Source organism: Sorghum bicolor, chromosome 3, assembly GCF_000003195.3.
Source record: "Sorghum bicolor cultivar BTx623 chromosome 3, Sorghum_bicolor_NCBIv3, whole genome shotgun sequence".
Lineage (NCBI taxonomy): Eukaryota > Viridiplantae > Streptophyta > Magnoliopsida > Poales > Poaceae > Sorghum > Sorghum bicolor.
In genome coordinates, this window is record NC_012872.2 from 11,222,460 (window position 1) to 11,363,135 (window position 140,676).

Sequence of the window (140,676 nt, forward strand, 5' to 3'; positions counted from 1 at the left end):
CCACTGGTCATTAATCCTTCGCCATTCAATCGTTCTAACTCTGTTTCATTCCGTTTCAATTGCGTTAGTTTCGTAACGTCGCGCTCTACGCAGTAGTGCTAACTTTTATTATGTCATATATTTTTTTCCATATTTAATTGAATATTAGATTAATTAATATATGCACCTAATTTTATAATTAAAAGCAGTATAGAGTTATAATCATGTTTTCTATTGTTTTATGACCATGGCAACGTAAATGACTTATTAGCGATACTGTTTTCCATGTCCCATGTTTATAAATATAATTAGTTTAATTAATATTTTTTGAATGTCATTTTTAATTAACAAAAAAACAATCTAAGTTTACACTTCGCTATTTTTATAATCTAATATTAACTTGATTGAAGTTAACTTAAATATTTATTAATTATAATTCTTTTAGTTAGACATAAAGTATATAATTAATTTGTTTAATATTTATTTAATGTCTTTTTGGATTAAAAGTAACCTATGTTTATAATTTAGATCTTTTATAAATAAATAAATGTTAACATTATTAATATCAACTTAAATGGTTCTTTATTAGTTATAACTTGTTTAATATACATGCGACGCATGTTAGGATTTGATTAGCTGCTCTTACTTGCTTTATGTTTTCTAAAATTACAAAGGCGTAAATGGCTTAAATGATATATAACCATCTACAATTAAAATATGACTAAAGTTTAACTCCATCTTTTATAATTCTTTATAATTTGGTCAATTCAACTTTGAGATATTTCTCTAAAAGTCTATCACCTTCTTTTATTAAATAAAATACGACCAACGTATAGTCGTCTTCTCCGTTACACTCCGAACCTCGAAAGTCGTGTCCGTTTAACGATAGCTCCGTTCTCATCGTTCTTGCGTTGTCACGATCGTAGCAATAAGTCGTGTCGTTTAGTGCGCTCTTTCTAAGCTTTTCTTTTGATTGATGCTTGTTCTTAGTCATGATTGTTTGTTTGTCTGTTTGTGTTGCTTGGTTGCTACGAGTAGAAGAAGCGTGGTTCGTCAGCATTGAAGATCAGGCGCTGAGGACCGATAATAGAAGCAGAAGTTGGAGATCAGAAGAAAGAAGCCAAAGAATTCTGAGCAGATAAACACTGGGAATTAAGGCAAGTGCAGGCACCCTTTGATCATATTGTACCTATAAACTTTAAATACATTTACTTTCCATTGCATGTGTCTTAATACTGCAAACCCTAAGGACATGACGAGTCTTCTACTATATTCTTTGTATACCTGGGTTTATATATGGGTACTATAGTGAACAGTAGATATGCTTAGTTGCTCTACTCATCTAATCTATATAATAATAATAATAATAATAATGATCTTGCTTAATGAATTCTTCAATGATGATAAATGATTAAATGGTGAACAATGGTCACTTCGGTGATGGAGATGTTGCGGTGCTTGCGAGCATCGTGGTTTGGTTGAGGACAGGGGGAGCGGGTACTGTTGGTGGTCCGGTTTGCCGGGCGTACCCGTCTCTGCTCTCCGTAAGGACTTAGTCAGGGAGCGGCCCCCTGGGACTTACAGTGCAGCTCCAAGCTATATGGCTCTGGCTTGACTAATTATCAGGACCTCCGCTGGTAGGGTGTTACTTTACGGGTAGGCGTAAGGAATGTAGCTTGGGTATTCATATTAAGAGGTCGGTCAGTTCGGGGTCCCATTGCTATGGGCACGGCTGCCGCGCGCCCCGGCAAAAACTTACGAGTGGCATCCTATTAGTTGGACCCTGTGAAAGGTCTCGTAATGAAACCCTGCCTGCTCACCTTGGTAGTGTTTTGGGGAGTCGCGACCCCGGGCGAATGGGAATCACGACTTGGAGTGAACGTGCACACCTCTGCAGAGTGTAAAACTGATATATCAGCCGTGCTCACGGTCACGAGCGGCCCAGACCCTCACTTGATGAGCAAATTGGAATCACATGGAACTTGGAGGCGGAACTTGGTTGAGGTTGCTACCTCGTGCTTTGGCGGAATGGCTATTCCGTGTTGGCAGGATGGCTATCCTATGTTCTTAATTGGGATTGCTATCTCTTGACCTTAAAGGGGTTGCTACCCCGAGTTACCACCCGAGGTTGCTACCTCGGTGATCTTAATAATAATAGTAATTATAATGATGACTAATAATATTGCTAATTAACCTTCATCTGAATAAGGGTTGAGATGCTCTACTCACAACTAGTAATAGATTGTTTAATAATAAAGTTGTAATAAAAGTTTACCAACTAAAAAGCTCACCTGCAGTCAAACAGTGTCAACTTTTCCTTTGATTAAGCCTTGCATGTCATTATACTTTCCGCCTGTACTTGTTGAGTTCGACATGAACTCACCCTTGCTATTTCCTCCACACCCCAGTGTGTAGTAAAGTGCTGCTCAGAAGAAGGACATAGATGCTATAGAGTTTTCTAGAAGCTTATCAGAAGTGCTTGGCGTACGGAGCCCCCAGTCAACCGTCCCTGAGAAGATTGGAGCCTAAGAAGTTTAGCTACTGTTTCCACGTACTCTGATGTTTTGTAAGTGTTATTATAAATATGTTTTCCGCTATATATAACATTGTTTTTGATATTTCTATTCTTTGTTGTATGTATGGACTTCCTAGGCACACATATGACGACTCTGGTCTTATTTTAAAAGTCAGGGTGTGACAACAGCGCAGAACCAGCGGTTGTGCCATGCCACCGAGCACGTCTCGGCAGGTGAGATTGTCGGAGGGGTACCAATGGAGTCAACCACAGACAGGCTCGTCCTACTGGCTCATACTACTATCCACTGGCCATCAAGTGGCATTCCATTCTCGGCCTGTTTAGATGAACGAGCACAAAAGTTTACAAGATTCTCTATTACGTATATGTATATCATTAAATATATATAAAAAATAATTAATTATACAATTTTTCTGTAAATCACGAAACAAATTTTTTAAGTCTAGTTAGTCTATGATTGGATAATGTTTGTTAAATACAAACTAAAGTAATATCGTGTCAAAATCCCAAATTTTTTTCCATCTAAACAAGACCTCATTGCGTACTAGGGCCTTGTTTAGTTCCGAAATGTGAAAAGTTTTTGGTACTGTAGCATTTTTATTTGTTTATGACAAATATTATCCACTCATGGACTAACTAGGATCAAAAGATTCGTCTCGTGATTTACAGCTAAACTGTGTAATTAGTTTTTATTTTTGTCTATATTAAATGTTTCATGCATGTGCTATAAGATTTAATGTGACGAGGAATCTTGAAAATTTTTTGATTTTCAGAGTGAACTAAACAAGGCCTAGTATTTATTTGCATTGGTGATGAAAACAGAGCAGCACCGTCAGGTGGGTGGGAGTGGGATGAGCAAGTACAGTACTGCTGTTTGGTGCCATTGTCGCATTGTGGGTTCCTCACATGTTTTCCAGCTACTAGTACCGTGGTGCATGCACGTTACGGACACAAAAGCCCGCTACCGACATGGGAATGGGACGAGACAAAAGGAGGTGGATTATGGAGTCTTAGCTCGCTTAAATTTATCAACTAAATTGATTCAAGAGCCTCCTTCTCTGACATTGGTCCGGTCGGTCGCTGAACCATGACTCTGCTTCCTGGGCTCGACACGTCTCGCGACGGGTGGCAGCAGTGCCGGGTGCGGGAAACAGGCATCTGCCCATCCAGCTCGCCAAATGGCCGACGAGGCGACCGAGGGAATGAAACGATGGGGGCGAGCATGCATTTCTGGAGCCGTCCAGATGGAGATACCGGAGGCCGAGAGGCGGAGGCGAGAGAACGGACGGCGACGATTCCAAGACCAACGGCGCCGTTGGCGACGAAACTGCTCCAGGTGCTTCACCGAATCGCCCAATTATAGGAATGGGTCGAGTCCATCAATTGGGTAGTTGACCCATAAAAGCAAGGCCATTGGGTCGACCAGGTCTCAAAATCTAAAATAGGTTAATAAGATTAAAATCTATTGACTGATGGGAAAAATTAGATTGACCCAATCATTAGGGCAGTCCTAACGGTGAATTAATTAATGGTAGTTTCTATCTCTATTAAATAAGATGCTACGTAAGTAAAATACTGACATGGCAATCTAATAAATGAAAAAAAAGAGAGGAAACGGTTTCCTTCTGGAGAAGAAAAGATGTCGGCTCTTGATACGAGGGAGGAAGAAACCACAACTTCTCCGTTGGGAGGAAACCACCGGCGTCTATAGGTGGGTACCGCGATGCATGCTGGCCCGCGCCGCTGCGCATGGCTGCTCGGCAGCTGCGGTCCTTGCTTGCCGGCTGTGGCGCATCCGCGCCGGCCGCTGCTACGCACGCGAGCACGACTGTGTTGGCCGTGTCCTCGCGCTCTCGCGGGCCGCGACGCGCGCGCTGGCCGTGTTCTCGCCCTGCTCGCAACACGCCCAAGCTCACCCGCATCGGTTGTGCTCGCCGACGCCGGCAGCGCTGCCGTGCCTGCGCTCTACCTCGCCACCATGCCCGACGTGCTCCCGCCCGCGCTCGGCGTCGCAACGTGCGCTCGTGGGCTGAGCTCACCCGCGCACTGCCTGTGCTCTTCATCTTGCTTTGCTCGTAGGCTGCCGCATGCGTTGTCCTGCTGTGTGGCTGGGAGAGAAACAGAGAGAGAATCGGAGGCGGAAAGGATAAGGAGAGGAGAAAAAAACTAATATTTATTATGGTAGGAAACTCTCATTGTAAAGGATAGTTTCTATACAAAATTTTTTTGACGTGACTCTCTTGGATATTGTGCGTAACCATTGGAACTGCCTTACAGAATAATATTTTGTAATTATTAGTTTTTTTTAAATAAATACAGCTGACCATAACACATTTATGTTAAGTAGCGGATCGAGAAATATTATACTTTGAAAGTAGAAAACGGATAAAAATGAAAGGCTAACTTGAGTATTACTCCTTGATTAATTTTATGGCAGCCGACACGGAGTTATGGACTGATGGACATTGAAAAAAAACGAATTAAAATCATGGCACTGATGGAGTTGATATTCGTCGGTTCGTTGTATAGTAGCGTCAAGGATGAAAACGGAACGGAAATATCTCGAACCGAACCGAACCGCTTTCTATATTTAATCCGATCGAATTCGTATTTTCTTATCCGACTTTATCGTTTTCGTTTTCGTATTTTAGATGTTTCGTATTTCAAATGTAAAAGTAGAAAACGGTTTTGATATTTTTCGACCGTTTTCTACTTTTCTACTTTTAATTTAAAATATTTCGAATTCAAAATTTGGTTTAAACCGAATTTAGTCAACTATAGGGTCACACAGCCCAATTACAGACTATTCACCATGCATCTGCGTTCTTTCTACTGGTGGCTAGTGCGTTCCTGGTAGCTATTAATTGCTTATTCAAGACTTGTATTTATGTGTGGCTATTATATTAAATATCTAAGACCAATCATGCACTTTTTAATTATTATATGCACTTAAACTTGATCGTGTATATACTTAGTCATGCACTTGGTATTACATATTGGTATTTTGTATTAGGTTTTCGTATATCGACCGTGTTCGACATAAATCCGATCGAATTGGTTCGTTTTCGAAAGTCTCGATATTTCGTAAGTTCGTGTTCGTTTTCGTGTTCGACTTTACCGTTTTCGTTTTCGTTTTCGTATTTTAAATGTAAAAGTAGAAAACAATTTAGGAGTTTTTCGACCGTTTCCGACAGTTTTCATCCTCAGTAGCGTGTAGCCGATGGCACTGATGAGTGTGGCTTTGCTTTCATTGCGTGACATGACGAGCTGAGGAGCCAGCCGTGATGAAATGACTGACGTGTGGATCATGCGATGGCTTTGCTGTCAACCACTAGAGGCAATTTGCGTACTCCGTATGTAGTATATGCTTACGCAGCTACTCGTTGGCTGTCAGGCACTGCTTCAATTTGTTCTCGACGACAGATGAACCAATAGCAAGCTACGACATCTCTGGAGATTGCCGGGCAATCTAGAAGATAACAACACCAGCTTCAATCTCTTTATTTGTAGATAGGATATTGATAATAAATACATTTTTTTCTATCTTTTATCTTATCTTTTCTCTTTATTTGTAGATAAAATATAGATAATAAATATATTTTTCTATCTTTTATCTTACTCTCTTTATTTGTAGATAAGATATAGATAATAAATATGTTTTTTCTATTTTTTGTCTTATCTTTTCTAGATGTGTAGAAAAATATTTGGGTCGGCCTATGTTATCTACTGGGTCAATAAGACCATAGCATTTATATGAAATAGGTCGACCCATGACCCCTAAAATTGGCCTTGAGGCTTTAGGGTTGGGCCGACCTATTCCCATCCTAAGATCTTATTATCTTAACCCTAGCACAGTGTTCATCTAACTATAGTTGTTTAAATATCGCTAAACAGTAAACTAACAAGTTATTTGTTTAAAAGGTAAATAGAAATTAATGGTGGACCATTTAACAGTAAAAAGGAGGAAAGATGATCTAAATACCCTCAACAGAATAGATGTAAATGGTTTTAAACTGACTAAACAACTATTTAAATGGTTTTTTTAGACAAACACTGGATAAATCCAGTTGATTTTTACCTGTATAATTTGTTTTAAAAAAGTTTTACCTGTATAAATTTATATATTTAAGTTTATTATATTCACAAATATGTATAATTGATTTATTACATGTATAAGATTTTTTATTTTGTTCTTTTATATGCATAAATATATATAATACTAAAATACTTAATTTTTTGCTTATATATAAATGCTATAATAATTGACATAAATAAATATGTGTATTTTGGTAATGTTACATAAAACCATTTTAATCTATTTAAGCATCTTCTAAACCGTTTAAATGCTAAACAACGGCTAACTGTTTATCATTTATCATATCAGTGTTTTAGGATAACACTGACCTAGCGACTCATGCCGTTTCGATCTAGCTGGGCTAAGTCATTGCCCTAGCGACTCATGCGGAATCTAAACGAACAAGACGTATTATTGTGAGAGAAAGAAAGTACTGTTTGGCTGATTTATTGTGAGGCGTAGGCTGGGCTCAGTCATTGGATCGATGGAGCGATTCATTGACGACGGCTCCCCCGGAGCTCATCATGGCTAGCAGCAAATCGGCGTCAATCGCGAGGGGGCGTGCAGATAGCAGCACGAATACTGCGACCGACGAGAATGGTGATACAGGATGGAACCGCTAAGAAACGCCTGCTATAAGGCCCGTCTCAGTGAGGGTTTCACTAGGATGTCATGTACATTTATTAGAGCGTCATGTCAGCAAAACTGCACTTTTTGCATGAAACGAAGAGGAGAGAGAAGGAAGTAGGTTCACCATGCTGAAACTCCGCTGACGTTGTTTCTCACGCGGTGAAACAGGATGAAATCCCCACTGAGGACTAAATCGTTTCACCATCTTGCATGTGATCCAATCATTTTGCAGTAATTAAATGATTTGCCTAGCCTAGGAAACATCAAGGTGAAACTCATGCATTGTGGAGGTTGTTTCATTATTCGTTTCATTGATGCTCTGTCAGCAGATTTGTTTTGGAAACAGTGCATTGAAACGAGCCATTGAGACTAGCCTAATCACAACAACAACAACCATTTTCAGAGATAACAAGCTTCAGTCCTCAACTCCACAGAATAGCTGTGTAAGGGCACTCACAATGCAAGACTATATCACAGAGTCCAAGACAATTAATTATATATTATTTATGGTATTTTGCTGATGTGGCAGCATATTTATTGAAGAAAAAGGTAGAAAAAATAAGACTCCAAGTCTTATTTAGACTCTAAGTCCACATTATTCGAGGTAATAAATAACTTTAGACTCTATGATAAAGTCTGCATTGTGAGTGTCCTAAGAGGAAATATTGCAAGTCTGAAGCTGCCAAAACTATATATAGCCACAACAAGCAGCACGGGACCCCAAATATGACCATAGCCGAGCAAATCTGCCAACGTAAGGATTTGTTAAAGTGCATAATAGACACAGCAATAAAGCTTCGGTAATTTGCATTAGTCTGAATTTACTAGGGACGAATTCGATTTCTGAGTGTTGGCTGCTTTGGCGACCTCTGTCTTTGCCTCTTTGGTTGTCGCTGCAGAATTTTCAATGTTCATGTCAGACTTCCTCTGGAACGGGACACACATTAGCTAAGATCTTTAAACACTTCATATACTTCACCAATCTGCTGTTGGATCTCTTGAATGGCTCGCTACCTTTCCTCAATTATAGCTTCGTTGGAAACAATTTCATTGTCAAATTGCAGCACCTCTTGTCTTCAGAGTAACATGGAAATTCATCAGAAAACTAGAAAAACAAGAAATAGGATTCTGCAAAATCTTGCTGGTGATGTCAAAGTTTTTATTTCACATAACAGGTTGGGCCTGCGGGTTATATCACAACGTGAGCCTCGTTGGATGCAAACATTAGTTTTCGATCCAATGCCATCAAACACTATTTCGTTGCCAGTCTAAAAATCTCTTACCTATTGTGCATACATATACCCTTGTAAATTCACATGACAGTCCACTTGTATGTTGTATCAACTAAGAAATAGCAAGCCCTATAGCTTCACCACAAACTCAGGGGTAAATATGCCATGAAACATTAGATGAACGTCCTGTTTTACCAAGTAAATGAGCTAATGCAATAGTCGACAGATATCCTAACATGTATAATTAAACCCACCCCTGCCTGATGCACTACAGAGTTTTGAGCTTCCACCTGACTTAGCTAATACTAGCTCAGTACTGACCCTTTTGATTCAACAAATACTGAACGCTGCTCAAGCCTTTTTCCAGATTGAGAACTTCGGTCATCTGTAGTATTAGCTGCATCGCAAACACCACAGTAACATTCAGACGATTAGCACGCAGCCCAATCAAAGTAAAAACTGCACAATTAAAAGTGAGGATTTTCTTTATTCTTGAGATTCACTGGTGTTTGTTGACTGTTTTAGTGCACAAGACAGGATTTCGTTGAAAGAGTTAAAACTCAGCAAGCTGAAAGGCTGCAATGTCCATGGCCTCTTAGATGTTAGTTAAGTTGCTGGAAATTTCCACTTTGGCCCAGACAAAGGATTTTATGAATCGGACATAATTGTGCCTGGTGTTCCTAATATGGTTACTTATGACTTTACAAGATTACCCACAAAATAAACAAACTGTCCTTTGGGACAGAATTCACTACATCTAAATAAGGCCTGATGGGTAAGTACCTACAATTAGCTCGTTGAGAATAAAATAGTTCCAATTCTTTTTCAGGCATTCCTATTAACCTAAATATGTAATTTGTTACTCTAATGTTTAAAACACTTCACAATTTTACGAACACAACGTATCTGATACATACGGGCTGCATTTGGATACGGCCCAACTAAAATGGCCTTTTAAGCCGAGGACAGCGCACCGCACCGTTCGCATTCGCGTCTATTTTAGGCATCGTGACCTAGACGCAATTTGATGTGCTTCAATCTGATATAGTAGTACACGGTACACTAGTTTGTGGAACTAGGTGTCCGCAATCAGTTGCAGTTCTGTATATATTTTTTTTTTATAAGAACGGCTTCAGCTACAATTTCGATATGAATGCAACTATTTTTTGGTCTGCATGATCCTCATCTGTGTTCACTGTCTCAGGCATCATCGACTCATTCATATACCTCTGACAGAAGGCGCTCAAAATGGAGGGTAAACCAGCTAAATATGACGAGATGACATGCCACTTATGTTAGTTTGTTTAGAGAAAAGGTCACCCCTGCTTTTTATATTTCAAAAAGCACACCTTGAAGTTCACAGATCACAGCGTTTAGGTTTCTCTTCTTTATGTTAACTTCTAGATGAGTAGTAGAAGCTTGATCCACCTCCTCCCCTCCTGGATCCTTCTTGCTAGGGGGAGAAGGCTCCTCCTACTCGATCCCCAGCAGCTAGTGGCCTCTTGCTACTTGTTGATCTCTATGGTCTTCTTGCTGGTCATGTCCTTCCAATCCCCCATTCTCCTCCCTTCCTTGCTCTTGGTGTTTGCTAGCGTGAGAAAGGGATTACGATGAACTAGAGAGAGAATGAGTGTGAGAGACTGAAAGGGAGTGAAAGTGCTGCTACTGGTGAATGTGTCCACGAAAATGGATAGCTGTTATGATACGTGGGGTCTAGAGTGTCCAGGTGAGCACAACTCACTTGTTGTGCGCATGAAGTGATCTGGCGGATGTTATGAGAGTGCACTGGATGGTCCACGGTGACACAGTTTTCTGTTAGGCCATCCTTAATGGTTTTTATGACCTAGTTTCTAACGCATTTATATTTTACAAAAGTGCAAAAGAGTTTTTCTCTAGTTCCATAAAACTCTTATAATCTCTTTTTTATTAATATAGTGTTACATCAGTATATTTAATGTGCATTAAACTCCAATAAAACCCGTCGAGACTGACCTTAAGCCTGTGGCCATGTTCTCGTGGACGGTCATGGAGTACACCGGACGGTCCGCTAGAACAAGACAGAGCCTAGAAAATGCAGTTTAGTGTATATACAGTTTTCCAAATCGAATTTAAAACCCATATGATGCTTATGATGAAGAAGAAGATGACAATGACACGATCAGATCATGATACAAACCAGAAACAAATGTGCACTAAGCTCTACTAAGGCCATGTTTGGTTCCTCTCGTTTTTTTAACATCTATCACATTGAATATTTGACCACATGCATAGAGTAATATATATAGACTATTTATGAAGTTAAAAATATAATTAGAGAATAATTTATGAGATGAATCTTTTAAGCATAATTAGTACATGATTAGACACTAATTCTCAAATAAAACGAAAATACTACAATAACTATTAAATTTTACACCTCAAACCAAACACCCCCTAATATTTCATACTTGAGCTCAACTCATAGTTGCACGAGCTATTCCACGGACATATATATACAAAATAGCCCTGACACCTTCCGGACTTGTTTTGACGGGGATTGGAATGGAATCTCCTCTGACCATCCTTGGATTTATTTGGAACTCAATGTTTTTGGTGGTGCAACCTTTTTTTTTTAAAAAAAATATGTTTAATAAGAAAGTTATAAATGTTGCCTCTCTAGTTCAAATGAAACTATTCAATTATTTATCCTTTGACCGTCACTTTGCACGCTTTGTTTGGAATATTGTGCGTATCACTTTTGGAATTCAACCACCTGCTAACTTTGCCAATTTGCTTGGCTCCTGGTTACATGGTTTAAACTTGAAGCTTAAAAACCAAATTTTATTAATTAGGAGCTTTTCCACGGGCATATATATATATATCCATAAAATAGCTGACATCTTTCCATCGTTTTGGCGGTGGAACTATCTTTTTCGAAATAGGTTTGATGAATACATTATAGTTTTTGCGGTGGGAAGCCAAAACTGGAACTGTTTTTAGGACTATGGGATAAACACAAAACAACCGGTGACGCTCGCATTGACGCGCCGGCACGCACCCAGCTGGTTGTCACGTTGAAAGAGGCCTTGTTTACTTCACCCTCAAATTTTCAAGATTTCCTGTCACATCGAATCTTGCGGCATATGCATGAAGCTTTAAATATAGACGAAAATTAAAACTAATCACACAGTTTGACTGTAAATCACGAGACGAATCCTTTGACCCTAGTTAGTCTATAATTGGACAATATTTATCACAAACAAACGAAAGTGCTACAGTTCCGAAAACTTTTCAGTTTTCGGAACTAAACAAGGCCAAAATGACAATCGAGCGGGCTGTGGTGGGGGCCACGTGGCGGTGGCGCCGATCCAGCTTCCCCAATTCCGGGTGCCAGGGCAGGGACGCTCTTTGTTTTCCCCAAACCCGGCGGCCGCGAGGAAGCGTATCCTTGCAGCATCACCCAAACAGCCAGTGCGGCGGGTATTCATGGCGCGGCGGCGCCCACAGCCGAAATAAAACCACGCGCGGCCCACCACCGTCCGCCGGCTTCGTGTTGTATACTAGTACTCCTGTAGTACCAGACATAAATCTCCCGGATTCCGACTCCTCTTCCCCAGCCCATCATAGGCCCTCGCCGTGAATTCCAACCTGCTTCCCACTAGACCATCCATCCATCCATCCATCTGCGCGTAGTAGTACAAGCTAGCACACCACACCACCACCACCACCACTTCCGCCGCCCCGGTTCATGGCTTCCATCGTTCTGCTGCTGTCGGAGCTGCTGGGCGGGGAGAGCGCGAGCGTGCTGGCGGCCGAGCGCTACATGGGCGGCCACCGGAGCCTGGGGGAGTTCCGGCCGGCCGTCACGGAGGCGCCGGCCAGGCATGGCCAACGGCTGGTGGACGACCAGCACGCGGCCGCCGCCGGGACAGAGCGGGCGCGGCGGATGCCGGAGGACAAGAAGAGGAAGGAGGAGTCGTTCGAGGACCTCGCCATGCCTAGGATCGCAGTCGACATCATGTGGCCATGAGGGAGGCTTTGAGAGCGAGTCTCATGTATAGTCATGTGTGTATGCCCAGAGCCCCAGACTTTAATTTGGGCTCTGTAGTACTAGTAATTGCTTAATTGCCTAATCGCTCATGCTCCTCTAGTTGCTTCCGGTTCTTTCTATTTATTACTGCATTTATTACGACATGTAAATATGTGTAAGGGAGGAAAAAAAAAACGGATTGCTGAATTGTGGCCGTCATTTCCAGTTCCAGTCAATCCGTAGTTTGGTACTCCGTACCAATGCTAGCTGTTGTCACTGTCCGCCGTGCGATGCCAACCAGCTACTGCAGCAAACGCGCGCGCCTTGCTCTGCAGTGATGCGCTCGCGTTCTCGATGATCCAATCCACGGCGGGCGGTGCCTTTGCTGGCACAACCGTGCAAGTCAGCTAGCATGCTTCCATTTCCAGCCTGCGCAGCGGAGCGGCGGCGAACCGGTAGTGGGAAAGGCATAATAAACCAGGGGACAGTTTTCTATATTAAGATCTTGTTTAGTTAGGGCACTCCCTAGTGCTAAAAACTACACGCAGTTTCTATACATATTAATTTTTATACATATTATATATATATATATATATATATATATATATATATATATATATATATATATATATAGAAACTATGGTTCTAATGGATAGTTTCTATAGAATATCTTTTTATCAAATCACATTCATTCCCTCTCCATTCTTAGCCAATTATATCACTTCATATCTTGGATTCTGGGCGGACCCAGTTTCTATGATTTTTGCTCTCTCTCTTCAATAACTTTTTTGCCACATCAACAAAATACTTAGATGGCACTGCAATTAATATCTATAGAAATCACGATAGTTTGTGCATTGGGAGTGCTCTTATAAACAAAATCAACTTTATATTGAATTTTACAGCACATAAAATATTAAACATAAATAAAAAGATAACTTTTAATCTAAACACTGTATAGTTTAGCTGTAATTTGCAAAATAATTTTTTTGAATATAGTTAGTCTATAATTAAATAATAATTATCAAATACAACAAATTCGAAAATTTTTTAATCTAAACAAGACCAAACATTCGCGGGTCGTAAACCCGCCCACAGGAGGAACCGGGCCAGGTTGCTGTGGGCTGAGATCCGCTGATTTCTTTCTGTACTGCACGAACCAGATTAGGATCATGCGGTAGCGGTACTCCGTCCAAGGACGTGGTCTGGTTCTTCTAGACTGCCGTTCAGTGGCGGATCCAGAAACGGATGGGGAGCTAAATAATATAGTAGAAAAAAATTGCTCACAGTACCTAGTACACTAATAGATATAGCAAAGATTAATATTGATTCAAAGTGCTCAAAGATACATAAAACCATAATGAGAATAGAAAAGTACCAAATATAAAGAGTCTTTCATAATAATTAAAAAAAATTCATGCATGATGTCTTCCGCCTTCACGAATTCACACCACTTGAACCACCACGACACTCAATGCTACATAAATTTTAAAATGTCATACTTCATATATCGAGATAGAATTATAAAATAAAATATACTAAAACAATACGCACCTCGTGCCCTCGCGTGGCAAATTTATCTTACGGTTTTTGAAGCCTTGAAAGCGCTTCAAAAAATTTTCATCTTCAACGGATGCAAACAAATCCCGCTCAAGATAGCATATCATGCTATTATTCATCCAATCATCATTCATTTTATTCCTCCGTTCGGTCTTGATAATATTCATAGTAGAGAAGGCTGTTTCACCTTGGTCTTTTATGCTCAAGCTGATTTTCTTCATTTCTAATATTTCTATTTGATGCATCTTTCTTAGCGTAGTATCTTTCCATCCTAAGACAATGGATTTTTTCATATGAAATCAGTATCTAATTGATAAAAAATAAAATTGATAAAAATAGCACCACTGCGGGGTAACTTGACAATGAATTTTATCTTAGGAGTTGATCAAATATAATTGATAAAAAACTGCACCAGTGCACCACTATCTAATTGATGAATTAAGAAATAAAAGTTATGATATGTAGCAAACAATATATAATTAGGGTCACCTGCAGGCTGCAGCTCAAAAAAAAATTGCTTCTCAAATCTCACCTGCAGTTGCAGTTGCAGGAGCTGAGTCGCTGGGATCTGGCCGTCCGGCACTGTCGGCGTCTCGCGAGGTCGCAGGGTGACGGGGGGTGACCGGGTGAAGCTGGCCACTCGCGCCAGGCCGCCGGTGACTCGCGATCGTGACTTTGCGAGAGCCGAGAGGGAGCGAGGCACGAAGACGGCGAGGCTAACGAGTCGAAGCAGGTCAAGGTCAAGAGTCACGGCAACTCATTTGCATTTGCTGGCTGCTGCCTGCATGCCTTCCGTCGGCCAGGGCTGAAGAAAAGAATTATTTCTGCCAGGGGGGCTAATGGGCTGCCAAGCCTTTTTACATGTTTTTTTGTGGAACTTGTTCCCAGAGCTAATGGGCCTCGCCCCGGGCTGTAGCCCAGGCAGCCCGGGCCGTGAATCCGCCCCTGCTGCCGTTCATTTAACAGGCTTTCCAAGGGAGCTGCTGTTTTTTTTTTTTTTTTTTCTGTTTGCTCTCGCAGCAGGAGGATCCGTAAGCTCTGCTTAAAAATCATTAGGTCATCTCTTTGTTCTTTATTCTTCTTTCAAAAAAAAAATCACGGTAAATCTTTACCGTCAAGTAGAGCTGCCCGGATGGGCAGCTTTCCCGGTTCCGGCGGACAGACTACGGCCTTCTCCGGCACTTCTCCTGGACAGCGGCTAGGGGCGGCGATCGGACGAGGCTGTTGCTAAATTAAGTCTTGTTTAGATAAAAAAAATAGATTTTGACACTGTAGCATTTTCGTTTTTATTTGATAAACATTATCTAATTACAAAGTAATTAAGTTTAAAAGATTCGTCTCGTGATTTACAAATAAACTGTGTAATTAGTTTTTGTTTTTATTTATATTTAATGCTCCATCTATTTGTAGTAAAATTGATATGACGAGAAATCTTGAAATGTTTTTGGCTAAGGCCCTGTTTAGTTCCTCACCAAAATTTTTTCGTCTATCCCATCGAATTTTTGGACACATGCATGGAATATTAAATGTACATAAAAAAATAAACTAATTACACAGGTTGATTGAAAAACATGAGACGAATCTTTTAAGCCTAGTTACTCCATGATTAGCCTTAAGTGCTACAGTAACTTACATATGCTAATGATAGATTAATTATGCTTAATAGATTTGTCTTGTAGTTTCCTGATGAGCTATGTAATTTGTTTTTTTATTAGTTTCTAAAAACCTCTCCCGATATTATTCCGACACATCCGATGTGACATCAAAAAATTTTCATCTCCAATCTAAGGCCTTGTTTAGTTGGCAAAATTTTGGTTTTTTTTACTACTGTAGCACTTTCGTTTTTATTTGACAAACATTGTCCAATCACGGAGTAACTAGACTCAAAAGATTCATCTCACAAAATTTAGGTAAACTGTGTAATTAGTTTTTATTTTTATCTTTATTTAATGCTCCTGATTAAAGATTCGATGTGACGGAAAATCTTGAAAATTTTTACGAACTAAACAAAACATGGCCTAATAAGGCCTTATTGCTGCTCACTGCCCTCGCTGCCCTGGTAGGTTCGGTCTCTGGCGGCGATGATGTGGAGATTGCTTAAGTCACGGCATAAGCTTTGGACAACGTGTGGGTGTCGTTCTCTTATTGGAGACTACGGGCGGAACCTAGGCCTTATTTAGATTAAAAAGTTTTTTTTTATTTTAACGTTATAGTAATTTTGTTTTTAGGCCTTGTTTAGTTCACCCCGAAATCTAAAAAAATTTCAAGATTCCCCGTCACATCGAATCTTGCGGCACATGCATGAAGTATTAAATATAGACGAAAATAAAAACTAATTATATAGTTTGACAGTAAATCACGAGACAAATCTTTTGACCCCAGTTAGTCTATGATTGGACAATATTTACCACAAACAAATGAAAGTGCTACGGTAGCGAAATTCGAATTTTTTGAAACTAAACAAGGCCTTATTTAACAAAATATTGTCCAATCATGGAGTAACTAGGCTTAAAAGATTCGCTTCGTGATTTACAGGAGATCGTGCAATTAATTTTTGTTTATATCTATATTTATTGCTTCATGTATGTGCCGTAATATTCGATGTGACGGAAAATATTGAAAAGTTTTTGGTTTTTGGGGTGAACTAAACAAGGCCCTAGTGGAGGCGAAACTAGACTCCCTCTTGCCTACCCTAAAAAACTAAAAAATCATGAAGCAGTTAGTATGATGATAGCTAACTAGCCTACGAAGCAACAAATATACTCCTTTCTTTAAAAACAAGCTAGCATAACAGCCCAATAAGTAAATTGTATATAGAATCCACTACGGAGCTCTTTTATGGGCCACAACCCTCATTAGCTGGTTTGTGGCCGCCAACGTTTTAGACATTATTTTTCATTCCTTAAAAGAAACGAATCACTGAAGTATTAGTGTAATTACAATTAGCATTAGACAAATTAGCCCTCCCTCCTATATTTTAGTTCACCCTCCGCCGCTGTTGGAGGTGTCCTTCCTACCTCTCCACCCGCCGTGCTAGAGTTGTAGTTAAAAATCTTCCTTTGACGGGCCTTGTCGGCACTTGTTAGCGTCGTTTCCTCCTTGAAGGCTTTGTTAGGATTTTTACTTCGCGGTTACTCATGGTGGTGCCCCAAATCGCACGTCAGATCATTGTTTTCTTCCGTCCTTATTAGTTGTTAGTTGAGTTGTTTAGTTCGACTAAGTTAGAACCTATAGTGGTGTGAGTTTTGATAGTTGTTTAGTTGTTGTACTAAAATTGTGTAGGATGAGTGGTACACTCTTTTTAGTTATATGCTTTGAGGTCAGTTTTTATTTTAAAAACTAGACGGACACTTATTTTTTTCTTTCTTCGTCTAATAAAAATTCGCAAAACTTTTGTCCTCCTTAAAAGAAAAAAGAAAAGACTACTAATACACCATTCATGACGTAGGCACCGAAGAGGAAGATGGTTGGGCTGGCACGCACCAAACGCCGGGTTGCAAAACACCGGCAGTAGATAGATAAACTCCAAAACCAAATCGGACATGCTACTATCCTGGCCATTTAAACAGCTTTGAGATATGTGTAGCAGGAGATAAAGTGCAAAACACTGGAAAAAAAAATGCTAAACATAAGAAAGAGTATACTGCAGCACGAATCTTAAAACACTTTTAAACGATAGGAGATAAGCACAACTGAAGCAAGCACATTATCGCCAAGTCAGGGAGGCTCTGTTGTGTTTGTGTATGTGCCAAACGGAACTGGCCCCAACCTCTTCTCCGTTGGGACCAGGGAGAAACAGACGTACGTCAGGCACCACGTACCAACCGGCCCGAAGAGTGACGACCATCCCATTCCCAGCTGCACCTACTACGCCGTCGGGGCCGGGCCTGCAGGTACGGTTGACGACGTCCGCCGGCTGCTTTAGTCAAACCCCGCGGCCGTCCGTCCGTTCGCCCGCAGCCAGAGCTCTGGTCCCTCCAGCACCAGCTGAATGCCTGCCTGTCTCTTGCTCTGTTCCGCTTCTATTGTGTGTGAGTGTGATCCATCGTCGGGGGCTAGCTTAGCTGCCTGCTAATCAAAATCAACTCATGGTCATGGCGTCCATCGTGCTGCTAGCTGCTGTCGGAGCTGCTGGGCGGGGATCGGAGAGCCTGCAGGAGCTCCGGTCCGCCGCCGTGAATGTGGGCCGCCGGCGGCAGCGGCGGCGGCCAACAAGCAGGACGAACAACGTCCGGAGGCCGCCGCCGCCGGCACCGCACGGTGCGAGTGCCAGGAGACGAGGAATAATGAGGAGTCGTTCGAGGATCTCGCGGTGTCCAGGGTAGCGGACTAGCGGTCGACCTCATGTGTTCCTGTGTGGGTTGCGCATTACCGATCTTGCTGTTTCGTTGTTTTCTGATTCTTTCTATTCAAGCCGGATAACTAATTTCTTTTTGGGTAGTACAGTCTCTATCGACTACATACCACCTGACGCCTGTACGCCGAAGACCATTCGTAGCTCTTCTGTATGACTGTATCTCGTCTTCAAAGAATCATCAACAAGACAACAACTGCCTTTGACACGGCTCGCCAAGACCAGAGGACACGGATACGAGAATGGGATATGATACATATATAAGATTTGAGGATCGGATACGCTATCTTCAAAAAATCAATGATACGGGGATACAACTAGAATGTTTTAATATATCATTTTAGCAACTACATAATAAACCAATAGCAAGTTTAGTGAGTTCACTATATATATTTATTAAGAGGGTTCTATTTAATTTACAGTCTTACAGAACTCAATCGTATACAAAAGATATGAAACAAATCGACAGATGCGCATCATGTATATATATTGATAAATAACAAACATGCTAGTTCGTATGTTTTTTTAAAAAAATTAATTTACCTCATTGATAGCCCTGTATAGGCAAATGTGGCCAGCCCGCACCAGCCTGCTTAGGGCACTCACAATGCAGACTCTATCATGGAGTCTAAAGTTATTTATTACCTCGAACAATGTGGACTTGGAGTCTAAATAAGACTTGGAGTCTTATTTTTTCTACTTCTTTCTTCAATAAATATGATGCCACATCAGCAAAATACCATAAATAATATGTAATTAATTATCTTGGACTTCATAATAGAGTCTTGCATTGGGAGTGCCCTTAGGATACACACGAAAGCTGGCCCGAACTTTCTCGGCCAGTGAACACTGCTCTAGACCACCCCATTTAGGCCTTTGCGACCAATTTTAGTTTGGGCCTTCTTTAGTTCCAAAAAAATTTGTAAAATTTTTCATATTCTTCGTCACATCGAATCTACGTATGCATGGAGTATTAAATATAAGCAAAAATAAAAACTAATTGCACAGTTTGGTCGAAATTGACAAGACAAATCTTTTGAGCCTAATTAGTCTATGATTGGACAATTTTTATCAAATACAAACGAAAGTGCTACAGTGTCGATTTTCCAAAATTTTTTAGAACTAAACAAGGCCTTGCAATACTTGCAAATAGCTTTCAGCTCACCATCCATAGGAACTAAATCTTTCTTAAAGTGCTCTCAAACATTAGACCGCGTGGTGTTAGAGATGTATGACTTTCTTCACTGACATGTGTTTCAGACCCTTCTAATATATGCATTGGTCATTGGATTCCATCTTTTCACCTGTAGAGAACACAAGCAAGTAAGGTCATAACTTATTCACGGAAGGAAACATATGCATCACATATATAAAAGAGAAAATAACAGGCAGTCAGAACTGGTCCCAATAAATTGTATCCAAATTAGGAGTCACAACTGGAGTTAGTTGTGTTCATGTCAACCTCAGTTGCTATTGGCCGCAACTGACTACAACAACACCAACAGCAAGCACAACTAGTTGCAGCTAATGACAACCACAACTAGTCGCAACCAAATTCACAGTAATAACAAGGCACCATTTTTAACGTGAAAAACCCCATCACAGGACCAAGCCAGCCAAATCTTCTTCCACTATATGTTTGTGGGATTACAATAAATTCATCTCTAGACACCACTAGAGGCAACAATCATCAAGATTCACAGTTCTTGGATAACAACAATAAAATTTGGGGCTGCTACTTAGGGAGTGGAAAGACCTCACCAAATGATGGTTGGAACTCAGATTAGAGGCACCAACAATGTAGATCTGAATCTTCACAACCTTAGGCTTTGTTTACTTCCACCCAAAAATCTAAATTTTTTCAAGATTTCCCATCACATCGAATCTTTAGACGCATGCATGGAGTATTAAATATAGATAAAAATAAAAACTAATTACACAGTTTGGTCGGAATTGACGAGACAAATCTTTTGAGCCTAGTTAATCCATGGTTGAACAATAATTACCACAAACAAATGAAAGTGCTACAGTGTCATGAAATTTTTCACTTCACCAACTAAACACGGCCTTAGGAACAAATCCTTCTTGATCTATTGCAAGATCTCTCTAATCCTCTCTCACGCACAAGGAGCAAAGGGGCTGTGCTGAAGCTGCTACTCTGGTCCACTTCTTTGAGGTGCACTTATAATATATGGGTCTCCTCTCAAAGAGCAATTACTCTCATCGATGCTAGCCCTGTTTAGTTTTCCACCCAAATTTTTTTCATCCATCCCATCGAATATTTGGACACATGTATGGAATATTAAATGTACATAAAAAAATAAACTAATTACATAGTTTGGTTGAAAATTGCGAGACGAATCTTTTAAGCCTAGTTAGTCTATGATTAGACTTAAGTGCTACAGTAACCCACATGTGCTAATGATAGATTAATTATGCTTAATAGATTTGTCTTGCAGTTTACAGACGAGCTATGTAATTTGTTTTTTTATTAATTTCTAAAAACCCCTCCCGACATCCTTCCGACGCATCCGATGTGACATCCAAAAAAATTTTCATCTCCAATCTAAACAGGTACATGAGGAGGATTTTCCAACGCATCCATCTGCACGTAGTACAAGGTAGCACAGCACCACTTCGTCCACCGCTAGTTCTTGTCATCTTGTTGGACTGTCCGCCACTCGCGTCATCAATCCGGACCGCTCATGGCTTCCATCGTTCTCGTGCTGTCGGAGCTGCTGGGCGGGGAGAGCGCCAGCGTGCTGGCGGCCGAGCGCTACATGGGCGGCCACCGGATCGAGCCTGGGGGAGTTCCGGCCGGCCGTGACCGAGACGCCGGCCAGGCATGGCCAACGGCTAGTGGCAGACCAGCACGCGGCCGCCGCGGGGACAGAGCATTTGCAGTTCTGCACCGACACTTCGACTCTTCGAGACCGGACATACTATAGATACACAGTCAATGGTACACGACAGATCCATATTCCGCAGAACGAAGATGACATATCAACTTTCAACCGTTGGTCTGTCTACATACCCACTGCATAGGCCCATCCTTTGTGTCCTGTTGCCGTGACGGGTGGCCTGTTCGTAAACATTATTGTTACTCACGGCGACGATGCACATATAGCAATAGCATGGACTACGACGTTATAGATTGACAATGACGCCACAACGATGACTCTAGGAGGTAGACAGAGAATCATATCGATCCAGAAAAAATTGAGTGTGAAAAATTTTCAGTAACCCATATGGATACGGTGCCGAGACCGACATCGTGTGTTGCATTCGTGAGAAGCAAAAGAGACATATATATACCTTATTATTATATATAAAAAAATGAAATAAATGCTTTGCCCAAATGAGACAAAACCAAATTCAGTCGATATATATTTTGACGCTACACCTATAGGTACCTGCTGCCACAGCGCGCACAGCTACGTACCTGTGCCGCCTCTATATAAAACATGCATGCACGCGCGCGGCACTAGCTACTAGAACATCATCAATGCACCCACAACACAAACATTAGCTTCTTGTGAAGGAAGATCTCTAGCTAATTTCCATCATCCATGGCTTCCTGCAACAAGCAGCTCTCCTCCGTGTTGCTTGCTGTCCTCCTGGCGCTCGTCGCCGGCGGGGGCGCGGTGGTGGACGCTGAACACCTGCACTTGTACATGCACGACGTGACGGGCGGTCCGTCCCCGACGGCGGTGCGGGTGGTGAACGCCCCGCGCGGCTACTTCGGCAACATGTTCGTCATCGACGACGCGCTGACGGAGGGCGCCTCGTCGTCGACCACCAGCAGGGTGGTGGGGCGCGCGCAGGGGTACTACATGTGCGCGTCGGTGGCCAACCTGGAGCTGCTGGTCACCATGAACGTGGTTCTCACGTCGGGCCCGTACGCCGGGAGCTCCGTCACCGTGGTGGGCCGCGACGACATCAACGCGCCCGTGCGGGAGCTCTCGGTGGTCGGCGGCACCGGCCAGTTCAGGATGGCGCGTGGCTACGTGCTCTGGAAGACGGTCACGCCCGAGATTATCGACCTCGAAATCTTCGTCAACCCATGAGACGAGAGGCGCCAATGCAGCCGCCCGGTTTGCTTGTGCACAGAAGAATAATATACGTACTGTCGGATTCGGAATCGGCATGCATGCATGCATGGCTACATGCATGTCCGGCCGTTTACCGATACGTATCTCACTTCGGTCGGCGATATAATAAGCTTGTATATCTCCATGGGTTGTATCCTCGTCATGTTATGTTATGACATATAATACATCTCTTCAGTTGCAGTCATATACTGTAATTAATAAAAGAGTACTTCCACATGCAGTACTCCATTGTAATTGCATCCCTCGCAAAATTTGAGGTGTTTTTACAGAACAAGTGTAATTGTTACAAATGGTAAACTCCACAGTACGTAATACAAGACGGCAAACTGTAACGGTTGGGCAGTGGAATAGTATCGTGTAGACCATACATAATGTACAGGTGATAAACTCCAGCATTGTTTCGATATTATCCAAAACCTCGGTTAGACGAAAATAAAGTGGGACAAGTATTTTCATACGCAACAATAATTTCGCAGGAATTGCATGACACACTTCAACTCTTGCAGAGCATTGGTCTCGGGAAGGCAACAAGGAACATATGCTAGCTGCTCTTGGTAGTATGTGTTATGTGGATGATGACCACAATCTGGTCCATATATCCCTCTTTGTATTCAGGATGTAATTGCTGATGAGTCAGCCTCGTTTCAGTAATGGAAATTCATATTTCCCCTAAAAGAAAACATACCAATTTATTCCACGCAACCCTATTCGCTTAATTAAGCTTATGAGCCGAATCTGTCAGCCATCTAGCAGTGTTTTTCTCTCATAATAAATCAGCTAACAGTACTTTCTGTCATGGCTTATCAGCTAATCGAAACCCACGTACCTCTTGTCCCTGTTGGATGCCGCCGTTGACGTCATGCCTTCTCCACGCCCTACATCTGTGCCTCCCAGCCCTCCCCGCTGGCGCCGGCGGCCTGCACCTGCCCATCACGCCATACCAATTTATAAGACATTCCGACCAATTTATAAGATGTTCCAACCAGTTTAGCGTAGATTAAAGTACAATGCAAATTGTCACTTCTACCTCTTTGCCACCAAAATAATTGCACGCAATAGAGAGCACAGAGAATTTCTTCTGCACCGAGAATTTCGTGGGTGCTAGCTATCACAACAAAAGAGCACCAAGAATTTCAAACACTAGACGCAACTCTGACACAATAGACAGCACTGAAATTTCAAACTTTTTCTGCGAACATGAACCATCCCGCCTCTCGCCGTCGGCACCAGGAAGCCCACCGCGCTGGGGCGCGCTCCACTGCTTTACACCCGGCCACCCGCCCGTGATTTCCTCCATGAGCTCAGCTCCGCTGCTACCATTGGCCATCTGCCTTCACTGGATTTGTTCCGGAAGCAAAGATCCCCAAGTCTGATCAACAACCAACAGTCCGCCTTCACTGGATTAAGCGTGCTAGCTAGCCAGGTGAGCATCCGTCCTTGCATGCCCATGTCTGGCCAGCCAGATGCTCCCCTCCCTCTAGCTTTCTTCGTGGAGCCAACTCATTGGATGCTCATCTGCATAAACAGGTGTGAAATTGGGTCATTGGATCAGCAATTCACCTCCATGGTAGCGAGTATTCTTCCTGACCTCAATTGTACACCTCCAGAAGACTTAATGGAGGGATCACACCTGAAGGTGAGGCCGCAACCCACCAGGATGTCAATGCTCTGGCTCAAGATAAAGGAGATGACTCTGATGCTACAGGTATAGGTTCTACTTCTGCATTTGCCTCTTCCTCGCTCCTCTTTTGATAGACTTGATGAGGTAGAAATCTGCTATAGAAGGTGTCACTGGAAACTAATGTGATGTTGATCCATGAGATCCACCCCCACAAACCTTTTTGTCAATAATGTGATAAAAGATCAAGAGCAGAGCTGCATATTTCTGACAGCGCATTGTGTCTTGTTACTTGATAAGCTGATACTCCATACATTCAGTGATGTTGCAAGTGAAAACCTTCCTTTTGGCGGGCCTTGTTAGCGTCGTTTCCTCTTTGGAGGCATTATCAGGCTTTCTAGTTCCACAGTTGCTCATGGTGATGCCCCAATTTGCATAGCATGTCATCATTTTCCTCAATCCTTATTATGCCTTGTTTAGTTGTAATTTTTTTTTTGCAAAATAGACACGGTAGCATTTTCGTTTGTATTTGATAAATATTGTCCAATCATGAATTAACTAAGCTTAAAAGATTCGTCTCGCAAAGTACAGGCAAACTATGCAATTAGTTATTTTTTATCTATGTTTAATGTTTCATGCATGTGCCGTAAGATTCGATGTGACGACGAATTTTAAAAAGTTTTACAAAATTTATGAAAGTAAACAAGACCTTAGTGGTTAGTTGAGCCGTTTAGTTGGGTCGCTTTGACCAAGTTGGAACCAATAGTGGTGTAAGTTTTCGGGGCCTTGTTTAGTTTCCAAAAAATTTTGTAAAAATTTTCAGATTCCCCGTCACATCGAATCTTTAGACGCATGCATGGAGTATTAAATATAGACGAAAATAAAAACTAATTACACAATTTGGTCGAAATTGACGAGACGAATCTTTTGACCCTAGTTAGTTCATGATTGGACAATATTTATCAAATACAAACGAAAGTGTCACTATTCATATTTTGCAAAAAATTTTGGAAGTAAACAAGGCCTCCTCAATTGTATGGTTTTTGGGCTTAGTTTTTTTTCAAAAAAACTAGATAGATAGTTGCCTTTTTTCCCCCCTTTCTTCGTTCAATAAAATTCGCAGCAAAGCTTGTGTCGTTGTTAACAAAAACCATTCATGACGTAGGCACCGAAGAGGCCTAAGACAGCTAGGCTGGCACGCAGCGAATGCCGGGTTGCAAAACACCGGTAGATAAATAAACTCCAAAACCAAATCGACAACCAAAGAAGTCAGAGAGGTTCTGGTGTGTTTGTGTATATGTGCCAAACGGATCTGCCCCCAACCTCTCTTCCGTTGGGATCAGGGAGAAACAGACAGACGTCAGGCACCACGTACCGACCGGCCCGAAGTGACGACCATGGGCCATTCCCAGCTGCGCCTACTACGCCGCCGGGGCCGGGCCTGCAGGTTGACGACGTCCGCCGGCTGCTTTAGTCAAACCCCCGCGGCCGGCCGGCCGTCCTTCCGCAGCCAGAGCTCCCGTCCCTCCAGCTGAAACTGGAAATGCAGCGCGCTACGGCACGCGTACACAGACGTAGGAGCATATAAAATCTCCCGCCTCCCCATCCATTCTCCTCGTCCGTCGTGCACGACAACACACACAATCACCAGTTGCAGTTGCGCCCGTTCTAGTGCCTGCCTGTCCCTTGCTCGGTTTCCGCTTATTCTCATGGCGTCCATCATGCTGCTGCTGTCGGAGCTGCTGGGCGGGGAGAGCGCCAGCGTGCTGGCGGCAGAACGCTACATGGGCGGCCAACAGAGCCTGCGGGAGCTCCGGTCCGCCGCCGTGACTGGGCCGGCGGCGGCAGCGGCCAACAAGCAGGACGAACAACGTCCGGAGGCCGCCGCCGCCGGCACCGCACGGTGCGAGTGCCAGGAGACGAGGAATAATGAGGAGTCGTTGGGGGATCTCGCGGTGTCCAGGGTAGCGGTCGACCTTATTATGTGGCCATGAGGCTTCCTTTTTCTTTTTTCCTGTGTGGGTTGCGCAACACCGATCTTGCTCTGCTGATTGCTTTCTGATTCTTTCTATTCATCAACATCCATGTAATCTATTTATTTATACCATGTATATATGTATATATGTACGTAAAAAGAACTGCTGGAAACGTGGAACTAATTTTTTTTGGGTACAGTCTCTCTATCGACACGTCCGTGTATCCCCACGGCTGCTTTCGTAGCTCTTCTGTATCTCGTCTTCGAGTCATCAACAAGTGCCTTTGACACGGCTCGCCAAGATCAGAGGTCGTTGCAGACATGTTGCCCAGACACGGATACGAGTATCGGGTACGGATACGAGGATACGATATTTTCAAAAAAAAATGATGGCACGAGGATTCGGTTAGGATTTTAATATATTATTTTAAGTAACTAACAGTTTAATGAGTTCAATATATAGTATTACCTCTGTCCACAAAAGATTATAATTATATGATCCATGCCTGTCAAATAAGTTCAAATTTAACTAATTTATAGTAAAAAAATATTAGCACTTATGTCTCTAAATAAATTTATTATAAAAATATATTTTATAATTAATTTAATGGTGTTTTTTGTATCATGAATGTTTATACCTTTTTTTATCTAAATTTAGTCAAAGTTTAAATGATTTAATTTCTCAAAAAACCAGTATCACATTCTTCAGAGGGATTATTTATTAAGGGGGTTCTATTTAAGTTACATAACTCGATCGTATACAAAAGATACCAAACAAATCGAGAGATGCTCATCATGTATATCTATTACCTATTTATAAAAGGAGAAAATTTCAGTTTGCCAATTCTTTTTCTGCCTCCCTATCCGATGTCCGCTTCCGGTACTTGTAGAGGAGAAAAAAAAAAGAATAGAAACTTTTCTAGGTTCCCAATACAAAATCTCCTACACACTAGAGTATATTAAAAATAAAGAAAGTACAGGGGGTCTAAGTGCAAATTTATCAGCCAATCTAACCAGCCGCATCAGCCCGTACATAGACTTCTAGAAGAGGAAGAAAAAAGAATAGAAATTTTTCTAGGGTTCCTAATGCAAAATCTCCTATAAAAATTAATAAATATATAGTAATTCATAGAAAAATCTAAAAATTACAAAACAAATTTTTTTCAGCTCCACATATTTAGATCCATATAGTAAACAAAAATATCACAAATTTTAGTATACTTTTTTTTGCTGGTAGATGCTTGCCTATGTTTTTTAGTATAAAACTAAAATTGTAGTTATCTTGCTCTAATTATTATGAAAATTTTATAATAGTCTATTTAATGTGATACTTGATTTGTGGTAAAAGTTTTAACACAATTCCTTTATATCTCACTGATTTACTAATTTAACTAAATTAATGCTTGAGGATGCTTCCACTACCTTTGCATGGTGTGCTGTTATGTCATATGAACACTTTATAAGTCCATGTTTTTATAATCTACATACATTTAACCCATGTGTTTATAATCTACATACATTTAACTGATATATCATATTTCATAGAAATCCTAATCTAAATAAAAAAATAAAAAGCTACCAACAAACTTCTCATATTTTAATATAATATTAAGATATATTAAGAGGTAATATTAAAGTAAGAGAAGGTTTGACTAATTTCTATTTTTATTATTAAATAAATATGTCTCCAAGCTACATATTATTTTAAATATTAACTATCTAATATTATAGATGTCATGGTTATCAATAAAATAAATTATGGACTTTAAATTTTATAAAAACATAACTATAAATAGAATGTAATATTATGTCATAACTTTCTATGGTCATTTGATGCTTTTCTCCGGTTGCAACGCACAATAAAAATCAATCTCAAAATTTACATAGACTTCAGCTTACTAATAAAAGGTATATTGTTAGCTTCTTGTCTTTTCACGAACAATGCACAAATTGACAGAAAATTATACAATCTATATAAAATCAAAATCAAATCTACAAATTATAATTCAAAAGTTTATTAGGATCCTTTCAACCAGAGAGTATAAGGTGCCATTGCGCGTGAAATAAAAATCCTAAAAAGTCTAAGAGCATGTATATAAACTATATATATGGACAGTCTCCTTCAAAGTCAGTTTTAAAAGCTTAAAAATTATCAAATTTAATACAAAGGATAAAACATAAATAAATATAACAAAGTGCTCATTTTCTACAATTATCAATTTGCTCCCGTAGCAACGCACGGGCATATTTTGCTAGTATATATTGATAAACAACAAACATGCTAGTTCGTATGAAAGATTTAATACATTTTTTTAAAAAAAAAATAAATTACCTTATTGACAGCCCTGTATAGGCAAATGCGGCCAGCGCACACCGGCTTGCTGCTTATATAGGTCCTGATTGACTGATGTGATGTCGTTCTACTCATATCTGGGCTTCTCCTCCCCTTCCCAGCCATCATCGGCCATCGCCGGCTCGCCGTGAATTCCAACCTGTCCGTTCCACTTGCGTGATCAATCCGGACCGCTCATGGCTTCCATCGTTCTCCTGCTGTCGGAGCTGCTGGGCGGGGAGAGCGCCAGCGTGCTGGCGGCCGAGCGCTACATGAGCGGCCACCGGTGCCTGGCGGGGGAGTTCCGGCCGGCCGTCACGGAGGCGCCGGGCACCAGGCAGGGCCAACGGCTGGTGGTGGTGGCAGACCAGCACGCGGCCGCCGCGGGGACAGAGCGGGCGCGGGTGCGGGAGGAGGACAAGGAGGAGTCGTTCGAGGACCTCGCGGCGTCCAGGTTCGCGGTCGACGTCATGTGGCCTTGAGCGAGAGTCGTCGTTTTGCCCCAGCCCAGACTTTAATTTGGACTGTGTACTGGTACTTGCCTAATTGCTTCTTGCCGTACGTGTCGTTGCGTACTGCATGCACATGCTCGATCCATCCTCAGTTACTTCCGGTTCTTCGACATGTAGTACTCTCTCCATCGAAGGTCATTTCAAGAATCTTAAGAAGTTTAACCAAATTTATATTATAAAATATTATTAGATTCTCTCTTAATTATATTTTCATAGTATATTCACTTTACGTTACAAATCTTAGTATTTTTTTCTATAATTTTGGTTAAACGTTAAAATGCTTTGACTCTCCAGAATTCTTGAAATGACTTTACAATTTGGAATGGAGAGAGTAGTATAAGGGAGAGAAAAAAAAAACGGATTGCTGAATTGTGGTGTGGCCGGGTTTTGTCATGCCAATTTCCCCCCTAGCATGGTTGCATTGATGAACTACTAACACCGTGGACTGGGGGAGCAGGAGAATCAGAGATCACCGCGCTCAGGGCAGGGATATTTGGTCGCGATGCGCTCGTGTTCTTAGATCCACGGCGGTTTGCCAAGGGCGCAGGTCAAGTCAGCTAGCAAAGATGCCAACCCCAACGGTCCAGCTGCCGGCGGCTGACGCCAACGAGGACGTCAATGTGTCGCCATCATCAGGCATCAGGCACTGATGATGGCAACATGAACAAAATCGTGCCACAGGTTCATTTGTCGTGCATTCGTCTAAACCCCCACGTTCAGGTAGATATAATACTCCGTATCCGCAAGTCTTTCCAGCGAGGGGGCCGGCGGCGACCGGTAGATATATTCACATTTAATAAGCTGTTACGTAAGTTTTTCTAATGGCACAACATTTCTATAAAGAGAAAAAAACTATATTATATATATAGATGAAATTCTCTCGACCTTTTTTTTCTAGACCACGCCGAAGGCGCTTGTTTCATTAAGCAGAAAGAGTTTTAAAAAATATAGCAGGGTGAAATAGTAACCACAGTTTACCGAACTCAAACCCGAAAGCACCCAACAGCAAAGAAATAGACAGTAGCCAAGATGGCCAAAGAGAAAGAACCGAGAGAACGACTATTGAGAAGACAACAAATACAACAACGTTGAAGTCACGGCATCGAAGGTTCTTAGGTTCCTCTCCTCCAAAGTAGCCAACCCACTAGGAAAAAAAGCGAGTAGAACCCTCGCCGGAGTAGCTTAGGGACTGCCTTCTTGCTGTGAACCCACCATTGCATCACAGGTTCTTTGTTGACGCTGATGAAGCCCTGCAGGTATAGTTTGCTGAGGCAAATATCCAAACCTTCCTGCTAAAGCAACATCCTAGGAGAATGTGATCAATGGTCTTAGGTGTTGGTCACACATGACACAAGTGGCCAAAGTCTGTAGTCTGTGGCGGAAACGACGTTCAACAGTCTAACAATGTCGGTGCAAGACAAGCCAGAAGAAGAAGCGCACATGCGGCGGGGCGGCAGTCTTCCAAATTTGTTTCACACCAACGGGTGTCGAGGAGCCAAGGAACATGGCCCCGTATGCCGAAGCTGCTGAGTAGTTGACGTCAGGGGTGTAGAAAGTTGGACGTGTTCAAGCAGGTCACAAAGCTTTTCGAACTCAAGCAGCAGCTGCATGGTGACCAGTCCAGAGATATGCCTGACCCAAGCATCACCCATCAGGGAATCAGCCACCAAAAACTTCCTCTTCCGCGCGCGGACTGCAGAGAAGCTGCAACCCTTGAAGCTGTGATCTTCAGCAAATTTCCCTCTTCCGCGCATAGACTACAGAGAATGCGCGTGATTGTCTAGATGTTGCAACCCTGAATCCATCGATCCATCCAGAAGTAGGTTCATTTGCCATCTTCTAGGAAAAGCACAGTTGCCATTTCAAAAAGGGCAAGAGTGGTTCTCTCTTTTGTGGACGGCGCGGATCTCGCCCGACGCTCCTTCTAGACCCAGCGGACGCGTAGCACCACCCCTACCCGCCTTAGATCAGAGATGCCGAGACTGCCTAACTCGTTGGGACGACAGACTAGGGGCTAGGCCACCTTGCACTTTTCTCCACAAACGCTGCCGGAACCTGCCCAGATAAAGGATCGTCATAGCTTGTCAATGGCGTCGATAGCGGGATGGCCAAGCATCGTTCTCTCTCGCTGGGATGCGGTGAGGCATGCACACTCACTTGTGGGAACATCGCAAGTGACACGGCCAAGCAACGCTCGCTCGTTGGAAAGGAGCTGGTTGTGTGTCCGAGCGGTGCTCGCTATCTGGGACACACGCTCGCCAGCAAGCGACACGACCACACAATGCTCAATCATTGGGACATGGTAGTGGTAGGCAGACGAATGGATCTAGGCGAATGTATCTAGATGGCTAGAGGGAGTAAATAGCTATTAAAAAAATTCTACAAATTAAATTGAGCAACCCTAGAGCAAAGTGGTTAGACAAAATAACTCCCTATAGCAACTACCTTGGCTAGCTCTAAATCACTTAATGCAAGCCTTCTAAGCAATTCTACTAGCAAGCTGAACTAGCAATAATAGAGCACACAACCAGGCTAACACTGCTTTAGTTAAGCTAAACTAGTGGACCAACTAAACAAGCTACTTGTACCACTGAACTACAGCTAGAATACAGCAAGAGGCGCAAGTCACTAGTTCGCCGGCAGGTGGCGTGACCATTTGTCGCTCGCTTGCCAGGACGGCGCGGGAGGCAGCGGGGTGGTGGCCGAGCATCGCTTGTTTGCTGGGATGAGGCAGGACACGTCACGTGCAACCAAACAACGCGGGGACGCGGCAGGTGGCCCAATTGAGCGGTGCTTGCTATTTGTGACACAGAAGCGCGGAGCAGAGCACGCGCTCACTCGCTGGGATGCAGCAGGCGGGGGGCGGTCAAGCCAACGTCGCTCGATCGCTTGCTTGGTAGGACGAGGCGGGGCGCATGTGGCCGAGCAGTGTTCGCTCGCCGAGACATGGCCGGTGGTGTGAACTGGGATGTGGCGAGATGCGCGTGTTGCTCACCGCCAAACTGACAGGGCCGAGCGGCACTCGTTCACCGACGGACAGACACACAAAAGCAGGTGGGGTGGCCGAGCTGAGCATCGGCTCATTCCCCGGAACATGCATGGCTAGGCATGCCCCGAGCTAGCTGACACTCGCTCGCGCGCAGCCCGGTGTTGCTCGCTCATTGAGACACAACTATTGGCAGGGTGGAGCTATTTATGTCACTCGTTGAGGCATAGGCCTTGTTTACTTCTATTTTTTTTGGAAAATAGGTACTGTAACGTATTTAATAAATATTGTTCAATTATAAATTAATTAAGCTCAAAAAATTTGTCTTAGAAATTACAGACAAACTGTGTAATTAGTTATTTTTTATTTATATTTAATATTTTATGCATGTGCCGTAAGATTCGATGTGAGTGAGAATGTTGTTCATTTTGTAAAATAGAGGAGGAAGTAAACACGGCCATAGTGGGATTCGTGTAGCCGAGCGACGCTCGCTCACTGGGCCCGCGTCAGCTGGTGGCACGGTCGAGCATGCTCATTAGCTAGGACGTGTTGAGGCATGTGCGTCACTCCCTTGCCACTTGCCAGTAGGAAAATGATCACAAGGTGCTCGTTCATCGGGTGGTAGGATGCGACAGGCGGGTCATGTGCTCGTTAAGTTGGGCGACGATAGGTGGTGTGGTCGAGCGTTGCTTGCTAACTTGGATAGGGAGGGCACAAATATGGTGCTTGCTCACCGGGACGCGTATATATCTGGTGGCGCGACGGAGCGACGACGCTCGCTCGTTAGGACGTTAGGATGCGACAGGGCATGCGAGGCCTAGCGAAGCTCACACGAGGAACGCGACAGGTGGTGCGGAACGAGCGACACTTGCTACCTGGGACACGACATGTGTTCCGCGAAAAAATAGAGCAATGGCGTCACAGTGGTGTAGGCAATCAGGAGCAGGTAACTCAACCACACGAGTATCTTGCAAGCACCAAAGAAGTTGACTACTTCAACAAGAAGTTTGGCCGTCTCGATGAGCTTATATACTGTTAGAAATCGAGTCACTGAATCGCTCACAATGCGCTCAAGAACACAGATATTTGGACAGAGAGATGGGAGAAGAGTGGTCTTTGTATTCCTTTGTTTCTCTTTTCTGATGTGTATTACAAGCATGAAAGTGACCCTCTATTTATAGGGGACAAAGAGAATGGGTACAAAGTTTTTACAGTATTTGAACTCTTGAAATTCCTCTCCTCCTTCATTAATTTGGCCACCATTCAAAGTCTATGTTCACATACTGTTTTTGACTTTGATTTTCAACACTCCTCCTTGGCCAAATTTATGCTATGTGTATGCCTCGTTAAAAACTCCCCCCAAAAACCCTGTGGGAAAAAAGGGTAGGAGAAAAGAGTACATCACACGCATCGCTTTATGCTGCACCTGTTGCCTCGTTAAAAACCTTGCATGAGAAAACCCACTGGGAAAAACTCATCAAGGAAAAAAAAAGAGTACAACAATTGATGTTCAGGTCGATCTTCAGGACCGACTCGTGATCTTCGGGACCACGGTCATATATTATGTCTTTGGGGGCTGGTCTCCCCCTAAACCCTGCAACTCTCTAAGCCGCCTCATACCAATTCCATGGATGCACTTATAGAAGCCAGAGGCGGGTAGAGATTTCGTGAAAAGATCTGCAAGGTTATCGCACGATCTTGCTTGCAGGATATTTATCTCCCCGCTCTTCTGGAGCTCATGGGGATAAAAGAACTTTGGAGCAATATGCTTCGTGAGATTGCTCTTGACATAACCCATGTGCATCTGTGCAACACAAGCCGCATTATCCTCATAGATAATGGTGGGGGTGTCGGCGACGTTCAAACCACATGACTTCTGGATGTGATTAATCATTCGTCGCAACCAAACACACTCTCGTGCAGCCTCGTATAGAGCGATTATCTCTGAGTGGTTGGTCGATGTGGCAACTAGGGTCTGCTTTACAGACCGCCAGGAAATGGCTGCACCACCACAGAGAAAGACAAAACCAGTCTGTGATCTGGCATTATGCGGGTCAGACATACAGCCAGCATCCACATATCCCACCATGGTTGGAGCTTGATTCTTCGGCAACCATAGACCAAGGTCTTGTGTACCTTGTAGGTACCTCAAGATGGTTTTGACGCCAACCCAATGTCTTCTGGTTGGGGCAGCACTGTACCTTGCCAATAGATTTACTGCAAACGCAATGTCAGGTCTAGTGCAGTTTGCAAGGTACATCAGTGCTCCAATGGCGCTTAAGTATGGAACTTCGGGTCCCAATACTTCCTCATCATCGCCCTTGGGTCTAAATGGGTCCTTATCTGCTTCTAGGGATCGGACCACCATGGGGGTCTTAAGAGGGTGGCACTTGCTCATATTGAATTTTTCAAGTACCCTCTTAGTATAAGTGGACTGGTGTACAAACACTCCTTCAGGGAGGTGTTCGAGCTGCAGGCCCAAACAAAACTTAGTCATGCCCAAGTCTTTCATCTCAAACTCTGCCTTGAGGTAAGCCATTGCTTCCTCAATGTCCCTTGTAGTCCCGATGATATTCAAATCATCGACATAAACGGAGATGATACAAAATCCATCATTGGATTTCTTTATGAAAACACAGGGACAATCATCATTATTGATGTAACCTCTTTGCAGGAGAAAGTTACTCAATCGGTTGAACCACATCCTTCCAGATTGTTTCAACCCATACAACGACCGCTGCAGGCGGACGCTGAACATGTTGCGGTTTTGATTCAGTCCAGGGATCTTGAGTCCTTCAGGGACTCTCATGTATATTTCCGAATCAAGTGACCCATACAAGTAGCGGTCACAACATCCATCAACTGCATTTTCAAATTTAAGTTAGCTACCATAGATATAAGGTATCGGAACATTATGCCACTCATAACAGGAGAGTAAGTCTCATCATAATCGATGTCGGGTCTCTACGTGAACCCTTGTGCCACTAGTCTCGCTTTGTATCTTACCACCTCGCCATGTTCATTCCTCTTCCGGAGGAAGACCCATTTGCATCCTACAGGGATGACCTTTGGAGGTGTTGGAACTGCAGGCCCAAAGACCTCTCTTTGGCAAAGCGAGCGCAACTCAGCCTCAATTGCTGCTTTCCATTTATCCCAGTCCGAGCGCTTCCGGCACTCTATCATGGACTTTGGTTCTGGATCCGGATCCATTGAGTCATCAATTTTTGAGGCAAAATATATGTCAACAATAGTGGTCTTTCTATGATATGACTCTCCTGATTCCACATAGTTAGTGGCGATCTCCTCATGATCGTCCTCCCACTCATCGTGATTTCCCGTAACGATTGAGTTGGGGCGTTCCGATCTTCCAATGCGATGATGCGCGCGTGACGCATTGGGATTTCCATCTTCAGGATGGTGTCCTTCAGGGACCTCCTCAACTTCAGGTTGAGTTGCCACTTCTGGGGCATTCTCGACTTCGGGTCGAGCCTCTTCAACTGATTCTTCGAGTGGTGCAAGTGTCTCAGACCGTCGCCTCTGTGGACGTCTCTGCGGGACCTTGTCCTGAGCACATGGAGGTCTCCCCCTCTTCCTAGGATTAGGGGAGACTATAGAGTTGGTAGCCTTTAGGGGTACCTGCACTCTCTCCGGCGCATTTACTGCAGGTATATGCGATCTTGTCACCCTTTTGTGATTAGTGAAGGCATCTGGCAGCTCATTTGCAAGACCTTGCAAATGAATAATTCTCTGAACTTCCAGTTCAGATTCGCTAGTGCGTGGGTCTAAGGATTGCATCCCCGATGCATTCCATTCAATTTCCCGGCATTCTTCTGGATGCCTCCTCTTCCTAGGATTAGGGGAGACATAGAGTTGGTAGCCTTCAGGGGTACCTGCACTCTCTCCGGCGCATTTACTGCAGGTATATGCGACCTTGTCACCCTTTTGTGATTAGTGAAGGCATCTGGCAGCTCATTTGCAAGACCTTGCAAATGAATAATTCTCTGAACTTCCAGTTCAGATTCGCTAGTGTGTGGGTCTAAGGATTGCATCCCCGATGCATTCCATTCAATTTCCCGGCATTCTTCTGGATGCCTATCTCCCCCTAATGCTGGGAAATGGTCTTCATCGAAGACACAATCAGCGTACCGAGCCGTATGAAGATCCCCAGTCATAGGCTCTAAATATTTGATTATGGACGGAGTCACATAACCAACATATATCCCCAACTTCCGGTGGGGTCCCATTGCGGTACGCTGGGGTGGTGGTATTGGCACGTACACTGCGCAGCCAAATATTCGCAGATGGGAAATACTTGGTTCTTTTCCACGCACTAACTGTAAGGGGGATGTATCATGGTATGCAGTTGGCCTGAGTTGGATTAGTGCTGCAGCATGCAACACCGCATGGCCCCAACAACTGGTTGGCAGCTTACAATTCTGCACCAACAGCCTAGCAATCCACTTGATCCTCTTGATCAAGGACTCAACTAGACCATTTTGTGTGTGGACATGTGGTACTGAATGCTCTACCTTAATGCCCAGGGCTAAGCAATAATCATCAAAAGCTTTCGACCTGAACTCACCAGCATTATCCATCCGAATGGACTGGATGCGGTTATCAGGGAAACTTGCTTTTAGCCTGATTATCTGGGCAATGAGCTTGGAGAAAGCATGGTTTCTAGTGGACAACAGGTCCACATGGCTCCATCTGGTAGATGCATCAATCAGTACCATAAAATACCTGAATGGGCCCGACAGGGGCTGGATAGGTCCACATATGTCACCTTGTATCCTTTGCAAGAACACAGGTGACTCATCCCTAATCTTCACGAGGGATGGTCTAGTGATTAGCTTCCCTTTTGCACATGCGGTGCAAATAAAATCTTCAGGATTTGGGAAGCCTCTAACATCATGGCCAGCAGAATTGTTGATGATTCTTTTCATCATTCCCAAACCAGGATGACCTAAGCGGTCATGCCATATTCGAAACGATTCTGTGTTTCTGAATATGGTTTTCATCGCAACATACTCATCTGTGGGCTTTATGTACGTGTAGTACAAACCCGTTGGCGATGAAGGGAACCTTTCCACCACTCGCTTTTGGTACCCGTCGAATTTAGTGATCAGCAGGTATTCAACACCTTGCTCGATCTCGGTTTCTACATGGAAACCGTTCGCACGGACATCTTTGAAGCTCAAAAGCATGCGCTTTGAGTCGGGATACAACAGTGCATCCTTTACAAAGATTTGAGTACCCATAGGGAGAACTAGTGTGGCACTTCTGGTGCCCACAATATGAGCATTGCTTCCGGCAATGGTCATAATATTTCCACTTTTCTTTGTTAATGTTTGGAAATATCTAGTATCCCTTAGTATCGTATTGGTGGTACCACTGTCTACAAGACAGAGTTCCGCTTCCGCCATCGGGTCCCACAGGCTCTGTTAAATACCATAAAGTAAAAACAGGAATTTAACATAAACATGCATTATCATAAAGACAACATTACATAATTCTTGGGAAACGTTACAACAGTTTGGATCATCTACTACATTACAAATGCTCTTTAGGAGCATACATGACCAAACTAGTACATGTGGGCATCGCTAACATGACTCTTTAGAGATTACTGCAGGTCTCCAAATATATCAAAGTCATCAAGAAGGTTGTCCTCACTCTCGTCCATTCGGACGCCTCCACTTGCATCGACGACCCCGTCGTCGCGCTTCTCCGGCCGAGCTTCAGGCTCAGTGAGGAAGTGGGACTCATGTTGACCTTTACTCTTGTTTTTGCTCTATTGGTAAAGGTCAACGAGGTGCTTGGGGGTGCGGCAATTGCGGGACCAATGCCCCTTTGCTCCGCATCTATAGCAATCGCCTTGCTCTTCCCCACTATGGTCACCTCTTTCCTTCTTGGGGTCGAACCTACCCTTGGACTTTCCCTTTCCTTTGACCTTGAACATGGCACCCTTCTTCCCCTTCCATTTTCCCTTTCCACGGCCCCTTTTGCGGTTGCGAGAACTCTCAGCAACATTGGCATGTGCTTCAGGCACAACTAAGGAACCAGTAGGCCGAGCAGAATGATTGTTCATGAGAACTTCATTCTGTTGCTCGGCAACAGATAGTACTTCACTCAACTCAGAGTACTTGGTGTACCTTGAGTTTCTATACTGTTGTTGAAGTACAATGTTATCGGGGTGGAAGGTGGACAAGGTCTTCTCGATCATATCAGCGTCAGTGATCTTCTGGCCACATAGACGCAGTTTGGTCACAATCCTGTGCAATGCGGAGTTGTACGCTGCCACAGACTTGAAGTCTTGGAAGCGTAGGTTGATCCAGTCTTGTTGTGCTCTGGGGAGCACAATGGTCAGCTGCTGGCTGAAGCGGTCCTTCAAGGACTGCCACAAGACTAGCGGGTCCTTCTCCGTCATGTATTCGCACTTCAAGTCAGGATGAAGGTGGTGTCGCAGGTAATGCAACGCTTTTGCCTTGTCCTGCTTTGTGCGCTCATCCTTGCCAGCTTCAGGCTGGACAATGGTATGATCGAGGCCCATGCCATCGAGTCTGATCTCGATGTCGGTCGTCCAAGTGAGGTAGTTGCTGCCATCCACGGCGAGCATCTCGAAATCCCTCTTTGCGATGTCCAACATGCCTACACAATGAATGCGCAGGATTAGTAGATGTCGGTGCGTAACCTTCAGGATTACGACTTGATATAGTCTTCAGGACTATAATTTTCCCAGGTGTAATCTTCAGGATTACTTTGCAATTAAATATCTTCAGGACTATATTATTACTGTTATAATTACAGTGGGCTTCGGGCCACTATTTTTGCGCAAATAATAAAAATATGTGCTGTATCTTAAATGGGCAGTTGGGCCAAATTCACCCTTCGTGGGCTGGCCATATCGACCCAATCAATCGTGACCGTCCATTACGATGGACGGCTTAGATTCGTCCAGAGGTCATATAAATAGGGAAGGTAAACCCTAACCCTAACCATTTTCTTTCTCCTTTTCTCTCTCTACCCTATCTTCTTCTTCAGAAAATAGGCAGAGGAGGAAGGGGGCACCGATGGCTGGCCATGGGCGTCCAGCCCTCCCGGCGGCGGCCCGGCCGGCCAGGGGCGCGGGCAGCGCGGCCAGAGCGCGCGGGCGGCGCGGGCGGAGCGCGCGTTCCCGGCGGCTCGCGGCCCAGCACGCGGTCCCGGCGGCGCGGGCGCGGCCAGACGCGCGACCCCGGGTGCGGGCGCGCGGCCTCGGGCGCGGGCGCGGCCCCAGCGCGCGGGCGCGGCCAGACGCGCGGCCAGCGCGGGCGCGGGCACGGGCGCGGCGCGCTGCCTCGGGCGCGGGCGCGGGCGCGGCCTCGGCGCGGCCTGGCACGGCCAGAGCCCGGCGCGGCGCGGCCTGGCGCGCAGCAAGCCTGCCTCCTGCGGCCCGGCCCCGGCAGCTCGCGGTCCGGTGGCTCAGCGGTCACGCCCCTGCAGGGGGCGGAGTTTCGCGCGAAGGTGGGGCTAGAGGCGCCCACACGTCGGCATTCTTTTCCGTACGCCTTCAGGGCGTCGGTGGCTCGGTCCGTCCTCACGCTCATCTTCAAGATGACGGCGAGGTACTAGTGTTTTGTGCTCTGTGTATTTGTTTGTGAACAAGATGGTACAAACAGTGAGTATCAATTGAATCGATTTCCTACCTTCTTACCCTTAGCTCGGTAGAACTCGTGCTGATAACGTGTTAGAAATCGAGTCACTGAATCGCTCACAATGCGCTCAAGAACACAGATATTTGGACAGAGAGATGGGAGAAGAGTGGTCTTTGTATTCCTTTGTTTGTCTTTTCTGATGTGTATTACAAGCATGAAAGTAACCCTCTATTTATAGGGGACAAAGAGAATGGGTACAAAGGTTTTAAAATATTTGAACTCTTGAAATTCCTCTCCTCCTTCATTAATTTGGCCACCATTCAAAGTCTATGTTCACATACTGTTTTTGACTTTGATTTTCAACATATACCACTACAGTTTTGATCCTAGCCTAGTGTTTGGGGTCGCTTGTCTCCCATGCTAAAAGCTTTGATTCTAGATTTTTCTCCCTGAGTCCCTGACAACGTGACCATAGAATCCGCTATTACTGAGAAAATCCCCTCGATCCTCTCCTTCCTCTTGTCACTGCCTCCACCTGCTCAAGCCCCGCCTACACCGTTTTTTTTATTTTTAACCCAAATTCAAAACATATTTCAAATTTGACACGATTTCAAAAATATTTTTAAGATTAATCTGTTTGGCCCCGCCACCATACATGGCGGGGCAAATAAACTGTACCCCGCCATACATGGTGGCAGGGTACAACTGCCATATAGCAATGTGGCATGCAGCACTAAGAGCTGCTGACGTGTACCCCGCCATGGATCATGACGGGGTAGGCGTGCCCCGCCCCCATCATGGCAGGTTGAGCGTAGGGGTGGGTTGAGCGGCGCTGACAAAGGGCAAGGCGGTAGCGAGTGGCTACTGTGTCAAGTGTCAACAGTGTACTGTGCATAGGCAGGTGTATGGGAGCACGTGAATCGGTAAAATAAAATTCTGGCCTTGTTTAAGGCCTTGTTTAGTTCTATTTTTCAGATTCTCCGTCACATCGAATCTTTAGACGTATGTATGGAGTATTAAATATAGATAAAAATAAAAACTAATTGTACAGTTTGGTCAGAATTGATGAGACGAATCTTTTGAGCCTAGTTAGTCTATGATTAGATAATATTTGTCAAATACAAACGAAATTGCTACAGTGCTAATTTTGCCAAAATTTTTGGAACTAAACAAGGCCTAATTCCAAAATTTTTTTTGGTTTTCGAGACTGTAGCACTTTCGTTTTTATTTGATAAACATTGTCCAATTATAGAGTAACTAGACTTAAAAAATTCATCTCACGATTTACAGGTAAACTATGCAATTATTTTTTATTTTTATCTATATTTAGTGCTTAATGCATGTGCCGAAAGATTCGATGTGACTGAGAATCTTGAAATTTTTTTAGTTTTTGGAATAAAACCTCTATCGTTGAATTACTGTTCACTACATGTATGGACCCTACAATAGAAATATACAAATGGAGAAAAACCAAAGTGCCATGCACCAATCATTATTGCCTCCTACAGGCAATGTGTCTAGAAAAATATTATTTAATTCTCTTTGCATCGACTTAAGAACTTGCATCGACTTTTCTCTCACCTGCGCATACATCGACTCCTCTAGCCGTTTGATTCAGCTTGATTCGATTCCACGTCATTGGAGAGTCGCTTTTTTTAGCCACTGGAGAAGCCCTGAGAAAACCGGGTTGGTGCTCAGTTCCATACCCCGCCATGATGGCAGGCGAGATATGCCTAACCCGTCATGATTCATAGCGGAGTACACGTCAGCAGCCTCTAATGTTGCATACCACGTAGCAGTTGTACCCTGCCGCCGTGCATGGTGGGGTACAGTTTATTTGCCCCGCCAAGCATGGTGGCGGGGCCAAACAGATTAATCTTAAAAATATTTTCGAAACCAGGTTAAATTTAAAATATGTTTTAAATTTGGTCTAAAAATAAAAAAAATATGTTTTAAATTCCGTCTCACTCGAGCATCGGACCCTGAGGACCTGATGAATCTGCTGATAGACTCGCCTCCGCCTCCTCGCTCGAGCACCACAACCAAAGGTTGACAGGCTAATGGATCCACTTCTCCTCTAGCGCGACGAGGAAATGTGATGCTTACAACGTGGAGATGCATCTTTCTCTGGCCACGACAGAAGGGGTTGGTGGCTCTTGAGAATAAGATGCCCGCCATCGGATTAAAAAAGGGAGTTGTCCTGCAGGGTAGTTGTCGAACCACTCCACGAGTAGGCCTGTTGTTAACAAGAGGACCACCTCCTCTTCCTCGATGAGCCTCTTCTCATCCTTCTCATTCTGGGGGGAGCTCAAGCATGTGAGTTATCCCTTAGAATCTAGCATACCAAATGCTAAGACTTTTCTCCTTGTGATTCTTATGAAACTTCGTTGTGGAGGAAATCCAGCTTTAATTTCAAAGCGAGGTGGAGAAAAGTTGTCCTAAGCAGGACCTTTATCCCTCTTGCAAGTAGGTAGAAGTGTGGAAGGTGTTTTTATAAAGATTTATTATAGTGAATAGCACCCGAAGGATATGAACTTGGCGTTCATGATTTGGACTAGATTTTAATTTTGAGTGTTCTGAGCCGAAATGGCAGAGCGCCAACACATTTAACTCTATCTATTCTATAAAAATAAATTATATAAAAGATAACCAAAGTTAATTACATATATGTATATTGAAACATCACTTATTTGCTATAATAAATAACTTAATAGCATATCTTATATAAAGATTAGGTAGAAATAGTCAAAAGCTATTACACTGGATGCGTGACAATTATCTACCCTACTAATGCACCAACATAAACATTGCTAAGGCTACACAAAAAACCTTCCCCGCTGAGATACCTCTCCTCCACTCACCAAACAAAATGTACCTACAAAAACAACCACGTACAAATGAACCACTCAGATTGCTTCTTATCTTTCTCTCTCCTTACTCACTCAAATCCGACGATCAGAGTCGCGTGTATGGTCCTCGTCGTCGCCCAACCATCCGCCTCTCACAAGGAAACCCATCTCGGCCCACGCGCGACATCCGCGCGAGATCAGCGAAATCGTGGTCTGCCTCGGCTACGCAACGTCCACCAGCGAGATCGCCGTCTCCTACTGACCTGGGGCAGTGCAGCCGTGCCTACAGCCGCCATGCAGTTCAACAAGATCACGGTCCGCCCTCTGCCTTGCGCCATTGAGATCACCGGTGCAGCCACCGTGCAATCCAGCAAGATCGCCGTCCGCAACCGTCGCGCAGTCCAACGAGTGAGATCGTCGTTCGCTCTCTCCACCTTAGCCGCTGTCCAGTCCAGCGTACAACCAATCCCGCCCTATCGGCTACGCGATGTCCGATGTCCGCCACCGAGCTCATTGTTTGCCTTGGCATACGGCCACCCTCTCTGCCCCAGCTGCCGTGCAGCTGCGCATAGAGAGTTCGAGACTCCTCCTGCTGCAGCGATCCTATCCGGCCGTAGGAAGCATGGGAGGAGGCGCCAAGGACTAGATGTTCTTTGCATGGTAATTCTATTCCACGTTTAGACTGCATCTTAGAGCTTGTAACGTGCTGTAATTTTTCTATTGTATATGTGTTCTCATCAGTTTTCGTTTTATCTCTGCTGCGGCTGAATGACTTTGTTCAGAACATCCAAAAGATACATGTCGTGGATACAAACTTGACTCAACCTGATTATGGTAAGGCACAGAAGTCTGCAATCAGCACTTCTAATCTATCATTCAAAAAAATCAGCACTTCTAATTAAATATTTCTTAGATCCTTAAAATATTAGGTTTTAACCTCTCCCATGCATCGGTGTTGGGTTGTTGGCAGTGAGCAGAAGCCAATTTATCTTCCTGTAGATGTTGGTAATTATGCTTTCAATTCATTAATACTCCTACATATATCTTGCTGCTATTTCTGAAAATAAATGTCAATTTGAATTTCAGGTTTGCAAGATACTCCCTCCATTCCAAATTATAAGTCATTTCAAGAATCTTGGAGAATCAAAGTATTTAAAGTTTAACCAAAATTATAAAAAAAATTATAAAGATTTATTACAAATAGGTATATTGCATTGTCGAGGGGTGTGTCAAGATCAAGAGTTTGACTAAACCATATATTCCACGGTGGAACAACACCAAGAATATTGTTTATAAAAACGTCCCAAATTGTTGATTAACGTTGGGTATACTCAAATAATTTTATTTTTTGTGCTCCATGTTTTATTTAATTTTATTTGCGTCAATATAAATTCTAGACTTGTGTTCTTTAGTTTTTTGCTTTAATTTTTTTTATACATGTCTTATGCTTCTGGTATTCATTAACAAAAATGAGGAGCTGATGCGTGTGAATTGACCTTTGTGTAATTTGCGACCTTCCACTGTTGACAGGTGCAAAGCCTTCTCAGCATTCCTCGACCTGATACGTTTAAAAATGCAGTTATATATCACAAAAAGAATGCCCTCTCTTCTTTCTCATGTTTTGTAATGCAAAGCTAAAACATATCTTCTTTTAGTGAAAGTCCAATTGCTTTGGCATGGCTTAATGCCCTGACGTGCCTGATGCACTTTGTCATTAGACTTCCAGTGTAAAAGAAATTGATTTAGCTAAACTTTAATTGGTGAACTATATATGTTGTGTTTAGACGCTTAAGTGTTTTTCGGATAATATACATGGTCATAAACAATCATGTGTGACTTAAACTATCAAAAAATGTTGTTACCTGGTTGTTTTCAAGAGCGTCCTTAAAATAAAGCCATGGCGTTAGCATGGGCACTATACTAAGGATATGAACTTGGCGTTCATGATTTGGACTAGATTTTAATTTTGAGTGTTCTGAACCGAAATGGCAGAGCGCCAACACATTTAACTCTATCTATTCTATAAAAATAAATTATATAAAAGATAACCAAAGTTAGTTACATATATGTATATTGAAACATCACTTATTTGCTATAATAAATAACTTAATAGCATATCTTATATAAAGATTAGGTAGAAATAGTCAAAAGCTATTACACTGGATGCGTGACAATTATAGTAATAATTGAACGACTACTACATATGTGACAACTGTAGATGGGTGGTAGGTAAATTAGCTCGCTCTACCAGCCACGCAAACACAGTTCTCTCCACGCCATACAAATATAGTTTTCTCTCAACTTTCGTTGAGATGTGCGCGACTCTACCGCGACATCAAATTCGAAATAAAAACTTAGATCCCAATGGTTTCTGCTGGTGGTGTTGGAATATAGGGATATAGAATGTGGGATAAGGAAAGACAAATAAATAAACAACTAAGATTAAATAAAATATAAAGAATGAAAGATTAAAATATAATATTATTTTTTGAAAAAAATCAAATATCACTATTCTAATCTCGATCCAATATTTAGGCTTTATTTAGTTGGAATTTTTTTTGCAGTATTTTTATTTGTATTTGACAAATATTATCTATTTATGGATTAACTAGGCTTACAAAATTTATCTCACAAATTACAGACAAATTGTGTAATTAATTATTTTTTAAATTTATATTTAATACTCTATACACGCAAGATTTAATGTAGAAAATATGAAAAATTCTGTACAATTTTATAAGAACTAAACAAGGCCTACTATCATCCGGAAATGCTCTCGACACGTGACGATTGATCAGCCGTCACACGGGTTCTTTCACCGCCTACGTACCGGCGTACCGGGGACGGTGCCGCCCTCTCTCGCTGACATCCCTGGACATCTGAGCGGTCCCCACAACACAGTGGTGTACAACGAGCGATGTGCCCATTGCCCGTGCTCTTTGGCGGACGCGTCGCGTGACGGCGTGAGTTTCTCGGAGTCCTGGAGATTCGTCGCCGTCGCGGCCTCCTGCTCCTCCTCGTCTGCCACTGGCTTCCAAGTCCCAGCGCGCAGGGGCCGACGGCGACGGGTGGGGACTGGGGAGAGGCGGCAGAGGTAATCCGGGCAAGCTGTGGAGCGGAGAGGGCGGAGAGAGGCTGCGCCGGGCCACGCCGTCCGGGGGTCCGTCGCCGCAGCTTCCGGCCACGCCGGGGCCGTGGAAAACGAGAGGGATCGAGGGAGGGGTATCCGTCGGAGCCCCTTTGCCAAGGTTCCGGAATGGCGGTAAGACTTCCCTTTCTCTGTCCCCTTCCATGTATTGTGAAGGAATGATCTCTCGCGCGATGAATTCTTGATACCGGGGTTTTCTTAACACTGGTTCTCAGTTAGAACCTGCATTTTTTTATGCTATTTCGGGATGGATGGTGGTTTGATCCATTGTTGGTCGAGGTGCCTGATGTTTAGTTCTAAATTCGTGTCACAGCACTGTGTTGGCGACAGTGATGGTAGTGACAACTTCGAATGGGATAGTGACGGCGATGGGGAGGAGGCAGCGAGCTTCAACGCTGCTGGTGCCAGTTCATCAGCAATGGCATCAACGAACGCTGATGCTCCAGGCCCATCTACACGGGTAAGCCAGGCAGCCAGCTAACTGATGAATGCATATCAGCATATGCAACAATGTGTGAACTCAGCAGCTAGGTGTTCTTCAGTTCATGTTACTTAGAGGTGTTCAAACCACATATGGTAGTCATGAACAGAAACATGATCGTGATTAGCATATAGCGACACGAACACTCTCAATGTATACTGTTACCTTGTTTCTAGTGGCTACGATTGTAATATTTCTGTTTGTTTGCGGGGCTGATTTGAAGGTTGCTAATGGCAATGGGAAGGCTGGGCCATCTGCCTCTTTGGTTCATAAGTATATGGACATGGGTTTCCCAGAAGAGATTGTTCTGAAGGCCATGAAGGACAATGGTACTTAGCTAATAACCCATTACTTAGACTCTAGGTGATTCTATATACTCTATCTGACAGCTGTTTTTTCTTTCAGGGGATAATGGAGCAGATTCATTAGTTGAGCTTCTTCTTACTTACCAGGTATTCATTTCTGTTCCTACTTCTAATAGTTATTCTTTGATGATGATGTTGTTGCATGTCAAAGAGGATTTGTTTCACGAAGTGATGCCAAATGCAGGAACTAGGCAATGACCTCAAAGTGGATAATGGCTTTGCTTCTGGTTGTGTCCCCCAAAATGTTGACGATAGTGATGATGATGACATTCTAGAAAACTGGGATGATGAGGATGCTGGTGGTAGAAGCACCGGGGTTGCTAACTCGGTTGATGATTCTGGAGATGAGGTATTTTGATGCGCCACCTTGGTGACTGTATGCGTTTACTTTATTCTTTTGAGAAACCTGCTTAAATCGTATATACTTCTGCATTAAACTTGTTTAATGTTAATCCAGTAAGTAGACTACTTATGTCGAAGACCATAAGGTTCCTTACTTTTACTTGCACCCGTTCCTTTGGTTTTCCACCAGCTGTTAGTAGGGATGAAAATGGATTGGATATGGTCGAATATCACCGATATTACATTTGTTTTCATATTATTTGGATTCGAATACGGATAGTGTCAGCTATATCGGATGGGATACGTAGATGTTGACATAATAAATATACGACTTGAGTATTCAGATACGGATACGGTATGAAATGTTGAATATCTGGATTTGGATACGGACAGATCTAAACACCTCTAAACGGATTTGGCCTCTAATACGGTCGGAAAATACCCTTACCGTTTTCAGCCATAGCTGTTAGCTACATAGCTGTACTAGAAAGCCAATCTACTTTGCTTTTCCCTTATATTTTGGGATAACTGGGTTCTTCTAGGCAAAATAACAGGTTCCTGTGAAACCAAAATCCTTAATTTTGTAAGAAAATCATATTGGTAAGACGGTAAGCAGTGTCAATCATAAACTTGGAACTATTGTGTTCCATCTTATGTGTATGACTAGAACTCTCGTGTTGGTGACATTCTTGAACAAGACACCACCATGGACTAACAATTGAAATTCCAAAATTGTGGGTGGTTCGTTAATGATGGATTTCATATTTTGTATCTGACATTCATTTCCTTTAACTTAAGTTTGCTGTACCCCTTCCTCCCTGTAATAGCATTCTCTCCTACTGTTTTAATTCACAAAAAAAATAGTTATGGGTTATAATCTGTTTCCCTTTTGATACTTATGCAAATCAATCACTCCTAAGAATTGGAGGCTCTGTAGTGCAACAACATTCCTGTTCAACTCTACCACTGAACTTGCATTGCACTTTCTGGTGTTTGGCATGCGACTTCATGTAGCTGAGAGTTGATTGAATTGTTTTCCTAAAATTGTCCATACTTATGATACTTCCCATTTTTATACACCTTACAAGAATTGTTGTTTTTGTCCTTTGCTTGCAATGCTAGTTTGTGTACCTTCTCAACTGTATTCTCAATGCTTTCCTGTGCTTTCTACACAGGATTTCTTACATGAGATGTCACAGACGGACGAGAAAGTTTATTCCTTAGTTAAAATGGGGTTTCCTGAAGACGAGGCTGCACTGGCTGTTACTAGATGCGGTGTGCTCTCTGAGCCTTTGTTCCGTGCTCCTCTGTTTGCCTTAGATTCCTCAGCAAAATAAACACCAATTTCCAACCTTGAAAGTAGGATATGCTCTCATATAGAATAAATTATATGTCAAACTTTCTGTTGGTTTATCTCTGGATTTTGATTGATAATTTTCCTCAAATGCAGTAAGTTGGAATTCGTAAATTGGCTGCAATCTTGAACTGAGATAACCTAGAATGGGTTATCCATCCGATTAATAGATGTAAAGCTTTGATTCTATGAGTAGCAAACATCCAGATGCTCATTCATAGCAGGCAACTAACAGTTTATTATTCTTTTGGGGTCAGAATATTTTAATTGCGTTTGCAGTCAAATAAAACTGTTTTCGCAAGTTGCATGCAACTTGTACCACTCAGATTCTGTCCTTGTCCCTGTTTTATTTTAACTTATCTTTAGAGTTTATTATCTGAACTTGTCAAAGTATGCTCCAAATGCCCCTGTTCACTGATCATGCACCTTATGCCATCTACTGTCGTCTGTGGTTTAAAATTACTCAGGGCAGGATGCATCTATTTCGGTTCTGGTGGATTCAATATATGCTTCACAGACTGCAGGAGATGTTTACTGTGGCAATTTGTCTGACTATGAGGTTCGTCTTAGGTGAACTGTCCATACAAGTCTGCAATTAGATTGTTTCTAATTTAATGGTCTGATAATGGAACTGTGTTTGCAATACTGCAGGATAATTCCTACGGAGGGAGAAACAAAGGAAGGTTCATGGATGCGAACAAAAAAAGGAGAAAGAGATATGAAGGTCAAGCACACGGAAGTAGAGGCCCATTGGATGGTAGCTCTGATGAACCCATGCCTCTCCCACATCCAATGGTTGGATTTAGTTTGCCACACCAGTGCACAAGGCCAGTGGACAGATCACTGCCTTCACAAGCTATGGGTCCACCATACTTCTACTATGAGAACGTTGCTCTTGCTCCAAAAGGTGTTTGGACTACCATATCAAGATTCTTGTATGATATTCAGCCAGAGTTTGTGGACTCGAAGTACTTCTGTGCTGCTGCCAGGAAAAGAGGTTATATACACAATCTGCCACTTGAGAACAGGTCACCTCTCCTCCCCATACCTCCAAAGAAAATATCAGAAGCATTTCCTCATACCAAGAGGTGGTGGCCATCATGGGACCCAAGACGACAGTTCAATTGCCTCCAGACTTGTGTGTCTAGTGCAAAACTGTTAGAGAGGATTCGTGTAGCTCTTACAAACAGTTCAGATCCACCTCCTCCAAGAGTTCAGAAGTTTGTGTTGGAGGAGTGTAGGAAATGGAATCTCGCTTGGGTTGGCTTAAACAAGGTTGCTCCTCTAGAGCCTGATGAGATGGAGTTTCTACTCGGTTTTCCGAAGGATCACACCAGAGGTATCAGCAGGAGAGAGAGGTACCGATCTCTAGGAAATTCATTTCAAGTTGATACTGTTGCTTACCATCTCTCGGTCCTCAAGGATATGTACCCACAAGGCATGAATGTACTGTCTTTATTCTCTGGTATTGGAGGAGCAGAGGTGGCTCTCCACAGGCTTGGTATACGCATGAAAACAGTTATTTCAGTAGAGAAGTCTGAGGTCAATAGGACGATTCTGAAGAGTTGGTGGGATCAGACGCAGACTGGTCTTTTAATTGAGATTTGTGATGTGCAGACATTGACATCTGAGAGGATCGAGGCATATGTTAGAAGAATTGGTGGCTTTGATCTTGTGATTGGTGGAAGTCCCTGTAACAATCTTACTGGGAGCAACCGTTACCACAGAGATGGTTTGGAGGGCGAGCATTCTTCGTTATTCTACCACTATGTTAGGATCTTAGACTCTGTCAAGTCCATCATGGAGCGTTTGTAGTTTTTAGAATCTTTATTATTTTGGTTCTAGAATTGTAGCATCTTTTCTTGTGATCAAACTGGTGAATGATCCGAAGGTTGACTGGTGTAGTTCTCATGCCACTCTAATTTAGGCTACTTTTAATTTAATCTCGTTTGGTGATCAATGCAAATTGATGTTGGTGCAGTTGTGTGGCACTGGCAGTTCTGTTGCTTTCCCTTTTTAAGTTTGTATTTCTCAATGAGAGATCTAGTATCTTTGTTGTAAAAAAAATATCTGAAATTATGGAGCTGTGGAAGGGTGCCTACTTAGACAGCTGATCTAGTACACTTCGCAGAAAGATTGTGTAGCACATTATTCTGCTTAGAGCCAAGCCAAACATCTCAGATGCTAAAGAAAAAGATAGTCGCAGTACCAGATGAGAGGGATACTCTGCAGTCTCATTAGATTAGGCTTGTATACACTCCAGCTGCAGAATCAGTTAGGCCTCGTTCAGCACCACCGTATTGGTGTCAGACCGATATCTGATCCAGGCCAGGATCGAGTGGATCCTGGTCAGTCACTATATTGGTGTCAGACCGATATCTGATCCAGGCCAGGATCGAGTGGATCCTGGTCAACCCGCGCTTCCTCCATTTTCTCTCCAGGAATTAAGCCGGTTGTCTCAAATGCAGTGTTCGGTTGAGCCGGCCAGGAATAAAATAGGGATACAGTAAAACACTCAGCTGAGGTTCATAACATGTGCAATAGATAAGCACAATATGACTTTGATATTCAAAACTAACACCTGACACTTAATAACAATTTTTGCACCAACAAAGTTACTATCATAGGAAACAATAATTGATAATTTTTTTTTTAGAATTGACTTCCATCCAAGGACAATTGATAAAAACCTTGTCACAATCTCAGCTGACTTTAGCCTTACATTTGCAAACTGTCAAGATGGTAAAAGCAAAATTTTTCCTGACTACTTGCACGGCGTGATCACCGGCTCAAAGGCGCACACATGTGCATGGCCACTAATTTTTTTTCCAAAAAATGTGCACGGTCACTCAGACTCAAAGTGCTAATATCATGTTTAAACTTGAAATGCTTTCTAGATCCAAAATATAAATTACAAAAATACCCAAAGACAACATCAACCAAATCAAAACTCCATTAAATGCAAAAATCAAGAAAGAACGCAATCTAGCCTTCCAATACTCCATTTAATCGTATGAAGCAAAACAACAAGCTCCCAGCAATATCTTTCAAGAACTGTCAAAGCCATGTCCCTGCAGAAACCAAATGTATTAACTTAATTGACCAAATATCTTATAGGACAGATGTTTTGCAAATAGAGTAGTAATTTAGTAAAACTCATCCATTTTTCTTGTGCTGCTGACCGACTATTTTTAGCTAAATATAAGAACAAGTATCGGTCTTAGCACAAGTGAAGTCTTTATTTATGACAGGAGCATATCTCAGCTTTCAATCTTACTATGGAAGGATATATATACCCCTGACTAGAAATGCATCTCTATAGTCCAAATCCTCTTACTAGCAACTCAACTATCAAAATATTCTCATCTCTAAGGGTTGAACAGGGCTAGAAAGTAGTACTGTCCTTAATTTGTGACAACATGTATAGAAGAAACCCAATTTCTCCTCCATAGTGATCCTAGTATCAACAAGAAGGAAAACATGAAGTTTTTAGCAATTCTTGAAAATCTCTAAAGTGATGTTGAGATCGAAATCACATGCCACCATCACATTAATGCTTAGTGTGCCCTTCCTATTTCTAAAAGGAGAAGCTTTCTCAGAGGCTATGGAAATAGAAATATGAGTTCCATCAATGGCACCTAGACAATTCTTGAAAAATGGATAGAATCTAGGATTGTCTTGGATTTTTTGATGCACTTGATTAGGATCAGGAGCTTGAAGGAAACGGCGAGAGAGTGTAGGAATGACAACCTTGAAGAAGTGGTTGATGTGATGATGGAAGGTGTCATTGCTGTGCCCAAAGAACACTTGAAGATCCTCATACGAGGCATTGTGACTTAACATATATAGGAAGAAACCCAACTTCTCCTCCACTGTGATCCTAGTATCAACAACAAGCCTTTTCCTTCTAAGGTAAGTTGCCAAATCTCTAAAGATGTATGGTTCCATCCTAAAATGCAACTTGACAGTTCTTGACATATCCCTCGAGGAGTCTACGAACTTTAACCTCGCCTGTTTCTTCCGAAGTATGGCGTTTTCTCCTTTCTCCCCCTCTAACAGAACTTATAAGATATAAGGCAGGAAAAATAAATAGCATCATGTCATCATCTTCCTCCTCCCTCCTCTTTCTAATGCGATCTCGCAGTGATAGACTCATTGTAGAACTGAAGCATATAATTTTATAAAGAAGCTAAATATTATTAACCATGTTATATAAAAGCTAAATATTTTGACGATGTCGTATAGAAGATAAATATTAAGGAGTACCTTCTGGAGTTGGTACTGGATCCCAAGAAGGCGGAGGTTCACCTTCCCCAACTCTAAATGGTGGAGGAGAGATCTACAAATGACAAGAAACAATTTTTGAGCCAAATAAGAGTTTATTCTGAGCCAAATAACAAGAAACCAATGCTGAAATAGCTGGTAATTGAAGCGACATGCTAAGCCAAGTTGAAATAGCTGATAATTGAAGCGACGCTGCAGGGAGCTGCGCCATGCTTCTCTACAAGAAACCAACACTGAAATAGCTGACAATATTACAATCACATAGGAGTATAGAACAGTAAAACATTCTTAAGCCAAGTTGTTGTAACATGTTGTGTTGATGCATGCAAACTGCAAGTAGGTACTATACACTCCTAACAAAAACACGCCAATGGTAAATAAACATGCTGCTACGTAGTAGTGCAGTCAGAGGTAACCACACACTGTTATATGCTGTACGCAAGCAGGCTGATAAGCTCATTGGCCAGGGAAATTGGGAAAAGGCATCTCACTTTTCACTGACCACAGGGATTAGAAAGATGCTGTCAAGCTAAAACACTGCTACGACTGGTAACAGTTTTGAGAGTTAAACTACTACTAGCGGTGTGATTGGTGAATGCCTGAATGGTGATGCCCCAACTAATGCTCTCGATCTCAAGAATTTGACACAGCAAGGCCACATCCGCTCCTCTCTTAGTTATTAGAACATAAATTGGATCTCTCTGAATAAAGAAACAGAGGGAAAGATAAACAAATCCGATCCGCACTGTTGAACGCATCGGAGTCAAAACCAACCGTCCCTGTCTTTCCTCTGACTTTCCCCCACCACTTCTTCCTTGTGATGTCGTCGTCCTCTTTCGGCCGCCTCACAATCCAGCGCAGAACAGGGATGACAAGGTCGACGAGATCCTCCTCCATGCAGCGCTGCTTGTGCTTCTTTCTCCAGTCCGTTTGGATTTTGCTCCTGCTCAAAGGCGGAGTCCCAGGCATGCGACCCTACCGACCTGAAGGCACTCCTCGCCTTCTCCGATGGCTTGGACAGCAAGCCCGCCAGGCTCATCGGGTGGGGCCACGGCGACGGCGCCGCCTGCTGTTCCTCGACGGGCGTCGCCTGCGACCTCGGGCGGGTGGTCACGCTGTATCTCTCCAACAAGAGCCTCCACGACGGCATCTCCTCCGCGCTCGCCTCCCTCGACGCCCTCGCCGCGCTCAACCTCTCCCGGAACGCGCTTCGCGGTGCTGCGCCAGAGGAGCTGGCCCGCCTGTGGAGCCTGCGGGTGCTCGACCTCAGCGCGAACGCACCAAGAGTCGCCGACGCACGCGTCGTTGCCCAGCGATCAATCGCAACCACCATGCCCAAGATCCAAGAACCCTAGAAGAGGGAGAGAAGACGAGGACGAAGGGGAGAGCGAGGGATCACCGGCGAGAAGGACGAAGAAGAAGGGGAAGGACATAGGGTTGGAGTCGGTCGCGTCGCCGTCGTCTCGCACCGCCCCGCCGTCGCCGCCGTCGCCTCCACTACGGCATGCAGCTGCAGGGTCTCGACTGCTCGTGGTGCTCGACTGCGCCGTCTCACGCCTGACTCCGTTCCGGAGGGTAGGAGGTCGGGTTTTGTTCCAGGCGTGGAAAGGGGTGGAATGGCCAAACCAGGCCAGATTTCTTTCCTGGGCCAGCCCAAACCGAACGGCATTTCGAGGCAGACCTGGTTTCAAAACGGGCCGGTGGCAATCCACACGGATTGAGCAGCGAAACGGGCCATTCCGGCCGAAACGAACGAGGCCTTAATAAGTATAAACTTCAATTTTGTATTTGTGATATACTGGATGCAGGCCGCATAGAGGAGCCCCAGCAGGGAGAATTTCACACATGCTGTCTTCACGCGTTTTCAGCAGAAAGAAGGCATCGCAAAGTTCCAGAGTAGTGTTTCTGTTTTGGACCAGAAACACACGTCAGGCACGACGCAGCCCGACGCGACGACCATCAGCATCTGGCGTTCCCAGCTGCACGCCGCCGCCGGTGCCAGGACGCACGCTGTTTTGGTCAAACCCAGCGGTCGTCCCCCTGTCAGTGTCAGCAGCCCGAGCCCAGAGCTCCAGCTGAAAATCCACGGAACGCGGCGGCAGGTGAAGTGAACATCGCCGTGCCATCGCTTCTTCACCGTGCCATCGCCGTCCATCGTGCTGGCGGCCGATTTTGGGCTTGTGCTACACGGCTACTTGGCATTCGTTTCTGATTCTTTCTATTCAACATGCATGTAAATATATCTATATCTATACCTACTAATAATTGTGAAAATTTCAGTCTGCCAAAATTTTCTTTTCTTTTAGTCTATATCTACACTAAAATTTCAGTCTATATCTCGGCCAGAATCCGTCTCTCCTTCCGTTTAACGTTTGTAGAAGAGAAAAAGAAAATATAATATTTTCTAGGGTTCCCAATACAAAATCTCTTTTCTATCCTCTCTCCGAATAGCAGCCTCTGCCGTCCGCTTTCCGCTGTCCGCTTGTAGAGGAGCAAAAGGAAAATAATTTATTTTCAGGGTTCCTAATGCAAAAATATCCTATATCATATTAATTTTCTTTTCTTTTATTCTTTAATTTGGCTCAAAATTAATAAATGCATAGTAATTCATAGAAAATCTAAAAATTACAAAACAAATTTTGTTTAGCTCCACATATGTAGATTCATGCAGTAAACAAAAAAATGTGCAAAGTGTTTATCCTATTAATTTACCTTTTCTTTTATTCTTTATATCGGCTGAAAATTAATAAATGCGTAGAAATTCATAAAAAAACTAAAAATTACAAAACAAAATTTGTTCAGCTCCACATATGTAGATCCATGTAGTAAACAAAAAATATCACAAATTTTAGTATATTTTTTTTGCTGGAGATGCATGCATATGCTTTTTAGTGTAAAATTTAAATTATAGTTATCTTGCTCCAATTATTATAAAAATTTTATGATAGCCTATTTAATATGATGCTTGATTTGTGGCAAAAGTTTTAGCACCATTTCTGTATATATCACCGATTTACTAATTTACCTAAACTTATGCTTGCTAAATAGTTTAACATCAATTTAAGTGTGTAAAAATATAAAAAAGATACTTCCACTACCTTTGCACGATGCGTTATTATATCATATAAACACTTCATAAGCCTATGTGTTTATAATCTACATATATTTAACTGATATATCATATTTTATAGGAATCCTAATCTAAATAAAAAAATAAAGCTAGCAACAAACTTCTCATGTTTTAATATAATACTATTTTTATTATTAAATAAATATGTCTCCAAGCTACATAATATTGTAAATATTAACTATCTCATACCATAGATGTCATGATTATCAATAAAATAAATTATGGACTTTAAATTTTACAAAAAAGATAAATATAAATAGATATGTAACATTTGGTCATCATTTTTATGACCATTTGATGTTTTTCTCCCGTTGCAACGCACGGGCATATTTGCTAGTTATTTATTTATTTATACCATGTACAGTAAAAGAAATGCTGGAAATTTGGAAGAAAATTCTATCAACACGTCCGTGCATACATCATGCACGCCATCCCAAATTACAATACGTTTAACTTTTTGAAAATTAAATTTGACCACTCGTTTTATTCAAAATTTTATGTAAAATATTATTATTTTTTTGTCTTGTCTTGATTTATTAATAAAAGTTCTTCAAGTATTTACATAATTTTTGGAACAAGACAAATGGTCAGACTTAAAGTATAAAAAATGCAAAAGCTTACACGCGACTGGTCGCGCTCCTGAGGCAAATTTCTAAATAACTCACCATGTCATGTCTTCATTCGCTTTTGTGTGGTTGAGGATGTATAGCTACTCCCAAATCCCAATTAACGGTATTTCTCAATCACAATAATAGATAGATAAGTGTACCGTCATGCAGCCTGCAGGTTTGTTTGGGAGTTAGGACTTGGGAGTACCAGAATTCTCATAGAAATTGAATTGCGTCGTGCGAGATCCAAGTTTCAGAGCCTAGGCTTTGACTCCCTCGGGCATAAAACCAAATTCACCTGCCCAAGCCCGACGTTACATTCTGTTCTTTATAAGCGTTCACCACGAATCATTATACTCCAGAGGCAATTTGTTCAAATCTATATGTTCTTTATCCAGCACGTAAGTCTAGTTCGTTGCTCCAATTGAAGCCAATGCAAACAGAAAATATTATACACACACATTGAACATCGACTAAGTTATTATTCCAGACACACGGACTGGTACACTCTGATTCCAAAGACTGGAAGCAGTGTATTTAAGTTCTTTCGACGGGTGAAATGAGAATTAGTTTATTCCTTGCTGCAGAGTAATCATGCCGCACAACCAAACTGAAGACCGCGAAGTTCATTATTGAGCGGCTACGCTAGGAGGGTACCAGTCATCACAGTAACAGCTTCTCCCTGAATTCGCACTCTCCTGCCTGCAGCTTCTAACTCCAGGTATAGTATTCCACTCCGTGGAGATGCCTGGTGACATAAGAATGGATTAAAAAAAAAACAATCTGATGATTTATCAAGGAAACACTAAAGTGTTGCACAAACATTACTTGAAATGCCGTCAATTTGTGTTTCCCCAGCTTCCCACCCCAATAAGGTGCCAAGACACAATGTGCACTGCCGCAAACGGGGTCCTGTCAAAACATAGTGATTAGAGAGTTAGGACTTAGGTTGTAGTAGGAGTATTAAAACTAACACAAGCAGACAAACCAAAACTAAATCGTCAGGAACAGGAGAACCGGACATTGTACCAGGCTACCAGCCACAAACATTTGTAATTCACTACTACAAAAAATAGTTTATTTTCTAGATAAATGCAGAAATAAGATATTCCAATTCCATGATAGCATATTCTCCAAGGTAAAGAATGTTATGTATAAACAAGAACAGTGAAACCAGGCTTGTGAGGTGCTTAGTGCCTTATTAGAAGGATGGAATGTGATTGTATGATGATGCAGAATAGCTATTCTGATAGATCATTCACCATGCATAGAATATGTATGGCTTCTGGTTAAGGATCAATATGCATCTCTAATTGAGAAAAGGAGGCCACAAGAATATAGGTAACTGGTGTTCATTACATGTATGTAGTCATAAGACAACTTTGCAGCATTCATAGTAGACAGGCAGGAAAATAAAGCATCCATGAGGTACCATAAAGGTACATGAGAACAGTCACAAATTCTCCTATACGTATTTGATACTAAAATGTCTAATACTCCATTAGTTTATGTTAAGCAATCTTGGCTCCCCCAATGTATATGTTTTGGACAAAGAGTATGACATCACCTCAGGTATCCCAAATTTTGGGCAGAAGAAACGACTGAAGAAGTCATAACCAGATCCAGCAGGCGCTGGCCCTGTAACAATAATTCCTCTGCCTGAACATATTTTGATTTCATGAATGTTAGGAATGATATCAGCAACCTCTTTTCCTGATGAAAGCTCCACCTGAATGCAAAATCAGATTTTCTTGTGATGAGTTACCTGAACAAACGGAACTCCCTCATTACCACTATTGTTTACCTTTGTTTCAATGCTTCTACGTAAACTTTATGCAGCCTACAAATAATTTTAGTGCTGTTGTTTTATGTAGGATTATCATGTTTTCAAAATTTCGTTTGGAATCTTTCCACCAATTTTCATGTTGGTAAATTTTGGATATCAAATTGCATTACTAAACAGGCACCTACATCAGTAGCATTAAAGCAAAATAAGGATTAGGAGAATTACAATGAGGTCACCGGCCGTCGTTGCCTTGTGAACGCTGACAATGGAGGCTCCGTTCAGGGTCTTGGGGATGGACGGCAGCTCGGAAGGATGGCAATCAACAAGGTCAATCATGGGGAAATCCAGCTCAATGAACAGTTTCCCCTCGCCTGACACGCCCGTGCTCTCCGGCGCAGGAACCCTTTTGGCGGTAAGAATCCCCGACTTGGTCGAGAACTCGATGAGCGTCTCGTGCTCCGCGAGGACGGATGTGAAGAGGAAGTGGGCGGAGGCCAGCGTCGCGTGGCCGCAGAGCTCCACCTGGAACCGCGTCAAGAGAAGACTCGAGACTGGATTACGCGCAACTGTGTGACGATGAGTCGGGTGGGTACCTACCTCAGCGGCGGGGGTGAACCATCGGAGCTGGAACCGCGGGGCGGCGCCAGACGCGGAGGAGTCCCGGAGGAGGAAGGCGGTCTCGGAGAGGTTGAACTCGGCGGCGACGGACTGCATCCACCGCTCGTCAGCGGCCTTGGCGGCGTCCTGGAGGAGGCACACCGCGGCGGGGTTGCCCCTGAACGGCTCCGCCGTGAAGGCGTCCAGCTGCGGACGACCACGGCGACGATGTCAGGTATCCTCCTGCGAGCTGATAAGAAAAGGGAGCATCGCTCCCGTCCAAGAGAGTACAGAGCAGTACTACTGACCACTGCGTACTGGGTGCCATTCTTGCCCATTCCTGCGACGAAGAAACAGCTCCGGGCTCCTGTGCTATGGCCGCCGGCGGCGGCTGCTGCTCCTTTTTACTACGAACAGGGCTGCTTTTGCTTTTTTTTTTATGCACGATTAACATGAGTGCGTTGTCCTGACTGCTGAATGTTGCAATCAGCAATGACCACATCGAGCTTGTCGCCTCTCTCGAAATCGAAAAATCGAAAATACATGTTTGCTTGGGACTACCAGAATTCTCACAGCAATTGAACCGCATCATGCGAAACCACTAATTCGAGACCATAGAAATGTTGTCCCCCACCCCGATGTGGCGAAGTTCCACTCAGTGTTCTTTTTTCAAGCACTGTTCACCACGGAATAGTACTCCCTCCATTCCAAATTATAATACACTTATACATCGCTTTAATTATATATTAGACATAGTCGCTTTAATTATATATTAGACATAGTGTAGTATAGCCGCCCATTATAGACATGGCTTGTCGGTCTTTGATATTGGTACACTGCTGCTGCTCCGTTCTAAATTATAAGGAATTTTAGTTTTTCTCTATATAGTTTTTATTGTGCACCTAGATAGTGTAAGTCTAGATTTATAGTAAAATATATGTACCTATAAAGGTAACATAACTTATAATTTGGAACAGGGGAATACATGTTAGTGTTGTCGTGCTGGCTGCTAAGTTTGCAATCAGCAGTGACGGCATAGTCATGAAAATGAAATGAAATGAAATGAAATAGGGGTCTGACCAGCAGCCTGCATGTTTGTTTGGGACTTGGGACTTGGGACTACAAGATTTCTCATTAAAAAAACGAATAGAATTGTGAGAGATCCAAATCTGACAAGTCTTGGCACCCTTGGGCATTAGAAGCAAATGTTGACAATTAACTAGTATACTCTACAGACAGTTTGTTCAGATCTATGTTCTTCATCCAGCCCATAAATCTAGTTCATTGCTTCAATTCAAGCCAATGCAAACAGAATATACTGCACACATTGAACATCCACTGATTTATTCAAAAGAAACACCCACATACACTCTGCTTAGTCTGGAATTATACCACAGAGGTTTGATTTAATCCTAGCTGCAGAAGAATTATGCCTCGCAACTAAAGTTAAGACAGCAAACGTCCATTGAGCAGGGCTATGCTAGGAGGGTACCAGTCATCACACTGACAGCTTCTCCCTGAATTCGCACTCTCCTGCGTGCAGCTTCTAACTCCAGGTATAGTGTTCCACTCCGAGAGGATGCCTAGTGATATATGGATGAATTCAAAACCCAATCGATGATTGATCAAGGAAACACTAAAGTGGTGCAAGAACGTACTTGAAATGCTGTCAGTTTGTGTTTCCCCAGCTTCCCACCCCAATAAGGTGCTAAAACACAATGCGCGCTGCCACAAACAGGATCCTGTCAAAACATAGTGATTAGAGGGTTAGGCTGTAGGAAATTTGTAAAGGTAACACAAGCATGAAAACCAAAACAGAATTCCTGAATGTTCAGGCCCAGGAGACCAGTACATTGTACCCAACACAAACATTTGTAGCTTGTTACTAAAAAAATAGTGGATTTTTCTGACAAGTACAGCAATGAGATATTCCAATTCCATGATAATATGTTCTCACTGAGATAAGGATTAGTATGTAAAAAAAAGAACAGTGAAACCACACCTGTAAGGTGCTAAATGCCTTATGGAAAGGAATTAATGTGATTGTATCATGTAAAGATTAGCTATTCGCCTATTCTAATAAATTATTCTCCATGCACGGAATATGTATGGCTTCTCATATCAGGTTAAGTGTCAAATTTCTAACTGAGAAAAGAAAGTCACAATGCAAGAATATAGACATGTCGGGTTTATTACGTTCTTAGTCAAAACTCAAAAGATAACTTTCCACTTTGCAGCATCCATGGTAGAGCATTCATGACAGCAATCACAAAGTATCCTATAAATACTTGATACTAAAATGGATAATACTGCATTTTTGTGTTTTATGTTAAGCAATCTTAGCTCCCCCAATGTATATATTTTTGGACATAAAGTATGTCATCACCTCATCTATCCCAAATTTTGGGCAGAAAAAACGTGTGAAGAAGTCATAACCAGATCCAGCTGCCGCTGGCCCTGTAACAATAATTCCGCTGCCAGAACACATTTTAATTTCATGAATATTAGGAGTGATATCAGCAACCTCTTTTCCTGATGAAAGCTCCACCTGAAAGCCAAATCAGATTTTCTTTTCATGAGTTACCTGAACAAACTGAACTCCGTCATTACCACTCTTGTTTACTATCTTTGTTTCATTGCCTCTACTTAAACTTTATGCAGCCTACAAAATGTTTTAGTGCTGTGTACATAGGATTATGATGTTTTTAAAATTTTGTTTGGAATATCTTATATCTCCATCGTGGTCTAGGAAAATGATCATGGTGGTAGTAGTCACAGACATACAGTAAATTGGTTCTTCTATCCATTTTCATGTTGGTAAATTTCGGATTTAATGCTTGGGCATCAAGTGCATTGCTGTTTACTAGGCAGGCACCTACATCAGTAGCATCACAAAATCTAGACATTTCGAGCAGGAAAGCGAAATAAGGATTAGGAGAATTACAACGATGAGGTCACCAGTTGACTTGTGAACACTGATAATGGAGGCTCCGTTCAGGGTCTCGGGGATGGACGGCAGCTCGGAAGGATGGCAATCAACAAGGTCAATCACGGGGAAATCCAGCTCAATGAACAGTTTCCCCTCGCCTGACACGCCCGTGCTCTCCGGCGCAGGAACCCTTTTGGCCGTAAGAATCCCCGACTTGGTCGAGAACTCGATGAGCGCCTCGTGCTCCGCGAGAACGGATGTGAAGAGGAAGTGAGCGGAGGCCAGCGTCGCGTGGCCGCAGAGGTCCACCTGGAATGGAATGGCGTCACGAACGCCTGTGTGAAGACCGAATTACGAGAAACTGTGCGACGATTAGGCGGATGGATCGGATGCGTACCTCAGTGGCGGGGGTGAACCATCGGAGCTGGAACCGCGGGACGGCGCCGGCCGCGGAGGAGTCGTCCCGGAGGAGGAAGGCGGTCTCGGAGAGGTTGAACTCGGCGGCGACGGACTGCATCCAGCGCTCATCGGCGGCCTTGGAGGCGTCCTCGAGGAGGCACACCGCGGCGGGGTTGCCCTTGAACGGCTCCGCTGTGAAGGCGTCCACCTGCGACGACCACGGCGAGTCGGCGACGATGTCAGGCCTCCTGCGAGTGAGATAAGAGAGAACACAGATCTGCACTACTGACCACTGCGTACTTGGTGCCATCCTTGCCCATTCCTGCGGCGAAGAAACAGCTCGGGGCTCCTGTGCTATACTGCCGCCGGCTGCTGCTCCTGGCTATTTCCTATGCCGGTCTTCGAAAGGTCGCCGTCTGCTTTTTGTATGCATGAGGTGCAGTTTGGTTCGGGCCTTGTTTAGTTGCCAGAAAATTTTGCAAAATTTTTCAGAATCCTCGTCACATCAAATCTTTAAACGCATGCATGAAGTATTAAATATAGACGAAAATAAAACTAATTGCACAGTTTGGTCGGAATTGACGAGACGAACTTTTTAAATCTACATAGTACATGTTTGGATAATATTTGTCAAATACAAACGAAAGTGGTACTATTCCTATTTTGCAAAATTTTTTGGAACTAAACAAGGCCTCGGTTAAGGCCTTGTTTAGTCCCAAACAAAATTTGCAAAAATTTTCAGATTTTCCGTAATCTTGTGGCACATGAGCATTAAATATAAATAAAAAAAGTACTTATTTATACAGTTTATCAGTAATTTGCGAGACGAATCTTTTGAGCCTAGTTAGTCTATGATTAGACAATATTTGTCAAATACAAATGAAAATGTTGCAGTGCTCATTTTGCAAATTTTTTCGAAACTAAACAAGGCTTATAAATACAGCTAGTGAATAATTTACGAGATGATTTTTTTAAACTTAATTAATCTATGATTGGAAACTAAAACGAGTCTTAATGGGAGTTTCATATGAGTTTCATTTATATTAAATAAGTTATCATATAGGCTTTTTTTATGACATGGCAGTGTATTTAAGAAGAGAGAGAAAGTTGAGTTTCATCTAGATAAAACTCTCTTGGTACAATTACCAACTCTCTATGAGTCTTGGAATTAAATGCCTATCAAACTATGAAATGAAATTCTCCATCGAAAGTGGATAGGGCTAGATATCAAGCCAGATCGGCTCGTCAGTGGCTCGGCTCGTTATAACTCGGCTCATTATGGCTCGGCTCGTTATAGCTCGTTATACAAACGAGCTAGAAGGTTAGCTCGGTTCGGCTCGTTAGGGAGCTCAAGCAGCTCGTTTGGCTCGCGAGCCAAATCATAAAAACATAGTACAAAGAGACTATAAATTTATAAAAGCAATTGAGCAACAAATACATCACATGCATACTTAAAATGAACTAAACAAAGTACTTATAGCTTTAACAATTCAACAAAGTAGAGTTTTGTCCAGCTAGCCCACTACGATCATGACCGTAACTACATGATAGTCATACTCATACAGTTTAAGTATCATCCATTGACGGATAAAGTTAGGGATTCACAAATGGGCTAAATCGAGCTACTGAGAAATATTTAGGCATATAGGCGAGCCAATTTTAGTTGCTAGCATGATAATTCTCTGGCTCGTTATGGCTCGCAAGCAGCTCACGAGCTGGCTCGTTATAAAACGAGCTGACTTATTATAAAACGAGTTGAGCTCGAACCGAGCTATTAACGAGCGAGTCAAGCGAGCTAGCGAGTTACGAGCTTTTTGTCTAAGCTTTAAAAGTGAGTGTTTCATCCAAGTTTTATTTTATTTCATATAACATAGTAGTCTTGAAAACAACAACATGAAACTTTCTATTAAGATTGGTCTAATTGTTATAGTTAAAAATATACTACAATATATATTAAATTTTACTCTAACCCAACACGCCTTAAAACACGAGTGTGCGTTCTGCTGACTTCCGAATGTTACGATCAGCAATGATGACATCGAGCTTGTCGCCTCTCTCGAAACACGAGTGTGCGTTCTGCTGACTTCCGAATGTTACGATCAGCAATGATGACATCGAGCTTGTCGCCTCTCTCGAAAATGTACCGAAACAGGATATCAACTACAGGGTTGCTGGGGACAACCGGAATTCAGGAAGCGGATATTGTTCAATTATTGACTAATTAAATTTAAAAAATTTGTCTTATAAATTAAAAGTACTGTATAATTAGTTATTTTTTTATCTATATTTAATGTTTCTTGTATGTGCCGCAAGATTCGATGTGATGAAAAATCTGTAAATTTTTTTTGGAAACTAAACAAGGCATAGCCAAGAAATGCCTCGGCTCCCTTGGGCATCATACCAAAGCCACAAAAATGCCTTGGCTCCCTTGGGCATCATACCAAATCCACAGGCAGGTTGCTCAGATTTATATGTTATGTTATTTGTCCGGCCTGTAAATCTGGTTCATGCTCCAATTGAAGCCGATGCAAATTGAAATAATGCACACACTGAACACCGATTAATTCATTCCAGAAAAACAGATGTCATACACTCTGATTCCTTAGTCTGGGCGCAGTGTATCTAAACATCTTACACGGGTCGTAAGAGATTTAATTTATTCGCAGCTGCAGAGGAAGTATGCCCCACAAACTGAAGATAGATAGCCCAAGTTCATTGACAAGCTCAGATCTGGTCCAGGATCACCTCTGCACTAGAAACCTTAAAGTCGGACGGTACTTCCTCAACATTGAAAGACTTGATCTTACCATTGTCAACAAAGGCTGACCACCTAAAAATGACAATGTTGTCAAGATTTAGACCAGAAGACATAAACCAAGCATAAGATGTATTGTTGTTACTCATGAGCACTGGAAATGAAGTATACTTTCCTTGATTATTAATGGGGAAATGTAAAAGATACTCTAAGAACGGTTGTTATCATGTTAGACAGGGATGTCCTCTATAGTATTATGAACCTAGTGAATGAAAGCAACACTTCACTATATGGTGGTCATTCACAATTTTGTATGCAGCTATAGCATGTGGTTCAGCTGACAAGGGCATGGCTGGAAATAAATTACATAAAGGTGTCCAAAGAGACATTCAACTAAACAAGGACAATTTTGTCAGAACTCAGAAGAGCTTTACTAATCAGGCAGTAATTCAGTATTAAACTACATAACACCAATCTTCAACTGTAATATAAGGGCACAAGTTTAAGAATGACTGCAAGTTAAATCCAATAACCTGTGAGAACGGCGGCCAAGCAAAGCAGCAGAAAGGTCTATCTCCAAATCCAAGCTTTTGTGGAAACTCCCATCAAAGTCACCGTAGAACTCAATCTATATTTTCCAATCATTGCACATAGGAAAAATATGAATATGCATATGATCTCAAGGGAATTAATATAAAGTTACAAATAACTAGCAACTGCACGTACTCAAATTTGCAGGTTTTTTTGGCTAAGATCCTAAGATGATACATCTGAAACATGTTTCCCATAAATTTTATATCTAAATTAGATCATTCAATCATTCATCAGTATAGAGAAATTGGGGTGAGCTTTACGAGACATGACATGAAATTTGCATTTTGTAGTTTAATGCACCAAGGTGAACAGAGTGCAGCAGAAGTATAAAAAAAAGCACCACATCTGAATTATTTCGTTAGGTTTGCTAGGTCCAAAAAAAATTGCAAAAATGCTGCATTAGGTTTGCTAGGTTTTCAGATTCCCCGTCACATCGAATCTTGCGGCACATGCATGGAGTATTAAATATAGATAAAAAAATAACGAATTGCACAGTTTGCCTGTAATTTGCTAGACGAATCTTTTGAGCCTAGTTAGTCCATGATTGGACAATATTTGTCAAATACAAACAAAAATGCTGCAATGTCCATTTTGCAAAAAAATTTGGAACTAAACAAGGGCAGGTGGGAGAACAAGGAAAACATCACAGGTTGACTGCATATAGGACAATTGTCAATAGCAACAAATGATGGGAATATAATGATGACAAACATTTATGTAGTTGAGAACACCAAACAAGTAATAACACCGGACAGCAAAAGGCAGATAGTCATATCACATTGATAATAGCACAATTACTTGGATACATACGTTATATGCCCTCATTATATTTCAGATTATGTGCTAATAACTTGGTAATCAAGTAAAGAATAAAGATTGAAGGGTAGTTACTTACTGCATCTTTGGCCTCTAGCTTTTCTGCCCATCCATTCAGGACATATGGATCATTCACAGCTACACAGATAACAGAGTCGATTCCTTTTGCTTTCAACTTGTCAATATTCTTCTTGTAACTAGGAACATGTGCTTGTGAACAAACCCCTGTATATGCACCCTGCAATAAATTGAAAAGATAGTTGCCAAACCATATGGTCATTAGAACATTTGAAGTGAGAGAATTCTGCCTTTCAGAATAAAAGATGGAGAAAGACAATACAAAGAACAATACCAAAGGTGTAAGTTTACAAATTCCAATGTACTGAATTGCCAAGGAAACAACAATGACTAGAAACTCTGGGAGTAGGGTGTAATGTGTCACAATCACAATGTTTTTTCATGGCTTAGAAAAATGGAACATGGATTCTGTGTTATGCTCTTACAACATTGTCCTCGAGTATCATGGAGTACACCTATCCTTATTGCCCTATCAGATGAGACGAATGAAATGTAATGTTTTCTCCTAGGCATCAGAGATGAACACCTCTAGTTTGTAGAAACACCATCCAATATATAAGATACAGCATTCAGATTTCACCATGGTCACTGAAACAACATTACAACATAACTTCCCATTCCCAATTCTTACGTCTATTTACCAAATCAACGTCTTAACAATAAAAAAGAGGGTTAATTGGATACATGCCATTGCAAATATCACGTTTAAACACCCATAAACAACGTTCTACTGAGGCATCCCTAATCCCCAAATGCAAATTCAGACCTAGCAAACCTAACGAAATAATTCCGCACCAATGCAAACAACGGCCTCATCTAGCGACCCTAAAATGGCCAAACATCTACATGGAGAGCGGAATGGAAGTAGTGAGGAGGCGAACTTACGGGCAAGCCGAAGATGACCACCTTCTTCCCCTGCAAGCAAAAGGACAGCAAGCAAAGAATCCCGGGTCAACACAACTGAATCGGCCGGTATGGACTATCTAGAAGAAGAAGAAGACATGGGCGATGTGGGAAGAGCAGCGCTGCGCACGTAGAAGATGTCCTTGAGAGGCGTGGTGGCGAACTTGGTGGCGACGCCCTCGTCCCAGGACCGCGCCTTCTGCAGCGACACGCCGGGCGCGGCCGAGACGATGTCGGACCCCACCGACGCGAAGCCCCTAGCCGCGCCCCATAGCGCCGCCGCCGCGGAGCGCCCCGCCCTCCTCGCCAGCGGCGCCGCCATGGATTCCTTTTCCGATTCTGTGTCTCTCTCCCACAATAGTCGAGTTAGAAAATGGGAAGACCGAGAGGCTCCGTGAGGCTGATAGCATGCCCGTTGGATCAGATCGGTGTTGATCTCGCCGTCGAATAAAGTGTTTTGCTTTGGGCTCGGCCGGTGGCCCATTGCGTATGCACGATGTTTTGTTTCTCAAAAAAAATAAAAACTATGAAACAATATTTTTGAAACTATATTTGTTTTTTTTTAACATGGGTGGTAGCGGTTCTGCTAAAAAAACGTGGGTTGGCAGCGGTTTAAATCTAGGTGGCACCAGAGAGTAAATCAGACTAGATGGATAGTCGTTAAAATCCATAAAATCGTGCAATTAAGAATTCAAAAACCTGATCTTTAAACTACTTTTATATTTTTTTCTAAAATCATTATCTATATTATGATGTCTAATTTAGAACTATTTCAATTTTTGTGACTCGGTTTTCATGTTTATTTGCTAGTAGATGATCTTGGTATGTGTACCCCTCTATTCCAAAATATAAGAGATTTTAGCTTTTCTAGATGCATTGCTTTATCTATGCACTGTTTGGTTCAATTTGTGGGTTGTGATAAATTGTTGTGAGCTATGTGATATAGAAAAGTTGTAAATTGTTTGGTAAATGTGATATAGAAAAATTGTACATTGTGATACAGAAAAAATTGTAAATTGTTAAAGGGTCAAAAGGATTTTATTTTATTTTATTTTTGCGAATTGGATTTTTTTTCATTTCTAATAACCACAAAATGGTAAATGTTTATATAATTCTTGTAAAATTTCTATCACACAGGATAATGAAGAGAGACGGCAGGATGCTGACGAGTGACAATCGTCCAGCATGGCGGCTGGCAACCCCCTAGTGTGACAATTATAGCGGTTCACATACATGTCATAATTTACATGAACAATCAGCTACTCTAAAACTTAAGCAAGAAAATGAATAGTGACATCATCTATCGTGTTCGCAATATAAGGAGTTATATACATCTTCACTCAAAGCCTGATGCTCCTAGGCTGAGGCCAACACAAAACATCCATGGGTCTTAGCTACAACAAGCCTACAATGCAGCTCGTCCTTGGCCCTTTGGTAGCTTCTTTGTTCCAGAATCTTCCATATCCTTTAGTTTGTAAGTAGCCAATGCCCACGCGTTGGTACGGGTGATAAAACCAATTAATCCAATTTGCTCCCATAAGAAGGGTTTCCAAAACAATGTTGGCACCAATAACGAAGTTACAGCGACACATGATCTATTAATTTGCATCACTGGTATAAGGCCATCCTCAATGGGAGTTTCATGACACAGTTTCCAACACATCAATATTTTGGAAACAGTGCATAGAAGTTTCATGGGGATGAAACTCTCTCTGCTCCCATGAAACTCTTATCATCTCTCTCTTCATTAATATAGCGCCACATCAGCATATTTAATGTGTATGAAACTCTAATGAAACCCCATTGAGACTGGCCTAAGTGGAAATGAAACATTAAACATTAATCAAACTATATATAGCAGTTCACACCTTGCAGTCCAAGGCATATGTTGTGTGATTCTTTTAATGGAATGAATGCTCACTGTTTGAGATACAAGACCAAGGGCAAGTGCCTGGTAGTGTCTTTTGTGAGCTCAAAGTTGCTCAAGAGGAGAAAAATGGTAAGAATTGCAAAAGAAATATATTGCCATGTCATTGAAATTAAGTACCTGCAAGGCTACAGTAGAGCTAAACGGCTTTGTAAACAAATCAAAACAAGGGTGCTCGAGGTCAGGTAGCACATCTGCAGGAAATTCACGTACATCTCCGCCAACAAAGCTGGTACAAGAAGCATTTTGTAGCAGTAATGGCCTGAAGGTCACTGGAAACACATGTCAAGTGCAATTTGTAGCAGGGACATGGTGCTTAGAACTCTACCATATAGTGAGTGCATGGTTCAATCTGTTGTTACAGAATTTGAGTGCAGAGAAGTGAATAAGAGATCTAAACACAGACCACAAAACGGTTGCCAAAAATCAAAAGATTCATAATGAAATCATGTCAACAAATATTTTTATAGAGATATCAATATAATGGATCCTTAGAAGAAAGCTCAGTCAAGATACTGTAACAAAAGAATTAACTATTTAGGAAGCTTGTCGACCATGGAAAGATATGCCATAAAGCTAAAACTTCAGGTCTGAGCATCCTCTAGATCATATTTTTCATTAACCCAAATATGAAAGGACCTGTCATCACTCTATCTCAACTACTTACAATAAAAGAAGAATATAACACCGATGAATATTCTAGTCACAATACTTTTTAATAAAAAAAGTTAAAGAGACATTATACGCTGGTTTATAGGAATTTCTAAGAAACGATACATTCCAGGTTTCTCTTTTTAGGAGTAGAGAAATCAGATTGTACAACACATCAAATGTCTGGTTTTAATCATCAATCAAAGAAAAATGGCTAGGTTTTCAGGTGAGGCTATTTTCTTTTTCTTCATCAACATGAAGCTAAAACTTATTACAGATCAACCACGGTGGTTACATTGACTAATGACTACTTAAAAGGCATGCATGAATATAAAACAAAAAGGTTGTTAGTTTAATAAGTATGGGCACAAAGGCTTCTGGCTAACTTTCAGATAAGCGGATGCTCAGTACTAACTGAAATTCTGTGTATAACGCCTTCTGATAATCTTGGTAGAAAACAGGGAAGAACACAGCCATGTGGCTAACCTGCATCAGAAGCTAGATAGAGTCCGGCCATCCCATTTCTCCCCAAGCTTAAATAATGGCATCGTTTCTCGTTTCCCCTTGCCCATTTCTTCAGGTGCAAGTTTCCTCATTCCTGGAGTGTCTTGAATTGGCCCAGGTGCAATTCCATTTACTCTAATGCCGTAATCTGTTCCCCATTCCAGAGCCAATGATCACCTGCCTATAGAAGCCGATCAATCAGGAGAAATCTACATACTTCATTGATTTTCTCTTGCAGAGTGGTTCAGAGAAGGTCCAAGTACCTTGTTAGAAGAGACATGAATTTGGTATCAAGCTGCAGTGTATTGCAGCATTGCGCTTATGTTAATGATGACGCCACCCGAGGAAGAACCTCTCCCTCGTCCACCCTTTTTGAGATACTTGAGGGCTTCATAATACATTGTGTACCCAGTGTCAATGTCAAGAACTGCAGAGAGAAAATATTTTCAATGTGAATTGCTCTGAAACATAGTATTAAGGGCCGTAATACAATAAACTTCAGTTGCATGTAGGCCAATATAAATTTCAGTTGCACAGAGGCTTTTTTCAGTATTGTAGACAGCTTTGTCTGCATATATAGGGCCTGTTTGGTTAGCCCCTCCTAAAGTTTAGTCAGCTAAGTCTAGTCCAATTTAGTCACTTTTCACCCAATCACTATGACTAAATGGGACTAAATGGGCTTTAGCCAACTAGTCACCAAATTGTTGCTAGAAGAGACTAAAAGGGACTAAATCTCACCTTTTAGTCGCTTAGAAAAAAAACACCCTGACTAAAAGGGACTAAAAGGCCTCTTTTAGTCACCCAAACCAAACACCCAGTGACTAAAGTTTAGTCCCTGGTTTAGGTGACTAAAGTTTAGGAGGGGAAAACCAAACAAGGCCATAGTTAAGCATGAAAAAACACCTCAATAAAAACTGTACAGGCAGGAACATTAATCCAAATTGTGTATTACTGCTTCCAACTTATTTTTTGTTGGTAATAAGTTGCGTAGCTGAAAAGGTAAATTATACATTTGAACTAAAAAATCTAAATCAAACTGGATATTCGGTTATAGCCAAGATAGTCTGCAAGCTTATCTAATTCAACATGTGTTCCTGGAATAAGGACAACTCTGCATGACAGATTTTGAGTTTGAAAGCATTTAGAATGATTGTCTGGATATGTGCACTGTCAAGGTGGTGTGCTCATCTTAATTGTTAACTGTGCCAAGGCCTCTTAAGACATAACTTTGGTCATATGCCTATCATTGGTACCATGTGGTTCATGTATGTGTCTATTTCTGAACAAGCTATGGGATCCTAGTATTCAGAAGTTTATATATGCATCTACAAAATGGTATATCAAAAGTTCAAAACAGTAGAAGTTCATGGTTTTTTTCTATAGAAAAATCTGATTTCACGTGCAAAGCACCTGAACCTCATCAAACTTATCTGCTACTGCATAGTGGCTTCAGAAACAGGTAAGCACAGGTTGGTGCTTCAGAAAATACCTAAATCTACAAGAAATGCTGGGGAAAAAATGAACTGAGTTGATGGCCAATGCAATATGAAACTCAAAGTGATTGAGTATTCTAAAAATCTCTACTACTGTTGAAACCAGGAGGGTTATAGGATGTCAATATCAGACTCCTAAGCAGGGTTGTAGCATGCCAATACCAGACTCCTAAGCATTATTTTTGTCTACTCAGAGAACTGATCCAGATTAAGAAAACAAGCAACTAACTCTGACAGCACAAAGCTGCTCCTCTGACCCTATACATAACTTAAAAAATATACTGGCTCAGGGATCAAAGAAAATTAAGCTCTTGAACAGGTTGTAATATCACAGTTTGGCAACTTAGCAAATAAATTGGTCAATATAAAAAACCTTGCGATAATCAGGGTGCAGATTTATTACCAGAAAAGCACTGAACTTGAGTTCTGAGTTTCAGGTTGATACAGTCAGAGAAGCACCAAAGTAACTCTGCATGAGATAGGAGATTGATAGTCAGTATGACAAAATCGGTGTGAAATCTGAATGGCATATTCAATTATTATAAACAACCGGAACCGCTCATCTAGTTTAGAAAACCTTCTAGCAACCAGGAATTACACAAGCATTGTCTGAAAATACACAATACAGAATCTCATACAGGAAGTTAGTTCATGCAGTCAAAAAACTGCATATCCGATTGTAAATAGGACTACCGTTCATTCAGAAACATCTGGCAGCAAGGAAAATCTAACTGATAGACAAAAGGCACATCCATCATACATTATGAGTTACAATATTTTGAGAATGCTCACATAAAGGTACACGTAACAGCACAAGACATGTGATCAGTCAATACATAAGATGACTAATACGAAAATCTGTGTTATCAGAGAATAAACATCCATACAAAGATTCGATGCGAGAGGCTACTCTAAAATTTACATGAACAATCAGCTACTCTAAAACCTAAGCAAGACAATGAATAGTGACATCATCTATCGTGTTCACAATATAAGGAGTTATATACATCTTCACTCAGCCTGATGCTCCTAGGCTGAAGCCAACACAAAACATCCATGGGTCCTAGCTACAAGCCTACAATGCAGCTCGTCCTTGGCCCTTTGGTAGCTTCTTTGTTCCAGAGTCTTCCACATCCTTTAGTTGGTAATAATGTGGTGCTATCTCTACCAGCCATTCAGGCTTCAGTTCTGTCACCTGGCGCATAAACTCCTTTGTTGTGAGAACTAATTCGTGGTATACTACCCACCGCGGACGTATCTCTGCTAATCCTGAACTAGGATGGATATGTACGGTCTGAGGGTTCTTGACAGTCTTATATGTACCATCCCTCTGCAACCGTGCAGAATGATGGAAGAAACCTGATGTTATAACTTTTTTAATAGCATCTAAATCACTGGCATTTGAGCAAATCTCAATCTCAACTCTTTCCATAAGCCCCTCTAGTTGATCCCGAATATCCCTTGCCCTCTTCATGCTGCGCACCTGTATATAGTTTTCATAACACCACTGAGTCGAATAGTCTGTTTCTTTCCAAGAATTATACACATTTAGTAGTGCTATATGGTCCCCAACATTGCCAGTGTGGAAGTTCAACCTTGCATTATCTGCATGAACTTGTTTGTCCTTCGGACGATAAAATATAGAATTGCCAATTGACAACATGGATGCAACGGAGATGATCTCATCAGAACACTTATATTTCTCTGAAGCAACAATCATCTTCGACAACATAGGATCCAGTGGAAATTCTGCCATTCTTCTTCCAGTCTTAGTCAACTCTCCACGACTGTTGAGTGCACTGAGAGCAAAAAGTTGTTCCAGAGCCCTTAACAGGGCTTCTGATGGAGGTGGATCCATGAAGTCAAAGTTAACCAAGTCATGAATACCAAGACTCTTGAGTGTAAGCACAACATTCGCAAGATTGGTTCGTTGGATCTCTGGAACAGTATTATCTTCTAGGTCGTGCATGTAGTTATAACTCGTGTATAGACGGAAGCATTTTCCAGGTCCAGTGCGTCCAGACCTTCCTGCCCTCTGGTTTGCTGAAGCTTTTGAGATAGGATTAATAAGTAGAGATTCCATTCCTGTGCGGGGATTGTATGATTTGATCTTACAAAAGCCTGGATCAATAACATACTTTATACCATCAATGGTTAGTGAAGTCTCAGCTATATTAGTGGCCAGAACCACCTTACGGGCACCCTCGGGGGTTGGCTCAAATATCTTAGCTTGAAGCTCGGTAGGCAGATTTGCATAAATAGGACATATAATTAATTCTGAAATTTTGGTGCCTAAGCCCCTTGTTCTGTGTTTAAGGATTTCATCAACTGTTTCAATTTCCTCCTGACCTGTAAGAAACACCAGGATATCTCCAGGGGGTTGTGTCACATGTATCTGTAAAACAGTGACAATTGCTGCATCTATGTAATCAGCCTCTGGGGCTTTTGTATAATGAATTTCAACAGGGTATCGCCTCCCAGGTATCTTGAAAATAGGAGCTGAATCGAAGTAGTCACTAAATTTTTCTGCATCAAGCGTGGCACTCGAAATGAGCAACTTCAGGTCTGGTCGAAAACGAGAAATATCCTTCACCAGACCAAATAAGATATCCGTGGAAAGGGTACGCTCATGAGCCTCATCCACCATGACAACACTGTAGCTAGCCAAATCTGGTTCACCAAGGAACTCCCTTAGAAGCATTCCATCAGTCATGTACTTAATAATTGTTTTATCTGAAGTGCAATCCTCAAATCTTATAGAGTAACCAACCTCATGTCCAAGTTTAACACCCATTTCTTGAGATACTCTTGCTGCAACACTCATGGCAGCCACTCGACGAGGTTGAGTACATGCAACCTTTCCTTTCGCAGTATACCCAGCCTCATGAAGGTACTGAGGTATTTGTGTTGTTTTACCGGACCCGGTCTCGCCCACTATGACGATAACCTGATACTCTTCTACAGCCTTAAGCAGTTCATCCCCAAATTTGAAAACTGGAAGCGTCTTTCGCTCATCCTGGAGCTCCCTTTTCAAAATATCTTTTGCTTCAATGTCCTCTTTATCTGAATCGTCTTCAGGCTGGGTTCCTACTATGACTGATGATTTAACAAAATCAATTGTATCTTCGAATACATACTGATACTCATCTGAAGACGGCTTCTTATCTTTGGATCCAAATTGCAGTTTCGATTTTCCTATTTGGTGTTCTCCCCACGCTTCCTGTTCAGCAAAAGGGTTCATTTTATCCTTGGCCTCAGGATCTTTGTACCGCTGCATGGCCACAGAGAATCTCTTTTCTTGATTGACATTTTCACCCATGTCATAAGCTTCAGGCATTTTGTACTCACCAACATCATCAGGAGTCTCAACATGTTCCTTGACAAGATCATATATCTTCATCTTGTATCTCAACTCCTTTTCTTCTGCCTCTGTTAGTTTCACATCCTGAAAAATGTACTGGTGGTCCAGAATTTCATCACGAATTTCCTCAATTTTTTTGTCCCGGCGCTTTTGCAGGTATGCTTGCCTTGAGAATTTTCTCAGATCAGATGTGTCATTCTTGTCCATTGCTTGAGATCTTCTAGTAAGCTCTTCTTGTTCTTCCTTAGATAATTGTCGCTCCATCAACTTCCTTGTGTTAGCCGCATCTCTTTCTCTCATGTTCCTTTCTAGCTGGGCCTTTTCCTGCTGATCTCTAATCCTTTCTTTCTCTTCATCAGAACTTCCATCGCCACTTTCTTCATCCTCCTCTTCTGTTCGCTGACGGACGTTCCTTCCAGAATCTTTTGCCACTATTTCATCATCACCACTGTCTTGATCTGCTTTCCTCCTGAAATGCTTCCGACTCTTAGATGATGGATTTCTTGAGGTCTTTTGACTTGTTGGTGTCTGGTTGTCGGTATCATCATCCTCGTTGGCCAACAGCTTGTAAGTGCTCTGTTTCTGGGCAAGCTTTGCCGCCTCCCTCTCCTGCTTCTGGTAATTACTGATGCCGCTGGCCCTGCGGGGAACCTTGGCGTAGACATCCGACGCGAAGGCACGGGTCTCCGCAGACGAGGTGAACCCGAACTCGACGAGCTTACCCACGAGGTCACCCGTTGAAGAGCACTCCTTCGCGAGCCTGATGACGTACTGGACGACGACGTTCTTGGAGTAGCCCAAGAGGCTCATGAGCTTGTCGGAGACCCACTCCCTGAGCTGCCCATCGGTCGCCATGCCCTAGCCCCTCCGTTGGCCTCCTCGAATCGGACGAAGGGAGTGGAATGGGCGAGGGAAGGCGGGTTGGGCTAGGGTTTATCGGCTGTCAGCGCGAGGTGGGAGAGACACCAGGCGAACCAGAAGACGCGGGGCGTTGCCAGGTGATCTGATGGCGGCGACGGCGAGCCGGCCCTAGGATCTGAGATGTGCAGCTAGTGCACGGGCCGGCCCTAGGATCAGGATCGGAGCATGGAGTAAGGCCTCGTTTAGGCAGTTCGCAAAATTTTTAGTTTTTTTACTATAGTATTTTCATTTTTATTTAACAAATATTGTCCAATTATAGAGTAACTAGGCTCAAAAGATTCATCTCACAAATTACAGGTAAACTGTGCAATCAGTTTTTATTTTCGTCTATATTTAATGCTCCATGCATGCGACCAAAGATTCGATGTGACGGAGAATGCGAACTAAACAAGACCTTAGTTTAGCCCAAAACCAAAAACTTTTCAACACATCGAACCACACATGCATAGAGCATTAAATATAGATAAAAACAAAAACTAATTAAAATCGCGAAACGAATCTTTTAAGTCTAGTTACTCCATAATTAAATAATGTTTGTCAAGTAAAAACAAAGTGCTACAGTGTTAAAATCCAAAAAAAATTTGATCTAAACAAGGCCTAAGGTCAACAGGCACAAGTTGAATCAGGACATAAACTTTGGGTTGTGGATTGGGTTAGGCCTTGTTTAGTTCCATTTTTTTTACAAAATGAACACTGTAGCATTTGTATTTGACATATACTTATCTAATTATAAACTAACTAGGTTTAAAAGATTTGTTTCGTAAATTACAAATTGTGCAATTAATTATATTTTTTATCTATATTTAATGTTGTCGTAAGATTCGATATGACTGAAATCTGAAAAAAAAAATTGGATTTTTTTTTAACTAAACAAGGCCTTAGGATCCAACCATACCAGGGCTAGGCTAAAACTATCATCTAAACCGTCCACGATGAAAATAAAACTATTGTAGAACTATCAAGATGTAAAAACAAATATTTTTAAAAGTTAAGCTAGATTAAACATCTTGTTTTATAGAGGGGGGATTGGACTTTATGATAGTTATAGTTAACAAAAAAAATCATGTTATAATAATCAAGGACGGATCCAAAGGGGGTTGGGTGGGCTCCAGGTCCCCCTATAAGGCCTTGTTTAGTTCGCAAAAATTTCAAGATTTCTCGTCACATCGAATCTTTAGTCGCATGCATGGAGCATTAAATATAGATGAAAATAAAAAACTAATTGCACAGTTTACCTGTAATTTATGAGATGAATCTTTTGAGCCTAGTTACTCCGTGATTGGACAATATTTGTCAAATAAAATCGAAAGTGCTACAGTGGCCAAAAACGAAAATTTTTGCGAACTAAACAAGGCCTAAGTCTGATTTGTCTATTAAATTAGTGTTAATTAGTCTTAAAATCTCTATATGTTTACTATTTAGCCCTCCCTTTGTCCCCATCCTAGATCCACCACTGCTAATAATTAAAGATGACAAATATTGCTCACCCACATATCAAATGGTTTCCTTGTATATTTATAAATAAAAAGGGACGAAAATTTATTCAGCCAAATTTTGACCATCATATTCTCTTTCTGTTTAGGTGTCCCTCTACTTTCCGAAGCATAATAACTCTAGCTGATTTTACTAAGAGTACATCTTGGTTGTTATTATCCGGTTCTTGATCTGAAATCACTCACATACTTTATATGAGCTAAAATAGTTTGCGTTCAACCATAGTACGGAGTCTAATTATAAAATATATTAGAACAAATGATGCAAAACGTAAATTCCATTCAGCTCATAAACATGTTTGATAGCGCCTCTTTAGAATAGATATTTTTTTCCTGAATCATGTGTTTTCGCTACATAAAATTCTTGTATTCCAAAAGACCAAAAGATATGATAAGCACCGCGTCACTTGAATTTTAAGTTTGTTTAGAAGGTATAAAATTTCGAGTTAGAGAAACCACTACATCATTTAGAAAACTTATAAACGCCAGCCTCACATGAAACAATGTACTGTTCCTTATGACGCTGTGGATGCAAATGCTTTCTACTAGGGAGCAACAAAACGATGCCGATACCGATGAACTCGCAGGCCGCAGCCTACAAATCAAGCTGCTCCAGTACTAAACATCTTAAGGAACCGTGGTTTGGCAAGCGTTAACATGAACCTCTGCAAGCGGTCAAAATAAAGGAACCAGCAGGGCAAACTCATTCCAAATTAAACGAGAAGCAGCACATTTTCATTCGACGAATATACATTTCTCGTGCAAGTTTCTGCAGCACAAAATATCAGGAAGGGAAAAATGAATATAAAACAAAAGCAGACCAGCCGACATCTAATATCTGATATAGATAAATGTAATGTAATACAAGACATTTTGATACTACATACAAGACAAATAAAGTGCACAAGCCTCTCCACAAGACATGACGCCGTGAGAACTGCCCTCCAAGCAGCAACCAGTGAAATGACGCTCCAAAACTGTCCCGAGGGTGAGCGGTGGACTGGTGGTCTTCAGGTAACAATGATGCTGCTACCCAAAGCCTGTTGTATGAGGTACCCATTTCAGCTTCAGTTCTGCTGAATATGCATAGGTTCTATCTCCGTACTTCAGTCTATCACGACACTCAGATTTACACAGCACTCAGATTGCAAGTCCTGTACATGAAGGATTCCCATAAGCAAGAACTACAATGTATAGCTTAATAAATGTTCATAATACGAGAACCACACCTTTGGACCGGAGAAGAAACGATCTCTATCAGTTAAGCTTTATCTGCATCGTCATGCTCATCCGAAGGCTCCCTTTGCTTCCGATAATGGAAATAAAGAAACTGAAGAATAATCTGTGCAACATGGTTAAGGGGTTGTCCAAGTAATGGTAAATTAGCAATATAACTATTCCAAACCAACATGTGCGTTGCCTGCATGATAGTCCATTTTTCGTGAACATGAATGTAGATGGAAATGACTATTTATTCTGTATAAGTGATACTCACTTCGTCCATCAATTTAAGTGTGGATTTTAAAACAAGGAAGCATTTAAAAATACAGTTTCTCCTACATTTTATTACCAACGCTACAAAATCAATGGCATCTGAAAAAAATCTTGATCAAGGGGAGAGACATCCCCTCGACTTCAGTCTTAAAGAAGGGCCCACCAAACCCAGAAACAGGCACTTTTTTGGCGGCCTTGGAACCACCTTCACTGTTTCAACCAGGGAGGTGGGCACACAAGTACACAACGATGCAGCACCAGAGATCGAACCCTGGTAGGAAATCAAAGGCATCTTAAGTGTGATTTGAATATGAACCAATTAATGCTGTATGCTAACTATGCATATAATTTGACTAACTATTGGTCAAAGTTTGTAATATCTAACTTTTCTGAAACAAAATAAAATATGCCTTACATGGATTGACCTCAACCAAAAGGAATCAAGGATGGCATTAAAAAAAAGGAATCAGGGATTAACATTGCCATTGACCAAGTATAAAGGATTGGCTACCGTGTAGTGTGTACTCAATACTCACCTAAGGGCTTGTCCTTTTCTGTAACTACTATTCTTCTCAAACATTTGTTTTATTTATACTCAAGACAAATATTAGAAAGTAGAAACTTATTGTGCTCAAAGTAGAAGAGGTGTAAAGGATACAAAAGAATCCAGCAAAACACATCCTCCAGCGTCTACAAGCCACGGGAGATTTGGTCTAAGTTTCGACCAGTCCATGCTATTTACAAGTATACTGCATTGAAAAACAAGGAATGAGAGAACAGTAATGTATGCACTAGGTTTCAAGATTACACAACAAGAGAAGATGGCGTGCTTGTTCATTTGAGTAAATTCAAATGACATGTGAGAACAGTGTTAACTTGTGCAAACTACATAACACAATAATATAAGCTAATGTCTCACAAAATCACTTAGACAGAATGGCATACAACTCCTTTTCTAAAAATACAAACAGATGCAATTAAGTTAACAAAATTATTCTATAGAAATTGTACCCTGTAGCTTGGAAAGATACTACTGGGAAAAAAATAAACCTATGGAACTTGGGTTCATGGATTACCTTCCTACGTATGTTGAATTTCCCACTAAAGCAAAGGCAAACATTAATGGATTCAGCCCCTGAATAAAATTATAAATCACATTAGTTAGCCATGTAACAGGGAAAAACATTCCAAACGGAGGATAGAAGATACAACAGAAACAAAATGTTCAGAAAATTAGCTTATTCAAATGGTAGGTGAAATAGGTGGCTATTATTACAGTTCGCTCTTAGGTGATATCAATAAAACGTGAGAGAGACTTCTGATCTTGACTCAATCAGGAGTACTAACCTGACATCTTCCCTCTCTATGTTACATTGGACTATTAAACTAATGGCTCTTTCAATTTTGTTACAAATACATTCTCTTCTATGAACTGCAAACCAAAATGCCGACAGGCCTCAAGGTAAGTGTAACTACTTTAGAATGACTAATTTTCTTTTGCTGTTCACTTTTTCAGCTAAACTTTCTCGATGAATCTGTATGCTCTTTGTTAAAAACTGCCTATTTAATTACTTTTATTAAACAGTGAATAACTACAAACAAATAAGAAAAAGTGGAGGTGTCTGTGAAAACAAATCAGAGAATATCTATGGAGATGAATGTAGACTTGCCTCAACATGGCCTCTTTGCATCTGCAGGGTAGTAAAGGAAGTTCAGAAGTCAGAACATACTATGAGGTTTATGTTATTATTTATATATACAAAGAATCTCTTAACTAAAACAACTACATAAGTAATGGAAAAAAATTTCAATGAGATGTATGGTACAAATGCAAATTGACTGGCTATGATATCCTGGTACTAAGATTATTGCTGCTATGTGGTAGCCCAGTATTGTAGTATGGAAAATGTATTTCCTGCAAGAGAAATCATGAAAAGTAAATGTTTGATTATTTGCGAAATCTCACATTTAACAAAATCTGGGGAAGCCGCCCACCCATATAAATTATTGCCATAGCCCAACCAAGAAAGCTTCCAATTTCACTTCCACTACCATGGCTGAGAGATGAATTTCCATGATCATCCTATGGAATAAAAACAAATTAATTAAGATGATGTTAATCACCATTGAAGTTACAGTAAACTTTATACCAGATAATTTAGTTCATGTGAATAGATTAGAAGCCATGTTCTGTGTCAGCAACTCAGAGCACAGGCCTGAAAACTGGAGAGCAACTGTAAGCTTACCACAAACAGTAAAAGCCTTCTTCCAACTGGTATGACAGTTCCACTTGGCATTTCCCTATGTGTGTTTCCAACTAAAATGTGCAAGAGACACATACCCAATAGAAGACCCATCCATGGTGCCTGAAACATTAATGAACACTTATGTAGTTCCAAACCTCAGGACATAACTTTGCAAGTTGATTGCAGTTAACTTACCACTGAGAGGGCATTTTTTGTTACAGTAGATGGTGCAGAATGTGCTGGAGCGATCTCACCAACTAAAGATCCCCTTTGATCATTCGTTTGTGGGGGAGTCCTTGATGATTGACGATTACTGCCCAACCATGTACCAGCAGTTGGCACTGGACTACTGGACAAGGATCTTGCTGACCTGTACAATCAACTACAAACTTAAAATTTCCTGAACCTGTATTTGACTATTACATAGTAGTGAAAGCAGAGCCATCCAGCAGTTAAATAAGTAGCAACTTAAGAGCATACTTCTTAGGTCCATACAAATAAAGAAAAAAAATATAACATCTAACATTTGTTCAAATAGATGGTGGACAATAGCTTTTACAAAGGAAAGAAATATGGGGAAACATTAAGCAGGTCAAGAACATTACATGTAGTAATAGTCGGTACTGGGGCTGCTTCCATGGCATTGGTCGACAAATTTCATATTAACAGGAATAGGTGAGCTTGGAATAAGGACTGTAGCATCTGACTCATTGTTGTTTCTGGATGCCGCACCGTCCTTGGCGCCCAAAAGCTTTTCACGTAATGAAGCATCCCCACGGTGATGCTTTTGTGGCTGAAAACCATGGGTATCCCCAAAAGAGAGGCGATGATATATTTAGAATACAATAAAAGTTGAGCTTCCGCGACAATATCAAGTCAACATCCCCTAAATTGATTAAATATTCACATATTGAATCAAGGGTAATCCAATAGGACAACAAAGAGCACATGAAGAACACTGATTACTAAGCTATGGGGTGGGAGAATTTATGAATGCACAAGTACAAGCGAAATATGGTTGCTATATCACAGTTGTTAACAGAGTGCTACATCAATTTCCTAATACCCAGAACAAAATTCATAAAGAAAAGGATGCCAAAATGATTATCTACATGACTAGGAGTAACCACCTTGCTAGCTGCCCTGGATTTTTTTGCTTTAAGACGATGGTAGATGTGGCTATAGTATAGCGTCTGTCCAGTAAGAATCAGTGTTGTCATGGTATATAGCTGCATTGCAAAAGCTAAGTTCAATCATTACGCTGCAGGAATCAAAATAATGTAAGAGAAACTTGGTATAATGCCTTACCAAAGCCATGTAGAACTGAGTTGGCAGCTGCAATATGAACAAAATGAAAATATTACATTTGCATTTCAGAAAAAAAAAAGAGGAAATTCCCATGTAATCTCATGAAGAAAAAAAGGGTTGGTATATCAATGCGCACTAGAGCAATTTAATGGCAAGCACCATAAGAATCATCTTCAACAGATGCCACTTCATTACAAATATTAATACAGATCTAGTTGGCACTTGTCAATTTCAGATATATAATTGGAACTCCTGTCTAACTGTCCATATTCTGCAGTGCCATAGCATTGCCAGTTTATGAATAATTGCAAATGTACTATATAAGCTAATAATGCTGTTTTAGGCATTCATAGAATAGTGCAGGCTGGCAGACACAGGTGGAATAATATCCATATCTGTTAATGATAACACCTCATTACACTGTACAAACTAAATGCTATTACTTTCGAAGTTGGTATTCAATCAGAGACAAAACCATTTATTCATTAGATCAAATACAGAACTGTCAATGTCCAACAATGTCCACATGTCAAGTTACTGCTGAAGATGGTTCAGAAAAAAAAAAGTACAAGTAATGGATCTTACAGTAGCAGGTTCGAGGAAGCAGCCAACAAGGTTAAACAAATCCCTGCATAATTATACAAGCATAAGATGGAATTATACAGGGGGTCCCCGCTTAACATCAGTACAAGTACAATTATTGAGACATGATATAAATCGCATGTAAGGAGCAGAAGGCATGTGAAATAATATATATAATCGCATCAAGGAGCAGAAGACATCTGAAATAGCATACCCAACAATCCAGGTCATAAGGAAGGCGACAGAGAGTCCTTCTGTTGACTTCTGTCTGTAATTTGTTATTATCTGTGGCACCTCGGCGAGGCCCCAGCTTATGACACTGATTAGCCCAAGTGCCAGGGCAGCACCTTCCTTCTGGCTGCACAAGCAATACTTCAAGTAGATTCGGGCCCATTCTGCGCAGTGCCGGGTTGCTGGGCAGCTTGCAGGAGGTGTTCTACCGAAAAAACCCATATCTGCTCCAGACCTGAGGCACAAATTGCATGAAAAAAAAATTGGAATGTGAACAGACGGTCGTCAATTTGATCTTTACGAAGCATTATCATGCTGCTCTGCACAGAACAGCTAGAGTAAAATTTGCATTACTAGTTTTTTTTATTTCTCCTTTCAACTCAAAAGATGGAACCAACAATGAAACATACTGCTTAAGGCCTTGTTTAGATGCAAAAAGTTTTGGGATTTTGACACTGTAGCATTTTGTTTTTATTTGACAAACATTGTCTAATTATGAAGTAACTAGGTTTAATAGATTCGTCTCGTAATTTACAGGTAAACTGTGCAATTAGTTATTCTTTTTATCTATATTTAATATTTTATGCATGTGCCGCAAGATTCGATGTGACGGGGAATCTTGTAAAATTTTGGGTTTTGGTTGTATCTAAACAAGGCCTAAATTATTGACCGACGTACTCAACCGAAGTAAACAATAAATGGGATCAAAACAGAATATACGGGTGGTCACGAATCTCTCACGTTTATCAAGGAACAAAGAACAAAGGTGAGCTCTCCACAATCAGCGTAAAGACACAAACGACAGCTAACGTGGTCCTCATCAACGGTAAAAGGGCGACGATTCAACCCCAACAAATCAAATCCATGGCGTCTGCAACCAACACACTGGCACATTTTGGATTTAATTAAATCCAGTAGATTAAGACACCACGAGTTAAGCAACCTAGAGACCCTACAAATATTTTTCATTCCACGTGAACTAACCCACACACGTGAACAATCGGGGGAAAAAAATCAAACTTCCTTTGCCTCCCCCTCTCCTCTGGTTGCAGCCAGAGCACACATGAACTCTAAAAAGAGCAACGCATGAACCAACTGGATTGGATTGCCGAGAAGAACTAAAATGCACAGGTCACATCCCAGCCCCAGATTCGAGGGTTTTGAACAAAACGAACGGGACGGCCTAGTGTCATCGACTCATCGCCTTTCCTCCTAAAGAAAGAAAAGAAAAAACAAGAAGATGGATTCAAACTGAGCGCACCAATGCAACCCGGGCTTAACCTGCCAGAGCGTCATCGCCAAGAAGAACACGGCCTGGAAATCTCCCCATTGCGATAAAACCGAACGCGCAAGCACACTCCCGGCCCCGGCAGCACCAACAAATCAATCTCGCCGGCGGGCGGAGCGAAGCAAAGCAACACACGAGAATTTGGCAAACGGGAGGCGCGAACAGGGACGAGGAGGCTGGCAGGCACGACGTACCGGGACGTGGAGGCGGGGCAGGGGAGGTGCGATGCGAGGAGATGGTTCCAGAGCGGCTCTTCCTTCTCCGAGGACGGGAGTGGGACTGTGGGAGAACAAGGGCGGAATCGAAGCCGCGCGCGACAGGGATGAGGAAGGGGGCGGTCGACGCGATCTTTATTGCCAGCCGCCGCTCTTCGTGCCCTCTTCCCTCTCGCGAGGCCGAGGCCCATCTCTTTCGGCGGGTTGCGCCGCGTGGCTGCCCGCTGCTGGTGCTGGCGCGTTGCCCTGGTGGCGGGCGGCCGGGCCGGGGCCCCCTCGCGCTCGGCCTCGGCTCCGTTCGTTTCTGGGTCAGGCTCCAACTCCTGCAGATGGCTCGCCCCGCGCCACGTAACCTCTGCGCATCCATCGACGCATTTCCCCGGGTGTAGCACAGGCGCGCACGGCTCTGTGCGAGACAGACCCCCATCACAAACCAACGGCCACCCAACCGACCGATTCAAACTTCAATTCGTATTCATCACGATCCATAAGTGTTAGTATGATCGATGAAAGTATATAAGTTAATTCAATTTCATTTCCAATATTTTAAAGAATTCAGGAGAAGTACCATACGACCTACACGGTATACGCGTAGACCACCCTCTACACTTTAAATCCTCATAGCAGTGCGCTTTAGTCAAATCTTCGATTACAAACTGCATGTTCAATATAGAGCTTATTCGCTACTTTTCGCTGATTTTTTATGAAAGAAAAATGTTGTTAAATGATTGACAAATTCGAGCAGAACTATAGGACATTAATAAACCTAGAATGTTCTATATTCCATGTGTCCATATCCATATGACTTCTTAGATCGATTGGCTAAAATAAGTTGATCATTGGCTCTAACTGATCCAAATAGTCTAGTTTATGATCTATTTTGAACTATTCAACCGTTATAAGAAGTTATTAGCTGGCTCTCTGTAGCTATTATTGTAGTTTATAAAATGTTTAGTCTTTGTTTAGTTGTGAATTTTTTTTTTTGAATTTCGTTACTGTAGCACTTTCGTTTTTATTTGACAAACATTGTCCAATCATGAAGTAATTAGGCTTAAAAGATTCGTCTCGCGATTTACAGACAAACTATGTAATTAGTTTTTATTTTCATCTATATTTAATACTTCATGCATGTGTCGTAAGATTCGATGTGACGGGAAATCTTGAAAAGTTTTTGGTTTTTGGTGGGAACTAAGGGGGTATTTGGGACTGCTCCACAAACTCTGCTCTACAAACTCTACTGTGGAGCAGCTCCACAAAAAACTGGAGTTTGTGGAGTACCTCTTTAGGTGCTCTCACAACTCCACCTTTTTTTCTCGAACTGAGTGCGTGGAGCTGAAACTGTTTGACTAAAAAATATGGAACAAAACTGAAAAATATGAAGCAGAACAGTGCCAAACACCCCCTTAATAAGGCCTTAGTTGATCTAAATGGTGCCTTGTATGCATCTCCAAGACGAATTAAAAGCATGACGTGACCGCTTTTCAAGCCACAAATTGATTATAGGTGATTATGCAACAAGCTATGTGTTAGTACGTTACAACATACGAATATGTTTGCTAATAGATCCAAGTTAAAAGGGGAATACAACCATAACTCGTATAAGTTCTAAAACTAATAAGTTTACATGTCACTATACATTTTCAGCATTTTATTTATAGAAAAAATTTGGTTTTGTAAATCTCAACGAAGTGTTCTGTACGGTCTTATTTGGCAAAGCTTTAGCTCAAGAAAAAACTTTTGGCCGGGGCTATAGGTATTATCTCTTTTTATCGAAACTTGATCAGTTTCAGATAAATTAGCATGTTAGAGAAAATGACATCAATGCCACCCATTGACATTGTGTTCCTTTTTTAACATATTATTGTGAAACAATGCTAATTGTTCCGAGGCCAAAGAAAATCCTAATTGTTTATCATCTCTCGTGAAATCAGGAAGGGGTTAAATAGTATCGGATGGACCTGAGCCCACTCAAGTAGGACTTTATGAGTGAGGGGTGTTTGGTTGGGAGTTTTATTTGACGATTACTATTCAATTATGGACTACTTAGGTTCAAAAGATTCGTCTCGTAAATTATCTTTTAGCTATTGTTTTAGTTTTACAAATAGTATATACTAGGAGAATACCCCGCGCGTTGCTGCGGGAATTTTAGATAATTTAAAAAGAAATTAACTATTTATATTTATAGTTATATGAATGAAATTACCTTAAATTAATTTTGTTGAATGATTTGACACATCAATATGAACAACTAAATGCAATTAGTAGATGAAGAGATTACTATCATAATTACATGTGCTAGTTGACTATAATTGCAAGTTTTAGTGGATTATTGATGTGGATAGCTTGCATGTTGAGAGAAATTTTTAGTGTTGTTTAGATTTATAAGAGTATAAGATAAGATTTAGTACTATATATGTCCAAACATTCGATACGATAGATGAAAAAAAAATTGGCCGAAACCAAACAGGGGCGTCGTGCGTAAATACAATGCATGAATAGTTACAGGAGCAGGGTAGAGAAAAGTAGAAATTTTATTGTTTTGGGATAATTTTTTTAGCCAAGACAGCAGAGCGCCCTAACAGCACCTTTGATTACCCAAAAGAAAGGCAAATAGTTTATATATCACCAGATTGCAACTCGAATTACCGTGGTGTCAACTCTTCTGGTTCTCATACTACATAATTGTTGTAGTGTAAGTTATGGTCCTTATTAAAAACTAGGTGGTGGAAAAAAACAAACAACTGTTTGAAAGTGGTGGGAAAAAAACGAACAACTGTTTGAAGGTGGTGGAAAAAAAAACGAACAAATGTTTGAAGCGCTTGAAACACCTCCAAGAAACTTTCTATTTTGATGTTTATCATAAAATTTAGAAAACAAATTAAAAAATGCTCCAATAGACTCTCTAAAGTCTAAATTACTCTTCACTTTTTTGAAAGCCTAATAAATGCAAATATATGGTGGCTATCTCAAACTTTTTTTGCATAAGAAAAATTAGATAAGTTTTGAAGTATAATGGACAAAAATTGAAAAATCAGTTAAATACACGAGAGATATATGAATAGAATATTTATTGAATATCTTCAGAGATAAAGATATAGAGATTTAAATTTATAGAGTTTATTTATTGGAGCTTTTATATGTACTAATTATAAAAAAACCCGAAAGATAGTCATAACGAGATGAGAAAAAGGCGACCCGATCTTGACAAGACATGGGTGTAATACAGTTCGAACACGATTGGATCTCTATGCATACAAGGCCTTGTTTAGTTCACCCTAAAAACCAAATTTTTCAAAATTTCCTATCATATCAAATCATATAGCACGTGCATAGAGCATTATATATAGATGGAAATAAAAACTAACTACACAATTTGCCTGTAAATTGCGAGACGAATCTCTTAAACCTAGTTACTCTATGATTGGACAATGTCTGTCAAATAAAAACAAAAATACTACAATGTCAAAATCCAAAATATTTTTGGATCTAAACAAGGCCAATATGGATTGCTACAACAAACTTTTGATGCGGATTCAGGTATAGATATTTTAGATAAGGTATTGTTTAATTTGCCCCAAAAATCAAAAACTTTTTCAAAATTTTTTCGTTACATCGAATCTAGTGGCACATGTATGGAGCATTAAATATATATGAAAACAAAAACTAATTGTACAGTTCGTCTATAAATCGCGAGACGAATCTTTTCAATCTAGTTCCTCCGTGATTGGATAATATTTGTCAAATAAAAACGAAAGTACTACAATGTCAGAATCCAAAAACTTTTTAGATAAAGAAGGCTCTAAGATATGAATGAATATTGATATTATATAAAATATTAGTATAGGCCTTGTTTAGTTCATCCTAAAAACCAAAAAGTTTTCAAGATTCCATGTCACATCGAATCTTTCGACACATGCATGAAGCATTAAATATAGATGAAAATAAAAACTAATTACACAGTTTAACTGTAAATCGCGAGATGGATCTTTTGATCCTAGTTAGTCCATGGTTGAATAATATTTGTCATAAATAAACGAAAGTGCTACAGTAAAGAAATCCAAAATATTTTCGCATGCAAACAAGGCCATATACAAGATTGACATATTCGAATACGGTACATTTTATTCAAACTAGTATAATGCCCGTGCTAACACTACGGCTTAATTTTGAGATACCATATGAATAGGTTTGTCTTCAAAAATATTTTCACAAAAATATACATATACCACATTTTGATAAATATTTTTGTAAAAATAAAGAGCCAAAGCTAGGCTTTTGAGACCGTCTCAATATCCTAAACGACTTTCTTTATAGGTATTGATGAAGTATTATTTACTTTGAACATTATGTATACAAATAACTAAACATAAATAAATCACACTACAGAAACCTAAATACAAGTTAATTTGGGCATTCAATCAAACTATTTTATACTCGACTATATAGGATCTATGGATGAAAATGGATCTGATACGAATAGATATTGCTCATATTATATCTTTTTTATATATCTATCTGGAGTCGGATTCAAATACGGATAGCACCGACCATAACAGATAGAATATAACTGGATATCGATATGATAAATATATAATTTGATTATTTAAATACGGATACAATATTAGATGTTCAAGATCCAAATTTGGATATGTTTCTAAACGAATTTGGTATCGAATATGGTCGGAAAAATATTTATATTGTTTTCGCTCTAGTATGATCATTATAAATTTATAATGATTTTTGACATTAGAAGAATAAAGAATAATTTCATCTGTTTTATAAATTTATATTTCTATTTTTATCTAATATGCTAATCACGTGAGACAAGAAAAAAAAGGATCTTCACAGTAGACATTGATCACGAGAAATAGAGAGAAAAAGATCTTAACCGCTTGGTAACTTTTTTTTATAACCCGTAGCAACTTTTTTTCCTTTTGATAAAACCGCTAGCAACTTCTTGTACTCCTATACAATTGCTCCTTTAATTTTTTTTATCGACTATCCAACTACTACTATCAAACTGCTACTATTATTAAAAAGAGTTGCGGTCATGCGTTATCATTAGGCTCGTGTAATGCCTAACACTCTCTCAACTGTGTCTTTCCTTATCCACCCAACACTCCACCGCAACACTCCACCGTACGGACCGACCAGCTGCCGGACCGTGAGCTTTGAGCATCGGCTTCCAGGTGGGAGGCGCATCTAGAGACCACCATGTCAAGTTCGATCTGGAGGCACATCCGGCCCCAGTGGAGCCTGGGGTTCTAGCAGCGGAGGGGCTGCGCGAAGCGTGGCAACGCGCAGTGGCTGGTGGTGGGGGCGGCAAGGGAAGCGAGGCGGGGACGCGAGGGGTCGGTGGACGTCTCCGCTGACTCAGTCGGCGGGAGCGGGAGGTGCGAGGCGCAGGGGAGCTTACTCTCCGGGCACGCAACGGTCGGCACCACGGCGGCCGCGACGGAGGTCAACGGCGGCAGGGGCGGGGACCTCGGGGCCGCGGCGAGGCGGCGCTGGGATCTGCCGTCGGGGAAGTCCTTGGCGTGGTTGGACCCCGTGAACTTGCCGTCGGGGAAGTCCAGCTGTTGCAGTTTCTGTGGCGAGCCTCTACAGTTCGTTCTCCAGGTGATTTCTTTATGTGCAATGAAGTTGTGACACTCGATTGCTTATTGTTTGGATGTCGACTTGGTCACAATTGGGCTTGGTTTTGGTTAGATTTATGCACCAATTGAAGACATGGGAAACCCGATGCTATGATGCAACTGTACCCTCTTTTTAACTGTACCCTTTGGGCTTCATCTACTTGTCTTTGTTTCTCAGACAGTCTCTATTTGCCTTGCACTGCCAAATTAACTTTTGGACATGAAAGTAGGCAACTTTAGTGATAAACTTTGTACTATTTGTGGATTTGCAGAGTCCATCAGTCACACCCAGGAAGCCTCTCCAATCGGACAATACTTCTCACAGTCAAGAAGAGGACTCATATTCTGTCACTTTGGCTTCCTTTTCAAATATGGATCAAGTTGAATTCTCTAGTGGATCTTATTGGTCTGTTTGTTTAGTGTCTCCTTTTTCTTTATTATTTTTATGCATATGAACTCCATAGAATTTTGGACGGAACACTTTTCTATGTCTTTATAACTGACTGTTAGTACAAAAGGTTGCACATTTTAAAAGTTTAGAGAGAGAATTTTGGACGGAACACTTTTCTGCTTCCTTGTTTAGAAATGGTTTATACAATCTGAGTGCGATGTGAGTGAGGATAGACAGCCAGCCACACTTGTTTAGTTTTGTTTGTCTGATTACTGAACTAACCCACTGCTTTCTACTCCTATTTACTATTGTGACTTTTGACTCAGAGTAATTAGAAAGCACAGCCCAATTCATCTGTACAGATTGCTCCTAGCAATTTATTCTGTTATTGGCTAGTAGTTCATTAGATACACTTATTTATTTCCAAGGAACATAACACTTCATGAGTTTGTTTTATATAATTTCAGGGGCACAAGCAGTGACTGTCTGAAGTCTAATTCCTGGGTGTTCTTGAGCAGCCAAATCTGGTGAAGCTGATTGGCTATTGCGTTGTGGATTCAGAAGCAAGCACAGGGTGCTGGTTTATGCATTCATGCCCAACAAGACTTTGGATGATCACCTATTCAACTGAGCATATCCTCCCCTGCGCGAGGCCTGGATTTCCACCATGAAGGAGTACGAGAAGTTAAGTTTTATTTCTAGACCAGAACTATGCATGATCAGAATCTCTGAACTGTACCGCGCTAAAAACGCATTGCAGTCACGACACGTTGAATACATTCTCTGAAACTTTAAAATGAAAAAAAAGCCGTGCACACAAACTTTCTCAGCTGAATGTGCATGCAAATTTTTTAAAGAATGCAGAGACTGTAATTAGTGGTTAAGATCTGATCCAAACTTTTGGTGTGACAGGTCATCTACAGGGATTTCAAAGCGCCCAACGTTTTTCTGGACGCCAAATTCAAGCCAAAACTGTAATAATGACTTGTTGGGATTGACCAAACTTGCTGAGAAGTTGCAGTGCGTTACCTATATATCAGGTAAGACATATAGATAGTTTTGTATCAGAAATTCAACACACAGGCATAAATTCAGAGAGATAAACAAAGATTAATGCAGGTAGAGAGTCAATGTTTTTGAAATCTGTAAATTTCCGAAGCACAGTGGAATATTAACGTAGACATATATTTTTTTGCAGTAGTAGGAGAAGCACAGTGGAATGCACAAGTGGACCTGGTTCTTCACGCGGCGTTCACAGATCTTTGTTGGCGTCTAACATGGTTTCGCCGAAGGAGGTCGACGGTGATGACGAAGCCGATGTGATGTCGTCGATGCCTTGAAATCCAAGCGCAGCAATCGTTTTTCTTTTGGGTCGTTGATGATACTTCGGATGATCGGCCCTCAGATCGGCGCGAAAGATGGAGCTTGGCCACGGAGGATCGACGATGAACGCGGCGGCAGCCTAGCAGGTCTCCAATCGGCGCAACAGACGCAGCTGGTCACGGAGGATCGCACCTGGATGCGGTGGCCGCGAAGGATCAACGATGGACGCGGCGGCCGCCCAACAGGTCTCCAACGTCGGCAGCCGGCGGCCCAGTGCGATACGGCGGAGAGTGTTTTCTCCTCCACGGCCGGGATCGGCAATAATGGAGGTTGCGGGTTTTTTTATTCACGAAGGTTTTTTTTGTGATACGGTGGATTCACGGAGAGTCGTGAGGGCGAAGAGGCGGAGAGTTGAGATGTGGAAGGTCTTGATCATATTTTTAATCTGGGCCGTCTAATCTATAGGACATGTGCTGTGAGTCGTTGATCTTGCAGGTAGGATTTGCATGGAGTAGATTTTAATTATAGTAGAGATAAAGAAGCCGATCGGAGAATTTCCGTACTACACCCACACACCCTTGAGCGGCACGGCATCCAGGCGGGGATGCATGCGACGGCGCCGCCCCACAGCGATGCGATGGCGATGCGATGCGCATCGCACGGCGTCGTGCCCGAGCGTCGCAGCGCTGACAAAACGACGAGCTGTCATTGTCAAATAGAACGGCACCGGGACCGGCCTCAGCAAGCACATGCACGCAGCTACTCCATGTACAGTACACTAGATAGCACGCCGACAATCACAGCAGTCCATAGGCATCTTGCTCCAGCCGTAGAGAGTTTGCGGCCGTCCACTGTTTGCAAAAACGACCTGTGAAAACTGTTCTAGAACTGCAAATTTGGAACGGAACACGTGGTAAATAAACTTTTGGGACTTGGGAGTGAGGCCTTGTTTAGTTCGTAAAAGATTTCAAGATTTCCCGTCTGGTCGTATGTATGGAGCATTAAATATAGACGAAAATAAAACTATTGCATAGTTTACCTATAATTTGTAGGATAAATCTTTTGAGCCTAGTTACTCTGTAATTGGACAATATTTGTTAAATAAAAACGAAATGCTACAGTATTCAAAAACCAAAATTTTTGCGAACTAAAATAAGGCGAGCATGATTTTTTTTCCCCACTAGGAGCTCAATTAGCGCTGGGATTTGGGCACTTGTCTTGTCGCTACGCAAGGAAAAGCTGTAAAGCACAGGTCGCGTTGTTAGGTCCAAATTATTGAAAAAAGGGGGAATTCTCGCGTTGTTAGGTCCAAATGTCATCTGACGTTCACTGAACACAACCTGATCGATAATACAGTATCGGCAAACATAATCATGGCCAACAGCGAAAATAACACCACCGACGAGCTCATTTTTCCTGTTGGGAAGGTGGAGGAGGCCGACGCCACTAATCGGCGAACGATCACTCAAACTAAATCAAGCGAACGATTTCTGACCATCTAAACTTTCTATTTTAGGAAAAAAAATTCCACCTCTTTCCCTTTTAGGAAATACCCATCCCGTGCATCCCTATTGCCTCTCTCGCTTCGTTCTTTTTCTCTGGCTATGATGTCAGCACTGACATAACCTACAAAAGCTAAATATTTTTTAAAAATGCTATAACTTAAAAACAGTGTGTCCATTTTTAATTTCATCTACACCAGTGTGTTCTAGACGATGCGACGAATAAGACTAGACCCCACTTAGATATATTTCAAAGAATTTTGTTCTACGAGTAACTTATATGTACTAACTTAGGATATATATTTTAGAATATATAACTTAGAACACACCATTTACATATAATTGCTTATGTGTACCAAATAATCAGATATAACTTAGAATATATAACTTAAAATACATAACTTATAATGTATAACTTATAACTTATATACGAAACCTTGAAAGTGCAAGAGTTATGAAACACAATTTATTTATAAAAAGTTATTAAAAACAAAGGAATGAACTAAGTTATAGCTTATGACAAAACTTGCAAACACAAAAATTATTAACACACAAAGGAACGAATTAACTTATAACTTATATCAAAACTTACAAACATAAAAAGTCATGAAAGCCAACTTGTGTACATAAGTTATTCCGTGCAACTTGTGTATATAAGTTAATCAATACAATTTATGTACATAAGTTGTAAAGTTAACACATATAAATTTCTACGTGAAAAAAATCTTCGAAATATATATAAGTGGGATCTAGTTTTGTTCGTCTCGTCGCGAAGAATACAATGGTGCAAACGGAATGAAAATTGGATAAACCGTTTGGAAGTTATAGCAATTTAAAATAAATGATTTGTATTTTTTAGATGACATCAGTGGGACGTCAGCAGAGAAGGCGCTGACTGGATCGTTCGCTGGATTAGTTTCTAATGAACGTTCACTATAATGGAACTGGAGCTGGTCATCAGGCAGAGGCGTCTTGAATAGATCTGTTTGTTTGGCTGAAAAATTATAGTTAAAAATATTGTTTGCTAATTTATTGTGAGGAAAAAATAATATTGAATGACCGATAAATTCAGGAAATAAGATCAAACGAAAAAGTCGACCGGTTAGTCAGGGTGTGGACAGATCTGGTGACCCGAGCAACGGAGACACGATGAAGAGACAGGCGAAGAAAACAAAACAAGGGGAAATGTTGAATTGAGGCCTTGTTTAGTTCCTAAAAAATTTTACAAAATTTTTCAGATTTTCCGTCACATCGAATTTTTAGACACATATATGAAGTATTAAATATAGACAAAAATAAAAACTAATTGCACAGTTTGGTCGAAATTGACGAGACGAATCTTTTAAGCCTAGTTAGTCCATGATTAGACAATATTTGTCAAATACAAACGAAAGAGCTACAGTGTTAATTTTGCAAAATATTTTGAAACTAAACAAGGCCTGAAATTTGTGAAGATCTAGACTCAAGAATGCAAGTGTGGAAGGAGAGGTAAATTCGGGTGGAGCAGTAGCTATTCAGTCGGTCCCACCAGTGACCTTCGATTACACGTATATAAATATGTAGCTCTTCAACAACTCCTCAAATCCACTTGGTATTCTTATTATTTCGAGAAAAACAAAAAACACCTCTTCAACAACTTCTTAAATTCACTTGTTATATTTCCCAACTTGGTAAACATCGAGTCCGCACGCGTATATCTCCGCGCGCGGAGTAGACTCCGTATCGCCCTTTTCGGCTTCGACGTCCCTGTCCCGCGCGCGCGAGTGATCTTCCGAGTGCGCGCCAAACTCTTCCCGCGGCGTCCCCGGCCCGATGGATCTCTCTTCCCGTCGCGCGTTGTCGACGAAAGCTGGTCGGCAGTCTACCTTGGGGTATACCCACGGTAGTAGTTTATCGGTAGACGGTGCGCAAGCTACGAACTCGATGGTGACGCAAGACACAGGCAAGCTTTTTATCCAGGTTCGGCCGCCAAGTTGGCGTAATACCTACGTCCTGCGTCTGATTGTATTGGATTGTGTTGAGAGAATAATCGTGTCCTAGGGGGGTCCCTTGCCCCTCCTTATATAGTCCGGAGGGCAAGGTTACAGATCTGGAAACTAATCCTAGTCGGTTACAATTGTCATAGATAGTTCGATATCAATTTCTATTCTAACCGACTAGAATCCTGCTTGATCTCCACGTCTTGTTTCCTTGCGCGAAACTCCAAGCTGTCGGATCAAGTCTTGAGCTTGTCTCGTAATGGGCCAAGTCTCCTGGCCCAAGTCTAGCCGTAAGGGTATAGGGGTTTATACCCCCACAGCTAGTCCCCGAGCACCATGTATTGTGAAGTAACACGCCATCTTAAGCTTCTTCGACCAATGAAATTTTGACATCTTCAATCAGCATGAAATTCACCCAGACAGTTGCGACGGTATTTTGACCAAATCTAAACATATTTGATCAACATTGACATCGAAGAAGCCAATTGTTCGAAGAATGCATGGTGCTCTTGAGAAAAAATATTTCCTTTCCGGTGAAGTGTGCCCACTTTACTTTTCTAAAAAGTACGGATCCTCAAAAAAGTAAACATATTCACCGCAAGGTGAAGTGTGCCCACTTAGTCCCCGAGCCTGGTAGTAGGTGACGTAGGCACGTGGTGCCAGGGTAAAAAGAAAATTCCCCAAAGTAGTTTTGAGACTGAGATGCATCGCTAGATGTATCGTACCGATGTAGTCCCCGAGCTTGCTGGAAGGCGAAGTATGAACCTTGTAGCAAGGTCTAAAAAATTAAAATTACCCAGTCCCCGAGCATCTCATGCTCATTTATCATCGAATAGATTTACCAATTTGACGAGCTGGTCAACCAGTCCCCGGGTGTACAATGCTCGGAGATCGATACAGCCCGCTGATTCCTGAACTAATAGACTAGGCGACCAGTCCCCGAGCATCAAGCGCTCGGTGGTCGGTGCAGTCCCAACAAATTTAACGACCAGTCCCCGAGCATCAAGTGCTCGGTGGTCGGTGCATTCCTTGAAGTTCCAAGTTGATAGACTGGACGACCAGTCCCCGAGCATCAAGTGATTGGTGGTCGGTTCAGTCCTTGGATTGTTGACTCTCTACCATGTTTTGTCTGCTTGTTTTGAAAAATTTTACCACATAAAGGTTGACGTGACGAGACCTCCTGACGGGATGTCAGATGGCAGCATGAAAAGTTGCGCCTGGCAACTGTACAGTCGTCCTTTTTGCGCGGTTTGAGAAAAGGAAACCATCAATTTGTACGAAAACTCCGCCGCATTAATTGTCGATAATCATTGAAAACCGAAGCGCCGCGTCCGCCGTATGGCCCGCCCACTTCCCAAGAGTACGGGAAGTGAGAGGGGTGGAGTTGCGGTTTGTAACACCCTAGGTGTTAAGCATGCATTTAGCCTTACCAGAGACATGCATAAGCATTCTCATCAATCATAAGCATCATAAGCATATCATTTTTCCAAGAATATGATTTTATGTGCTTCATTTCATAAGTTTTAAATATGTTAAAAATATGATGCTTGCTTCTAAAATTGTGGAATATTCAAATTAGGTTGCTTTATGTGTAAGAAGAATTTAGAATATTTTTGTGCAATTTTTGGAGCTATGGAATTTGAGAAATGGAATTTATACAAAATATCCAAAAAGAATTTTTATTAAAACCTAGAACTGAGTTTTAACTTGTAATTCAAATTCTGTTTGGAATTTGGTCTTACTTGTTAAAGCAAAGTGGTAGAGTTTTTGTTTTGGAACAACTTTGTTTTTGGGAGCAAGAGGTGAAAACGATTTTTACTTGGTCCAAATGAATTTAGAAAGAATTTGGAGAAAAGAAATTTCAAAAAAAAAAAAAGAAAGGGGCAGGCGCTGCTGGGCCAACCCCGCTTCCCTTTCGGCCCAGCAAGCGACCCGGCCTGCCTCCCCTCTCCCTCTCCCTCCCGCGCGCGGACGCGCCTCGCTCCACCCGGCGCCGGCCACGTGGCGGCCGTACGCCGGCGTTGGACGCGCCGCGGCCGGCCTCCAACCCCCCCCCTGGTCGGGACGCCGGCGCTGGCTCCCAGGCCATTTCGTCCGTCCTGTCTCCCCCGCTCCCTCCCTCTCCTTCCTCCGCTCAAACCGCGCCGCAGCAGCCGCTCCTCCGCGCGCCATTGCCGGAGAGAGCTCCGCCGCTCGTCGCCGGCCACACCAGAGCATCAAGCTCGACGCCGAGAGCACCAGGGCACTCGCCGTCGCTAGGGTAAGCTCGTGCGAACGTTCTACCGAGGTGAGAGTCCGTCGAGCGCCGTGAATCGCTCGCCGGAGTTACCCCGAGCTCGCCGGAGTACTCCGCCGCGGTGGATCTAGCGTTTCCCTGCATCGTTTCGCTCGTTCTTTGTCGCGCTAGGTCGGTAGGGAGGTGAGGAAGCTCGGAGAGGCGTTTGCGCACGCTCTACCGCGCCGGAGCAGCCTGGCCACGGCGAGCAGCGCCGCCGTGCCGCCATGCATGCTCGTCGGAGGTGTTCCGGCCGTCCTCTGGTCGATCCAAGGGTACCGCTGGGTGCGTCTCGCTGCGGGGAGCACGTTGGTGCTCACCCCGTGGCCGGAGGCCTCACCGCCGGCGAGATCTGCTCGTCGGAGGTGAGCTCCCTCTCGGTCTGACTGACTGGTGGGGTCGGGGACCCACTGTCAGTCGCAGGGGTACCGCAGTGGGTGTAGATCTGGGTGAGCGTAGCGTTTTTCGTCGGTTTTCTTTTAAAAGTTTTTCCAGAAAATGATTTAAATGTTCAAAAATCCATATCTTGATGAATATAGCTCCAAAAATGGTGAAACAAATTTTGGTGTGTTCCTTATTTCCAGATCTATGTCCTAGTATGATTGCATGTCATGTTTGAGTAACTTTTCTGTGTAAGTATAATTTATCCATGTTTTTGTTAAACTTGGAAAATGCATAGTAAATGGAATATGGCTCAGAAAAATGTGAAACTTGTTTTGCTGGCTCTGCATGTGTGTTTACTCACTGAGAAAATATTGTTACATATTATTTGGTGTATAAATGAAATTATGGTAATTTAAATGCTTGCATGGCAGTGGTTTATGATTTTTAATAATTAATTGGATCATGCAATAAATCTGGAAAATTTTGTGGGTATTTCTTATGACATTAGACCAATGGTAAAAATATGAAATCTGCTGTTTGACACCTATATCACAGTAGGGTGATTTTACTTGCCTTATTACTTAATCTTGTGATTTATGTGGTTCAAAATAAGTAACCAAAAATTATGAAAATTTTACAGTGGACTTTGTGATTAACTAGTAGTCTCCTGTAATTTTTCTGGAATTTATTGATGAACAGAATTGCATGTCATTTTTAATGGGCTTATAAATGAATAAAGAAAACTATGAATGGTTGGGTATATAGGTTGAATGGAATAAGTCGGGTTTGGTGTATCTTTGAAGCATCATGGAGGTTGCTGGTTGCATTCGAAAAATAATTATAGAAGAGAATGTAATAGATGTTTAATTCAATTGTTTATTCTTGGATGATGTTAACTACCTTGTAAAAAGCATGACCAAGTGCATTACCTATACATCATAACATGACTCCTTTGGTACTCTATCATATAAGCATCCACTCGGGCATCTCGCACTCCACTCATGAGCATATATGCATCATACAGGCTCGCAGGAGAACGAAGTGAGACCCGAGGAACCCGAGGAGCTTCAGGAGCAGGAACCTCCGGAAGTACAAGAGCCCGGAGAGGAACTGCAAGAGTGCCCGGATCACCGACCCAGCACGTTTGAGAAAGGCAAGCCCCGGAGCATTCTAAGTCTCCCTATTCTCGCTAACCTACTAAGTATATTACACTTGTTCTACTATATTGCATATAAGTGATAGGAGTTGCTTGATACCGTTGTTGCATATGTATTCCTTGTTATCCCTACTCGTTTATCTACCTTGTCCTATGTAGATAGGCGCGGAGTCTATGCTTAGCTTGCTTAGTCCGGTAGAAGTCGGGTGATTCCCTGTCACCTGCGAGATATAGGTGGATACCTGCTTGATTAAGCAATGGTTGCTTGGGGAAGGAAATAACCGAGTGTGGAATGTAATTGGAGACTGGGCAGGGTCTTATGGTGGGTTGCCCATAGTGCCCCTGCCTATGTCGATTAAGGACCGATCGTTGACGGCCCTCTTGTCATGTTGAACGCATGCCCCACATTTAGCTGGAAGGATAAGTCGTTCCGACCGCGAAGCCTGAGCACTATCCGGGCCGGGAATCGGCCCGATGTACGCGCTGTATTGGTGATGGTTGAGGAGAACGACGAGGGCGCGGCGCGCAACCTTGGTATACCTTGGATACCTCGGTCGCCGGAACGGTCCTCGGGTACGGGCGGTGCCTGTCGAACCCGCGAATTGGTCCTGGATAGTGCAACACGGTGATCTGTAGCTCACTTGATCAGTGAGTGTGGTTTGTGTGGGGAATAAACTCGCCAGCTGGTTAGAAATCGATTCGAATCGCCATCGCTCCTGGATAGTGAGCACTTGACATGAGCCCTGTCCTCGTAGTAAGGACTATGGAACACTTGGGTTATAATGATGAATTGTTTTAAGAAATGCTATGATGAGGCACTATCATAGTCTCATACTTGCTTGTAATAGCACAGGAGCAAACCTAGATAATAGGTAATGATACTGTCAACTTGAGCTAATTAAAAGAAGAAAGACTTAGGGGAGTTATGTTAGTGAAATACTGCGGTTTTGCAAAGATGTCGTCAGCTACCCCACTATATAGCCTTCATGATCCTTGATGAGTCTTTGTCTTAAGTTTATGACGGGTAAGTCTAGCTGAGTACCTTCTTGTACTCAGGGTTCTATTCCCATGTTGTTTTGCAGATGGTCAAATGTATTATGGTTATTGCATCCTCTGTCTGTACCCAGCTATGGGTGATGACTAGACCAAGGGCGATGGTCACTCCGTCTCTTCTTTTGCTTTTGTGGGAATGACCGAACGATGGCACTATATCAGAATTACTGTGTGTGTTGTAATTTCAAACTATGAAGCTTCCGCTATTTGAAGAACTTGGTTTGTAATAACTTTAAGCACTCCGATGTATTTTATGAATGTTGTAATCTGGATGTACTTGTGGATGGCGACCGCTAAACTTATTACGATCTTGGCTGTTATGTGATGTGTGGTTTGAAATCCTTCGAGATTTCATGGACTACCGGGATTATATGGGCTTAAGCGTGATAGTTCGACTATGCAAATGGTCACTATTAGGCTTAATCTCTTATAATTTGGTCGGTTCTGTTACAGCTGGCATCGGAGCAAAGTTTAGCGAGTTACTGTTCATAAGTACGTTTTAAACAAAAATCTAAACCGGTTTAGTAAAAGATTTTATTAATTAATTAATAATGACCAAGGTGTTAAACTAAGTTTGGAAAACTATCTAGTGTGCCATGGTCATATCCTTTATGCCCAGTTAAGGATTCTAAGGTGGCTAGCTAAGTACTGACTTGGGGGTTAATGCATCATATTTTTACTTCGTCGCTCATACGGCGTGCAATAGTATGAGTGCCATTCATTTGAGTGGTAATGTATGGATCAATTCTTCCTCTACGCCATGGTAAGTGGGAGTTGTGAGAGCATGATCGGATACACTGCCGGTCTAGGGAAGTGTTGTCAGGTGCTGTGTCATGCACACATGTTGGTGTGTCTTGGGAACAGTACCGCATGCTGGGAATTCCGTCCTGAGAGGCGATGCCGTCAATAGGGCGATGATGTGGGTAGCGGCACGTCACATGCATGGACGGGTGTCTGTGTATGTGAAGTGCATGGTTTTAAATTCTTGCTCTGCATGATCACATTGTGGGTGGGCTGAAATGAGTTTTCTGCAGGTACTCTAACCACGTTCTCGCTTAGAACGCTAGTTACGTTATGAGAGAACGTTGTGTGCCACCGCATATACCGCTTAGTGTTAACCTTTGTTTTCTAAGTTTGTGAGATCGTAAGTTCGTGCATGCATCATGTTTATTTCATATCATTGCTTACTTTCCCCCTTAAGTTAACCTGTCTCAACTTTAAATAAAACAAATAAAGGTAATCCTCGCTCTTACCCGCGGTATTCCATTTGCAGCAGATGGCACGCACTAGGCTCACGGCTCGCAAGTCCACTGGTGGGCGGGCCCCTCGCCGTCCGTTGGCAGCTAGGAGCTCGCGACATAAGAGCAAGTTCCTAGAGGAGTTTGGGATGCCCACTTTGCTTTGGAGGGTGCTCAGTTCAATGGGGTATCCCGAGGGAAGGGAGCCTCGCTACTATTGGGATAAGGAGCCGCTTGGTGACGAGACCCTGGTGGGGATCGAGGCAGTTGTCCCTACCAGTGGAGGAGACCCTGCTTGGGGCGGCTGGGTGTACGAGTCCCGAGGTGTCACGCCTTTCCACGGTGCCAGCAGGGCAGCTTTCGCAGTTCTGAGGGACCTCATGGAGAGGTTTCCACAGGAGCTGGCCCACGCCTTCGCTGGGGTATTTCCCCGGGGTGACCCTTACACTTCGGTGTGGGATCAGTCCGAGGTGAATGCTCTAGAGAGGAGTGCGGATGAGGACCAGCACAGTGACAGTGCAGCTATGAGTGCCATGTACGCGTTGATGAAGACCTATGGAGGCCTAGAGCGTTGTTTGGGTCGCTTGTCCGGGTCTCTTCTCACCGTCCAGGATGAGAAGCGTCAGTTGCAGCGTGAGTTTGACTCTGAGGTTGAGAGGCTACAGGCAGAGTTGGCTCGTGTGACCAGAGAGAGAGACCAGGCTGTCCAGCAGAACAGTGAGCTGAGTCAGGACCTGCTCGCAGTACGGGAGCAGAAGGACAGGGTGACTACTGCTCACAGGAACTGCGAGCGCATGCTAGTCCATGTGCTTGGACAGAGGAATGAAGCCTGGCACGAGGAGGACACTTTGAGGGCCCGACAGCTAGAGCTAGAGCAGCAGCTAGCTAATGCCGAGGAGTACAATGAGAACTTGCATGAGGAGATCCACCAGCTGCATAACCAGCTCCACCCTCACCACCTTCCTGGGGCAGCGGAGCTAGACTCTGAGGACGAGATGGACGCGGATCCCGAGATAGGAGCAGCTGCTAGTGGTGACGAGGATGAGGATGGCTCTGGCATGGACAGTGACCACAGCGAGTAGATGCTAGGGCTCTAGAGCTAGTCTTCCCTCTTTTGTGATGTATGTTGCGTGGCCTGTCATGTACTTTTGGATCTGGGCTGTGTAAGACTTTATGAGTTGGTACGGAAAGTCCAGTGTATGTATGCTGGCAAGTTGGATGTACGCGAACCTTGTTGCGTGAATGATAAGTAATCTGTTAGTGATGTTGTGCGTGGATAATGAGTTGTTGTGCCTTTGTTTATTGTGTGAATTTATTCCCTCAGTAATTTCAGTATGGCACGATTTTACACATTTCCTACCGGTTGATGGCAACTCCTAACGACTGCTTATCATTGGCATATGCAGATGGTACAAACACGTGGCGGGGGTAACGGCCATCCGGGTCTTGGAGCAAGTGCATCCGGAAATGGGGCTCAACGGAATGAGGATCAAGCACCAACCCCACCACCACCTCCCCCGTACACTGCGGATGTGTTTTTCGCGCAGTTTCTGGGAAGCCAACGCAACATGGAACAAATGCAGCGCAACATGGAAGAAGCTTTGCGCAATATAGCTGACAACACCCGTCGTGGAGATAATCCGGGTGGTCGGGAGGTCAACCAGTACAGTTCGTTCAAGGACTTCATGGATACCAAGCCACCGATCTTTAAGGAAGCTTTGGAACCGCTCGAAGCAGATGAGTGGATCAACACCATGGAGCAGAAGTTTCGTCTTCTCCGAATGACAGAAGAACTCAAGGCTGAGTATGCGGCACATCAGTTGCAAGGACCCGCTGGGATTTGGTGGTCCCACCACCGTACCACCTACCCAGAGGGGACACCAATCACCTGGAACCGCTTCACCACCGCTTTCCGGGGAAATTACATTCCTCCTGGTATGGTTGAAATGAAGGTTGGGGAGTTCATGAGGCTGTCCCAAGGGACGAAATCTGTAAAAGAGTATCTACATGCCTTCAATAATCTCGCTCGATATGCCCCTGAGTTTGTAAACACAGAGGCCAAGAAGATTGCTAGTTTCCAGAGAGGCTTAAATCCAAAGATGCTGAAGACCATGGGTACAGGGGCCAGGGCTACTTTCAATGCCTATATCAGTGACTGTCTGACCCAAGAGAACAATAACAACAACTATAGTGCGTCCAAGTCACGCAAAAGGGCTTTTGAAGCTGGATCATCCCAGTTCAGGGCACCAGTGGCAGGGCGACCGCAGTATCGTCCTCCTGCCCCGGGTGCTAGGTTCCGACCACCGCAGAGAAGGAACACCGGGCATCCAACACAGCAGAAGCCGTACAAGGTGGCGATAGCTCCTGCCAAGCCGAAGGCCATTCAAGCTGCAGCACCTGCCGTCAATAATGCGCCCAAGGGTCCGTGCTATAACTGCCACAAGATGGGGCACTTTGCTAAGGAATGTCCCTACCCCAAGAGGCAGCAGCCGACCTATCCAGCTCGTGTGCATCATACCTCGATTGAGGAAATTCCGGAAGGAGAACCGGTAACAGCTGGTATGTTTTCTGTCAACCAACACCTTGCAGTTGTTTTGTTTGATTCTGGATCGTCGCATTCTTTCATGAGTCAAGCATTTGCACAAAAGCATGATCAGCCAGTTACTGAGTTAGGTTATGGCTATCGCATCAGCTCAGCTGGAGCCGATGTGTTGACTAATAAGACGGTAACAGGGGTTACTTTGGATATCAGTGGCCGGAGGTTTCGTGTAAACCTTGTGGTCATGCCAGGACTGGTTTTGGACGTCATCATTGGTATGAACAAGATGACTGACTGGGGCACGGTTATAGATGTTGGAAACAGAACTCTTTCCCTCAGAGAGCCGCAAGGGAAGGGTGTGTTTCAGATCAAGTTACCCCGGCGGTTGGACTTCGCCAGTCTTTCGTGTGCAGTACAGGTAGTTCCCCTAGAACACATACCCGTGGTATGTGAGTTCCCTGATGTGTTTCCCGAGGAGTTACCCGGACTTCCCCCAGATAGGGAGGTAGAGTTTGCGATCGAGTTGATACCAGGTACAGCACCAATATCTAGAAGGCCGTACCGGATGCCACCAAACGAACTCGCTGAGTTGAAGAATCAGCTGAAAGAGTTGCTGGATAAAGGGTTCATCCGGCCCAGCTCGTCGGAATGGGGTTGTCCAGCGTTGTTTGTAAAAAAGAAGGATCAGTCGTTGCGCATGTGCGTGGACTATCGTCCACTCAATGCAGTGACAATCAAAAATAAGTATCCCCTGCCAAGGATTGATATCCTGTTTGATCAGTTGTCCAAGGCAAGAGTGTTCTCTAAGATAGATTTGAGATCCGGGTATCACCAAATCAAGATTCGTCCGCAAGATATCCCGAAGACTGCTTTTTCCACCAGATATGGGTTGTACGAGTATCTTGTCATGTCCTTTGGGTTGACAAATGCTCCTGCATACTTTATGTATCTGATGAATTCCGTCTTTATGCCAGAATTGGATAAGTTTGTTGTGGTGTTTATCGATGATATCCTGGTGTATTCAGAGAATGAGCAAGATCACGCCGAACATCTGAGAATCGTGCTGACCCGATTACGAGAGCATCAGTTATATGCCAAGTTCAGCAAGTGTGAGTTCTGGTTGAAGAAAGTTCCGTTCCTAGGGCACATTTTGTCTGAAGAAGGAATTGCCGTGGATCCATCAAAAGTGCAGGAAGTCATGGATTGGAAGGCACCAACTTCCGTCTCGGAAGTTAGAAGTTTTCTTGGTCTGGCCGGGTATTATCGTCGTTTCATACCTGACTTCTCCAAGATTGCTAAGCCAATGACAAGTTTGCTACAAAAGGATCATAAGTTCGTCTGGACGGAGGGGTGTGAGTTAGCCTTCCGCACCTTGCGAAAGTTGCTAACCACTGCTCCCGTTCTGGCACAACCTAATATAGAGAAGCCTTTTGATGTGTTTTGTGACGCATCGAAGAGTGGCCTGGGGTGTGTGTTGATGCAAGATGGCAGGGTGATAGCTTATGCTTCCCGACAGCTAAGGAAACATGAAGTCAACTATCCAACGCACGACCTTGAGTTAGCAGCTGTGGTGCATGCTTTGAAGATCTGGAGACATTATCTGCTAGGGAATAAGTGTCACATTTACACTGATCACAAAAGTTTGAAATACATCTTCACGCAGTCTGAGTTGAATATGAGGCAACGACGGTGGTTAGAGCTAATCAAGGATTATGACCTGGAAGTTCACTATCATCCAGGCAAGGCTAATGTGGTCGCAGATGCTCTAAGTCGTAAAACACACTGTCAACTGGTTCAACCGTTGTTTGAAGATGGGTTCAATCTTATGCATCCTGAGGTCTTATGTCATATACAACTCAGTTGTTCACTCGAGAGTCAAGTTATTGAAGGTCAGAAAACAGACAAGGGTATTTTCCACATCAAAGAGAAGATTAAAGATGACCCAAAGACTCAGTTTCGGGTTGATGAGAAGGGAGTACTGTGGTTTCAACAGCGGTTAGTGGTCCCGAAAGATCGGGAGTTGAAGAATCGCATCATGGATGAAGCCCATCTTTCCAAGCTTTCTATTCATCCGGGCAGCAGCAAAATGTATCAAGATCTAAGGCCCCACTTTTGGTGGACCAAGATGAAGAAAGAAATAGCAGCTTATGTGGCCCGTTGTGACACGTGTTGCAGAGTTAAGGCCATCCATATGAAACCTGCAGGTCTGTTGCAACCGTTATCGGTGCCGGAGTGGAAATGGGAAGAGGTCAGTATGGACTTTATCACGGGTTTACCAACCACAAGGAAGGGGAATGACTCGATTTGGGTAATCATAGATCGATTAACCAAATCGGCCCATTTCATCCCTGTGAAAACTCGTTACCGACCTCCTGAGTATGCCGATATATATATGGCTGAGATCGTCAAATTGCATGGTATTCCCAAAGCTATCATATCGGATAGAGGACCGCAGTTCACTGCTCACTTCTGGGAGCGCATGCATAAGAGCCTGGGAACCAGTCTGATAAGAAGCACAGCGTATCATCCCCAGACTTCAGGTCAAACCGAAAGGTTAAATCAAGTGTTAGAAGATATGTTGAGGGCCTGTGTGCTATCATCCAAAGGATCATGGGAATCGTGGTTACCTTTGGCTGAATTCTCCTACAATAATAGTTATCAAGAGAGCATCAAGATGGCCCCGTTTGAAGCTTTGTATGGTCGAAGATGTCGGACTCCGTTAAACTGGGTTGAACCTGGTGAAAGAAGATACTATGGTATCGACTTTGTAAATGATGCCGAGAAAAAGGTGCAGATCATACAACAACATATGCAAGCAGCGCAATCACGACAAAAGAGTTATGCTGATAGGAGGAGAAGGCCACTTGAATTCAACATAGGTGACTATGTGTACCTCAAGGTTACGCCAATGAAGAAAGTTCAACGTTTCCGAGTTCGAAGCAAGCTTGCACCCAGATATGTGGGGCCGTACCAAGTGCTAGAGAGAAAAGGCCCGGTGGCCTATAAGATTCAGTTACCTGAAGAAATGAGCTCGATCTTTCCGGTCTTCCATGTGTCGCAACTACGGAAATGTTTGAAAGTGCCCGAGCAAAGAGTTGAACCCCGAGGGATCAAACTAAAAGCAGACTTAGAGTATAAAGAGCAGCCAGTAGGGATCGTGGATACCAAGGAACGAGTAACCCGAAACAGAATCGTCAGAACATATAAGGTGGTGTGGAGTCATCATGACGATAGGGATGCCACCTGGGAAACAGAGGATTACTTAAAAACAGTTTATCCAAAATTTCACAAGAAATGGTTAGTAACCCAAAATCTCGGGACGAGATTTCCCTAAGGGGGGAAGGGCTGTAACACCCTAGGTGTTAAGCATGCATTTAGCCTTACCAGAGACATGCATAAGCATTCTCATCAATCATAAGCATCATAAGCATATCATTTTTCCAAGAATATGATTTTATGTGCTTCATTTCATAAGTTTTAAATATGTTAAAAATATGATGCTTGCTTCTAAAATTGTGGAATATTCAAATTAGGTTGCTTTATGTGTAAGAAGAATTTAGAATATTTTTGTGCAATTTTTGGAGCTATGGAATTTGAGAAATGGAATTTATACAAAATATCCAAAAAGAATTTTTATTAAAACCTAGAACTGAGTTTTAACTTGTAATTCAAATTCTGTTTGGAATTTGGTCTTACTTGTTAAAGCAAAGTGGTAGAGTTTTTGTTTTGGAACAACTTTGTTTTTGGGAGCAAGAGGTGAAAACGATTTTTACTTGGTCCAAATGAATTTAGAAAGAATTTGGAGAAAAGAAATTTCAAAAAAAAAAAAAGAAAGGGGCAGGCGCTGCTGGGCCAACCCCGCTTCCCTTTCGGCCCAGCAAGCGACCCGGCCTGCCTCCCCTCTCCCTCTCCCTCCCGCGCGCGGACGCGCCTCGCTCCACCCGGCGCCGGCCACGTGGCGGCCGTACGCCGGCGTTGGACGCGCCGCGGCCGGCCTCCAACCCCCCCCTGGTCGGGACGCCGGCGCTGGCTCCCAGGCCATTTCGTCCGTCCTGTCTCCCCCGCTCCCTCCCTCTCCTTCCTCCGCTCAAACCGCGCCGCAGCAGCCGCTCCTCCGCGCGCCATTGCCGGAGAGAGCTCCGCCGCTCGTCGCCGGCCACACCAGAGCATCAAGCTCGACGCCGAGAGCACCAGGGCACTCGCCGTCGCTAGGGTAAGCTCGTGCGAACGTTCTACCGAGGTGAGAGTCCGTCGAGCGCCGTGAATCGCTCGCCGGAGTTACCCCGAGCTCGCCGGAGTACTCCGCCGCGGTGGATCTAGCGTTTCCCTGCATCGTTTCGCTCGTTCTTTGTCGCGCTAGGTCGGTAGGGAGGTGAGGAAGCTCGGAGAGGCGTTTGCGCACGCTCTACCGCGCCGGAGCAGCCTGGCCACGGCGAGCAGCGCCGCCGTGCCGCCATGCATGCTCGTCGGAGGTGTTCCGGCCGTCCTCTGGTCGATCCAAGGGTACCGCTGGGTGCGTCTCGCTGCGGGGAGCACGTTGGTGCTCACCCCGTGGCCGGAGGCCTCACCGCCGGCGAGATCTGCTCGTCGGAGGTGAGCTCCCTCTCGGTCTGACTGACTGGTGGGGTCGGGGACCCACTGTCAGTCGCAGGGGTACCGCAGTGGGTGTAGATCTGGGTGAGCGTAGCGTTTTTCGTCGGTTTTCTTTTAAAAGTTTTTCCAGAAAATGATTTAAATGTTCAAAAATCCATATCTTGATGAATATAGCTCCAAAAATGGTGAAACAAATTTTGGTGTGTTCCTTATTTCCAGATCTATGTCCTAGTATGATTGCATGTCATGTTTGAGTAACTTTTCTGTGTAAGTATAATTTATCCATGTTTTTGTTAAACTTGGAAAATGCATAGTAAATGGAATATGGCTCAGAAAAATGTGAAACTTGTTTTGCTGGCTCTGCATGTGTGTTTACTCACTGAGAAAATATTGTTACATATTATTTGGTGTATAAATGAAATTATGGTAATTTAAATGCTTGCATGGCAGTGGTTTATGATTTTTAATAATTAATTGGATCATGCAATAAATCTGGAAAATTTTGTGGGTATTTCTTATGACATTAGACCAATGGTAAAAATATGAAATCTGCTGTTTGACACCTATATCACAGTAGGGTGATTTTACTTGCCTTATTACTTAATCTTGTGATTTATGTGGTTCAAAATAAGTAACCAAAAATTATGAAAATTTTACAGTGGACTTTGTGATTAACTAGTAGTCTCCTGTAATTTTTCTGGAATTTATTGATGAACAGAATTGCATGTCATTTTTAATGGGCTTATAAATGAATAAAGAAAACTATGAATGGTTGGGTATATAGGTTGAATGGAATAAGTCGGGTTTGGTGTATCTTTGAAGCATCATGGAGGTTGCTGGTTGCATTCGAAAAATAATTATAGAAGAGAATGTAATAGATGTTTAATTCAATTGTTTATTCTTGGATGATGTTAACTACCTTGTAAAAAGCATGACCAAGTGCATTACCTATACATCATAACATGACTCCTTTGGTACTCTATCATATAAGCATCCACTCGGGCATCTCGCACTCCACTCATGAGCATATATGCATCATACAGGCTCGCAGGAGAACGAAGTGAGACCCGAGGAACCCGAGGAGCTTCAGGAGCAGGAACCTCCGGAAGTACAAGAGCCCGGAGAGGAACTGCAAGAGTGCCCGGATCACCGACCCAGCACGTTTGAGAAAGGCAAGCCCCGGAGCATTCTAAGTCTCCCTATTCTCGCTAACCTACTAAGTATATTACACTTGTTCTACTATATTGCATATAAGTGATAGGAGTTGCTTGATACCGTTGTTGCATATGTATTCCTTGTTATCCCTACTCGTTTATCTACCTTGTCCTATGTAGATAGGCGCGGAGTCTATGCTTAGCTTGCTTAGTCCGGTAGAAGTCGGGTGATTCCCTGTCACCTGCGAGATATAGGTGGATACCTGCTTGATTAAGCAATGGTTGCTTGGGGAAGGAAATAACCGAGTGTGGAATGTAATTGGAGACTGGGCAGGGTCTTATGGTGGGTTGCCCATAGTGCCCCTGCCTATGTCGATTAAGGACCGATCGTTGACGGCCCTCTTGTCATGTTGAACGCATGCCCCACATTTAGCTGGAAGGATAAGTCGTTCCGACCGCGAAGCCTGAGCACTATCCGGGCCGGGAATCGGCCCGATGTACGCGCTGTATTGGTGATGGTTGAGGAGAACGACGAGGGCGCGGCGCGCAACCTTGGTATACCTTGGATACCTCGGTCGCCGGAACGGTCCTCGGGTACGGGCGGTGCCTGTCGAACCCGCGAATTGGTCCTGGATAGTGCAACACGGTGATCTGTAGCTCACTTGATCAGTGAGTGTGGTTTGTGTGGGGAATAAACTCGCCAGCTGGTTAGAAATCGATTCGAATCGCCATCGCTCCTGGATAGTGAGCACTTGACATGAGCCCTGTCCTCGTAGTAAGGACTATGGAACACTTGGGTTATAATGATGAATTGTTTTAAGAAATGCTATGATGAGGCACTATCATAGTCTCATACTTGCTTGTAATAGCACAGGAGCAAACCTAGATAATAGGTAATGATACTGTCAACTTGAGCTAATTAAAAGAAGAAAGACTTAGGGGAGTTATGTTAGTGAAATACTGCGGTTTTGCAAAGATGTCGTCAGCTACCCCACTATATAGCCTTCATGATCCTTGATGAGTCTTTGTCTTAAGTTTATGACGGGTAAGTCTAGCTGAGTACCTTCTTGTACTCAGGGTTCTATTCCCATGTTGTTTTGCAGATGGTCAAATGTATTATGGTTATTGCATCCTCTGTCTGTACCCAGCTATGGGTGATGACTAGACCAAGGGCGATGGTCACTCCGTCTCTTCTTTTGCTTTTGTGGGAATGACCGAACGATGGCACTATATCAGAATTACTGTGTGTGTTGTAATTTCAAACTATGAAGCTTCCGCTATTTGAAGAACTTGGTTTGTAATAACTTTAAGCACTCTGATGTATTTTATGAATGTTGTAATCTGGATGTACTTGTGGATGGCGACCGCTAAACTTATTACGATCTTGGCTGTTATGTGATGTGTGGTTTGAAATCCTTCGAGATTTCATGGACTACCGGGATTATATGGGCTTAAGCGTGATAGTTCGACTATGCAAATGGTCACTATTAGGCTTAATCTCTTATAATTTGGTCGGTTCTGTTACACGGTTTATAAAATCCTAACATTAACCCCGCATTGCTTACCCTGCCATTGCCTTCAAGCTTTCCGCTCTCGCCTTCTTCAACCACCTACACCCTCCTAGCTCGAAATCGCTCCCGCATCTCCAATGGCGAAGAGCGACTCCAAGAAGAGGGCCGAGCTAATGGCCAAGGAATGGAAGAAATCCCGCAGCACCGCAAAGTCCCTCGGTGACCTCGTCGATATGGGACTGCTGCACAGCCCGGAGCTCGGCGGCTGGAGGGCGCCTGAGGGGGAGAGCTACCCCGACCCCCGCGCCGGTGAGGTCGTAGTGTTCGAGGATTTCCTTAAGAGGGGTTTTGGGGTGCCTGTTCATCCTTTTCTTCAAGGTCTTCTTTTGTATTATGAGATCGGGATTTGCAATCTGCACCCGAACTCAATTTTTCTCATTTCCACTTTTATCCATCTGTGCGAGGCCTATGTTGGCATAGAGCCGCACTTCGATCTCTTTCACTATCTTTTTTGTTTAAGAAAAAAGAGAGCGGTTGGAGGCTCCAAGGTTGCAGGTGGAGTATATCTCAACCTTCGCGACGGGATGAAGAACCGTTATCTGCACTGCCCATGGAACACTTCCCTAACCGAATGGTACAAGAAGTGGTTCTACATCAGGGAAGAACCGGGCAGCTCCACGTTCTGCGACGTGGGGTACATACCCGAGAAGAGGATAAGCTGGACCGACCGCCTAGAGTTCGACGGCCAAGTGGCGGACCTGATGAAGCTGATCGACTGGTCGCGCTTGGACGGGCTGGGCGTGGTCGGCAACTTTGTATGTCGTCGGGTGATGCCCTGCCAGAAGAGGGTGCATTCGGCATACGAGTATGCCGGGAGCCTGGACCCGACCAGGATGCGGCCTGAGGTCTTGGAGAAGGCAGAGGTGCAGCAGCTGTTGAACGAGCTGTTCAACTTCGCGGACGGGGGCTTCATCCGTGGCAGTGATCGGGTGCAAGCCTTCAAGTTGGGGCGACCAGCACCTAAGGTATCTTTCCAGTTATTTCTCCTTAGCATTTATTATTGTCAGCTGCTGACTTGTCTTTGTTACTTTTGCAGATCGGAGATGTTGACCGGTGCACAGTGTATGTGTCACTGGCGCCTGGGATGGAGAATCCCGCAGGGGAGGATCCGCCGGTGGAGGACGCTGCTTGGTGTGATCGGTACACCAGCAGTGAAGAGGAGCAAGCCCGTCCGGCCCCGACCACCGAGGAGAGAGTGGCGGGGAAAAGGCCGTTAGCAGCAGATCCTTCGCCTGCGCCGACGCTGCCGGCAGAGAGCAGCCAAGCGCCAAAGCGCCGTCGGCTCGTCCGGATCACCGACGACGACGACGAGGAGGAGGAGGAGGCCGCACCATCGCTGGTCCGAAGGCCTCGTAGCCGCCCGGATAGTGCACCGACCACTACTGATCGGGTGGCCAGCGACCCTCCTGCGCCGCACGTTATGGAAACGGGGGCGCAGGTGCCGACCGGCAGGGCTAGGAGGAGGTTCACCGCGGCCCATCGTCGATCAGACCTGTGAGTGTTCAACTTACGTACTTTGGCGATTGTTTTTGTTGTTTTTTTTGAAAATGCTGCTTTGTTCTTTAGCGCGGCGTCGGACGTCAACCCCGACCACGCCGCCGACCAGAGGGTGGCCGAGCCTGCATGTGCCGCTGAGGACGCCACGCCACAGACCACAGATCAGCCTGCGGCGACGGCTGCTGCTACAGGCGCCGAGGGAGAGTCTGCCCCGGCGAGTGTCGCGGCGAGCACTCCGCTGAGGGATGGGGAGGCAGCAAGGACCGCTCCCTCGAGTAGCGTCGCGGAAGGGGAAGACAGAGCCCCGACCCCTCCCCCTGCCGAAGAGAGGGGAGTCCCAACGCCACCCCGGGCGGGGGCCTCTTCGTCCGCAGGCTCCCCGGGCCTGGTCCAGGGGCCGGTGATGCCTGCGACCACGACTGGTGGCGGTGCGGCGAACGAGGAAACCCAGGCGGCCTCCGACGACGAGGTGGAGGAGATAGAAGGTCGCCCCCGTGATGGCCGCCAGCATGTGTACGTGTGGCGCCAACGCGGGGACCACTTCATCGGGCACGAGGAGCTCGCGGAGACGGAGGAGGCCGACAGGGTAGAGCGCGCGGCCAAGCGTCTCGTGGATGAAGTCAAGGTAGGTGGTCTGTGCATTGTTCAGCAGGTATGTGTAGCGCTCCTGTGCTCAACATATGTGTTTCCTTGCAGGGCGCGATGAAAACGGCGAAGTACCGGAAACGGTGCTTCGACCAAATCGAGGGCATAGTGGCCGAGAATAAGGCCTTATCCACGGAGGTGGACCGGCTGCGGTCCGAAGTTGGTGAGAAGGTGGCCGAGATGAGTGCTCAGGAGGAGCGCCGTCTCGAGCTTACTCGGCGCCTAGCCGATCAGTATCGGCAAAGGACAGGTCAGTTGCATTCTCCGAACAGCTGCATATAGCTGTGTGATTAGATCTGCTCACCAGGAATGTGTTATTGTAGACTTAGAGGAAGAGGTTGCTCGCCTCCGACAAGAGAAAGAATAGCTCAGCCAAGAGCTTGCCAGGGCGCTGGAGGCCGGGCGCCGAGCAGGAGAGGAGCTGGACCGGAGGGACCGGGAGCTGTCTGGTAATACGCGCCGCTCCCGTTGTTTGCCGCTTATCGCTCGTTTCGATATGTTGAAGCTAACATCTTGCTTGAGTTGCAGTGCTCAAAGTGAACACCAAGAAGCACCTGGACGAGCTGGTCAAGGATCGGGACTCCTGGAAGGTTAATTGTTGTAGGATCTAGAAAGGAGTATCCCCGGTCCTGGACTTGATCAGCCCCGAGCTTCCGGAGAGCCAGCCCCGCGCGCCAAGACTGACGCCAGTGGAAAAGGCGCAACGGGCGTGGGACTGGCTCCAGCAGTTCGTGAAGGACGCCGGGGAGTTTGCTGGCGCGCATATCCTCAGCATGGTGCGCGCCCACTACCCCCTGGTCGACTTGTCCAGGCTGGAGAAGGGGTACCCCAAAGAAGTCGGCCCGCAGGAGGCGGACGAGCTTAGGGCTGGACTGCTAGACTTGTCGTCGACGGTGATCGGCGACATCAATCTATGCGGGACAGCCACTCCCCCCGACCAGCCAGGTTCAGACAGGTCGGCCAGGGAGTTGTCGGGGGCGTCCATTGCCGGAGATGGGCGGTCGATGCCTGCGGTCTCGACCAGCCAGGCGCCTGTGGCCCCGACCCCTTCGTCCGGGCAGCAAGGCCAAGCGGGTGATCAGCCCGAGCAGTAGGCCAGTAGAGTAGTCTGTAGGAGTAGACTAGTGACTGCCCGTCAGGGTATTTATTGTAAACTTTGTATGTAAAGTTTGTAATAAAGTTTGCTTTTGTCATGACTGTTATTTTGAGCGCTGTGAAGTTATCTGAGTGACGTGTCACTGTGTTTGATTCATAGTCGTTAAGAGTTTCCATCTCAGAGGACATTGTTGCTCTTTGCCAAAAGCTCTGCGTGTAAACAAAGTATAGCCAAAAAGAAAAAACTTTTATTATTGCCAACTATAAGAGACTTACAAGCAAAAGTTACTAGAACTTATGGATAAAATCGGCGCAGTTTGTCTATGTGCCAAGAGTTAGGCACGCGTGTTCCGTCTGGATATGCCAATCTGTAGGATGTGGGTCGTGTGACCTCGGCGACCACAAAGGGTCCTTCCCAGGGAGTGGATAGCTTGTGCATTCCTTCCTGGCTTGTTTTCCACCTGAGTACCAGATCGCCGACCACGAAGGAACGGTCCTTAACATTCCTGTTGTGGTATCGTCTGATTGCCGCAAGATACTTTGCTGTTCGAAGGCACGAATTTAGACGCTTTTCTTCCATGCAGTTGATTTCGAGTTCCCTGGTGTTGTCGGCTGTTGACTGGTCGAAGTTTTCAATCCTTGGAGATCCGAAGGTTATGTCAGATGGCAGTACTACCTCGGTGCCGTAAACCATGAAGTAGGGTGACACCCCGGTGTTCCGACTAGCCTGTGTTCGGAGGCCCCAGACCACGGCCGGTAACTCTTTCATCCATCGACCAGGTGCTCTATCATTCTCGGTGTACAACCTTTTCTTTAGGGCGCCGATGATCATTCTGTTTGCACGTTCAACTTGGCCATTTGCCCGTGGGTGAGCTACTGACACGTATTTTATGACTATGCCTCTGTCATCGCAGAAGTCCCAAAATGTGGTGCCAGTGAACTGAGTACCCAGGTCGGTGATTATACTGTTTGGGATTCCGAATCTGTGTATGATTTGATTGAGGAACTCCACGGCCTTCTCGGAGGTTGCTTTGACCAGTGGCATGTATTCAATCCACTTTGAAAACTTGTCGATTAATACGAAGATAAACTTGAAGTTACCAGGGGCCAGTTTAAATGGCCCGATCATGTCGAGCCCCCAGCAAGCGAAAGGCCAGGACGACGGTATAGTTTGAATCTCATGAGCAGGTACGTGGGTCCGTTTAGCGAAGAACTGACATCCCTCACAGTGCCGGACCAGTTTTTCTGCGTCGTTGACCGCGGTTGGCCAATAAAAACCTGCTCGGAAAGCTTTCCCGACCAGCGTTCTCGAGGCAGCATGATTGCCGCAGGATCCGGCATGTATGTCGTCTAGGAGCTTGATGCCATCATCTTGGGATATGCATTTGAGCAGCACTTCAGAACTTGCATTTTTTCGCATAAGTTTGCCGTCCACCAGTATGTAATTCTTTGATCGTCGAATGAGGCGCTCGTTCTCTGTTTTATCCTGAAAGCCTGTCCCGTCCGATATATACCGGATGAATGGGGTGCGTCAATCGCGGTTACTGGTTGTCGGAGTAACGTCGTCTATGAGCATTGCCGCAATAGGTTGCTTTTCGGGCGGATCTTTGCCCACACTTGGCTCATGGATGTCCTGGACGAAAACACCTCGTGGGATTTGGGCCCGAGATGACCCTAATTTTGACAACGCATCTGTTGCCTGGTTCTTATCCCGGACCACGTGGATGTATTCTATGCCATAGAAGTTGGTTTCCCATTTACGAATTTCTTTGCAGTAGAGATCCATCTTCTCGTGGGTTGCGTCCCATTCCTTGTTGAGCTGGTTGATAACTAAAGCGGAGTCGCCATAGACATAAAGGCGTTTGACTCCCAACTCAACGGCTAATCGTATGCCGTGAAGGCATGCTTCGTACTCGGCGACGTTGTTTGATGCCGGAAAAAAGGATCCTAAGGACGTAACGCAGTTTGTCCTTGTTGGGCGACACGAAAAGTACCCCAGCGCCGGCGCCGTTGATGTTTAAGGACCCGTCGAAGAACATCGACCAGTGGTCGGAGACGTCGGGAACAGGAGGCTCGTTGAGATCCGTCCATTCTGCGATGAAATCGACCAGGGCCTGAGACTTGACTGTGGTGCGGCTCTGGAACTCCAAGGAGAATGGGCATAATTCCATTGCCCATTTTACAATTCTGCCGTTGGCGTCTTTATTGCGCAGGATATCCCCAAGAGAGAAACTGGTGGTTACCAAGACTCGATGGCCGTCGAAATAGTGCTTTAGCTTTCTCGATGTTATTAGGATGGCGTATATGAGCTTCTGTATTTGCGGATATCTGGCCTTAGACTTGTTTAGGACTTCGCTTATGAAGTAAACGGGTCTCTGGACCTTGTAGACGTGGCCTGGCTCGTCTCGCTCGACCACTATTGCCGTCGAAACAACCCTGTCAGTTGCAGCAATGTAAAGTAGTAGGTCTTCATTGGGCTGAGGCGCTGTAAGGACAGGCGGTGAAGTGAGAAAGGTCTTAAGCTGGGTGAACGCAGCGTTAGCCTCTTCTGTCCAGGAGAATTTTTCTGACGCCTTCAGGAGTTTGAAGAAAGGGAGGCCTTTTTCTCCTAGTCTTGAGATGAAGTGGCTGAGAGCGGCCATACATCCGGTGAGCTTCCGAATATCCTTGACATTCTTAGGTGGTCGCATGTCAAGTACTGCTTTTACTTTTGAAGGGTTCGGCCGTATGCCGTCACGACTTACGACGTTGCCGAGTAGTAGACCGGAGGGGACCCCAAAGATGCACTTTTCGGGATTGAGTTTCCACTTATACTTGTTTAGTGCTTTGAAGGTTCGGTCTAAGTTGTCGATTAGGGTGCTGGCGTCCCTTGTTTTGACGACGACGTCGTCTACATAAGCCTCGACGAGGTCGTCACGAATCTCGTCGTGGAGGCATTGCTGGATGGCCCTTTGGTAGGTTGCCCCGGCGTTTTTGAGTCCGAAGGACATGGTTGTATAGCAATATGCACCGAAAGGAGTGATGAAAGATGTTTTGATCTGATCGTCTTCCTTTAGCGAGATCTGGTGATAACCAGAGTAGCAATCTAGAAAAGAAAGGAGTTTGCATCCGGCCGTTGAGTCGACCACCTCGTCGATGCGAGGGAGACCAAAAGGATCTTTAGGACAGTGTTTATTGAGATCAGTGTAATCAACGCACATTCTCCATTCATTATTCTTTTTGCGTACAAGAACCGGATTGGCAAGCCAATCGGGATGGTACACTTCTTTTATGAATCCGACTGCTAGAAGCCGTGTTATTTCTGTCCTAATAGCCTCCTTTTTGTCATGAGCGAACCGTCGCAGCTTTTGCTTGATGGGTCTTGCGGTCTTCGAGACATTTAAGGAGTGCTCGATCAGGTTTCGTGGGACGCCGGGCATGTCAGAAGGTTTCCATGCGAAAACGCTTACGTTGTCCCTTAGAAACCTGACGAGCGCGTCTTCCTATTTAGGGTCTAGGTTGGCCCCGATGAGGGCCGTCTTCTCGGGACTGCCTTCGACCAGCTGTACTTCCTTATGCTCCTTGGATTTTGAGTTCTTCCTGGCGGTCTCCTGCTCGGGTAGTCGAAGCTGGTCGGGAGGTAGCTGTGCAGCCTGGGTTACTGTCTCTGCCATGCGGATTGAGAGATCGATTGCTTCGGTGATCTTGAAGCTCTCCTCCTTGCAAGTGTATGCAGTGTAGACATTGCCCCTGACAGTTAGGACGCCTTTCTCCGTGGGCATTTTAAGGACCAGGTATGAGTAATGTGGGACTGCCATGAACTTTGTTAGCGACGGTCGGCCCAGTATAGCATGGTAAGTCCCATCAAAGTCAGCGACCACAAAGTTGACGAACTCTGTTCGGAAGTGGTCGGATGTGCCGAGTTGGACAGGCAACGTTATCTGTCCGAGGGGCACTGAACTCTGGCCGGGCAGGACTCCCCAGAACTGAGCGTCGTAGGGTTTTAGCTGTGCTGGAGATAGCTTGAGAGCGGGCAGGCTGTTACGGAAAAGGATGTCAATGGAGCTTCCTCCGTCCACGAGTACCCGCTCAAATCTGATACTGTTGATGCAGGGGTCCAGGATTAGAGGGAAACGACCTGGCTCTGGGATAGCGGCCCACTGATCCTTTCTGCTGAAGGAGATCTCTCTGTGTGACCACGAGGGGAATTTTGGGTCTGCGATCAGGTCATCCGAGCTGTCTATGTTGAGGCAGGCTCTTTTTAGGAGCTTTCTTTCTCGCTTAGATTTGATGGAGACCTTGCCCCCGAAGATGGAGTGGACCACGTCGGTGGGACTGACATACTGGTGTCGTGGGTCCCTATCTTGGTCCTCGTCCTCGTCTTCGTGGTCGCGTCCGTCTTGCTTCCCATTCTTCTTGGCAGAGTCGTCTTGGGCGGCCCGTCGTGTGTAAATGTTTTTGAGGACGCGGCACTCTTCCATGGTATGGTTGGACTTTGGATGTAGTTGGCACGGTCCCTTCAACGTTTTGTTGTAGTCTTCTTGGTAGTCCCGCCGTCCGTTGGGGCGTTTGACCATATTTACTTCGTGGTCATGGTCGCGGGGGCGCTTTCCTCTGAAATCATCGCGGTTATCGCGTCGCCTATCCCAACCTTCCCTGTGGTCACGGTTGTCGGGACGTCGGTGGTTCCTGTTGTCGAAACGACCGCGACTATCATCTCGCCGGGGAGGCTGGTCGGGACCTCTCGCATCGTCCCGGATGAGTTTTTCTGCGTTGTCGGCGTCGGCGTAATTTTTAGCCGTGGCGAGGAGCTCGGCCATCGTTGTTGGCCTTTTACACAACAGCTTGTTCCTCAGTGCTTCATGGAAGCGCAGCCCCTTGATGAAAGCAGATATGGCCTCGTCGTGGGAAATCTTTGGGATCTTAAGGCGCATATCTGAGAATCGCCGGATGTAATCGCGCAGAGGCTCGTTTTTCCTGTCCCTTATCCTTTCGAGGTCGTATTTGTTTCCAGGCTGCTCGCATGTGGCGATAAAATTGTCGATGAAGGCCTGGCGCAGCTCTTCCCAAGAGTCGAAGGAGTCCTCGGGCAGGCCAAGAAGCCACTGGTGACCAGCCTGGTCGAGGACTACTGGGAAGTAGTTGGCCATGACGTGCTCGTCTCCTGCTGCTGATCGGACGGCGATCTCGTAAAGAGTGATCGAGTTTTCTGGATTTTCCTTGCCGTCGTATTTTTTGAGTTTCTCGAGCTTGAAATTGCGGGTCCACACGACCTGGCGGAGATGTGAGGAGAATTGCCTCAGGCCCGGGGGGCCGTGTGTTGCATCATATTCGATACGACGCAGGTTTTCGTGGACTGCTCTCTCCGTGGCGCGCCTGTTGATGCGGTCTCGGGCGTCTTTGGGAGGGATGTTGTATCGAAGATCCCTGTGCTGGTTTACTTCCTGACCACGCCCATGGTTCTGCTCGCGGCGACCGCCAGCATCCCGACCGCCGTCGTCACGCCGTGAATTTTTTCGATGATCATCGGTGGAACGGTGCGGTGAGGTCCGGCTGCGGTGAGTTTGGTCGGAGGTGGCCTCCGTATAGGAGACGGCTTGGACTCTTTTGAGCAGAGTGGCTGTTTGTCCCATTGCGGCGATCAGATGTGCTCGAACGCTGGTTCGGATGCCCTGACAATCGGGAGTGTCAGGGAGCCGATCTAAATTGGCCATGGCCACAGCCACGTTGGCGCTTGGCGTTTTGTAAACTGGCTGATCCCCGACCATGTCGAAAGCGTCGCTGAGATTATGCGGCGGGATTTGACGTTCCTCGTCCGCGCGTCGTCGGGCGCGATCGGCGTTACGTTGCTCGCGGAGCTGCCTCTGCTCGTCTGTTTCTCCATCGACGACCAGCTCGTCGGCACTGACATTGAAAACGATGTCTCCTCACCGTGGTGGGAAGACCGGGAAACGAGAGAAGCCCAGAGGATGTGAAGGCAAATCCAGGTCGTAGTCCTCGTCTTCGGAGTTTATGACCTCGGTGGGGACGAAACCAGTGCTTGAGTTTGTGCTGGAGGCCTGGCCGTCCCGTAGCTCTCGGATCGTCACCATGTTGACGTAATGACGAGCTGGTCGACCGTTCCGTTTTGGCAGCCAACCCGCGTTGTTGAAAAGGGATTGGACGTGTCGTGAGTAGAGGGAGGCCGAGTTGTTCAGACCGCATGGGTAATCCTCCTCCGCGTTAGCCTCAAGCTTGACGAATCATCCTGAGGGAGTTGAGGTTATTGTCAGAGACGTTCTCAGCCGTTCGTGTGTAACGACACGAGTTGGCCGGTGGGAGTTGAAAAAATCCGTTAGAGCGGCTTGATCAGGCTGGCGCGAGATCCCATCTACTAGTTGGGAAGCTTCAAGTAGCTTGGAATCAGCGGGATCAAGTGCTTGGAGAAGGTCCGAGCAGTCGACCTCCTTCCCCTTGTAGCGTGGGAGTGGTGGTCGGGCGCTCGGTGCCGTCATCCGAGTGGTCGGAGGCGACGTCATCCCAGATTGGATCTGGGTTTCTTCCGAAACCGTGGTCGTGAGACCACCGCCGCGCGTCGTCCACGTGATCTGGCTGACGGTGAACGTGAGGCCTTCAGGTACGGCCGCGGAAGCTGGAACTATGACCATCTTGTTCGTCGGAGAAGTTGTACGCACACCCCCTACCTGGCGCGCCACTGTCGACGAAAGCTGGTCGGCAGTCTACCTTGGGGTATACCCACGGTAGTAGTTTATCGGTAGACGGTGCGCAAGCTACGAACTCGATGGTGACGCAAGACACAGGCAAGCTTTTTATCCAGGTTCGGCCGCCAAGTTGGCGTAATACCTACGTCCTGCGTCTGATTGTATTAGATTGTGTTGAGAGAATAATCGTGTCCTAGGGGGGTCCCTTGCCCCTCCTTATATAGTCCGGAGGGCAAGGTTACAGATCTGGAAACTAATCCTAGTCGGTTACAATTGTCATAGATAGTTCGATATCAATTTCTATTCTAACCGACTAGAATCCTGCTTGATCTCCACGTCTTGTTTCTTTGCGCGAAACTCCAAGCTGTCGGATCAAGTCTTGATCTTGTCTCGTAATGGGCCAAGTCTCCTGGCCCAAGTCTAGCCGTAAAGGTATAGGGGTTTATACCCCCACACACGTGAAGCCCCAGCCGTCTCTGATCCTCGCCCCTGCTGCTGAAGGCGCGATTGCGTTTCCAATCGCGCGAGAAGCCTCGGCGCACCCTGGATCGCGACCTCTCCTCTCCGGTTCGATGAGATGATGCAGGGCCTGATGGACGATCAGAGAAGCTTCGTTCGTGAAGCTTCGTTCCGATGAATTGCCGGCTTCGTCCGTCAACTTCGTTCGGATGAAGTCCGTGAAGCTTCGTTCGTTTGGAGTAGCGTCGCAGTCGACCGGCGGCGGCGGCCACGCACGCGACGCGAGATCGGTCGTCGCGAGGTAAGCCAAATTTCGGCTTTGTTTATTTTCGAAAAGTGAAAAATTTTCGGTACTGTAGCACTTTCGTTTGTTTGTGACAAATATTATCTAATTATGGGCTAACTAGGATCAAAAGATTTGTCTCGTGATTTACAGCTAAACTGTGTAATTAGTTTTTGTTTTTGTCTATATTTAATGTTTCATGCATGTGCCACAAGATATGATGTGACGGAGAATCTTGAAAACTTTTTGGTTTTCAGGTTGAACTAAACAAGGCCTTCACGTAAAGTCCAGGCCCAGTACCGGTTTGGAGAAAGGTGGGCCTATTTTTTCAATTTTACCAAGTCAAAATACCAATTTGTTGGAGACACATCTTTTTTCCTCTTGTCAAACAAAATACCAAGTTGCTATAACTCAAGATATACCAAGTGAATTTTAAGGAGTTGTTGGAGATGCTCGTTGTCTATTCGGATGCGATTCATATGGTTTTTTTAACTTTTAGTTAAGTTTTGACAAATTGAATTCGGTCGTAGCCATATCTTTTCTGTCAACTAACAATATTTTTCTCTCATAATAAATCAGTGAACAGTTATGATTTTTCAGAGCTAACATACAGTTTCAAAAAACTTCAGATTTTGATGTGTTTCTGTTCTACCACATGTTCTCTTTAGTGTTTGTGTCACAACTCGTAAGCTAACCCCTTCCCACGCATGGAGACTTGTCAGCACCAAAACCACGCAAGTTTTGAAAAGGCATATACTCTGCATTCCGGCCACTAATTAATATCCACATGCATATATACGGTATACTAGCTGATAGTGTCACTGTGTCAGGTCCAAATACGTCGCCTGATGTTCACTGAACATAACACATAGTCGACAAAATCTCTGGACACGATCATGGCCAACCACGAAATAGCAACGCGGATGAGCTCGTTTCTCATGCGTGGAGTGTGGTGCTGGCTCTGACTCTGTCCGTGCTGGCGTAGTGGCCAGACACATCACATTTTTTTGGACCTGCATATTTCGTCACTAGTGGCTCTCTGCTTTAACGCAAATGCGATTTGACGGGATCAAGATATGACGCTGACAATAATAAGGAGGAATCAGAAAAAGAAATAGAAAAAGAAAAGGATAGAGATGGATGAATCAGCCGGGAGGGGCATGCATATCCTTCGTGCATTGCACCAAGAAGAAGCATCCCCGTGTGGCATGGGCATGGCACAGCGCTGGCTCGCGGCGTTCAACTTTTTTCGCGTTGTTAAAGTTTAACAGGTCTTATAGTATTTTCGTTTTATTTAATAATTAGTATTTAATTATAAACTAATTAAATTTACAAATTTTATCTTGTAAACTATTTTTTAGCTATGTTTTTAGTTTTATAATTAATTTATATTTAGTACTCTATACATGTATCTAAATATTTAATGTAATAGACAATAAACTTTAACTTGTAAAATCAAACATGCCGTAGTAGAGCTGGAGGAGGGATAACATAAAGAAAGCGCGGCTGCTGCGACGGTGTAAAGAAAGGTAATAGCCAATTTCGTTGGTGCGTTTAATAGTTGGCTGTGTTTTGCAATAATGCCATGTTACGAGGCAAAAGCGATGCATGTAGGATGCCATTTTTTTTTGCCTTGTACCACACAATGTTTCAATGCCATATTTCTGAGAACCGTAGTATGAGTAGAAGAAACAATAGTTTTAGAACAATAGAGGTGCAGAACAAAAGGTTAGAAAAAATAATAGGTTTTGTAGAACCCCAAAACTATAATTTTAGTGATACCATAGTTATCAAATCTACAAAGACAGTTGCATCCAACTACATACTTCATAGTTTTTTAAAAACCAAAGTATTTCACAAAACCCATGATAGTTTCGTAAAACAAAAAAAACTTTGCATCTAAATAATAAGGCTAGGTTCCGTAGCGAACTCATTTGGAAAGCACATGCTGAGAATAAAGGAAAGGTGTTTGCTTGGATAATGGCGCGAGAAAAAGTCTTAACAGCGGATAATCTTCAGAAGAGAGGTTGGCCTCACCAGGACCAATGCGCCTTATGCAACGGACCTTTAGAATCATGCCTTCATCTATCACTCCTCTGCCCATTCGCCAAGACAATATGGAGCCAAGTTCTTTCATGGGAGCATTTCGATGCACAGTTGATCTGCCCCACTCAAGACCCACCTAACCTGAAGTCTTGGTGGCAAGAGGCCGCAGGCAAAATAGCGAAAGAAGAAAAAAGGCGCTTCAACGGGTTGGTCATCTACACACTATGGAACATATGGAAGGAAAGGAATAGGAGAATTTTTAACAACATCCAGGAGTCAGCAATGCAAGTGGCACTAAGGGTAAAGGAGGAGATCGAGCAAAGAAAAATGGCTTTAGCTTGGGGAGGTACCAATATCGCAGGGGGCATCGTGTAATCCTTTTGGGAGTTTTGGCCCTTTTGATCTGTACATAAACCTTTTTCTCCTCCTTAATTGAAAGGCAGAGCTCCTGCCATTAAGTTAAAAAAAAATAAGGCTATGTTTAGATGCTAGAGTATTAAGAAACTATTGTATTAAGTAGCTATAGTTTTAGATGCAACACTTTGTTTTCATATCTGTAAAGTTTTCTGCACCCAAACATTTCATTGTACTAAACCTTGATATACCCTCCCCCCAAAAAAAAACTCTAATAAATACATTAAATAAAAATTGGGGCAAGGCTTGAACTCATACATATTGCCTACCACAAAGTTCCATGTTTCTCGGATATGGGGCGCAAATGGCCAAAGATACAGATTGGTAATTTCCCTTTTGCTTTTCCTTTCTATGGAAGTTAGTAGCACCTTTAATTTTTAGCTGCAAAGTTAGTGGCTTCTTGCAACTACTACTAGTACTAGTAGTAGGAGTGTTGGACTGTAGGAGGATAGAGCTCGCAGTCAAAGCGCGGTCCGGTGGTCGAAGAATAAAATCGCGGCCCAAAAGAGGATAGCGTCTCGCGGGCAGCCCACGCAAAACCCAGCCAAGCTGACACTGGGCCGAACCGGTGCCGTCCAGTCTTTCTTTCTCCGGACAAAAGCCTGCTTCCAGCCCACGATTGTTACTCCAAACCGGCCCAACGGTGGCCGATCCGGTCTCGGCACAAGGCGTGCGGTCGAAGAAAGAAAATTTAATAAAAAACGGCGGCCGAGGCCCGGCCGCAAGCCAACCCACGATTTTTTTCTCACTAGTCCGCAAGCAAATCGAACGAACCCGCAGCCGAAGCGAGAGAGCTGAGCAGGGCGAGGCGGCGATGGAGCGGCTGCAGCGGATCTTCGGCGCCTCCGGCATGGGGCAGCCGCCGACGGACTCGCCGCTGCTCGACTCCTCCGAGCAGGTCTACATCTCCTCCCTCGCGCTTCTCAAGATGCTCAAGCACGGTGCGTGGATCCTCCCTCTCTTCCCCGCCCCGCCCATCCCCTCGAACCTAGGGTTAGGGTTCGTCTCCGTTCCACCCCCCCCCCCCCCCCCCCCCGCTCTCGGGGACTGATGCGTTGTTTTCGGTCGCAGGGAGGGCGGGCGTGCCCATGGAGGTCATGGGCCTCATGCTCGGCGAGTTCGTCGACGACTACACCGTCAGGGTCGTCGATGTCTTCGCCATGCCGCAGAGCGGGACTGGGGTCAGCGTCGAGGCCGTTGACCACGTCTTCCAGACAAACATGCTTGACATGCTCAAGCAGACCGGCAGGTAGGGTTCCGCTGATGATTCTCTCAGTGGATCTGTAATGTGCGCATGTTTTTTTTCTTTCAATTTTTAGTTTTATTGGTTACATTCAGTGCTTGATTTGCTCGTACTAGTTAGTAAAATTGTGTAGGATTATGCTCTTGAACTGCACCGAGGTCCAGATATGTGTCTGTTGGTGTTTCTTGTTTGGATTAAATTGAGGTTTTTGCTTCTCGCGCATAGTAATTTTGAAGTATCACCCTAATCTGACCTCCTCAAATTAGATAAATGAAAATAGAAAAATTTCCAGGGCAACAATTGGCATTGGCAATGGCATTGCTAATATAGTTACTAACTTGTTAAAATAATACTTAGTGCATTTGACTTGGAATAAAAAAACTTAAACAAATTTGACTTAGCATGGTCTTTGATACGACTATATTCTTAAAATATATTCTTAAAACCTCATGTTGTATATATAGAATAGGTGATGGTCTATATCTTGATGCTTTGATTACCCATGTATTTTTTGTTCATTAAAAGCTAAACTTGCCCACAAATATTTTACTATGATGGTGACCACAAGTTATATGGTTTGAATCCTGATGGACTTTGTGCATAAATGATTTGAGAGATAATGATAGTGTTGTAGAAGTCTATCACAATTCTTCAAAATCACACTCCAGAGCAAGTTAACAGGTTATAAAACACACAGTAATGTTAAGGATCAATACACTGAAAAATTGCAATGTCCTGAATGGGTTAAGCATTAGCTTGTATGGGCTAAGCATTACGTTAATGTTTCATAATGTTTTTAAAAACATCCCTGCAGTGGGTTTGTTTGAGACATAATATCTGTGGCCACACATTTAGTTGTTTTTCGTAATTGTAAAACTATATGCATCATATCTACCTACTAATCATTAAAATATTTTGTTAACATAATATCTTTCTTTGGAAATTAAAAGTTCTTCATATTGCCCTAAAAATTGTTTGCACATCCAGTTTATTTTGGAAGTTGACATCTCATACTTGTAAATGGAATTTTGTTATGTTGCAGCCTGCTTTAGTTTTTTAATTATTGTTACCAGCTTTAGATTCTGCAACCTACTTATTTGCTATTAAATTGGAATATTTTGGAAGAGTTTGCACTAATTTTCTTGATACATCAATTATGCACTTATGTTTTTTAGTTGCGCAAACAGTGGGAGGTTGTTGTGGCTCATACATGGCACACACCATCTTATGTATCATAAAAGTTCATGAACTATGTTTTATGTTGACCATAAATCTCTTTGGTTAATGCTTATATTTCTTACTCACGAATGCAAGTGGGTTTGCTTGTGCAAAACAACCTGCTTAAAATGGCCCATTTGTTGGTTCACTGACAAACCCACTTGCATCCCTAATTAATCAATATTGTTTTTATTCAGTTAATTCTGTAGGAAAAACAAGTATGTTCAGATTTTTTTTTCCTTTTACAGGCCAGAAATGGTTGTAGGCTGGTATCACTCACATCCTGGCTTCGGTTGCTGGTTATCAGGCGTTGATATCAATACTCAGCAGGTCTATGCAAATCCACTTGTCTTCTAAAAGGGATCTTTTGACTTGGTCTGTCAAAATAGGATAGCTGTTGTCGTCCCACTCTGATATATGTCGTTTCATTAAATACTGATGTGCTTTTCTTATTAAAACATGGATATGATAATGTGCTATATACTACAATTGATCAGCTGGAGGCACTAGGTAGCTTATGTTTTCAATTTTCAATTTCACTATCTTCATTGTGTAGATTCCATGTCTCCCTAAAAGTTATCGGTGAACTTATCTTGTTGGTAGTTTTAGTTAACCTCACCAGGGATACATGTTTTTTATTTATAAAAGAAAAGAAAAATGGGAGGCATTGGCTAATTATTGATCCCAACTCACTGTAGTTTTTCTTCTATTAACTACCTTTTGTACTTTTTGAATAATCTGTTTTGTACCTTATTATTCTATATCTATTATCTGGGTAGGCCTAAATTTGTTTAATTTAATATATAAATGTGCAGAGTTTTGAAGCTTTGAACCCCAGGGCGGTTGCTGTTGTGATAGACCCCATCCAGAGTGTGAAGGGGAAGGTGGTTATTGATGCATTCCGCCTCATTAATCCTCAGACCATGATGCTTGGCCAGGAGCCACGGCAGACAACATCAAATGTTGGGCATCTAAATAAGCCATCTATTCAGGTAAATACTAAGTAATATTGTATCATATGAACTTGTTTTATTCCCCTTTCTTATAAATAATTTGACAATATCTGTTCTTTATCAGGCTCTTATCCATGGGCTGAACAGACACTACTACTCAATTGCAATCAATTACCGGAAAAATGAGCTTGAGGAGAAAATGTTGTTGAACTTGCACAAAAAGAAATGGACGGATGGGCTAATTTTGAAGAGGTTTGACACTCACTCAAAAACCAACGAGCAGACTGTCCAGGTGCCTATACTACTCAGCTTTCCTTTAGCTGTATACCGAGATGATTTCTGCTCTTGTGTTGATGCTTTTTACTTGAGTATTTCTTTTGTTTGTTCTTGACATTGTGTCTATTCTTGTCTAGGAAATGCTGAACCTAGCCATCAAGTACAATAAGGCAGTGCAAGAGGAGGACGAGCTGCCACCTGAGAAACTTGCGATAGCAAATGTGGGTCGGCAAGATGCAAAAAAGCATTTGGAAGAGCATGTGTCGAATTTGATGTCATCAAACATAGTTCAGACCCTAGGAACCATGCTCGACACGGTTGTCTTTTAGTCTGCTAATATTGTTATTCCAAACTGAAACATAGCCACTCTACTTAAGCTTATCGAAGCATGACACATTTGGTCCTAAGGTTTGTTTATGAATGGATTTGTCTACAATTCATTGTTGTTAAACTCCTTGCCTTTTCTATCAAAGCTTCACTGTGTTCTAGTTACATTTATGCCAATGTGGGTCCAGATGGCAGTCGGGATGCCATTGCCTTGGGAGAATTGTGTGATGCGATTATGACCTGTTGTCTGGGCCGTGGCAGATGGCTTATTTTGTTTGTTCTATATAAATTGACACCAAGTTTCTTTTTAGGATGATCTATTTGTTTTTCTTGTGATATTTCCTTCGATGCTATTGCCTAGCAACCACAAAACGTTGTTCAAAAGCATTTTTTTTATAATATCCACAAGTTATTTAGCTTGACTTGATGAAACACTGTGAGGCTGGTCTATAGAGTAGTTCACATTAATAGATGCCCTCATGATTAACTCGTGCTATGTTTTTAGTGGTAGCGATGTCTCTGTGAGTCGTTTGTGATGACCTCATGAATTTCGTAACCTATCGGCTCAATCTTTCATAAGTGTAGGGTTTACATATGTGTGTTCATAGAGGTGAGTGTGCGTGTGTTGTGAGTGTCTTCATTGTATTGTGTAATTCTTTTTAAAAAAGGTTATAGACTACCCACATTATAGATATGGTGTTTTTATTTTAGGTGGGGCCCTTTTATAGACTATTTATTGGCTGAATAATGTGAAATGAAAAAGTAATAGTAGTTATGTATAAATTGAGGTTGTTCTTAGATCGGTTATGTAGTTAGCAATATGTGAGAAAAATTGGAGGATGTTAGGATAAGGCTAGGGGAGGCAGTTCGTTTCGACCATGGGTGCATGGAGTAGCATGGTCCTATGATGACAGTGGGTGCCTAGAGGGATAGGTGGTGTGACAAAAAGTGTGAGATAAAAATGTGTGGTCCTACAATAATATAATGCATGTATGGAGTGGTGAGACGACATAGGATGAAATAAAAAAATAATTGGCTAAATTTTTCTCTTATTTCTGATAAATTGTAATAGAATGATGGGCCTATTTTTCTTTTGCTTTTCACCAAAAAATTTGAATTAAGGACAAATAGAATTCTAATGACTGATGGATACGATTTATCCTAGCGTTAAATAATAAAAAATGCTTTACTATTTTTACCAAAAGTAATTCCATGTCTTTTGACTACTTATCCCCAACATTGATTTAAGTTTCTGTAAATATTTTAACCCGGACGTAGTTGCGTCTTTCTATGCCATCTTCTGATCTTCCTAATAAGCTTCAGCTACATGCATGTTTCAGCTATATACAGTTTTGATTATGTGAATTGCGTCTTTGGTCTCTTAAATGTATGTATGTTGGTAACGAACTTTGCATTAACCAAATTATTAAAACGTGTTCTACTTTTTTTGATGGACGTGTTCTACTTTTTCTTTTGTAGTACTTATTAGTTTGTTTCCAAGATTACAATGATACAATCTTCAGGTACTCATTTCAAGTTGTGTACAACTTTGATCGTGCAAATTATAGTTTTTAATCTGGTAAATGCATGCCACGTACAAGCACGTGGGTATTTTTGCTTGTTTTTAAAATATTTGAAGGGCCATATAATGGAAAAGCACCAAAGTGTTTTTTTTGTTACTCCTTGTAAGGACACTTGTGAGTAATTTAGAAATAATGTAGCGATGATGGGTAATCTAGAAATATATATTTTCTCTATTCTATAAACTATAAGACGTAGAGACATAACTTTTGCTACGTCGTATCTAGTCAGTACGTCTTACAATTTAGAACGGAGGACAGAGGAGGGACAATTTGGAAGGGAGTAAGTATGTGTTTTGTTATATATATTTTTGACAAAGTAGTGTGGAGACATTTGTGTGACAGGAACCCTGTAAGAGCAAGTTTAATAATACAGCCTACTTGCTGGCTGTAAGGTTCCTTACAGCCTTCTTTCAGCCCACCCATACAATAGTTAGCTATTCACTATTAATACATGGTCCACTTATCTCTCTCACAAAGTTTCTTGGTTATTGTGTGTGAGCTGGCTGTAAGCTTACAGCCTGCTTCTCCTCTCTCTCCTCCCTTCTCTCCTCCACATTAGCATTTAGCCAGCTTATAGCCCACCATAATACTTGCTCTAGCGTGACGGCAAACAACTTTATAACATCGATATACTCCAATTAATAACAAACTAACTTACGAGTACGTGTTCCAGTGTTTGACTTGAATTATAGCGCGCTTATCTGCGTGGGTGTTACGCTATATGGATCTTATAAAACCTCTCACTCTTTGTTTATAAAAGAAGATCATCACATGGTACAGCTGCGGACAAGAATACCACCCACGAAGCCTACAGTTGCGAACGATGAGCTCGTGCCACCCGACTGGCTCGCGAAACACCAGCTCGTCGTGGCGCCAAGACGACCACGCCGCTCCGACGCACGACGGCACCGACGATGGCCATTCTCCACAGCCGTTTCCCGCTCCAAGCGTCACAGCAGCCATTGCGAGGTACCTTGCCTCCCAGCCGACCCAGCACATCTCCCAGCAGCCATCTCCTCCTCGCTGGCACAAGCACAACTACACGCCGCTGCAACAATGGCCGCCGCACCGTGCTGCGCCGGCCGGCCCCTGGCAGTGGGCGTCCAGTACGTTTGCGCCGCCGAACGTGACGGTCGTCGTCCCAGCAGGCGAGACCCCTGCGCCCGGCGGCGCGTGTGTGGCGGGCGACGACGACGCGACCGGCTGCCTGCGCTTGGCGAGGTGCGTCGGGCGCAAGGCAGCCGGCGAGGGACGCAACTTCATGCTCTCGCCGCTGTCGCTCCACGCGGCGCTCGCGCTGGTGGCCGCGGGCGCGAACGGCGAGACGCAGGCGGAGCTGCTGCGCTTCCTAGGGTCGGCGTCACTCGACGAGCTGCGGCGCGCCGCGGTGACGAGGCTGGTCGTCGCCGCGCTGCGCGGCATCCCGCAGACGTCCTTCGCGTGCGGCGTCTGGGTGGACCGGCGGTGCCCGCTCAGGGAGGAGTTCGCGGACGTCGCCGGTGCCGTCTACGCCGCCGTCGCGGAATCCGTGGACTTCGTGTCACAGGTGCGTCCTGATCGATTTGTTTGCTATCCTGTCAACATGAAGCAATCTCACACATCTTTGTGAATCTCAGCAGCACATATAAACAAGTAACTGAATGGTTCCATCTTGCAGGCCGAGGAGGCGAGGCAGCGCATCAACGACTTCGTGAACGTGAAGGACGCGACGAAAGGGCTCATCGGCGCCGTCCTCCCTCCCGGATCCGTCGGCCCGTCCACGGTGGCCGTGCTTGCCAACGCTCTCTACTTCAAGGGGTCATGGGCTCAGCCGTTCGACACGTCAAGGACCTTCGACGCGCCGTTCCATCTCCCCGGCGGCGCCACCGTGCGCGCGCCGTTCATGACGACGAGCAGCAGGTTTGAGCAGCACTACGTCGCCGTGTTCCCTGGTTTCAGGGCCCTCAAGCTGCCCTACAGCTGCAAGAGCGGCGACCAGTGGCACCAGGCCGCGTACTTCTACATGCTCCTGCTCCTCCCAGACGACGACCACGGCCTCGGAGATGTCTACGACAAGGCCGTCTCGACGCCGGGGTTCATCAGGAAGCACACGCCAGTGGGCAAGGTCCCGGTCGGGCGGCTCATGGTCCCAAAGTTCAAGTTCACGTTCGATTTCGAGGCGCGCGAGGAGATGCAGAGGCTGGGTGTCATCAGAGCCTTTGGAGGTGGCGACTTCTCCGGAATGTTCGCCGGCGGAGGAGGTGGGGCTTTCGTCGCGGGAGTGTACCATAAGGCCACCGTCGAGGTGGACGAGGAGGGCACAGTGGCAGCCGCGGCCACGGCCGTGTCCTTTTGCTTGAGCGGGAGCGCCATCCCGCCGGTGGATTTCGTGGCGGACCGGCCCTTCTTGTTCGCCGTCGTGGAGGAGAGGAGCAGCGCCGTGCTCTTCTTTGGCCATGTGGTGAATCCAATAGCGGAGTGATCCGCCCACACGCAGGCCGCAGCTACAGAGGTCACCGGAAGGCTAGTGCTGTAAATTGTTACTCCGTTATTCCAAAAATCTTGAAAAATCAAAACATTTTCAAATTTGATTAAAATTATAAAGAGAAATATTAAAATTTGTGAGTATACTATGAAAATATAATTAAGAAAAAATCTGATACTTAGTTGATATCATAATAATTATTATTTTATCATATAAATTTGGTTAAATTTAGGATAGTTTGATTCTCCAAGATTCGTAGTGACTTATAATTTGAGATAGAGGGAGTATTTGCCATTTTCGATCTACATATGAACTTATTCAAAACTGGTCATATAACTCTGTTAAACGATTTTGGAAGGTGATTTTGCTATAGTGACGGTGATTTTGTCTTTTTCTTTTTATTTATTTTTTCTGCTAAATCTTTGAAAAAACATTGTAAAACATAAAATAAAAAAAACTAATTTTATTAGATTCCACATGAGTAGATCTACATAGTAAATATATAATATAGTATGACAACGAAATATTTGTATTAAAATATATCATATTATATATTCACTATGTAGATCTACTCGTGTAGAGTCTAACATAATTAGATTTTCTATTTTATGATTTTTCTATAATTTAGTATAATTTTTCAAAGATTCAGCAAAAATAAATAAAAAAGAAAATCACAAACAAAAAAAACATGGTCAATGCACCGAAACCACTGCCCAATGTAGGTTTTTTTTTTTAAATTTTTGAAGCAAATTGTTTTGTCAATCATGAATGTGATACGGTTTTGCTGTTGATCCGTCGGTCGAAGTACCCCTCGTTGTTGCTCACAAGATGAGAAACTAATTGGTGCATCGTTGCTGCTCTTCTATTCCAACAATTTCTACCCTGAATTTGTTGATAGTTTTCTAAAATATAATAATCATTATATGTAGCTGAATGATGTGTGAAAGCTGCGTGAAGCGGACGCTGTGCCATGAGCTCCAATGAGCAGCATTGCTACCAGAGTACAAGACTCAAAGCTCTACGACGTAACCACGCTGTACGCGCTTGCCGAATGTTTTTTCACTCGTTAGTTTACTCAGAGCCTCCGTTGACTTGGAGCAAGCTTACTTGTCGTTGAAGAAACAAGAGGCTCAGGCCTTGTTTTCTTTTACCCGAAAAGTATAGCATTTTCGTTTGTACGTAATAATTATTGACCAATTATGGACTAGCTAAACTCAAAAGATTCATCTTACAAATTACAGACAAACTGTGTAATTAGATTTTTATATATATTTAATGTTTTATACATGTGCTGTAAAATTCAATATAATGGAAAACCTTAAAAAGTTTTTGGTTTTTACGTAAAAACAAGGCCTCAACACAGCCCCGTTTCTCCATAAATGGAGCACCAGACATGCAACATTCTCATCCCATCCAGCCTTTCAATTTGTGCAACCACTGCGCCACTCGGCCGTCTCGGCGATCCCCAGCGTGCCGGTGAGTTTCCGTCGAGAGAACGCACGGCACGCGGCAGGGCAGGGCATCTTGGCGCCAATTTTCCGTAAAAAAGTTTTTTATTTTTTTTTTCTGCAAGGAACATACTCTCAACTACTCAGACCACTCTACCAGTACGTTCGTTCTGAGCTCTGAGGCCTCGCAGCAGCTCACGTCCACGATGAGCACACCGCGTCGCGGCGGCCAGCACCACGGCGACGAGCGCGCCGGGACACGAGCAGGGGCAGCCTCCCGAGACAACGGCGGACAAGGCGCGGGCGACCTGAGCTTCGGGTCCACGGCGGGGCCGTGGATCGCCTTCGACCCGCCGCACCCTTGGGCGCCGCCCGAGCACGCGCGCGCTCCCGTCTTCGCGCAGCAGGCACCTGTTGATCCGTTCCCGTGGAGCACGCCCACGTCGTTCGCGAACCCATTTCATGGTCCATCGACGTTGAACGTGCCGTGGGGACCGCCCGGCGAGGTGCCCTTCGCCGGCTTCCCCGCCGCCGGGCCAGCGGCTCCGGAACCGGAATGGCGACACCGGCGACAGGATGTGTTCGCTGGCATCGGCCGCCGTTCTGTCCCCGCGGTGGTGACGGACCCGGACCTCGACGGCGCGGACGGCGGCGCGTCGTGCCTGCCGCTCGCGAGGCAGGCCGGCGTGCGTGCGGCGGCGCGCAACAACTTCATCGTCTCGCCGCTGTCGTTCCACGCGGCGCTCGCGCTGGTGGCCGCGGGCGCACGGGGCGAGACGCAGCGGGAGCTCCTGGGCTTCCTGGGCTCCGCCGAGTCGCTGAGCGAGCTGCACGGCGCCGCGGCGACGGCGCTGGTCGCCAGGCTCAACGACCTCCCGCAGACGTCCTTCGCCTGCGGCGTCTGGGTGGACCGGCGCCGGGCGCTCACGCCGGAGTTCAGGGACGCCGCCGCGTCGCGCTACGCGGCGGTCGCGGACTCCGTCGACTTCGCCTCGGAGCCCGAGGCGGCGAGGCGGCGAGTCAACGCCTTCGTGGGCGAAGCGACGAGAGGGCTCATCGGCGACGTCCTGCCTCCCGGCTCCGTCAACTCGTCCACGGTGCTCGTCCTCGCCAACGCTATCTACTTCAAGGGGACGTGGGCTCGGCGGTTCGATCGGTCGAGAACCTTCGCCGCGCCGTTCCATCTCCCCGGCGGCGCCACCGTGCGCGCGCCGTTCATGACCACGAGCCCGCTTTCCGAGGATCAGCAGGTCGCCGTGTTCCCCGGCTTCAAGGCGCTCAAGCTGCCCTACAAGAACGACGGCGGCGCCGCGTGGTTCTACATGCTTCTACTCCTCCCCGACGGTGAGGCTCTAACCCTCAGCGATCTCTACGATAAGGCCGTCTCGACGCCGGGATTCATCAGGAGGCACACGCCGGTGGACGGGGTCCCGGTCCGGCGGTTCATGGTGCCAAAGTTCAAGTTCACGTTCGAGTTTGAGGCGTCCGGCGATATCCAGAAGCTGGGAGTCATGCGAGCCTTTGAAGGCGGCGACTTCTCCGGCATGGTGTCCGGTGGAAACGGGCTCTTCATCTCAGGAGTGTACCACAAGGCCACCGTAGAGGTGGACGAGGCCGGCACCGTGGCCGCCGCGGCCACGGCCGTGTGCATGCAACAGTGTGCAAGGATGGGTCCACCGCCGGTAGATTTCGTGGCGGACCGGCCCTTCTTGTTCGCCATCGTGGAGGAGAGGAGTGGCGCCGTGCTGTTCCTTGGGCATGTGGTGAACCCTCTGGTTGGGTGATGATGCTGAAGGAAGAGAGAACTCGTGCGTAACATGACTGTGTGCAGGAACAAAATTAAATAGACTATCTTATCTTTGTATATGTTTGCCATGTAATTTGAAGAATTTGCGTGTGCTATGTTTGTATAACGAGAACTTTTGAATAAAATGAATTTTATACAACCACTCGCTACAATAAATTGTTCATCTGCAGGCAGTTGGCACTTTGACGTTTCAACAAAACAGACACTTCATAGAACTAAACACAATGAAACATTCTATAAGAGAAGTGCATTTCTTTTCTTTTCCCCTTTTCATCCTCTTACCAATATAAATAACGAAAAAAAATTACACTTAACAATTCTGCTATAGTGCCATGGTACAACTGTGTTTACAACTTCCGTGAACTGTCAGTGGTTCACTAGTTCAGAACCCATGTTTACAACTCTACAAACCACATAGTAACATTGTGAGAGCACAAGAACAAAAATATGTCAAAACACCGTCAGGCAAAGGCAGCACTAGCCACCAGGTCACACACCAAACTTTGTCAGATAACATACAATCATACCAGTTGAGATCAAGGCTCATCCATCGTCTGAACTGGGGGTGGAGTCACATTAGGAGCCGATGAGGAGCCACTGCCTGTTCTCTCACGGATCTCCCTGTACTCCTGGCATATAGCACACAAGTGACAGAATAAGTGTGTCGTCAAATCGCCACAGGGTGCTTCCTGCATAGGAAAAACATTCCATTAAACCCACAAAACGACATTAGAGAGACAAAAAAAAAAGTTCACACTAATGGTGGTAAATGACAGATGAATATTAAAATTCTGCAAAATTTTGCTGTGCTATATAAGAAATCAGAATGATCTACAGTTGAACTCCCAAATAGACTAATTTCTAGAGGTAATCTGATCTCTATGAATTCATCATATTCATAGCAAATGTCCATGTAAAAAAATTCCAAGCATCCAGTAGAAGAGCTACCGTATCATTGACAGTGACTTTGTGCAATCAGTTGCAAACACAATAGCTGTAAAGAGATACAAGAACATGTCCCTAATAATTCTATTTAAACAGCTTATCAAGTTATCATCTACTTTAGGGATAAAAGGCACATTGACTATATGGCAGAGCTCACTATTAGAAACAGTGGAGGATGTTTCCCTAATGCCCTGTACCTAGTATGTCTCTAGTATATTTAAACTCAAAAATAAAAATCATATGCAGCACTACTCATCTGCTCCCCATAGCCAAATTACAGTAGTTGAGAAAAAGCTGCAGGATATTAAGAAATTGCCTCTGATTGCCATATGCAGGGGTGGAAAACGCCAATATAACAACTGCAGAGGTTCAAACCACGTACCGGAAGATTGTATTTTGTTCTTAGTGCACTGCGATATCCGCAAGCATAACAAGCAACGGCCGACCCTGGAACTGCTAATACTAGACCTCCAGTGAATACACAACATAGACTTGTAAGAAGGCCCCACAACATGCAATGTGTAGTGCATGATCCAGCAAGAGTTCCAGATCCCAAGAACTGTGCATTCTTTCCAAAAAGAAAACAGGGGCAAGTCGCACCAATACAACCTAGAAAAATGGCCAGAAAATCTTGTTATGCGAGTAAATGGCATTTTTCAGTATTACAAGCTTATGCATTGGATGATGACACCTCCAAACTGGATTGAACAAATATAGAATACCCAATAGATAAACAGAAGATCTTCTATTCAAGCACAGTTCCATCGTACTACATCTTGTTTGGTTGGTCCTAGTTACCATGGCTACATTTTCTTTGGTATTAGGTGTTTTTTTTCCTTTCTGTTTTTCCCTGCTAGGTTCTTCCTTAAAAACTTGGCTGTACCTTGGGTTTCTTAAACCCTTTTCTTCTTAATATATTGATACACAGCTCTCTTGCGTGTTCGAGGAAAAAACATTTTGTTGTCGCCTTCTCAGTTGAGCAAATTTATAAACCACTAATAAACAAAGCATCAGGAAATAATTAGAAATGAGCATTTTATCCAAACTTCCTATTTTTACTTATGACACGCTGAGGCTTAAAGCTACATAATTTTCCTTACGAAATGCCGCATACTTATTACACGTAAAGCCAGGCCGCTACATATTGGGAAACACCACACTCCTATTATTTTGAATGACAACTTAAAGAAGCAACAAGCATGATAATAAAAAAATATTAACTTACTTTATTGAAACAGTGTAAGATCTATATCAACACAATCCTACAGTATTCTGTTGAACTTGAAAAAAAAAATCAAGTCAGCTGCATATTATTGTGCAGATGTGGCTAACTGCATTATTCACCATGAGAAGTAGTTCCAACCTTTCCAATTTTTTACTACCCATAAATGAGAGGGTAGCATTAGGTTATTCATAAGCTCCCTAGAAACAAGAACACAATCAGGTATTGTCCACTGTCACAAAACTCCCATTCACTCACTCATTCTCACATGTGTACGATATTTGACCATTTAGTCATTCACATATGTATATATTATACAAGTCCCTATGCAATGCTAGTAAGGAGAAGAGCAAGAGTAGGACTGCTTTCATATTTGTACTGCACTACCAGAATAAGAATCTATGGAATGTTACTATATTACTTCAGTAAAAAAAACAGCTAGCGCTAGATGAGTAGTGAATTGAACAGATTGGACACAACACATGTATGTCAAAAGTAACATGCAGAGATATTATTTATCTACAAGAACTAGTTCAGCCTAGAAATCCACCACCAAGCAATACTAGTAAGGAAAAGAGGCAAGAAGGGTTACAGATTATTAAGGAAGGTTATCCTAATATGGCATAGCTGAATTCAAACATTTCTCTCTGAAGCACAATTCGTCATTACTACACTACATAAACACAAGAACATGCTACATTTGGTATGTAGAGAAAATAAAGGCATTACATTTTAGTGTTTACTTACTATATGCAACCTATCATGCAACCAAATAGCACCACAGATCAGAAAGTGGCATACAGCTCTGGGGATCATCAAAACAAGCACAGATGCCAGATGACCATTGTGTCAGATCCCGGTTTAGTTTATGGCGTGCAGCATGGTTTTCTTCCACAGCCGGAACATGATCATCTTCGGTATCTACGCCATATAAGGGAATATATTGTGGAGGAACATATCCCTTTCCAGCCATCCCTGTGAGAAGAAAGAGGAAGCGGTTGGTCACATGAAAAAACAATAAGCCTTCAGATTGCACGTATATGATTGGATATCACAAGGACAACAGGAAACTGGTATGTCCCAGACAATAAAGTAAACGCAATGTCAACATGAGGGCAATTGTTGTTTTTGTTTTATGATCTACTCAAATGATTTCTGATAAACTAGAAGATGGGATCCCCAGAAATTAACTACCAACTCTCTGGGGAAGTGATCCCATAGTAAAGTGATTGAAGAAGCTGTCCGTTTGACAAGTTGCCTGGGATCAGGCATAGCGGAGGGAGGCGAAGGAGAAGGGCGATGTGCCCTACTGCAGTCAGGGGCGGCGCCATGGGCAGAGAGAGAGAGAGAGAGAGAGAGAGAGAGAGAGAGAGAGAGAGAGAGAGAGAGAGAGAGAGGCAAATCAAAGCCTCAAAGGAGCAGCTTTTTTTCAGCTCCGCACGTTTAATCAAAATCCTTAAAATTCTCACGATACAACATAAGAGCAATGAAATCAAACAAAGAAAATCCTTAAAATTCTCACGATACAACAAAAGAGCAATGAAATCAAACAAAGAACCAAGTTAGAATGTATACATGTAAAACAGAGCAATGAAATCAAACAAAGAACAGAGTTAGAAACTACAGGTGTATAAAATCATAAATCAAGAAACCTTAAGAGATAGTAATTTGATTCAAGCTATTTAGAGACAGAACAAATGCTATCACAGGAGATAATTAAAATAATAAACACGATACAAGAGTACGGAAACGGGAGATTGGCATGTGATGTGTAGCTCACCAACCAAAAACGATGGCAGCCCTTCAAGCTAGGACCCCAAATTCGATTCCGCCGACCAGCAGGCTCGTGTTCCCCAATCCCCGCCCTAAACGTTCGTCCCCAACGAATGCTTCGCCCTGCACATTCAGCGCATGCGTGGGACGAGCCGGAATCCGGTCGGCACGAAGTCAGACGACAGCATGGGAGATCTGGGGAAAGTACGCACGAGCAACGGAATGGCGCAGCACAGAGACGGCAGATCCAGAGGGAGGATGGACAGCAAATAGTCGGAAACCTTTCCCTGCCGAAGGAACCGGCGGCCGACCCCCCAGCTCCCCCGCATGTGCGACTGACTCCCAGCGGCCCATGTCCCAGGCTGCGGCCCACTTACAGGTGCGAGCCCACCATGATGCCCGGATCGGTACCGTTGCGTAGGCCTTCTACGATTCGCATCGTGGTTGCGTAGGCCTCTTCGGCAGGTTAGTTTCTCTTTTATTTTTAATTCTCTTTTTTCTTTCCTTTTCCCTTTTTTCTTCTCACGGTGTTCTTTTACCGTTCTTTTTATTTTTTTAATTTAATTTAATTTATTTTGTGTGTCATTTCTTTCCTTTTTTACATCTTTTTTCTTTTATACGTGGCCTTTTGTTCTTCTTTTTATTTTTCTAATTTTTCTTTATTTTATTGATTTTCCTTTTGCCCTAATTAATAACTTTTTATTTATATTTTTTGTTTTCATTTTCTTTATTATTTTTTCTTCTATTTACTTATCTTTTTCTTCTTTTTATGTCTTATGTGGATTTTTATTTTTTATTTATGTTTTATTTCTAATTCTATTTCTAATG

General features: G+C 43.5%; 16 protein-coding genes and 1 long non-coding RNA gene across 21 annotated transcripts; 9 read left to right on the forward strand and 8 right to left on the reverse strand.

The window, feature by feature from the left end:
- Positions 11,774–12,680, forward strand: LOC8054624. The gene has a single exon (XM_002455372.2). The coding sequence runs from the start codon at positions 12,180–12,182 to the stop codon at positions 12,459–12,461; it is 282 nt and encodes a 93-aa protein (XP_002455417.1). The 5' UTR covers positions 11,774–12,179; the 3' UTR covers positions 12,462–12,680.
- On the forward strand, positions 21,887–22,664 carry LOC8054625 (dirigent protein 1). Its single transcript, XM_002455373.2, has one exon. It carries the CDS (start codon positions 21,945–21,947, stop codon positions 22,440–22,442), a length of 498 nt encoding a protein of 165 aa, XP_002455418.1. The 5' UTR covers positions 21,887–21,944; the 3' UTR covers positions 22,443–22,664.
- On the forward strand, positions 25,655–26,181 carry LOC8054626. The gene has a single exon (XM_002455374.2). The coding sequence runs from the start codon at positions 25,815–25,817 to the stop codon at positions 26,097–26,099; it is 285 nt and encodes a 94-aa protein (XP_002455419.1). The 5' UTR covers positions 25,655–25,814; the 3' UTR covers positions 26,100–26,181.
- On the forward strand, positions 28,372–29,126 carry LOC8054627. Its single transcript, XM_021457706.1, has one exon. The coding sequence runs from the start codon at positions 28,610–28,612 to the stop codon at positions 28,892–28,894; it is 285 nt and encodes a 94-aa protein (XP_021313381.1). The 5' UTR covers positions 28,372–28,609; the 3' UTR covers positions 28,895–29,126.
- Positions 38,948–39,496, reverse strand: LOC110433622 (translation initiation factor IF-2-like). Its single transcript, XM_021456114.1, has one exon. It carries the CDS (start codon positions 39,494–39,496, stop codon positions 38,948–38,950), a length of 549 nt encoding a protein of 182 aa, XP_021311789.1.
- Positions 45,309–50,063, forward strand: LOC8054628 (DNA (cytosine-5)-methyltransferase DRM2). The gene is made up of 8 exons (XM_002455376.2): positions 45,309–45,655; positions 45,855–46,001; positions 46,246–46,351; positions 46,428–46,474; positions 46,572–46,736; positions 47,905–48,004; positions 48,551–48,642; positions 48,735–50,063. Exons 1-8 carry the CDS (start codon positions 45,650–45,652, stop codon positions 49,896–49,898), a joined length of 1,827 nt encoding a protein of 608 aa, XP_002455421.1. The 5' UTR covers positions 45,309–45,649; the 3' UTR covers positions 49,899–50,063.
- On the reverse strand, positions 50,721–54,051 carry LOC8054629. The gene is made up of 3 exons (XM_021456996.1): positions 53,767–54,051; positions 52,350–52,422; positions 50,721–51,154 (listed from the first exon to the last, which is right to left on the reverse strand). The coding sequence occupies exons 1-3, from the start codon at positions 54,034–54,036 to the stop codon at positions 51,141–51,143; spliced, it is 357 nt and encodes a 118-aa protein (XP_021312671.1). The 5' UTR covers positions 54,037–54,051; the 3' UTR covers positions 50,721–51,140.
- Positions 56,474–59,113, reverse strand: LOC110434028 (uncharacterized isomerase BH0283-like). The gene is made up of 6 exons (XM_021457544.1): positions 58,797–59,113; positions 58,489–58,695; positions 58,117–58,413; positions 57,673–57,834; positions 56,934–57,017; positions 56,474–56,853 (listed from the first exon to the last, which is right to left on the reverse strand). Exons 1-6 carry the CDS (start codon positions 58,824–58,826, stop codon positions 56,746–56,748), a joined length of 888 nt encoding a protein of 295 aa, XP_021313219.1. The 5' UTR covers positions 58,827–59,113; the 3' UTR covers positions 56,474–56,745.
- On the reverse strand, positions 59,684–62,249 carry LOC8054630 (uncharacterized isomerase BH0283). Its single transcript, XM_002457574.2, has 6 exons — positions 62,107–62,249; positions 61,815–62,024; positions 61,433–61,726; positions 60,875–61,036; positions 60,147–60,230; positions 59,684–60,071 (listed from the first exon to the last, which is right to left on the reverse strand). The coding sequence occupies exons 1-6, from the start codon at positions 62,134–62,136 to the stop codon at positions 59,964–59,966; spliced, it is 888 nt and encodes a 295-aa protein (XP_002457619.1). The 5' UTR covers positions 62,137–62,249; the 3' UTR covers positions 59,684–59,963.
- LOC8074509 (peroxiredoxin-2F, mitochondrial) lies at positions 64,355–67,341 on the reverse strand. The gene is made up of 5 exons (XM_002457575.2): positions 67,093–67,341; positions 66,945–66,974; positions 66,061–66,219; positions 65,105–65,199; positions 64,355–64,646 (listed from the first exon to the last, which is right to left on the reverse strand). Exons 1-5 carry the CDS (start codon positions 67,282–67,284, stop codon positions 64,541–64,543), a joined length of 582 nt encoding a protein of 193 aa, XP_002457620.1. The 5' UTR covers positions 67,285–67,341; the 3' UTR covers positions 64,355–64,540.
- LOC8074510 (pre-mRNA-splicing factor ATP-dependent RNA helicase DEAH1) lies at positions 68,849–75,915 on the reverse strand. Its single transcript, XM_002457576.2, has 3 exons — positions 71,941–75,915; positions 70,308–70,471; positions 68,849–70,225 (listed from the first exon to the last, which is right to left on the reverse strand). The coding sequence occupies exon 1, from the start codon at positions 75,751–75,753 to the stop codon at positions 72,613–72,615; it is 3,141 nt and encodes a 1,046-aa protein (XP_002457621.1). The 5' UTR covers positions 75,754–75,915; the 3' UTR covers positions 68,849–70,225; positions 70,308–70,471; positions 71,941–72,612.
- On the reverse strand, positions 78,026–85,042 carry LOC8074511. Of its 2 annotated transcripts, XM_002457577.2 has the most exons (14): positions 84,656–84,882; positions 83,157–83,408; positions 82,946–82,988; positions 82,361–82,387; positions 82,183–82,281; positions 81,658–81,845; positions 81,248–81,422; positions 81,053–81,172; positions 80,773–80,889; positions 80,477–80,497; positions 79,883–79,941; positions 79,465–79,555; positions 78,542–78,654; positions 78,026–78,466 (listed from the first exon to the last, which is right to left on the reverse strand). In XM_002457577.2, exons 1-13 carry the CDS (start codon positions 84,865–84,867, stop codon positions 78,574–78,576), a joined length of 1,485 nt encoding a protein of 494 aa, XP_002457622.2. In that variant the 5' UTR covers positions 84,868–84,882; the 3' UTR covers positions 78,026–78,466; positions 78,542–78,573. The 2 variants fall into 2 exon arrangements, with proteins under 2 accessions (XP_002457622.2, XP_021312792.1); XM_021457117.1 differs by lacking the exons at positions 78,026–78,466; positions 78,542–78,654; positions 79,465–79,555; positions 79,883–79,941; positions 80,477–80,497 and adding an exon at positions 80,504–80,721 and having other exon boundaries at positions 80,802–80,889; positions 84,656–85,042.
- Positions 89,753–92,593, forward strand: LOC110433505. Of its 2 annotated transcripts, XR_002450951.1 has the most exons (5): positions 89,753–90,295; positions 90,585–90,718; positions 91,171–91,387; positions 91,616–91,743; positions 91,902–92,593. It is a non-coding gene; the product is annotated as an uncharacterized LOC110433505 (long non-coding RNA). The 2 variants fall into 2 exon arrangements; XR_002450950.1 differs by having other exon boundaries at positions 91,171–91,743.
- LOC8074512 (26S proteasome non-ATPase regulatory subunit 14 homolog) lies at positions 125,311–128,771 on the forward strand. Its single transcript, XM_002455378.2, has 6 exons — positions 125,311–125,530; positions 125,661–125,838; positions 127,299–127,380; positions 127,866–128,042; positions 128,128–128,295; positions 128,417–128,771. The coding sequence occupies exons 1-6, from the start codon at positions 125,404–125,406 to the stop codon at positions 128,606–128,608; spliced, it is 924 nt and encodes a 307-aa protein (XP_002455423.1). The 5' UTR covers positions 125,311–125,403; the 3' UTR covers positions 128,609–128,771.
- On the forward strand, positions 131,013–132,763 carry LOC8054631 (putative serpin-Z12). Its single transcript, XM_002455379.2, has 2 exons — positions 131,013–131,735; positions 131,847–132,763. Exons 1-2 carry the CDS (start codon positions 131,013–131,015, stop codon positions 132,648–132,650), a joined length of 1,527 nt encoding a protein of 508 aa, XP_002455424.1. The 3' UTR covers positions 132,651–132,763.
- LOC8054632 (putative serpin-Z12) lies at positions 134,075–135,986 on the forward strand. Its single transcript, XM_002455380.2, has one exon. The coding sequence runs from the start codon at positions 134,308–134,310 to the stop codon at positions 135,883–135,885; it is 1,578 nt and encodes a 525-aa protein (XP_002455425.1). The 5' UTR covers positions 134,075–134,307; the 3' UTR covers positions 135,886–135,986.
- On the reverse strand, positions 136,141–140,157 carry LOC8054633 (cell number regulator 5). Of its 3 annotated transcripts, none has more exons than XR_002451695.1 (4): positions 139,856–140,157; positions 138,823–139,050; positions 137,236–137,462; positions 136,141–136,597 (listed from the first exon to the last, which is right to left on the reverse strand). XR_002451695.1 is itself a non-coding variant. In XM_021458074.1 (4 exons), the coding sequence occupies exons 2-4, from the start codon at positions 139,046–139,048 to the stop codon at positions 136,445–136,447; spliced, it is 552 nt and encodes a 183-aa protein (XP_021313749.1). In that variant the 5' UTR covers positions 139,049–139,050; positions 139,860–140,153; the 3' UTR covers positions 136,141–136,444. The 3 variants fall into 3 exon arrangements, 2 of the variants coding, with proteins under 2 accessions (XP_021313749.1, XP_002457623.1); XM_021458074.1 differs by having other exon boundaries at positions 138,877–139,050; positions 139,860–140,153; XM_002457578.2 differs by having other exon boundaries at positions 138,877–139,050; positions 139,856–140,151.

Bases quoted from the DNA above. Each gene is read 5' to 3' on its own strand.
- LOC8054630 (XM_002457574.2), bottom strand. From the start codon at position 62,136: ATGGGCAAGGATGGCACCAAGTACGCAGTG. The intron at 62,025-62,106 runs GTCAGTAGTGCA...TGGTCGTCGCAG, and splicing joins ATGGCACCAAGTACGCAGTG to GTGGACGCCTTCACAGCGGA. The intron at 61,037-61,432 runs GTAATTCTCCTA...TTTGGCTTTCAG, and splicing joins CAACTGGTGACCTCATCGTT to GTGGAGCTTTCATCAGGAAA.
- LOC8054625 (XM_002455373.2), top strand. From the start codon at position 21,945: ATGGCTTCCTGCAACAAGCAGCTCTCCTCCGTGTTGCTTGCTGTCCTC.
- LOC8074512 (XM_002455378.2), top strand. From the start codon at position 125,404: ATGGAGCGGCTGCAGCGGATCTTCGGCGCCTCCGGCATGGGGCAGCCG. The intron at 127,381-127,865 runs GTCTATGCAAAT...ATAAATGTGCAG, and splicing joins TTGATATCAATACTCAGCAG to AGTTTTGAAGCTTTGAACCC. The intron at 128,296-128,416 runs GTGCCTATACTA...ATTCTTGTCTAG, and splicing joins CCAACGAGCAGACTGTCCAG to GAAATGCTGAACCTAGCCAT.
- LOC8054628 (XM_002455376.2), top strand. The intron at 46,002-46,245 runs GTAAGCCAGGCA...GCTGATTTGAAG, and splicing joins CTCCAGGCCCATCTACACGG to GTTGCTAATGGCAATGGGAA. The intron at 46,475-46,571 runs GTATTCATTTCT...TGCCAAATGCAG, and splicing joins AGCTTCTTCTTACTTACCAG to GAACTAGGCAATGACCTCAA.
- LOC8054629 (XM_021456996.1), bottom strand. From the start codon at position 54,036: ATGCCGTTCGGTTTGGGCTGGCCCAGGAAAGAAATCTGGCCTGGTTTG. The intron at 52,423-53,766 runs GTGATCCCTCGC...TGTCATTTGTAG, and splicing joins CTTCTTCGTCCTTCTCGCCG to ATCTCTCCTCCACCATTTAG.
- LOC8074511 (XM_002457577.2), bottom strand. From the start codon at position 84,867: ATGGGCCTCGGCCTCGCGAGAGGGAAGAGGGCACGAAGAGCGGCGGCT. The intron at 81,173-81,247 runs GTAAGTTAACTG...TTAATGTTTCAG, and splicing joins CAAAAAATGCCCTCTCAGTG to GCACCATGGATGGGTCTTCT. The intron at 79,942-80,476 runs GCAAGTCTACAT...AATTTTATTCAG, and splicing joins TGCAAAGAGGCCATGTTGAG to GGGCTGAATCCATTAATGTT.
- LOC8074509 (XM_002457575.2), bottom strand. From the start codon at position 67,284: ATGGCGGCGCCGCTGGCGAGGAGGGCGGGGCGCTCCGCGGCGGCGGCG. The intron at 65,200-66,060 runs GTAAGTAACTAC...TGGAAAATATAG, and splicing joins AGCTAGAGGCCAAAGATGCA to ATTGAGTTCTACGGTGACTT. The intron at 64,647-65,104 runs GTTATTGGATTT...TGTCATTTTTAG, and splicing joins CTTGGCCGCCGTTCTCACAG to GTGGTCAGCCTTTGTTGACA.
- LOC8054631 (XM_002455379.2), top strand. From the start codon at position 131,013: ATGAGCTCGTGCCACCCGACTGGCTCGCGAAACACCAGCTCGTCGTGG. The intron at 131,736-131,846 runs GTGCGTCCTGAT...TCCATCTTGCAG, and splicing joins CCGTGGACTTCGTGTCACAG to GCCGAGGAGGCGAGGCAGCG.
- LOC110434028 (XM_021457544.1), bottom strand. From the start codon at position 58,826: ATGGGCAAGAATGGCACCCAGTACGCAGTG. The intron at 58,696-58,796 runs GTCAGTAGTACT...GGTCGTCCGCAG, and splicing joins ATGGCACCCAGTACGCAGTG to CTGGACGCCTTCACGGCGGA. The intron at 57,835-58,116 runs GTAATTCTCCTA...TTTTGCATTCAG, and splicing joins CGACGGCCGGTGACCTCATT to GTGGAGCTTTCATCAGGAAA.
- LOC110433622 (XM_021456114.1), bottom strand. From the start codon at position 39,496: ATGAGCGTGAGGACGGACCGAGCCACCGACGCCCTGAAGGCGTACGGA.
- LOC8074510 (XM_002457576.2), bottom strand. From the start codon at position 75,753: ATGGCGACCGATGGGCAGCTCAGGGAGTGGGTCTCCGACAAGCTCATG.
- LOC8054633 (XM_021458074.1), bottom strand. From the start codon at position 139,048: ATGGCTGGAAAGGGATATGTTCCTCCACAATATATTCCCTTATATGGC. The intron at 137,463-138,876 runs GTATGCCACTTT...CCATTTTTCTAG, and splicing joins TTTTGATGATCCCCAGAGCT to GTTGTATTGGTGCGACTTGC. The intron at 136,598-137,235 runs GTACGTGGTTTG...TTTCCTATGCAG, and splicing joins GAACAAAATACAATCTTCCG to GAAGCACCCTGTGGCGATTT.
- LOC8054632 (XM_002455380.2), top strand. From the start codon at position 134,308: ATGAGCACACCGCGTCGCGGCGGCCAGCACCACGGCGACGAGCGCGCC.
- LOC8054626 (XM_002455374.2), top strand. From the start codon at position 25,815: ATGGCGTCCATCATGCTGCTGCTGTCGGAGCTGCTGGGCGGGGAGAGC.
- LOC8054627 (XM_021457706.1), top strand. From the start codon at position 28,610: ATGGCTTCCATCGTTCTCCTGCTGTCGGAGCTGCTGGGCGGGGAGAGC.
- LOC8054624 (XM_002455372.2), top strand. From the start codon at position 12,180: ATGGCTTCCATCGTTCTGCTGCTGTCGGAGCTGCTGGGCGGGGAGAGC.